General features: G+C 49.0%; 1 protein-coding gene and 1 long non-coding RNA gene across 13 annotated transcripts; one reads left to right on the top strand and one right to left on the bottom strand.

Moving 5' to 3' along the window:
* Nucleotides 1–1,608: 1,608 nt before the first annotated feature.
* Nucleotides 1,609–8,285, bottom strand: LOC135227952 (uncharacterized). Of its 3 annotated transcripts, XR_010318154.1 has the most exons (4): nucleotides 7,332–8,285; nucleotides 4,802–4,895; nucleotides 3,636–3,732; nucleotides 1,609–3,180 (listed from the first exon to the last, which is right to left on the bottom strand). It is a non-coding gene; the product is annotated as an uncharacterized LOC135227952 (long non-coding RNA). The 3 variants fall into 3 exon arrangements; XR_010318153.1 differs by lacking the exon at nucleotides 3,636–3,732 and having other exon boundaries at nucleotides 1,612–3,180; nucleotides 7,332–8,284; XR_010318155.1 differs by lacking the exons at nucleotides 1,609–3,180; nucleotides 3,636–3,732 and adding an exon at nucleotides 3,742–4,257 and having other exon boundaries at nucleotides 7,332–8,284.
* A 342-nt stretch (nucleotides 8,286–8,627) lies between these two features.
* ARHGAP22 (Rho GTPase activating protein 22) lies at nucleotides 8,628–121,695 on the top strand. 10 transcript variants are annotated; one of them, XM_064269872.1, is made up of 9 exons: nucleotides 8,664–8,726; nucleotides 57,804–57,912; nucleotides 85,560–85,736; nucleotides 102,708–102,915; nucleotides 108,529–108,661; nucleotides 109,498–109,571; nucleotides 110,081–110,202; nucleotides 112,171–113,050; nucleotides 121,110–121,695. In XM_064269872.1, the coding sequence occupies exons 2-9, from the start codon at nucleotides 57,861–57,863 to the stop codon at nucleotides 121,336–121,338; spliced, it is 1,875 nt and encodes a 624-aa protein (XP_064125942.1). In that variant the 5' UTR covers nucleotides 8,664–8,726; nucleotides 57,804–57,860; the 3' UTR covers nucleotides 121,339–121,695. The 10 variants fall into 10 exon arrangements, with proteins under 10 accessions (XP_064125943.1, XP_064125942.1, XP_064125940.1 ...); XM_064269870.1 differs by lacking the exons at nucleotides 8,664–8,726; nucleotides 57,804–57,912 and adding exons at nucleotides 27,985–33,092; nucleotides 44,708–44,915; XM_023547197.2 differs by lacking the exon at nucleotides 8,664–8,726 and adding an exon at nucleotides 27,986–33,092.
* The last annotated feature ends 201 nt before the right edge of the window (nucleotides 121,696–121,896 follow it).

The raw sequence follows: 121,896 nt of genomic DNA on the forward strand, positions 1-121,896 counted from the left end.
GTCTGGCCACAGCTCCTACCTCTCAGACCGAAGTCTTCAGGTCCTGCCCCCCCGCTGACCGTGCACGTCTGGCCACAGCTCCTACCTCTCAGACCGAAGTCCTCAGGCCCTGCCCCCCCGCTGACCGTGCACGTCTGGCCACAGCTCCTACCTCTCAGACCGAAGTCTTCAGGCCCTGCCCCTCCGCTGACCCTGCACGTCTGGCCACAGCTCCTACCTCTCAGACCGAATTCTTCAGGCCCTGTCCCTCCGCTGACCGTGCACGTCTGGCCACAGCTCCTACCTCTCAGACCGAAGTCTTCAGGTCCTTCCCCCCCGCTGACCGTGCACGTCTGGCCACAGCTCCTACCTCTCAGACCGAAGTCCTCAGGCCCTGCCCCCCCGCTGACCGTGCACGTCTGGCCACAGCTCCTACCTCTCAGACCGAAGTCTTCAGGTCCTGCCCCCCCGCTGACCGTGCACGTCTGGCCACAGCTCCTACCTCTCAGACTGAAGTCTTCAGGTCCTGTCCCTCCGCTGACCGTGCACGTCTGGCCACAGCTCCTACCTCTCAGACCGAAGTCTTCAGGTCCTGTCCCTCCGCTGACCGTGCACGTCTGGCCACAGCTCCTCAAAGAAAGGGAAGCTTATTAATTTTTTTTTTTTTATGTGCCAAGCTCTTTGTTAGTGTCACAGTTAATCCTCACAGACCTTCGAGGTGTCCAGGTGAAGCACTGAGGTTCCCTCAGTTGGAAGTTGGAATTCAATTCAGAAAGCTTTGGCATCAGTTCTGGTCAAGGCAGAATGGTGGTAAAACGGTAGCTGGGGAGTCAAAACACCCCACCTGCCTGAACCCCAGTGTGGGAGCCCACCTGTTTCTTGTTCCCTTTCGGGCATGCAGCTGACTCCATTTCCCAGCCTCTCCTGCAGTGAGATGAGATCACATGACTATGTGGCTGTGGCTGGAGTGATGATGAAGGCTGCGGTCAGGACTAGCTCCTAAATGCCCTGGGAGATCCTCCCTGCTCCCTCTTCTTGCGTCTAGCAAGAAGCTGGGAGGATCCAGGGGAGGATCCAGGTCCTAGAAGGAGCCAGCCCTGAGTGACCGCATGGAGCAGAGCCCCCTCCCAGCTCCAATGCTGACCAACAAGAGATGGTGACCTGAGCAAGAAGACTCTTTATGGGGTGAAGCATTGAGGTTTTGGAGTCGTTTGTTACAGCTGCAAGTATAAATTGTTGTTAGCGGCCATCAGTCAGCCCTGTCTGATGATGACCCCACGCACGACAGAACAAAACACTGCCCGCTTCTACACCATTTCTCTAATCAGTTGTGTATCCAACCACTGGGATCTGTAGGGTTTTCATTGGCTGATTTTCAGCAGTAGATCACCAGGCCTTTCTTCCTAGTCTATATTAGTTTGGAAGCTCTGCTGAAACCTGTTCAGCATCGTAGCAACATGCAAACCTCCACTGACGGATGGTGGCTACACGTGAGGCGCATTGACCTGGAATCAAACCCAGTATCTGGCGTGGAAGGCAAGAATGATATGCCCAATTTCCTAATCCATGAAACGAGGTTATCAACACTCACTCTCAGGGTTGTCGTGTCAATGCCGCGTATACGGAAAACACCAAGCCCAGGGCTGGCCCACCGTGAAGACTCCCTTGGCGACTGGTCTGTCCCTGCACTGTCAGCAGCAGCGGTCATGGTGAGGAATCAGAGTACTAAGTACCTCCCTGGTCACAGTGCTGGGCCCCAGCTCAGAGGACCAGACACTTGGTGGGCCCCACCTGTGGGGGAAGGTCTCATATTCTGTGGCATGTCAGGTGCTGGGAGCCCCTCAAAGACCTGCAAGCCATATCAATGCAAATGCTTTGTAAAAGAAATTGTTGCTCCGACTTTACAGACACACCATCAGGGCTGTGTCTATAAGTGGAATGCTGAGCTGTGGGAGAGTGAGAGGTAAGAGTCACACTGGAAGCAGACACCTCCGGTCACATCCCCTCTCTTCCACTTACCAGCTGTGGGACCCTAGGTAAGTCCATAACCGTTCTGTGCCTCCATTTCCCATTCTGTAAAATGGAGATTATAATAGGGCTCTTGTGAGGATTAATGAGTTAACATATGTAGGATGCTCAGAACAGTGCTCAGCATACAGTAGGTGCTCAATACACCTTACTCTTCTTACTGAAGTACTGAAGCAGTATCCTCCTGCCTCCCACCTCCCTCTAGGGCATGGAAAGCCTGCGGCCTCCACAGCCAGGAAGTGCCCTGCCTCTCTGCTGCCCCGTCAGTCCACCAACTGGCCAGGGCCGGGCTGGGCCATGGCCTCTGGCCCTTTCCCAAGCTGCATTTCTCCTGGGGTGGGGGAGGGAAGAAAGAAAGAAAAGGTAGGACAGGGGTGGGGGTGAGACTTTGGAGGACAGGACAAAGGCCTTTGTAAAATCCCTCCCTGGGCAGTCCAGCCAAGTTCAATGGCTTCAGGCCACATGAACAGCAAGAAAAATGTGGCCCAGGAATTTCTCTGCAATGATTCCCCTTGTCTTTCTTTGTGGGAATTTGGAGCTGCAGACACACTCCTGCCATGAACAGTGTCCCACTTGCAGCCGAAGGCCCACTGACCCAAACTGGGGAACCCAGCTGGCCATGCCCTGCCGGGCCCAGACCAAAAACTGGAGCTGCCTGGGGTTAGCCCCGACTCATCATTAGTGCCCCTTGCAGTGCTGGGCCTAGCCTTTCTGGACCTCAGATTTCCCATAAAATGTGAAGAGTCCCTTCTAGTCCCAGGAAGTCTGTAACTTTGTGCACGTGTACATGTAGTGTGTACAAGCTGAACTTCTGCCCGACTCCTAACACAGATCAGAACTATGGTGAGAGGAAAGTAGTAGTCTGCTTTTCTCCCTAATATGTATTAGTGTTACCTTTTACTGCATAACAAACTACCCCAAAGCTTTGTGGCTTGAAATAACAAAATTTTTATTTATTTGCTCCCCGTTCTGCCATTTGGGACAGCTGGTCTCTGCTCTACGTGATATTGGCTGGGGCAGCTCAACTGGAGTTGGAGTGTCCACAGCCAGAGGCCTCCCTCATAGGCTGACAAGGACCTTAGTCTTCCATGTGGCCTCTTTCACTGAGGGGTGGGCCTCACACAGCATTGCAGTCTCAGGACGGTCCCACTTCTCAGCAAGGACTGGCTTTCCCTGGAAGACAAAAGCAGAAGCTGCCAAACTTTCTTAGATTTAGACTCAGAACCAGCCCAGGGTCACTCTGTCCCCTCGTGTGGGTGAAGGCAGGTCCCAGGCAGGGAGAGGACCACACAAGAGTGTGAGCACCCAGGTTAGCTCACTGCCGCCTCACCTTCAGCTTCTCTGAACTGCTGTACTGGGTCCTTGCATCTCCCACCTGGCTTAGGCCTTCTGCTCCTTAGCTTTTCCCCCTGCTCAACTCCCACTTTCAGGCCCGACTTCACTCTCTAGAGCCCATCCTTGGGCTCTGGCTCAGGTATTCAGCATGTTTAGTCATCATTTGATACACAAATGAATGAGTGAATGAATGAATGAATGAGATCATCATAGCCCCAAAGCTACACTTGTGACCAAGATGGTCTGTTCCCATTTCTGCCCTTCCCCTGAACTGCCCTGGGCTGAGCTCACACCTTGAGTTGGCACTGTGGGGATGCCTTGGGCACATCTGGAGAGGGGGCAATCCAGGCTCTTGCAGAGAGGGTCTATGAAGATGAGGCCCTGAGTATCCTAAAAAAATAAAAACCCTGCATGGCCTGGGGCATGTCTGGAACCAGCAGTGGCAGCCTTCCTAGGGACCAGCCCCATCTTCTCACTCTCAAACCTTGGGTCTCCCACAGGAATGGAGTAAAGCAGCAGGAGGTAGAGCACTGGGTGGGTGGGGGTAGCCTAGCCCCACAGAACCTTTCTCCAAAGCTGGCATCCAACCCTCCTCCCAGAGTCCATTGCACTCACTAGGATACCCACCCCTCATTCTAGGTCTGCTGTCCCAACTCAGGAAGAGGCCCCAGAGACCTCTACTCCCTGCCCCCGCCCCCGCCCCGGTCACTCGCCTGGAGTGCGGCAGTTAGAGCTCAGCTGGACCCAGGCAGTACTCAATGATCCTAACGTTTTGGCTTAATATATGAAAATTTGGGGTCATGATCAGTTTTGAAGGCAGAACAAGGTTCAGGGAGTTTGATTTTTCCGGCAAATTCCATGCTCACTATATGTTTTTCCATAGTGACTTCCATAGTGCAACTTATGACTCTAAGCCTAAATGGGGAAACATCCATTTATCCAATCATCTATGCACCCAACTATTCACCCACACTCCCCCCGCCCACCCATCCATCCATCTCTCCATCCACCCATCCATCCACCCGTCCACACATCCACCCGTCTACACACCCATCCATCCACCAGTCCACCCGTCCCCACATCCACCTGTCTACACACCCATCCGTCCACCTGTCTACACACCCATCCGTCCACCCATCTACACACCCATCCATCCACCCGTCTACACACCCATCCATCCACCCATCCATCCACCCGTCCACACATCCACCTGTCTACACACCCATCCATCCACCAGTCCACCCGTCCACACATCCACCCGTCTACACACCCATCCATCCACCCATCCATCCACCCGTCCACACATCCACCTGTCTACACACCCATCCATCCACCAGTCCACCCGTCCACACATCCACCCGTCTACACACCCATCCATCCACCTGTCTACACACCCATCCGTCCACCCGTCTACACACCCATGCATCCAACCATCCATCTTGTCTCTGCCACTTATCACCTTGTTGAACTTGGCAAGTCCTTTCACTTCCCCGAACTTTAGTTTCTTCCTCTGTAAATTGAATCTAATGGCATTTGCCTCATGGGGTTGTGTCCTGTGGTTTAAGTGAAACAATAACATTTGTGAATTTTCGGACACGTAGTAGGTAGCACATACCAAAAAAACCAAACCCGTTGCCGTCAAGTCGATTCCGACTCATAGTGACCCTACAGGACAGAGTAGAACTGCCCCCTAGAGTTTCCGAGGAGCACCTGGTGGATTCCAACTGCTGACCTTTTGTTAGCAGCCGTAGCTCTTAACCACTGTGCCACCAGGTACACATAGTGGATGTTATTTTCCTTTTCCCTTGAGGAATAATACACACAACAAGACAACTCAGAAGTACAATGTATAATCCAGAATCAGTGTGTGTGAAACCGGAGGCAATAATGCTCGAAGCTCTTGCTTAGCTTTTAGTCTGCTGAACTGTCCTGGGAGCTGATGTTTAAAGCCACTTTGAAAAGTCGAGTATTCCAAAATATGTTTGAATGGTTCAATGGGGACGCTGACCCTCTACAATAGGCTTGTTTGAAACTATCCTGCTTTGCTACTTCCTCTTGGAAAGATAAACAAGCAGCCTGCAATGGTTGCTGTGATGTTTTCTTTTAAATCTTGCTTTCCAAATGTAGGAGTTGGCCACTGGACAATCCCCTGGGGGCTCCCTCCCCGCAGATGCTCTCCTTGAATGCCAGGGAGCTCCAGCTTGGAATTCCTGGGGCCTCATTAAGCCTGCTGTGACTAAGTGATCTTGCCTGGTGCTAAAATGGTTTAAAATGACTTGGCAGCAACCAGAAGCCAGGTCCCTCTGTCTTTTCTCAGTCACTCTCTCTTTGCAACCTGCCTTCCCACCCCCCTACCCCCCCGCCCCCCCCCCACCCCCAGCCTGCGTGTCCTGCAGTAAAACAGCTTTCTGGATCTAGTGCAGGACAGCCCTCCTCTCTCTGGGAAGCCTCACCCCAGTCTTTTTGGAGGGTTGAAGGAGAGGGGGTCAGACATAGGCCCCACTGCTGTTAATCTCTCCTTTGAATGAAGACTTAGCTCCTGGGAAAGCCTCTTCTCTGCTCTAATTCATTCTTTCCTCACCCCCCCGCCCCCCCTTTTAACTCTTCTGCTGTGTGCTCAGGCAGCCTCTGCTGCTGGCTTGGCCCCACTGCCGCTCCGCCCTGGACTGCTGCTCTTCTCCCAAGATGGCATGGCCATGGGGAGGAAGGCAGAGGATCCTAGCCAATCCAGGGCCATCAGAGGCTGACCCACAGCCCTGCACCCGTGCTGACCAGGTTCTAGGAACCGGAGGTATAAGAAAGAACCTTATATTAAGAACCCCAGACGTTTGAAATAATTTCTTTCTATTGGTTGTTTACTTATCTTTAATTACATAATAATCCATGAATACACCTTTCTTTTAAGAAACTTAAGAGCATTATAAAAAGCTAAAGTCCCTTGACACCTCCTTTCAACCCATTCTTGTCTCCCATCCTCTCCCAAAAGGAAACCACGCTTGATGTCCTGTTTTCTTCCCATATGTCTTTTTAGGTCCGAGCACCTAGAACAGTGCCTGGCATAGAGTTAGCATTCAGGAAATACTTGTTGGATTTTTTACCCCAAGAGCCCAATGGGGCAGCTCTATTCTGTCCTGTAGGGTCGCTATGAGTCAGAATCAACTCCATGGCAGTGGGTTCGGGTTTTGGTTTTGATAACCCAAGAAATCCTGTGGAAATATGTGGGTGTGTGGTATAGGCCACAGGTGGTGGAGAGGGTTAAGTGCTCGGCTGCTGACTGAAAGATTTGTTGGTTTGAATCCACCCCGGGACCCCTGAGGTAGGGGGAGGGGAAAGCCTGGTGATCTGCTTCTGAAAAATCAGCCACTGAAAACCCTAGGGAGCACAGCTCTGCCCCAACACATGTGGGTCCACTGAAAACCCTACAGAGCATGGCTCTGCCCCAACACACGCGGGTCCACTGAAAACCCTACAGAGCATGGCTCTGCCCCGACACACACGGGTCCACTGAAAACCCTACAGAGCATGGCTCTGCCCCGACACACGCGGGTCCACTGGAAACCCTACAGAGCATGGCTCTGCCCCGACACACGTGGGTCCACTGAAAACCCTACAGAGCATGGCTCTGCCCTGACACACGCGGGTCCACTGAAAACCCTAGAGACAATGGCTCTGCCCCGACACACACGGGTCCACTGAAAACCCTAGAGAGGATGGCTCTGCCCCGACACACGCGGGTCCACTGAAAACCCTAGAGAGGATGGCTCTGCCCCGACACACACGGGTCCACTGAAAACCCTACGGAGCATGGCTCTGCCCCGACACACGCGGGTCGCCATGGGTCAGAATCAACTAGTTTGGTTTTAGTTTTACATCAGTGGCATCAATCTGTAAATCTCAGACATTCAGCTCAACTGCCTTCTTTTATATCGTATTACATTTTATTAAAACGCTGGTGTATATGACAGCTTTTTTTTTTTTTTTTTTTTTACCGATGAACATGGTGGTGGTTCCAATTCTTTGCAGTTAAAATGTCGCAATCAGTAGTCTTGTGCAGCTTCCCAGGCGTGTGAGCAAGCATTTCTGTAGGTGCACACTGAAAAAGGGAGCCCGGGGCGGGGCACGGTGCCAACAGTTAAGGAAGCTGCTGACTGAAAGGTGGGAGGTTCAAGTCCACCCAGAGGTGCCTTGGAAGAAGGGCGTGGTAATCCGCTCCTGAAAAATCACCGACCGAAAACCCGGCCGAGTAGTTCTCCTCTGACGTGGTCGCTCTGAGTCAGAATCATCTCGGCGGCAGCTGGAAATACTGAGAAATGGGCTTGCTTGGTGACAGTGTTAGTTTCGGTAAGTAGCTCCCTGTCACCTCCCAGCGCTTGCACCAAACCCTCGCAACAGCTGATGGTGACGGCTCACATTTATGGGGCATGTATCCCTTTATGTGTATAACTCATTTAATCCTCTCGGTGGTCCACTGAGGCCGTTCCTACTATCCTCGCCATTTCGTAGACGGGGAAACTGAGCACAGAACATTTAAATAACTTGATATTGTCAAACCTTTAATTTGTGAGAATTCGAAACGGTGTCATTTCCCTCACTTTTCAGGTGAGGAGGGAGTCTCAGAGGGAAGTGATTTGCCCACGGTCGTGCAGCCCCTAGGGAGCCCAGCCTGGGCAAACACCCTTTACCTGCTACTCAGAGTTCAGGTGAGCTGAAGAGCATACCTGGAGCACACCCTCATAGGGTGACTGCTCAGAAGATGGTGCTGGGGACGGTGGGGCCCCTCCGGTCCACAGCGAAGCCCCCTCTTCCTCCCTGTCTGAGCAGAGGGGCCGCCGTCGCCACCCCCTCCGGCGTCACGGGCCCCCGGGGGCTCCCGGGGGTTCTCGGGGGCTCCAGGAGCCGGAGGAGGGAGACGGGTGGCGGCGCCGGCTCGACAGAGCCCCCTGGCGGCCGCCCGGCGAGCGCGCAGCTTTGCGCCCTGCGAGAGTAACGGGCCGCGGGCGGGGAGGGCGCCCGGAGGGCCGGGACCCGCGCGGGGCCGCCCCGGCGCGCGGAGATAAAAGCGATCTGCGCGTTCTCCAGTTGATTAGCAGGGTCTGCCCAGCCGCGGGATGCCTGCGGCTCGGGGCCTGGAGGGAGCGGGGCCGTCCGTCTCGCCGGGGACCTGAGGGCGAGGGACCCGCGGACAGGCTGCCCGTGGGCGCAGTGCGCGCGCCGCGCCCCGCTTGGCCCTGCGCGCGGGCCCGACCTCGGCCACCCGCCCGGGGGTGTCGGCAGGCACCGTCGGGGAGCGCAGCGGAGCATCCGAGCCGCCGGCGGCGGGCTTCGCGGGGCCATGGGGCTGTGCTGCTGCAAGGACTGGCGGGGACACCTGCGAGCGCCCAAGGGTGAGTCCGGTGCGCACGTGCGCCGCGCGGCTCGAGACTCTGCGCGGGCTCGGGGTGCGCCCCTCGGCCGCTTCCTGACCGTGTTGGGGCGGCCGGCCAGCCTCGGGACGTAGCGGGTAGCTCCCCGGCACCTGCCGTAACTTCGGAAGAGGCTCCGGCGCGGCTGGTCCTGTTCAGAGGCTCCGAACCTGGGAGTGGGCGCCGCCGCAGGCTCGAGGCGCGGAGTGAGCGTCCGGGGGGCTCCTCTCCCTTGAGCCTGGCCGGGGTCGGGCCCGGGTGGAGAGGGGAGAAGGGAGGGTGAGCGTCCACCGTCCGGGCTCGGGAGCGGGTCCCGGGCGCCCACCCCCCGGCCGGCGCGGCACAGCTGCCCGGCCCCGCAGGTCCTCCGCAGAAGGAGCGGGTCGGAGCCCGCCGCCGCCTCTGCGGCTTAACCGCCGGGAGACGGGCCGTTCATTCTCCTCGCCCCCTCCTGTCACACTTGGACCGCGGGGCCGGGACTTAGAGTTTTCCAAAAGTCGCGGCAGAACCTGCGAGGGGAGCTGCTTGTGGAATGCAGCAGGCTTGGAGAGGGCCCAAGCCGAGAAATATGCTTAGGACGTTGGCGGCTCTGCGGGCGGCTTTTAAAGCCCGGCCTCCTTCGAGCAGTGGCTCTTCCGACTTAACCCTTGACTCACCGAAACGGTTTTTATCGACTGTCGAAAACATAGTGGCGAGTCCCTTTGACTGCAGCATGTCCCAAACTCGCCAGATGCCAACATTCACCTGCCACACTTGCCAAACATGCAGGCTCCTGGGCCCCGATTCTGACCTGTGGAATCAGGCTGTGGGACAGGGCTGGGAAGCTGTGTTTTTAAGGCGCTCCCCTGAGTGGTTCCTTTGACCAAGTAAATTGGGAAGCCCCTCCTGTAAGCCATAATGTCAGCGCTGGCTTTACCAGAAATGGTGCCAGGCCCCTGTTTCTCTGAAAAGTATGTTCTGGGTCCAAGATGTAGAAAAGGTATGGGTGGCCGTGAAGCAGCGTGAAGGGCTCTTGTCCGGTGATAACAAGGCCACACATGTGCAGATTTTTTTCACAAAGGATTTGAGGTCGCTTTACATAATAATTAAACACAAAAAAGCTAGACAAGGCAATACGCTAAAGCAGAAGGCATAGAAGGAAGAAAAAAGAAAAAAAAAGAGGGGGGAAAAAAACCCGGTTGCCATCAAGTGAATTCCGATTCCTGGCAACCCGTCAGCGCTCTGTGTGCAGAGAACCGCACTCCACAAGGCTTTCAAGGCCGTGATCTTTTGGAAGCACATTTCCAGGCCTTTCTTTTGAGGCACTTCTGGGTGGGTTCAAGCCCTTTGGTTATTAGTTGAGTGCTTAACTGCACCACCCAGGGACTTCCATATAATAATATTAAGAATGAAAAAAAAACTAAGCAGGAGCTTACATTAAAGCAGGAGGCATAGAAAGAAGGAAGAATGTTCTTGTTGTTTGGTGCCCTTGAGTCGGTTCCTACTCACAGCGACCATACCTACCCCAGAATGAAACACTGCTCAGTCCTGCACCATGCCCACGATCGTTGAGCCCATTGTTGCAGCCACTGTGTCAGTTCATCTCATTGAGGATCTTCCTCTTCTTCCCTGACCCTGTACTTCACCAAGCATGATGTCCTTTTCCAGGGACTGATCCCTGCTGACAACATGTCCAAAGTATATGTAAGACGTAGTCTCGCCATCCTTGCTTCTAAGGAGCATTCAGATTGTGCTTTCAAGACATATTTGTTCGTTCTTTTGGCAGTCCATGGTATATTCAATATTCTTCACCAACACCACAATTCAAAGGTGTCAGTTCTTCAGTCTTCCTTATTCATTGTCCAGCTTTCCATGCATATGGGACAACTGAAAATACTATGGCTTGGGTCAGGGGCAACTTGGTTTTCAAGGTGACATCTTTGCTCTTCAACACTTTAAAGAGGCCTTTTGCAGCAGATTTGCCCAATACAATGCATCTTTTGATTTCTTGACTGCTGCTTCCATTCAGGTGTTGATTGTGGATCCAAGTAAAATGAAATCCTTGGCCACCTCAATCTTTCCTCCATTTATCATGATGTTGCTCATTGGTCCAGTTGTGAGGATTTTGGTTTTCTTTATGTTGAGGTATAATCCATACTGAAAGCTGTGGTCTTTGATCTTCATTAGTAAATGTTTCAAGTCCTCTTCACTTTCAGCAAGCAAAGTTGTGTCATCTGCATAATACAGGTTGTTAATGAGTTTTCCTCCAATCTTGATGCCCTATTCTTCTTCATGTAGTCCAGCTTCTCAGATTATCTGCCAACATACAGATTGAATAGGTATAATGGAAGAATACAACCCTGAAGCACATCTTTCCTGACTTTAAACCATGCAGTATCCCCCTGTTCTGTCTAAACAACTGCTTCTTGATCTATGTACAGGTTCCTTATGAGCACAATTAAGTGTTCTAGAATTCCTGGTCTTCGCAATGTTATCCATAATTTGTTATGATCCACGCAGTTGAATGCCTTTGCATAGTCCATAAAACACAGGTAAACATCTTTCTAGTATTCTTTGCTTTCAGCCAGGATCCATCTGACATCAGCAATGATATCCCTGATTCCACATCCCCTTTGAATCAGGCCTGAATTTCTGGCAGTTCCCTGATGATACACTGCTGCAGCCGCTTTTGAATGATCTTCAGGAAAATTTTGCATGCATGTGATATTAATAATATTGTTCGATAATTTCTGAATTTGGTTGAATCACATTTCTTGGGGATGGGCATAAATATGGATCTCTTCCAGTAAGTTGGCCCGGTAGCTGTCTTTCAAATTTCTTGGTGTAGATGAGTGAGCGCTTCCAGGGCTTCATCTATTTGTTGAAACATCTCAATTGATATTCCGTCAGTTCCTGGAGCCTTGTTTTTCGCCAATGCCTTCAGAGCAGCTTGGACTTCTTCCTTCAGTACCATCGGTGCCTGATCATATGCCACCTCTTGAAATGGTTGAATGCTGACCAATTCTTTTTGGTACAATGACTCTGTGCATTCCTTCCATCTTCTTTTGATGCGTCCGGTGTCGTTTAATATTTCCCCCCCATAGAATCCTTCACTATTGCGACTTGAGGTTTGAATTTTTTCTTCATTTCTTTCAGCTCAAGCCGAGCGTGCTCTTCCCTTTTGGCTTTCTATCTCCAGCTCTTTGCACATGTCATAATAGGACTTTACTTTGTCTTCTCAAGCTGCCCTTTGAAATCTTCTGTTCAGTTCTTTTACTTCATCATTTCTTCCTTTTGCTTTAGCTGCTCGACGTTCAAGAACAAGTTTCAGAGTCTCTTCCGACATCCATTTTGGTCTTTTCTTTCTTTCTTGTCTTTTCAGTGACCTCTCACTTTCTTCATGTGTGATATCCTTGATGTCATTCCACAACTCACCTGGTCTTCGGTCATTAGTGTTAAACGAATCAAACCTGTTCTTGAGATGGTTTCTAAATTCAGGTGGGATATATTTAAGGTCATACTTTGGCTCTTGTGGACTTGTTCTAACTTTCTTCAGTTTCATCTTGAAGTTGCATATGAGCAATTGGTGGTCTGTTCCACCTTCGGCCCCTGGCCTTATTTTGACTGATGATGAGCTTTTCCATCGTCTTTTTCCACAGATGTAGTCGATTTGATTCCTGTGTGTTCCATCAGGCAAGGTCCATGTGTATAGTTGCTGTTTACGTTCGTGAAAAACGGTATTTGCAATGAAGAAGTCATTGGTCTTGCAAAATTCTATCATTCGATCTCCGGCATTCTTTCTATCACCAAGGCCATATTTTCCAACTACTGATCCTTCTTCTTTGTTTCCAACTTTCACGTTCCAATCGCCAGTAATTATCAATGCGTCTTGATTGCATGTTCGATCAATTTCAGACTGCAGCAGCTGATAAAAATCTTCTATTTCTTCATCTTTGGCCCTAGTGGTTGGTGCATAAATTTGAGTAATAGTTGTATTAACTGGTCTTCCTTGTAGGCGTATGGATATTATCCTGTCATTTATAGTGTTGTATTTCAGGATAGATCTTGAAATGTTCTTTCTGATGATGAATGCAACACCATTCCTCTTCAAGTTGTCATTCTTGGTGTAGTAGACTATATGATTGTCTGATTCAAAATGTCCAATGCCAGTCCATTTCAGCTCACTAATGCCTAGGATATTGATGTTTATGCATTCCATTTTCAATTTTGACAATTTCCAATTTTCCTAGATTCATACATTCCAGGTTCCGATTATTAATGGATATTTGCAGCTGTTTCTTCTCATTTTGAGTCATGCCACATCAGCACATGAAGGTTCCAAAAGCTTGACTCCATCCATGTCCTTAAGGTTGAGTCTACTTTGAGGAGGCAGCTCTTCCCCGGTCATCTTCTGAGTGCCTTCCAACCTGGGGGCTCATCTTCCAGCACTATGTCAGACAGTGTTCTGCTGCTATTCATAAGGTTTTCACCAGCTAATTCTTTTCAGATGTAGACTGCCGGGTCCTTCCTTGTCCGTCTTAGTCTGGAAGCTCAGCTGAAACGTGTCCACCACGGGTGACCCTGCTGGTGTCTGAACACTGGTGGCATGGTTTCCAGCATCACAGCAACACACAAGCCCCCACAGTATGACAAACTGATAGACACATGAAGGAAAATAGAGCCCAATTAATCCACCACAAGGTAGCATTTGTGATTGAGCTTCTTCTCATCTGAAATCAAATGGGAACTGTGAATAGCCACATGGTTCTCATTGTCCCAAAGCAGCGGTTTTCTTAGCTTTTGTTTAAAAAAGGAAAAAAAAAATTTTTGCTTGTGGGCTTCTCTTTTGTAGAGTGGAAACTGAGAAAGATAGTGTCTGCAGTGCTCTGCAGTCAGGGCAGTAACAGGACTCAGAGGGCAAGGGCTTGTTGCATCCTCACCGAAGGCAAAACACAGCCCCAAATCAGAGGGAAAGGGTTTCAGTGGGAAGAACAGGAGTAGAGAGAGCACTTTGGTCTTTCCTGACCCCTCCTCAGTAAACGTGGCAGTGGTGGAGCCCGCGCCCCAGGCAAGGTTGGATTTACAAGGCGTTAGTTTGGGAAGGTACATGTTGGTGGTGGTGGTAGCTGCCTTGAGTTATCCGGTCCTATGCCAACCCCATGACTGACTGGGAATTGAACTGTTAGGATACATAAGGTTTCCACTGGCAGATTTTCACAAGTAGACTGCCAGGTCTTTTTTCCTAGTCTATCTTAGTCTGGAAGCTCCACTGAAACCTCTTCACGAAAGCCTCTTCTGATGGATGAGTGGTGGCTGTGTGTGAGGTGCGTTCGCCAAGAATCAAACCTGGGCCTCTAGCATGGAAGGCAAGAATTCTACCACTGGATTCAATACCCCCATTTTTCTAAACTCATCCAGCAGTCTTAGAAGGGAGCCAAGGGCATGTCCTTCCTTGGGCTTGTCTTCTAGGCTGTGAACCCCCAGGGCCAGCTGGCTGGCTACACCAATCCTGGTGTAGGAGAGTTGCCCAGCTTACCTCCACCCTCCACCCTGAGAGCAGCTGGCCTCAGTCTGAAGCGCAGATAAGTCCTGCAGCCCATGGGAATTAGCAAAGCTGAGCAAGCCTGGGGCAAGAGGGGTTGGCGAGCACTATGGTATCAGGCAGGAAGAAGAGGACCAGTGCAGCTGGGTCTTCTGTGTATTCAAGCGAAGGCAGACATTTGGTTTTTTAATATAAAATCTCCATATGTTTAAATGTTGTCAACCAGTTTAAGCCCATGTGCCCAACGTGGCTAGGTGGTAGACAGTTTGAACCAGTGTTCAAAGTGAGTTCTGCAATAAATAGGAGGAGGAGTTTCTTGGTCAAATAACCTTAGAAGTTATGAGTTATCAAATTTTGGAAGGCTTTTCACTACAAGACTTCTCAGCACCTTTACCTTCTCGGTGCAGTTGTGTATCTCCAAGAGTGTGATGAATTGCAGGCTCAGTCTCCAAACCTTGGCCTGGGTGGGGAGCCTACTTTTCGTAAAACGTATCAGGCACCAGATCTTTGGACACACTTTGAAGTTTACTGCTTTAAGCATTAATTAAACTGATTGAGTTGCCACAGCAGTGACACAGTACTTCTGTTCCCAAGGGGGTGTGTGTGTCTCTGTCTGTGTGTGTGTTTTAGAACAGGTCAAAGGAGAGTCCATTATTCATTGGTATAATTTACATTTTCCTAAGGCAAGAGCTGTTCTTATCAATTTTATTATTGGCTATTTCTGAATCAACACTTTTACAACAGAGTATTTGACCACATTGTCCCTGTTTTAAGAGTGTACTGGAGAAAGTAGAAAAGCTCAAATAATAAACCTGTAATCCCATACTGAGCATAGCAAATGTATGTCCAGCATCCGAGTCCCCTTGGCCCTCCTCGCTGTCCCCATCCAAAGCCTGCCCTTTATGCAGAGCTGCAGGGGGGCAGTGTGGACCTGGGAAGGGATTGCTACCAGCAGGGTGTGTTTGGGAAATCATATGCTGGATTGATCACATATCATGTGCGAGGCAACGTTGCCAGTGGAGCAGTTGTGGGTCCCAGGTGCCTAGGAGCCTGAGGTCAGTGAGCAGGGGCCAATTGGCAGAGGGGGATTTCAGACTGGAGGGCAGAGGGCAGTGTCCTGGCTCTGAACTCTGAAGACACCCATCTGATTTCTTTGTTTCTGGGGGATGTTTCCGGTGCTTTGCTGTTCAGTGTTCTGTGGGGGGGTCTGCTGGCAGCTTCATTTTCTTTAACTTTGCATTGCTGCCAAAGACTGAGACTTGGAGTAAGAAGCGTGGCACATGAGCAGAGCGTTAAGTCACTTGTTGAAGGCCCGAGAGGGGACAAGGACAGACTGTTTGGTCTCTAAGACCCTCCATGTGCACCCACTCCTGCTGCCACATCTTCCCCACGTGCCTCTGGCACTCTCCTGCCCTCCCTCGTCCTTCCTTCTGGCCTCAGGGTCAGAAGGAGCCTGCTCTGCCTTCGGGATCTTACCCACTGTCATGCTCCCCCACACCCTTCCCTTCCCTTCTGCGGACCCCTCCTTTCAGCCCACGCACCAGCCTTGCTCCTGCCTCTTACACACCTGGGCCCTCAGAGCAGCTGACAGCGATGTCCTGCAGCCTCTCAGTGCCACCTCCTGGCTGCTAGGGCCTGCACCTGCGTGTTGTCCTCCCCTCCACTTGGCCAGCTCTTCTTCCCGCCCCTTCCCTCACAATGCATGAAGTGTTGCTGTGAACTTGGCTTCACATTCAGAGCCCTCTACCATTCTCCCCAGTCCTCTCTCCTAGTGCCTGGAAGACTACAGCCACACTGAGTAAATGACTTCCCAATCCCCTCCGTCCCCACATCCCACCTCTTAAGTGCTCACTCCAGCCTACCAATCTGGAACTCCTTCCCAGACTTTGGTGGGGGTACCGGGCTCTGAATGTCCTGTTATCCTCTAGCTCAAGATTGTCTCTCATTTCCCACAGCCAGGAGGCTGTCCGCTCCACTAGCCCACCAGGGGCAGTGTCCCTATACCTACATCTCACGCTATTGCTGGATATATCATCTTCACTGTCGCAGCCTCCTTCTTCCTAATCCACTTCCCAGCTCCAATTGTGCTATGTCCCTCTGCAAACTCCACCTCGGCTCCACAGTGCCCACAGAAGAGCCCCAACTCCTAAGCCTTCCTGGCGTATGTGTCCTGAACAGCCCCTCCGGCCTCCCTTCCACCCACACACCTGGGTCCCTCTCTGGTTCCCGCACACACCACACCCTTCTTGACTTTCCAAGGGCCAAGTTGCCCCTCTTGTGCAGACGGGCCCCGATCAGATGGTCTGCCTCTAAGGGTCCGCTCTGAGCCCCTGGCCCACCGGGCTTAGTTTATTTCATCTTCTCTAGTGCTGTGATCAGTCAGGGTCTGTTGCACTTGGCTGTAGGTCATCTCGTTACCTCTGTGATCCAGAACCACACCTGGCACAGAGTCCGAGCCCACTGAGCAGTGTGGCGAGCAGATGAAGGCAATGGCTGTTTCCACCCTTCTGGGCAGGCCCAGCCCACTGGTATTTCCCATACACCCCAGGGAACCCTGTGGCAGCCCACACTGGGTTATCAGTCTGCTATAATTTCAATGAACCAACTTTTGGTTTCATTGATTTTCTCTATTTTTCTAGTCTCCATTTTGTTTATTTCTGCTCTAATCTTAATTATTTCCTTCTGTTTGACTTCAGTTCTCTCTTCTAGTTTCTTAGAATGTGAGATTAAGTTATTGAGTTAAGCTCGTCCTTCTTCTGTAGTATTTTACTGCTGTAAATTTCCCTCTGAGCACTGTTGTAGCTGCATTCCATAGGTTTTAATATGTTGTGTTTTCTTTTTCATTCATCTCCGAGTATTTTCTAATTTTTCTTATTATTTCTTCTTTGACTCATTAGTTATTTCACACATTTGTGAATTTCCAAAATTTCCTTCTCACTGATTTCTAAGTTCATTCCACTGTGGTTGGAGAACATCCATTCATGCTTTGTTTTATTTCTTTTTTTTCAATTTGAGGCTTGTTTTTTGGCTTAGCATGTGGCCTCTTCTGGAAAATGCTCCGTGTACCTTGGATAAGAACATGCATTCTGCTGCTGTTGGATAGAAATGTTCTATCGATATCTGTTAGGTCCGGTTGCTTTGTAATATTGTTGAAGTCTTCTATTTCCTTGTTGATCAATGTTCTGACTGCTTGTTCTAGCCATTATTGAAAATAGGGTATTGGTGTCTCCAGATATTATTGTAGAGGTGTCTATTTCTTATTCAGTCTGTCCATTTTTATTGCATGAATTTTGGGGCTCTATTTTACTTCATATATTTTTATAATTGTCATATTTTTTTGCTGAACTGACCTTTTCATTGTTTTTAAAATATTCCTCTTTGTTCCAAGTAACAACTTTTATTTTAAAGTCTGTTATGTCTGATATTAGTATAGCCAATCCAGCTCGCTTTGGGGTACAGTTTGCTTAGTGTTTACCTTTTTCCATTCTTTTACTTTTAACCTGTTTGCTACTTTGAATCTAAATTATGTCTCTTGTAGATAGTATATAGTCTGATCATTTTTTAAAATCCAGTTTTTTAATCTCTGATTTTCGATTGGAGTATTTAATCCATTTACCTTTAATGTAATCATTCATACGGTAAGATTTATGTATGCCATTTTGCTGCTTTTTTTCTTATGTCTTTTTTTTTTCTTGATTCTTCTGTTAATGCCTTCTTTTGTGTTAAATAGTGTAACATTTTAATTCCTTTATTGTTTCTTTACAGTATTTTTGAGTTATTTTCTTAGTGGTTGCCCTGGGGAATACAGTTAGCCTTTGAATTTAAAAGTCTAATTCAGGTTAATATTACCTTTGTTTCAATAATATGCAGAAACTTTGTTCCAATATAGCTCTGTTCTCTCTCTCTTTTTTGAGCTATTATTGTCCTACTAATTATAGATTGTAAACTCATTAACAGTTTTATAGTTATTGCTTCATGCAGTTGTCTAAACTTGATAGAAGAAAATAGCTATAATGATAAATTTATACTGCCATTTATATTTGCTTATGTAATTATCTTTGTTGGCACTCTTTATGTCTAGTTACCATTTAGTGTCCGTTCATTTCACCTGAAGGCCTCCCATTAGGATTTTTTGTAAGTCAGGTCCACTAGTGATGAATTTTCTCAGTTTGTATCCAGGAATATCTTAATTTCTCTATTGTTTTTTGAAGGGTAGTTTTGCCAGATGTAGAAGTCTTGGTTAATAGTCTTTTTCTTCCTTCATTTTGAAAATGTCATCCTACTGCTTTTTGGCTTCCATCGTATAGTCTAGTGTCTGAATTAATCTAGATTCCTGAGCAATAAGAATCAGAATCAGCTCAAAGCTGGTTCGTATGAGGTGGAGGTGAGACATACGTCTACTCACCAACTTTTTCACTCTTTCTGAGAGCAGCCGTTATCCCCATAGCACTCTCTACTTCTCTGCTGGGTTTGGTAATTCATTTCAGTGACCACACAGAACTCCCAGACCATACTCACACTTATGTGGTTTATTAGGGAAATAACATGCTAGAGCTCGGGATCAGGATCAACTTGGAAGTAACAGGAACAACTCAGGAGACAGGATGCGGTTTGTCAATCAGGACGGCTTCCAATCAAGACAGTTGTCTCAGCTGCTCTTGGTGGTACAGGCAGGCAGACCAGACCACCCTTGTTGGCCATGACATTCTTGGCCGTTGTGCCGCTGGGCCTCTCCCCAGGTCCTTCTGCCACTGGGCATCTCTAGGTCTCTGGCACAGGGTAGGCCTCTACCGTGCTCAGGCAAGTTGTTACAGCTATTTTAGCTCTGCTGACAAGTGCCCAGAAGCACCCAGCTCTACTGGCTAGCCTCCTGCCCAAAGACTCTCAACTTCCTTTCTCCATGGGCCAGCAAGCCCACTGCAGCCACCTATCTCTGTGAGCTGGCAAGCCCACCACAGCTGTCCCTGTCTCGCTTTCTCTCTCTCTCTCTCTATGGGCCAACCAGCCCACCGTCTCTTCATCTTCAATGTTACAGCTCTTTCTTCAAAGTCTAGGATGTTCTCAACGCAGAGACCCCAAGTCCAAAGGACATGCTCTGTTCCAGACTCTTCTTGATTGTAGTGAGTTTTGCCCTGAACCTCTGTGGCAAAATTGACCAATCCCCACAAGTCTCTCAATCCTGTTGGGTGGTTTTACGCACCACCGTTTGCACAGAAAATCGACCAGTCCCTGCAAGGTGTGTAAAACAGACCAATAACAGGGAAGACTCTGACCCAACGAATCATTTTTGGCAGAATTATAAACCCAAGACCACAAAGACCATATATAAGAGAAACCCATTGCACCACACATTGTTTCTGATGAGAAACCAGCTGTTATTCTTCCTGAGCATTCCTTTTATGTGATGAGTCATTTTTTCTTCTGATTCAAAATTCTCCGTCTTTGACATTCAACAGTTAAATTATGATGTGTTTAGATGTGGATCACTTTGAAGTTTATCATACTTGGTGTTCCTCAAGCTCCTCTGATGTGGAATATTTTTCAATGAGCTTGGGAAGTTTTCAGCTACTGTTCCTCCCAGTATCCTACCTGCCCTTTTCTCTTCCTCATATCTTTCTGGGATTCTCATTATGTGTGTGTTTATACACTTGATGGTGTACCATAATTCTCTAACACTCTGTTCATTTCTTCTTCATTCTTTTTTTCTTTCTGCTCCTCAGATTGGGAATTTCAATTGACCTGTCTCCAAGTTCAGATCTGCAAGCTCAGATCTGCTCTTGAGCCCCTGTAGTGAATTTTTTTATTTCAGGTATTATGCTTTTAAACATCAGAATTTTTAATTGGTACTTTTTATAATTTCTATTGATAGTCTCAATTTGGTAAGACGTCATTGTCATATTTTCCTTTAATTCTTCAGACATGGTTTTGTTTAGTTCTTTGAACACATTTATGATAACCGATTGGAAGTTTAGTAAGTCCAGCAACTGGGTCCCCTCAAAAACAGTTTCTATTGACTACTTTTTTTCCTGTATATGTGCCATACTTTCCTGATTTTTTTTTTTTGTGTGTGTGTTTTGTCATTTTTTGTTGAAAACTGGACATTGTCAATAATATGGCAACTCTGGAAATCAAAGTCACCTCTTCTTCCCAGGGTTCGTTGTTGTAGTTGTTGTTGTTGCTGCTGCTGCTATTTGTTTAGGGTTAGCATGTCTGCAAGTGACCTGGACGGTGCTAGGGTGTGTCATATCCCTGTGTTTCACGTCTCATTAGTAAATGGCATATGCACCACAACCTCGGAGCATTTGTTGTTTTCTGTTTTTCCTAATCAGTGCCATTTTTGCGGTGGAGAGATGGTATCTCATTGTAGTTTTGATTTGTCTCTCTCTAATGGCTAATGATAGTGAGCATCTTTTCATGTGTTTATTGACTTCTTGATCGTCCTCTTTGGTGAAGTGTCTGTTCACGTCCTTTGCCCATTTTTTAAATATTTTTTATTGTTATTTATGTAAAAGATTACAAATCAAGTCAGTCTCTCACACAAAAACCCATATACACCTTACTACACACTCACAATTACTCTCCCCCTAATGAGATGGCCCGCTCTCTCCCTCTACTCTCTCTTTTCGTGTCCATTTCACCTGCTTCTAACCCCCTCCACCCTCTCATCTCCCCTCCAGGCAGGAGATGCCAACATAGTCTCAAGTGTCCACGTGATCCAAGAAGCTCACTCCTCACCAGGATCCCTATCCAACAAATTGTCCAGTCCAATCCCTGTCTGAAGAGTTGGCTTCAGGAATGGTTCTTGTCCTGGGCCAACAGAAGGTCTGGGGGCCATGACCACTGGGGTCCTTCTAGTCTCGTCAGACCATTAAGTCTGGTCTTATGAGAATTTGAGGTCTGCACCCCACTGCTTTCCTCCTCCCTCAGGGATTCTCTGTTGTGTTCCCTATCAGGGCAGTCATCGGTTGTAGCTGGGCACCATCTAGTTCTTCTGGCCTCAGGATAATGTAGTCTCTGGTTCATGTGGCCCTTTCTGTCTCTTGGGCTTGGAATCGCCTTGTATCCTTGGTGTTCTTCATTCTCCTTTGATCCAGGTGGATTGAGACCAATTGATGCATCTTAGCTGGCTGCTTGCTAGCATTTAAGACCCCAGACGCCACTCTTCGAAGTGGGATGCAGAATGTTTTCTTAATAGATTTTATTATGCCAATTGACTTGGATGTCCCCTGAAACCATGGTCCCCAGACCCCTGCCCCTGCTACGCTGGCCTTCATTCAGTTTATTCAGGAAACTTCTTTGCTTTTGGTTTAGCCCAATTATGCTGACCTCCCCTGTATTTTGTGCTGTCTTTCCCTTCATCTAAAGTAGTTCTTATCTGTTACATAATTAATGAATGCCCCTCTCCCACCGTCCCTCCCTCCCCCCCATAACCACAAAAGAATATTTTCATCTCAGTTTAAACTATTTCTCAAGTTCTTATAATATTTCTCTAATATTGGTCTTATACAATATTTGCCCTTTTGCAACTGACTAATTTCACTCAGCATAATGCCTTCCAGGTTCCTCCATGTTATGAAATGTTTCACAGATTCCTCCCTGTTCTTTATGGATGCATAGTATTCCATGGTGTGAATATACCATAATTTATTTATCCATTCATCCATTGATGTGCACCTTGGTTGCTTCCATCTTTTTGCTATTGTAAATAGTGCTGCAATAAACGTGGGTCTGCGAATATCGGTTCGTGTAAAGGCTCTTATTTCTCTAGGATATATTCCAAGGAGTGGGATTGCTGGATCGTATGGTAGTTCTATTTCTAGCTTTTTAAGGACGTGCCAAATCGATTTCCAAAGTGGTTGTACCATTTTACATTCCCACTAGCAGTGTATAAGTGTTCCAGTCTCTCCACAGCCTCTCCAACATTTATTCCTCTGTGTTTTTTTGGATTAATGCCAGCCTTGTTGGAGTGAGATGAAATCTCATTGTAGTTTTGATCTGCATTTCTCTAATGGCTCATGATCGTGAACATTTCCTCATATATCTGTTAGGTACCTGAATGTCTTCTTTAGTTAAGTGTCTATTCATATCTTTTGCCCATTTTTTAATTGGGTTCTTTGTCTTTTTGCAGTTGAGTTTTTGCAGTATCATGTAGATTTTAGAGATCAGGTGCTGATCAGAAATGTCATAGCTAAAAAGTTTTTCCCAGTCTGTAGGTAGTCTTTTTACTCTTTTGGTGAAGTCTTTGGATGAGCATAGGTGTTTGATTTTTAGGAGCTCCCAGTTATCTAGTTTTTCTTCTACATTCTTTATAATGTTTTGTGTACTGTTTATGCCATGTATTAGGGCTCCTAATATTGTCCCTATTTTTTCTTCCATGATCTTTATCGTTTTAGATTTTATATTTAGGTCTTGGATCCATTTGAGTTAGTTTTGTGCATGGAGTGAGGTATGGGTCTTGTTTAATTTTTTTGCAGATGGATATCCAGTTATGCCAGCACCATTTGTTAAAAAGACTGTTTTGGGGCCTTTGTCAAAAATCAACAGCTCCTATGTGGATGGATAAAATCAACAGCTCATATGTGGATGGATTTATGTCTGGATTCTCAATTCTGTTCTATTGGTCCAGGTATCTGTTTTTGTACCAGTACTACGCTGTTTTGACTACTGTGACGGTATAATAGGTTCTAAAATCAGGTAAAGTAAGGCCTCCCACTTTGTTCTTCCTTTTCAGTAATGCCTTATTTATCCGGGGCCTCTTTCCCTTCCATATGAAGTTGGCGATTTGTTTCTCCATCTCATTAAAGGATGTCGTTGGGATTTGGATCGGAATTGCATTAAATGTATAGATCGCTTTTGGTAGAATAGACATTTTTATAATGTTAAGTCTCCCTATCCACGAGCAAGGTATGTTCTTCCACTTATGTAATTCTCTTTTGGTTTCTTGCAGAAGTGTACTGTAGTTTTCTTTGTATAAGTCTTTTACATCTCTGGTAGGATTTATTCCTAAGTATTTTATCGTCTTGGGGGCTGCTGTAAATGGCATTGATTTGGTGATTTCCTCTTCGATATTCTTTTTGTTGGTGTAGAGGAATCCGACTGATTTTTGTATGTTTATCTTGTATCCTGATACTTTGCTGGACTCTTCTATTAGTTTCAGTAGTTTTCTTGAGGAGTCCTTAGGGTTTTCTGTGTATAAGATCATGTCATCTGCAAATAGAGATACTTCTTCTTTGCCAACCTGGATGTCCTTTGTTTCTTTATCTAGCCTAATTGCTCTGACTAGGACTTCCAGCGCCTTGTTGAATAAGAGTGGTGATAAAGGGCACCCTTGTCTCGTTCCCTATCTCAGTGGGAATGTTTTCATGCTCTCTCCATTTAGGGTGATGCTGGCTGTTGGCTTTGTATAAATGCCCTTTATTATGTTGAGGAATTTTCCTTCTATTCCTATTTTACTGAGTTTTTATCATGAATGAGTGAACTTTGTCAAATGTCTTTTCTGCATCAATTGATAAAATCATGGGATTCTGTCTTTTGTTTTATTTATGTGGTGGATTACATTAATTGTTTTTCTAATGTTGAACCATCCCTGCATACCTGATATGAATCCCACTTAGCCATGGTGAATTATTTTTTTGATGTGTTGTTGAATTCTTTTGGCTAGAATTTGGTTGAGGATTTTTACATCTACATTCATGAGGGATATAGGTCTATGATTTTCTTTTCTTGTGGTGTCTTTATCTGGTTTTGGTATCAGGGATATGGTGGCTTCATAGAATGAGTTTGGGAGTATTCCATCCTTTTCTATGCTCTGAAATACCTTTAGTAGTAGTGATGTTAACTCTACGCTGAAAGTTTGGTAGAACTCTGCAGTGAAGCTTTCCGGACCAGGGCTTTTTTTTTTGTTGGGAGTTTTTTGATTACCTTTTCAATTTTTCTTTTCTTATGGGTCTATTTAGTTGTTCTACCTCTGTTTGTGTTAGTTTAGGTAGGTAATGTGTTTCCAGGAATTCATCCATTTCTTCTAGGTTTTCAAATTTATTTGAGTACAGTTTTTCATAGTAATCTGATATGATTCTTTCAATTTCAGCTGGGTCTGTTATAATATTGCCCATCTCATTTCTTATTGGGGTTATTTGCTTCCTCTCTTGTTTTTCTTTTGTCATTTTGGCCAGTGGTTTATCAATTTTGTTGAGTTTTTTAAAAAACCAGCTTTTGGTTTTGTTAATTCAATTGTTTTTCTTTTTTCTATTTCATTGAGTTCAGCTCTAATTTTTATTATTTGTTTTCTTCTGGTGCCCGTGGGTTTCTTTTGTTGCTCTCTATTTGTTCACGTTGCAGTGATAATTCTTTGATTTTGGCCCTTTCTTCTTTTTGGATGTGTGCATTTATTGGTATAAATTGGGCTCTGAGCACCACTTTTGCTGTGTCCTGAAGGTTCTGATAGGAAGTGTTTTCATTCTCGTTGGATTCTCTGATTTTCTTCATTCCATCCTTAATGTCTTCTATAATCCAGTCTTTTTTGAGCAGGGTGTTGTTCAGTTTCCAAGTGTTTGATTTCCTTTCTGTGCTTTTTCTGTTATTGATTTCCAATTTTATGGCCTAATGGTTAGAGAAGATACTTTGTAATATTTCAGTGGCTTGGATTCTGCTAAGGCTTGCTTTATGACCTAATATGTGGTCTATTCTAGAGAATGTAACATGTGCACTACAAAAGAAAGTATAGTTGGTTGCTGTTGGGTGGAGTGTTCTGTACATGTCTACGAGGTCATGTTGGTTGATTGGGGCATTTAGATCTTCCGTGTCTTTATTGAGCTTCTTTCTGGATGTCCTGTCCTTCACTGAAAGTGGTGTGTTGAAGTCTCCTACTATTATTGTGGAGCTGTCTATCTCACTTTTCAATGCTGATAGAGTTTGTTTTATGTATCTTGCAGCCCTGTCATTGGGTGCATAAATATTTAATATGGTTATATCTTCTTGGTGTATTGTCCCTTTAATCATTATATAGTGTCCTTCCTTATCCTTTCTGATGGATTTAACTTTAAAGTCTATTTTGTCAAAAATTAATATTGCCACTTTTGCTGGTTTTGGATTGTTGTTTGCTTGATATATTTTTTCCCATCCTTTGAGTTTTAGTTTGTTTGTGTCTCTAAGTCTAAGGTATGTCTCTTGTAGGCAACATATAGACGGATATTGTTTTTTAATCCATTCTGCTCCTCTCTATCTCTTTATTGGTGCATTTAGTCCATTTACTTTCAGGGTAATTATGGATAGGTATGAATTTAGTGCTATCATTTTGATGTCTTTTTGTGTGTGTTGTTGACAGTTTCTTTTTCCCTCTTGATTTTATGTGCTGAGTAGATTTTCTTTATATATTTTCCTTTCCTCATATTTATTGTTGATTTTGTTTCTGCTGAGTCTGTATTTTTCCCTTGTATTTTATTTTGATGAGTAGGATAGTTTGTCTTCTTTGTGGTTACCTTATTATCTACCCCTATTTTTCTAAGTTGAACAGTACTTTTTATTTCTTTGTATCGCCGTATCTTCCTCTCCATATGGAAGGCGTATGATTATATTTCCTAGTCCCTTTTTATTATTTTAATGTTGTCTTCTTTTATATAATAACATCGCTGTCACCCTGTTTTGTGCTTTTTTTTTTATATATATATAATCTTGCTTTGTTTTTTTGGATTTCCCTGTCTGGGTTGACTTTTGGTTGCTCTGCCTAGTGTTCTAGTCTGGGGTTGATACCTGATATTATTGATTTTCTAACCAAAGAACTCCCTTTAATATTTCTTGTACTTTTAGTTTGGTTTTGACAAATTCCCTCAATTTGTGTTAATGTGGAAATGTCTTAATTTCACCTTCATATTTAAGAGACAGTTTTGATGAATATATGATTCTTGGTAGGCAATTTTTTCCTTCAGTTTTTTAAATATGTCATCCCATTGCCTTCTTGCCTGCATGGTTTCTGCTGAGTAGTCCGAGCTTATTCATACTGGCTCTCCTTTGTAGGTGACTTTTCGTTTATCCCTCACTGCTTTTATAATTCTCTCTTTATCTTAGGTTTTGGAAAGCTTGATTATAATATGCCTTGGTGACTTTCTTCTAAGATCTAGCTTGTATGGAGTTCGATGAGCATCTTGGATAGATATCTTCTCATCTTTCACAATATCAGGGAAGTTTTCTGCCAACAAATCTTCAACAGTTTTCTCTGTATTTTTTGTTATCCCTTCCTGTTCTGGTACTCCAATCACTCATAGGTATTTCTCTTGATAGAGTCCCACATGATTCTTAAGGTTTCTTCATTTTTTCAAATTCTTTTATCTGATTTTTCTTCGAATATATTAGCGCCAAGTGATTTATCTTTAAGTTCAGAAATTCTAGCTTCTACTTGCTCAGTTCTGCTCCTCTGACTTTCTACTGAGTTGTCTAATTCTGTAAATTTATTGTTAATCTTCTGAATTTCTGATTGCTGTCTGTCTATGGATTTTTCCAGCTTATTAAACTTTTCATTATGTTCCTGAATAATCTTTCTGAGTTCTTCAGTTGCTTTATCTGTGTGTTCCTTGGCTTGTTCTGCATATTGTCTCATCCTTCCTGATGTCTTGAAGGGTTCTGTATATTAAACTTTTGTATTCTGCATCTGGTAATTCCAGGAATGCACTTTCATCTAGAAGATCCCTGGATTCTTTGTTTTGAGAGCTTGTTGAGGTGATCGTGGTCTGTTTCTTTATGTGACTTGATATTGACTGTTGTCTCTGAGCCATCTGTAAGTTATTGTATTTAGTTTATGCTTGCTTACCGTGTCATAGGTGCTTGCTTTGTTTTGTTTTGGTATACCCCTATGGGTTGCTTGAGTGAGCTAGCTTGATTATTTTCACCTTTGGAGCTCTGGTGTCCTGTCCCCAGCTGGCTAGAGCTGTTATCAGGTATATCAGTCTTGGAGTCCATTCAGTTTTCTTGTATGAATTCAGCTCAGATTTCCACGAAGCTAATATCAAGTGTGTGATACAGGCTCTGTCGTACAGTCTTAGAGAGGTAGGGGTGATTGGCATATATACCAGTATCTTATTGCAGCAGGGGGTCATGCTCTGACCAAGGCAGGGGGCTGAGAACTGACCCCCAAGTGTCTCTGAGGAAAACGTGTTTCTGTTCCCTAGAGTGTGGTGGTAGGTGGGTTTTGCAGAGGGACCATGGGCACCCAAAGCTTGTGGTTGTAGGGACTGGGAGGTACCAGTTGTATTTGGACCCCTGTCGCGGGTGGCTGGGTGACTTGAGTGGAGCTACCAGTCCTTAGGTCCCTGACGTGGGTAGGTGAGGACCTTGCTTAACAGGCAAAGCAATGTCAAACGTCAAACACCCACTTCTCCACCGCACAGCTGAAATGGTTGGAGTTTGCCAACAAGGGCCTATTCTCCTGAAATAGGCCCACACAGGTCCATGCAGAAGGGAAAGGTTCTCAAGGTCCTCGTGGACAGTTTATGCCTGGACAGGAGCCGCTTCTATCCTGAGCTTCCCAGATTAATGGACCTAGCCAATTATCTTTTCCCGCCAATTGCAAGTTTTTTCCTTCCCCAAGGCCGGGAGGATGGCTCTAGGTGCTCACCAGGGTCTATCTCAGGCCCAGGGATTCATCTGCTAAAGCCGGTTTGGGGGCGGGGGAGGGGGTGGCGTGGTAAAATATACACAAGTACTTAGATTTTGCCAAGAGCACTGTTCTCCTCAGGTTCCAGAGGTGTGAGGCTGTGTGGCTGGCTGCTTCTCCCTGAGGAAACTGCGGCCGAACGCTAGGACCAGCCCACTGCTGCCGCTGCTCCGGGAATGGTGCCTGAGGGCTCCCCATGATTCAGGTCCCGGTAACTCCTCTCCACTTCTGAACAGCCTCTTCCTCCCCCTGCCCCTCAGTTCATTGTCTAAGCTTCCCTTTGATGCTCAGGGCTCCCAGCTTGTCACAAATATACTCGTTTCACTTGTTTTTTCGTGTCTTTGTGCTAAAGAGGGCTTGACAGAAGCATCTATCTATTCTGCCATCTTGGCTCCGCCTCCCTTTTGTCCATTTTTTAATTAGATTGTTTGTCTTTTTGTTGTTGAGATGTTGAAATTTTTTATATATTTTGGAGATTTGACCTTTATCAGATATGTCATTACTGAAGATTTTTTTCCCAATCTATAGGTTGTCTTCTTACTCTTTTGATAAAGTCTTTTGATGAGCATAAGTATTTAATTTTTAGGCAATCCCAGTTATCTAATTTGCCTTCTGTTGTTTTTGCATTTGTAGTTTTGTTTGATAATCTATTCCTGATAAAAGTTAGGTCCAATTGTTTTGTCTCTATGTTGTTTTCCAGGAACTTTATAGTTATAGCTTTAACATTTAGATCTTTTATCTATTTTGAGTTAGTTTTTGTGTGTGGTGTGAGGTATGGATCCTGTTTCATTTTTCTGCAAATGGATATCCAGTTTTGCCAGCACTATTTGTTAAAAGACTATTTCTTCTCCGTTGAATGGACTTTGACACTTTGTCCAAAATCAGTTGCCCATGGATGGATGGATTTATTTCTGGGTTCTCAAGTCTATTCCATTGGTCTCTGTGTCTGGCATTGAACCATTACCTGGCCATTTTGGTTACTGTGGTTGTATAGTATGTTTTGCAGTCAGGAAATGTGAGGCCTCCTACTTTATTTTTCTTCTTCAACATTATTTTGGCTATTTGGGGCTTCTTTCCTTTCCATATAAAGTTGGTGATTGGTTTTTCCATTTCAGTAAAGAAAGTTGTTGGAATTCGGATCGAGATTGCGTTGTGCCTATACTTCACTTTGGATAGTATTGACATTTTCACAACGTTAAATCTTCCAATCCGTGAGCATGGAATGTTCTTCTGTTTATATAGGTCTCTCTTAGTTTCTTTCAGTAGTGTTTCATAGTTTTCATTGTGCAGGTCTTTTACATCCCTGGTTAGGTTTATTTCTAGGTATTTTGTCATTTTGGGGGCTATAATAAATGGTATTGTTTTCTTATTTTTCCTTTTCAGAGTTCTCCTTGTTAGTGTAAAGGAGCCCAGCTGATTTTTGTGTGTTGGTCTTTTACCCTGCCACTTTACTGAATTCTTCTATTAGATCCAGTAGCTTTCTTTTGGAATCTCTGGAATTTTCTATGTATAGGATCCTGTCATCTGCAAATGTAGTTTTACTTCTTCCTTTCCAATTTGGATACCCCTGTATTTCCTTTTCTTACCTTATTGCTCTGACTAGGACTTCGAGTAAAATGTTGAATAAGAGTGTTGCTAATGGGTACCTTTGTCTCAAAGGAAAGGCTCTCAGTCTTTCTCCGTTGAGAATAATGTTGGCTGTTGGTTTTGCATATATGCCCTTAATTATGTTGAGGAATTTCTCTTCTATTTCTATTTTGCTGAGAGTTTTTATCAGAAAAGGATGCTTTTTCCACATTAATTGAGATGACCATGTGATTCTTTTCCTCTCTTTATTTATGTGGTGAATTACATTGATTGATTTTCTAACATTGAACCACGCTTGCATTCTTGGTATGAATCTCACTTGGTTATGATGTGTGATTTTCTTAATGTGTTGTTGAATTCTGTTTGCTAGAATTTTGTTCAGAGTTTTTGCATCTATATTCATGAGGAATATTGGCATGTAATTTTCATTTTTTGTGACACTGTTACCAGGTTTTGGTATCAGTATTATGCTGGGTCCATAGAATGAGTTAGGAAGTATTCCTTCCTTTTCTGCACTTTGGAGGAGTTTGAGTAGAATTGGTGTCAACTCCTCTCTAAGTGCTTGGAAAAATTCCCCAGTGAAGCTATCTGGACTGGTACATTTTTTTGTTGGCAGTTTTTGGGTGCCATCTTCAGCCTCTTCTTTTATTATGGGTCTGTTTAGATTTTCCACCTCTATTTGTGTTAGTTTAGGTAGGTAGTATATTCCACTGGTTGTTTTTGACAAATGCCTTGGATATAGGGCTGCTCCCCATGACCACACATATACACACAGAGCAAACTGTGAGTCAAGTCAAATAATGAAAATGCCCTGCAAATGTGACTTTTTCAGGGAGCTGCAAGTAGGTCACATGGTGAGAGTGCCCTGGGATGGGACTTTTTGAGAAGCTGATTCATACCAAGGTGTTTGGGCAGGTAGTTAGATCTTCTCTGGATAGGCCCTGCCCTCTTACCTACACTTTACTGAGATGCTAAGTGGTGACTGGGGAGCCAGTTAAGGTACCTGAGGGCTTGGTCTAAGGAGGTAGTGTGATGTTGGGGAGGCAATGAATCTGGAAGTAGACAGACTTGGTTCTGAATTCTGTATCTGTCACCTACTGTCTGTCAGCCCCGGGTGCTTTGTCTATAAAAGCAAGTACCTACAACCTCAGCAGGTTGTATAGGGGAGAACTGAATTGGCCTCTGTATGTACAGAAAGTCCTTGGGTGGCACAAATGGTTTACACTTGACTCTTAACCAAAATGTTGGTGGGTCTAACCCAGCCAGCTCGCCGTGTAAGACATGGCCTGACAGTCTGGCTCTGTAAAGACTACAATCAATACAACCCCGTGGAGCACTTTTACTTTGTAACACTTGGGGTTGCCATGAGTCAGAATTGACTGGGCAGCAGCAGGTATGAAAATACCCTATAATGGTAATGGTTATCATTAAGATTGAGGCTTAAGAAAAAAAAAAAAAGACCCTAAAAAATGATAATGCCAGTGTTTTGTTGTAATAAAGAAAATAATATCATTCATAACATACATAATACTATTATGTCCCAGGCTCTTTTCTAAGCACTTTATAAAATCATTTAATTCTCACAGCAACCCTTAAGTGGATTCTATTATTAGACTCATTTTAGAGATAAGGAAACTGAGGCACAAAGAGATTAAGCGCCCTGCCCAAGGCCACTCTGGGCTGGAGTACAAATGTGGGCTGCCTAGCACCAGTCTGCACCCCCGAACCTCAGCTCTGTGTTTATTTTAATAAGCTTGAAACTGGGCTTGACTTTGACAGATAGCAGTGGAGAACACAAAAGGAGAGAGTAAGAATGAAAGCAGCATGTGCCCTTTACTAATGAGACCTGAAACAGAAAGATATGACACCCCCTAGCCCCATCCACGTCACTTGCGGACATGCTAACCCAGCATCTCAGCACAACGAAAGTAGTAAGGAGAAGCCGCCTCGTGGCAGCTTCTCCTTTGTGGCTTGAGCAGGTCAGGTTCCTCTCTGGGGATCAGTCACGCATAGGATCTGCTTCCATCCCAACTCCTCTGGGGGCAGGGTGCTCCCTCCGAGCCTGCTCAGGCTCCCACAGGGACTGAGGGCTAATGGGGGTGCCAGTCTACGTCAGCTCTGTGGAGTCAGCACCCCAAACCAATACCCAGAAGCTGGCAGCCCAGCCATGGGGGAGGGAATGCTTACTAACTTGGACCCCACCTTGGCACACCAGGAGTACAGAGCAGGCGCCCCTGGGGTTAGCTCAGTCTTTATGACTTCCCAGACCCTGCCACAGTCAGTGTTGTCACAGTGGCCACTGTCCCTTGGGACAGTCCCTGCTGGTGCAGAGCACAAGTTGTGGATTAGGGGCTGGCATGGCCTCCTGCCCATGTTCCTCAGCCACGACCAGCCCCAGCTTTCCCAGCCTCCCAAAGGCAGGGCCTGGCCCCCCAGCAGGGTCTCAAAGACCTCCCTAAAGGTCTGCATGCGTGGCGGACATTCTGATGGCGCTCACCAGGACAGCTGAGAGGTACTAAGCACCGAAATGCTTCTATCTCTGTCAGAAAACTGTTACTGTCCCCGACTCCTAGGGACCCCTCAGACCTTCCCATTGTCTAGCTGTGGAAGGGGTCTTGGCTGGCCCAGCAGGACCACCTAGGTCCAGCTGTGAATTTATGGCCAATCCCATTCTGGTTGGTCTTGGTCCCAGCAGAACCACTGTTAAGCATTTGAAACAGTACCCAGTCTGCCTCAATGACTTCTGGAGGCAGAGGGCCCAGAACTCCAGAACTCTGGGGTAAGGAGCAATCTTTGAAATGAGCCCGTTTCTACCTCCTTACTTTGCAGGCAAGTGTCACTTTCCAAGGGCACACGTGTGGACAGAGGCAAGGGCTTCTTGTGAAGAGTTTTACAGCCTTGGAGTCTGGCCGCCCGGCTGGAATCCTGACTCCACCACTTCCTGCTGCCATGCCCTGGAGAGTGCGCTCCTGGGCTCACAGGGCTGTGTATACACAGCTCAGTGAGCACGCCTGTGGAGCTGCTGAGATGCACCGAGAAAAAAGCGTGGAAGGAAAGGACCGGTGTAGGATGAGTGTTCCACCAACACCATTTCCCCACAACTGCTGGGATTCCTGGGGTCCTTTGGGGATACCAGCCTCTTCAAACTGAGTGAGACCCTGGCAGCTGTGTCCCGAGCTGCCTGCAAACATGCCACTACCCACCCCATCCCAGTCCAGTTTTGGGAACAAACGAGCTCTTTCCCAGGGAAGAATGCCCAGGGTAGGGTTAAGAGAGTGTCCACCTCAAATTCTGAGTCTATCTTGATAATGATAGAGTCATGGGCACAGAGCTGGGAGGTCTTTGGAAATCCCCTAGCCTGACTATTAATTTCCACACAAGTTTTTTGAACAGCCCAAAGGGAGGAAGTGACTTAGCTAGGGTCACACAGCTGGGGCTCCCCCCATGGACTCTTGAGTCTGGGCCACGGTGCTCTTGGCCCTGATCCAGGCTGTCTGACTTGCCCTAGTACTTGTTCAGTCCCCGTGAATTGAGAGCACACTCTCCGGACTCCAGAATGTTCACTGGGGCAGGACTGGGGTGTGGAGTACTTAGGGTGAGTACTTACAGGAGTTATTCAAGGCAAGGATGAGGGTTGGGGGAGGGAGCTGAGGATGGGGAGTGAGGAAGTAGCCAGGTCAGTTTGCAGACTGAAACCCACCTTGTGTGGCGTGTGTGTCAGAATTGGTGTGTGTATTGGAGGATTTGGGGGGTGGGGCACTGCCCTTCCAGGCCACCTCTAAGACCTTGGATGGGCACTGTCAGGCTCTGGCCATGTGTGTACTGGGGGGTGGGGGCAGCTTTTAAATGATCCTTCCTCTGTTGCCTCAAGACATTTTCCAAGTACCAGAAGGGCCAAATGACTTTGAGACTTGGGCCTCTCCACTTTGAAGCAGGCCCCAGCCCTCCCTGTCCCCCCAGCCAGGCTCCCTGTGCTCCTTTGCATTGCAGGCCAGCAGGAGACAGGGCACTTTAAAAATCCGGTCAGAGGCAAATGCATACCTCCGTAGATTCACTGGTCAAGAGACCCCCATTGTGCCCCAGCTAGGTTCCTCATCCATAGCTCAGAAATGTGTTGTGTTTAAAATGTACGTATGTATTAAATATGTGGTCTTTCATTTGAAAGGAAAAAAAGGGTAACCTTGGAGGGTCCCTACCTCTTCATACTGAGCATGCTCTGGTTTCTCGGCCATCTGTGAGGTGGGCACATGCCATCACTGTAAGAGATGAAGAGCGGGGCTCAGAGAGGGCATTAACCCACCCCAGGCCACCTGGATGTCCGGCCAAAGCTACATGGGAGCCAGCTCTGACTGATTCCAAAATCCCTGTTCTTTTCTCTTCCCGATCTACCTTCTAAGTCTCAAGAATGAACTCTTCTGGAAAGATTCCAGTTAATAGTCCTTGGCTGCTAGGACTGTGGGTCTTTGGGGTTTCTCTGGCTAGTAATAAAGTGATTTCTGATGAAAACCTAAAGACATCCTTCCTTCCTGTGCCCCCCCACCTCTACAGACCACAGGAAACATTGGAACCTGGATATCCCTGTAACTCCGGGTGCCTAAAGGATATTGCAGCCCCCTCCTGGTATTCAGAGAGGCTGGGACTTCTCTTCACCTATAAACTCCTGGGAAGTCACTGCCAACACTAGGGCAGTGGTGGCAGAGATGGTGGGGGCCCTGGAAAAGCCCGGGGTCTCCCAGTATCCTGCCCTGCCCCTGCTGTGAGGCCCCATTGTCCTGGCTTGAGCACCCAGGCGGCTGCCCTTGCCACTGCAGCATTCATGAGCCTGGCTCTGAGGCCCATTCTGAGTGACTGCTATTTGTAGACTTTTCTTAAAATACCACAACAGTGCCATTCACTGGCTGTCTGCATAGCTGGTCTATGCCGGAGGTCAAGACAAAGCTCTGCTGTGCCTCACGGCATCCCGTCCTGGCCTCTGCCGCTGGGCCGCCCACTCCCCCCACCCCACTGACAGGGTGCTGGTGCCCCAGCCGCCCCTGTGGCTGGCCTGGAGCATGCCCGATCCAGCCACTGGCCGAGCGAGCGAAACGTGTGCACTAACTTGGTAGCCTCCTCTAGGTCCTAGTCTTCTTCACCCCCTGACCCTCAGCCCACCCTCAGGCCGAACATAGGACTCTCTCAGTTCTGGTGGGGGGGTGGACTAGAGCAAAGAATCAGTGAAAGGCCGTCAGGGACCCGGTAATAAAGGTTCGAGCATCCTGAATCAAGGCTCTGACATTCCCCAACACTCCCGACTAACAGGTGCTCAGACCTTCATCTTCGGACACACAGCAGCATCCTCATCCCCTGCAGTGCCTCTGCCCCGCTCAGCATCACCTCAGTACATTCTTTGGAGCCCTTTTTTCGTGGGGCTTTGACAGGTGCATTTTGTGGTACCTACGAGGAGTCCCTGGGTGGTACAAGCCGTGCACTCAGCTGGATTATACTAGGCTGGCAGTTTGAATCTACCCAGAGGCACCTAGGAAGAAAGGCCTGGCAATCTACTTCTAAAAAATCAGCCACCGAGAACCCTATGGAGCACAATTCTACTCTGACACACATGGGGTCACAATGAGTCTGGATCAACTCCACGGGCAACTAGTTATTGGCACCTAGTCACGTGTTGCGTAGAAAATCAGACGTTCCTTCAAAGGGAGGCGGCTTGGCTGGCCCAGGCCCTGCCCGAGAACAAGAGCCCGGGGTGTCCCTTTGCATCTGGGAATGGCTGACGGGGCCCCCCTCAGCCTGGAAAGGCTTGGCAGCCCTGACCTAATAGTAGCCCCAGAGCTGATCAGCTTGCCCGCCAAGGCCAAAACGCAGCCCTGCCCCCCAGCTGTGGGTTTCTTCCTTTTTTTTCTCTTTTATTGTGCTTTAAGTGAAAGTTTACAGCTCAAGTTAGTTTCTCATACAAAAATGTATACACACATTGTTATGTGACCATAGTTGCTCTCTCTATAAAGTGAGAGCACACTCCTCCTTTCCACCCCGGATTTCCCATGTCCATTAAACTAGCTCCTGTCTGTCTTTGCCTTCTCATCTCGCCTCCAGACAGGGGCTGCCCATTTAGTCTCATGTATGTACTTGAACTAAGAAGCACACTCTTCACAAGTCTCATTTTAGATATTTTAGTCCAGTCTAATCTTTGTTTGAAGAGTTGGCTTCAGGAATCGTTTTAGTTCTGGGTTAACAGAGAGTCCAGGGGCCATTTCTTTCGTGGCTCCTCCAGTTTCAGCCAGACCATTAAGTCTGGTCTTTTTACTGGAATTTGAGTTCTGCACCCCACTTTTCTCCTGCTCCATCAGGGACTCTCTCTTGTGTTCCCTGTCAGGGCAGTCATTGGTGGTAGCCAGGCACCATCTAGTTCTTCTGGTCTCAGGCTGATGGAGCCTCTGGTTTACGTGGCCCTTTCTGTCTCTTGGGCTCATACTTCCCTTGTGTCTTTGGTGTTCTTCATTCTCCTTTGAGGTGGATTGGGACCAATTGATGCATCTTAGATGGTCAATCACTAGCTTTTAAGACCCCAGACGCCACTCACCAACGTGGGATGCGGAACATTTTCTTAATAAACTGTTATGCCAGTTGACCTAGGTGTCTCCTGAAACTGTGGTCCCCAGATCCCTGTCCCTGCTACTCTGTCCCTTGAAGTGTTTGGTTGTGTTCAGGAAACTTCTTAGCTTTTGTCCAGTTGTGCTGACTTCCCCTGTAATGAGTGTTGTACCTTCCTTCACCTAAGATAATTCTTGTCTACTATCTAGTTAGTGAATACCCCTCTTCTTTCCTCCCCACCCTCATAAACATCAAAGAATGTTTTCTTCTGTGTTTAAACCTTTTCTTGAGTTCTTATAATAGGGGTCTCATACAATATTTGTCCTTTTCTGACTGACTAATTTCACTTAGCATAATACCTTCCAGCTTCATCCATGTTATGAGATGTTTCACAGATCCCTCATTGTTCTTTATCATTGCGTGGCATTCCATTATGTGAATACACCATAATTTGTTTATCTATTTATCCATTGATGGGCACCTAGATTGTTTCCATCTTTTTGCTATTGTGAACAGTGCTGCAGTGAGCATGAGTGTGCATATATCTGTTCGTGTAAAGGCTCTTATTTCTCTAGGATATATTGGAAGGAGTGTGATTGCTGGATAGTATGGTAGTTCTATTTCTAGCTGTTTAAGGAAGCGCCAAATCGTTTTCCAAAGTGGTTGTACCATTTTACATTGCCACCAGCAGTGGATAAGTGTTCCAGTCTCTGTACAACCTCTCCAACATTGATTATTTTGTGTTTTTTTAGATTAATGCCAGCCTTGTTGGAGTGAGATGGAATCTCATTGTAGTTTCGATTTGCATTTCTCTAATGGCTAATTTTCGTGAGCATTTCCTCATGTATCTGTTCTAGCTGTGGGTTTTTGAGTGTGTTGAAAAGTATGGCCACAGAGCTGGTCACAAGGGCCACAGGGCCACTCCCTGTGTAGAGCTGAGTCATTACACACAACCACAGCAGGAAGCGTGACCCTTGACAAGGGGCTCCTGCTTGACAGTGTGCATTTGTCCTGGGGGGAGGGCCAGGCCGAGGTTGGACTCCTCAGGGGTGGTTTCAGGACTCTTAAAGCATCACCAGGTACAGAGCCAAGTCCCACCACAAGTGCACGGTCCCACCCCAGTGTTGAACCTGGCAGTTGAATGGGGATTCAGCCATCTCCTGGTAGGAGGCAGTGGGCTCTCTCCAGGATAGGCAAGCCCAGGTCCTCACCGGCTGTAGGACATCAGGCACGGGGCTTGGCATTTCCACGCCTCAGTTTCCCCATCAGGGATTCATAAGGTCTAGTTTGGGGTTGCTGTGAGGAAGATTGACACAGATGGATCGATACAGTGGCTGCAACAACGGGCTCAAGCGCGACAATTGTGAGGATGGCTTGGGACCGGGCAGTGTTTTGTTCTATAGTAGGGTCTTTATGAGTCGGAACCAACTGGACGGCATCTGACAACAACAACATGAAGGTGAAAGGAGCTGCTTTACTAGTGGCCTCCTACCTTCAGCCATCCCCACCTGGACTAGACACCTAAAGTGAATCACAGAATAGGGGGTGAGGTTTCTTTGCCTGCACTCACCCCCACTGAGCTTCTAGCTCCCTGCAGGTGGCTTGGACTGCTCTTCATCTGCCTGTCCCTAGCAAGGCTCTGGCCCTGGACCTCCTCCTCTCTCCTGTGCCTGGGCTGCCAGTGAGGAGGTGCCCACTGGGCCTCCAATCCCCCAACACTGGAGCCTTGACTTTACGTCCTCTGGGCTGGCCCTTAAACTCAGGCTTTTCCCAGGGTCAGGAAAGCCAGAGCAGGGGAGGGTAAGATGGGGAGAGTTGTGTTCAGCAGCCACCCTGGTGCCAGTCCCATAATCCCCAAGGAATGAGCCTCCAGCCTTTGGAAAACCTTCACACTGTTTTCAAGATCCTGCCAAGACCTGTGCAACAGAAAATGTCAGGGGGTCCTTGGCCACAAGCATCAATTTGCCCAGGACAGTTTCAGGATGCACCTGTTATCCTGGTATAGTTATTAATAGAGCCCACTCTCATTCTTAAAAGTGTCTGCATTTCAACAATAGATTGCATGGTAACCCTGTCGTAGCTTGCTGTTGCTGTTAGGTGCCGTTGAGTCGGTTCCGACTCATAATGAACCTGTATACAACATAACAAAATGCTGCCTGTCCTGCCCCGTCCTCACAACTGCTGCCGTGTTTGAGCCCATTGTTGCACCCACTGTGTCAATCTATCTCATTCAGGGCCTTCCTCCTTTTTTGCTGACCCTCTACTTTACCAAGCATGATGGCCTTCTCCAGGGACTGATACCTCCTGATAACATGTCCAAAGTACATGAGACGAAGTCTCGCCATCCTCACTTCCAAAGAGCACTCTTGTTGTATTTCTTCCAAGACAGATTTGTCCCTTCCTCTGGCAGTCTCGGGTGTATTCAGTATTCTTGGCTGACACCACGATTCAAAGGCATCCGTTCTTCTTCAAACTTCCTCATTCATTGTCCAGCTTTTGCATGCATATGAAGTGACTGAAAATATCATGGCTTGAGTCAGGCACACCTTAGTCCTCAAAATGATGCCTTTGCTTTTTAACAATTTAAAGAGGTCTTTTGCAGCAGCATATTTGTCCAGTGCAATACTTTGATTTCCTGAGTGCTGCATCTGTGGACGTTGTTTCTGGATCCAAGTAAAATGAGAACTTCGACACCGTCATTCTTTTCTCCATTTCTCATGGTTTTGTTTATTGGCCCAGTTGTGAGGATTCTCATTGTCTTTATGTTGAGATGTAATCCATACCGAAGGCTGTGGTCTTTGATCTTCATCCGTTAGTGCTTCAAGTCCTCTTCACTTTCAGCAGCAAGCTTATATCATCTGCATATCGCAGATTGTTAATGAATCTTCTACCAGTACTGATGCCACATTCTTCTTCAGATAGTCCAGCTGCTCACATTTTTGCTCAGCATACAGATGGGAAAAGTATAGTGGAAGGATACAACCCTGATGCATACTTTCCTTGATTTTAAACCATGCAGTGTCCCCTTGCTCTGTTCGAATGACTGCCTCTTAGTCTGTACAGCTTTCACATGAAGACAATTAAATGTTCTGGAATTTCCATTCTTTGAAATGTTATCCATAATTTGTTATGATCCACACAGTCGGATGCCTCAGCACAGTCAATAATACACAGGTAAACACCTTTCTAGTGTTCTCTACTTTCAACCAAGATCCATCTGACATCAGCAATGATATCCCTGGTTCCACGTCCTCTTCTAAATTCAGCTTGAATTCCTGGCAGTTCCCTTTCAATGTACTGCAACTGCTTTTGAGTGATCTTCCACAAAATTTCACTCGTGTGTGATATTAATGATAATAATAATAATAATAATAATGATATTGTTCCATAATTCCTGCATTCTGTTGTATCACCTTTCTTTGGAATGGGCATAAATATGGATCTCTTCCAGTCAGTTGGCCAGGTAGCTGTCTTCCAAATTTCTTGGCCCAGACAAGTAAGCACCTCCAGCAATGCCTCCGTTTGTTGAAACATCTCAGTTGGTGTTTCGTCAGTTTCTGGAGCCGCGTTTTCCACTAGTGCCTTCGGTGCAGCGTGGACTTCCTCCTTCTGTGCCGCTGGTTTTTGATCGTATGCTGCCTTCTGAAATGGTTGAATGTTGACCGTTTCTTTTGGTATAGTGACGCTGTATTCCTTCTACGTGCTTTTGATGCTTCCTGCGTCGTTCGGTATTTTGCCCATAGAATCCTTCAGTGTTGCAACTCGAGACTTGAATTTGTCTTCAGTTCTTTCAGCTTAAGAAATGCCAAGCATGTTCTTCCCTTTTGTTTTTCTAACTCCAGGTCTTTGCATATTTCATTATAATGCTTTTTACTTAGTCTTCTTGAGCCACCCTTTGAATTCTTCTGTTCAGCTCTTTTACTTCATCATTTCTTCCATTTGCTTTAGCTACTGTATGTTCAAAAGCAAGTTTCAGAGTCTCTTCTGGCATCCATTTTGGACTTTTTTCCTTTCTTGTCTTTTTAATGACCCTCTACTTTTTTCATGTATGATGTCCTTGATGTCGTTCCACAACTTGTCTGGTCTTTGGTCATTAATGTGCAGTGTATCAAATCTATTCTTGAGATGGCCTCCAAATTCAGGTGGGATATACCCAAGGTTGTATTTTGGTTCTCGTGGACTTGTTTTGATTTTCTTCGGCTTCAGCTTGAACTTGCATATAAGCACTTGATGGTCTGTTCCACAGTCGGCCCCTGACGTTGTTCTTACTGATGATATTGAGCTTTTCCATCATCTCTTTCCACAGACATAGTCAATTTGATTTCTGCGTTTTCCATCCTGTGAGGTCCACGTGTATAAGTTGCCATTTATGTTATTGAAAAAAGGTATTTGCAATACATAAGTCATTGGTCTTGCAAAGTTCCGTAATGCCGTCTCTGCCATCATTTCTATCACCAAGGCTGTATTTCCCAACTACGTACAAATCCTTCTTTTTTCGAACTTTTGCATTCCAATCACCAGTAATTATCAATGCATCCTGACTGCATGTTTGATCAATTTGAGACAGCAGAAGCTGATAAAAATCTTCAGTTTCTACATCTTTGGCCATAGTGGTTGGTGCATAAATTTGAATAATAGTCGTATTAACTGGTCTTCCTTGTAGGCGTATGGATAGTATCCTATCACTGACAGCATTGTACTTCAGGGTAGATCTCGAAACGTTCTTTTTGATGATGAATGTGATGCCATTCCTCTTCAATTTCTGACTTTGGCGTAGTAGACCGTATGATTGTCTGATTCAAAATGGCCAATACCAGTCCATTTCAGCTCACTAATGCCTAGGACATCTATATTTATGCATTCCATATCATTTTTGATGACTTCTAATTTTCCTAGATTCATACTTTGTACATTCCATGTTCCAATTATTAATGGATGTTTGCAGCTGTTTCTTCTCATTTTGAGTCGTGCCGCATCAGCAAATGAAGGTCTCGAAAGCTTGATTCCATCCATGTCATTAAGGTCAACTCTACTTTGAGGAGGCAGCTCTTCCCCAGTTGTCTTTTGAGTGCCTTCCAACCTGGGAGGCTCATCTTCCGACACTGTCTCAGACAGTGTTCCACTGCTATTCATAAGGTTACCACTGGGCAATTTTTTCAGAAGTAGACTGCCAGGTTCTTCTTCCTAGTCTATCTTAGTCTGGAATCTCCACTGAAACCTGTCTACCAAGGGTGACCCTGCTGGTATTTGAGATGCAGGTGGCAAAGTTTCCAGTATCACAGCAACATGTAAGCCACCATATTATGACAAACGGACAGACACGTGATGGCCTATCATAGCAGGACCTAGAAATTCCCCAGAGTAGAGGCCACAAACCTAAATATTACAGGACCCAAGCTGGTAAGATAAGCAAGTGAAATAGGCCAGGTGAGAGGCATTAGGGGAGTGGTGAGGACTGTGGCAAATTGGTGAACAGATGCCCTGTGTGAGGAAGTGGTCAGTGCTCTGCTCCAATCGCATTGCTGTTACTCTGGGAATACAGCCCAGTTCTCCTAGTTTTCCAAGAAGAGTTGGAAATTTTGATTTTTACATAAAATCTCTTAATTAAAAAACACCTTTGGTGCCAAAGTAAACAGACTTGGGAATGATGCAATTAGAGATGCTTTACTTAGGGTGGAAACCCTGGTGGTGTAGTGGTTAAGTGCTATGGCTGCTACCCAAGAGGTCAGCAGTTCGAATCCGCCAGGTGCTCCTTGGAAACTCTATGGGGCAGTTCTACTCTGTCCTGTAGGGTCGCTATGAGTTGGAATTGACTTGACAGCAGTGGGTTTTTTTACTTAGGGTCAAGGACATGTGACAGGAAATTAAGATGGTTTCTTGCCCCCTAGGTGGGTGGCTTTGAGAAAGGTTTCATAAACTGGTTATACACACCAGGCTCTCCAGATCACCCAGGAGAGAAGGAGGAAAAAAAAATGTTGCAGGGGTCAACCCCTGCCCTGTGCCAGGCTTCGAATGTTTTATCCTACTGGTGCCTCACCATAGCCCTGGTGCCAGGTGTTGGTGTGCCCATTTCACAGAGGAGAACCTAAGCTCATAGAGGACAGATTACTCATCCACAGTTACTCAGGAAACTAGAAACTTGACTGTCCAGTACCGAAGCCCAGGCCCCTCTCTAGGACCTTGGTCCCAACCACAATGGATCCCTCTGTGGGACTCCTGCTTGGATTCTGGGGTTCCATATATCTTAACTGCTAGAAGCCTGGTAACCAAGCCCCAGAGATGAGCCCTGGCTCTAGGGCCTTGGGCAAGTCATTTCCCTCCGTTAGTTCCCACACCCAAATGGGTTGGACATTGCAGCCATCTTCAGCGGACAGGGAGGGAGACAGCACTGCAGGCCAAAGATGGGCCAGTTGGCAGCAGACTTCCAAGGGAGGCCATACCTTAGTCTCTTCCACAGGCCCCAGGGTTTGGCCCTCAGCCATGCTGGCCCAGAAGCCAGATTTAAAATCATCCTGCAGGTATATCCATCTCTTAGGATGCCGCCACGCTGACCAAGCTCCTAAGGCAAAAAACCAGTCTCATTTAAGATGACTCGGAGAGCGGCAGGCAGTTTTGTGTTGAGAGAGCATCAAGGGTATGTGAGTATGGGTGTGTGTGGTGTATGTGTGGGCTGCATGGATGTGCAGGTGTGTGGGGTCTGGTGTGGTATATGTGTGGTGTGTGTAAGAGTGTGTGTGCTTCCGCGTACGTGTGGTATGTATGTGTGCTAACTTGGCTGGGCCACGATTCTCTGTGTTTATATGTAATCAGTCCCATGATTGAATCTGCTATGAGTAGCCAATCAGCTGAAAGGGAGTTCCTTGGGCGTGTGGCCTGCATCCAAATATAAGTGGACACTCTGGCTTTTGCCTGCTCTGGATCCTGCAGCTGCCCCCTGTTTGTCTGACCTACAGTTCTGGAGACTTGACCTAGCAGCTTATCTGCCGATCTTGAGATTCATGGATCTTCACAGACTGTGAGCAAGAGCCCTGCTCTCTAAGCTGCTGACCTTGGGTTTGCCAGCCCCTGCAGCTATGTAAATCAGGAGAATCCTCTATCCTGATCCACGGACTTGGGGTGGTCCAAACTCTACAATCACGTGAGCCGTTTCCTTAGTATAAATCTCTATCTATATGTTTATACACGTTACTGGTTTTGCTTCTTTAGACAACACTGCCTAAGACAGTGAGCGTGTGGCTGTTGGTAGGAGATGAGGCAGAGAGACAGGAAGAGGACAGGTCGGAAAGTGTCTTCAGGAGTCTTCAACATACATGTTCTGTGTCAGAGGCCGAGTGCAAGGGCCGGAGATGCACTCCCCACCCCGAGGCCCTCTGGGACACCCATGAGTCAGGTGACGGTGGGAGCACAGAGTTAGGCCCTTACCCTGGGAGCGGGTGGGGAGAGGTCAGGGAAGGCATCCAAAGGAGGAAATACGTGAGCTAGTTTCTAAAGACAAGTGTGGACAGGCAGGCACTCACATGCTGTTGGTGGGTGTGAAGTTTGGTAGCATCTGCCACGCCTTAAAATGCACAGAGCAGGGGTTTACCAGCTACCCTTCCCTGAATGGCCCATAGGAAATGCCCGCATGTGGGTGCCACGACAGCCGTGCGAAGGTATGCCCCGCAGCCTGGGCAGAGCAGCGCTTTTCACAATTTGTGGGCCGTGACTCCCAGTCAGAAATCCTATACCATGACCCCGCAGACTTACACTAAAGTTAAACAACGGCTGCACAAAACAAAGCTGACCTTTCCTGAATAGTATTGAGTAAAAGCGTAGTGTTAATAACTACTATATTTAGTTAATAAATACGCCATAATAAATTTTTCTGTTCATTTTTTTTTTAATGCTGATTGCAACCTGTTAAATTCTGACGCACTAATCAGTTGTGAGCCTGGGTCTGAAAAAGACTATAGTAATGGAAGACTGGAAACAGTATACATCCATAAATAGGATTTAGTTATGATACATTCATACTACGCACCTGTCAAACGAATGATATGTATATATAGTCTCTGGGTGGTGCACATGGTTAACGTACTCCATTGCTGACAAAAGGTTAACAGTTCAAGTCCACCCAAAGGAACCTCAGAATAAAGGCCTGGTGATCCGCTGTTTGAAAAATCAGCCATCTGGAGCTTAGCCCAGTGCTTTCCCCTCACAGAGCTTACAGGGCTGGGGAGCAAGACCCCAACTCCTCCCACCTGTCAGGGCTTCCTGCTCCACTCATGTCCCACCTGCAATACGGGGGCTAGCACCCCTGGGCCGGGAAAATGCTGCTGTTCCCGAGGGCCTTTATTACCTTAGCCTTCCCCAAGTGAACTGTCCTGACTTCACAGCCAGTAAAGCTGCCAGACCCAAGGTGACTCCTGTCCCTCCCCTCCATAGGGCGTTACAGTAACACCTCACTTACTCAGAAATCACTCACCTGGCACCCTTATCCACCTAGTGTCCAGGGACAAGCAAACGATGAAGCCAAAACAGGTTCAGGGTACACTGAAGGTCAAGCATTTGGCTGTCAAGGTCCTGACTCAGGGCTTGCTTACTCTGTTTGACCACATTTCTGACATGCATGGTTCCCTGGCTCCACAGGGCACAGTGTTACAACAGGCAGTTATCAAAGGGTTGGGAGAGCTGATGTAAGCAGCCATATGACAGCACCAGGAAGAGATGCTGATGGCATCAGCTGATGGCAAGAGAGGAAACAGGATGCGAAAATTCAGAAAGATGAGACTTTTGGAGCAAAGAGTAAGCAACAACAACACAAAATTCAGCAGTTCAAAGCCGCACACAGTGAAAAGTAAGTCTCCCTCCCACTCCTTTGTTTGCCAGATCCTCTTCCAAAGAGTAACCCGTGTGGCCCACTTCTCACAGGTCCTTGTGGAGAGTCATCTTGTCATCTTCACGTGTAGAGGTCTGTGGTGTGTGTGTGTGTGTGTGTGCGCGCGCGCGTAGTATGCAGAAAGGCACATGGCCACCCTTTACTTACGCCTGTTATACGCACTTTCTGTATCATGCTATTTCTACTTACCAGTGTATCTTTGGAGATTTTTTATATAGATAAAATCTACTTCCAAAAAATCAGCCACCTGGTTTTTTTTTCTCAGCAGAGCTCATAGGGGTGGGGAGCAAACCCCAGCTTGGCAACCCCATGTGCTTCGGAGTAGAACTGTGTTCCATAGGGTTTTCAGTGGCTAATTTTTTTGAAAAATCACGAGGTCTTTCTTCTGAGGCACCTATGAGTGAACTCAAAACCCCAACCTTTAAGTTAGTAGGCTAGTATGTTAGCCATTTGCACAAGGCATAAAACCTCAGCTCTGGCCCTCTAGTTGGGAGACTTGGGCAGCTTCCTTCTGTAGAAAATGGAATGTAATACCTCCCTCAAGGTTGTCTTGAGCCTGGAATGTGCTGCATGAACTCCAGGGGATATTGTCCACATAAACTACAATGTGAATGGCTGCCTCCAGGGGATGCCATGCACTTAGACTACAGTGTGAATGACTGCCATCTGGAGTTGTGCTAAGCAGCCTTGCTGGTTACCATGATGAATATGTTACACTCCTATCCTGGCACCATGAAGTGTACTTCTTACTTGTTCGGTTGTTTATACTTTGCGTCCAGAATGGAGGCAGCTTATAAAATAGCGTGATGGTTTTTAAGAACCAGCGGAATTTGGTGAAAGAGAAAACATGGGGAGGATATTCATTAAAGCCCCGAGCCCACACACTTGGTGCAGGCTGGCTGAACAGCTGGCTTGGGTGTATGGGAACTGTCGAGAAGAGAGCAACAGCATCAGTGAGAGAGCCCTGGTGTCCGCATCGAATTAAAAGAATTTCTTCTGAGCTGGAGAGAGATTTTGTGGCTCACCAGGTGGCCCTATGGCCTGCTGGAGAAGGGGCAGAAAGGGATTGGGGAGCTGGGTGAGTGTGTGGTATGGGTGAAGCCCATCTGCCTCTGGCAAACCGCTTTTCCCTGGACTCAGCCTTTGCCCAGCCTTCTTCCAGCCTGCTGGGCTCCTGATAGGCCTCAGGCTACATCTGCAGCTTCAACAGACCAAAAACCAAACCTGCTGCCATCGAGTCATTCCTGGCTCATGGCAATCCCATGTGTCTCAGTGTTTAACTATGCTCCATTCGGTTATCAATAACTGTGACTTTATGGAAATAGATTGCCAAGCCCTTCTTCTGAGCCTGCTTCATACCCCTGCCCAAGAGTGTGCTGCCACTGGCTCTTTCTCTGTGGCTCTCTGATGTGTTCCTCTCTTCATCTGGCCAAGCGTGGCAGGACTTACCCCTGGGGCAGCCTGAAACCATGGCCTTGGAATTCCGCCGCCCCCCCTCCTCCGCCATGGTGATAGAAATTCCCCACCCCCCACCCCTGGTTCCCCAGGGTTACCCGGGGAAAGGGGAACTTCCTGCAGGTTTGCCCCTCCTCCAACCTGGCCCCCAGAGGTTTTGTGATGCAGAATTGGGGACTGGGCTCTTGGCCTCACATTTGGGCTGAGAGTTTAATACATCTCCATAATAAAGAGCGGAGGCTGGGGAGAAGCTTGGATTCTCCACACTGGAGAGGGAGCAGGGGGCTGGGAGGGGCTGGGGCCTAAGGGGCTCTGGAGGGTGGGGGTGGTGGAGAGAAAAGAGGCTTTCACAACGGGGTATCAACATATCCGTCTTTAACAGAGCGGAAGTTTTTGCTAATTCAGCTTCTTGGAATGCCTCAGGGTCTGGGCTGACCCCACTGGCTCTCTTGCCCTCAGAGACCCCCTGAGAACTAGGCCAAGTCCGGCTCATTTTGGGGTCCTCAGTTCCTAGTGTAGGTCCTGGTGGGACTCAGATCCTGTGGTGAAGGGTCAGAGAGTGTCCTTCAGGGCAGCGCTTCTCAGCTTCCTCACAGTAAGAGGAGAAATGGAGACTTGGGCTATGGGCTAGCTGCCCCTGCCGTCGTCTGTGCTGAAAATCAGGCTCAGCGTCCCAAGTAACCGCCAACCCCTGCCTCTGCCCCAGGCTTGCCCACTGGGCAGCATCCTGGCCTGATGCTAGGCCAGGGAAACAGGGCGCAGGTAGTGAAGAGTCAAAGTGTCAGCTTCCCAGAAGCCCCCGTGTTACCCCCCTTCCGGTCACAACCAAAAGGCAACACCCTTCCGACTTGTGGGGTAACCACTGCCTTGCCTTTGTAAAGAGTTGACTCCCTGGAGGGCTTGTTACAGCAGGGTGGGGGACACCACCGGCCCACCAGGGCCTCGCGCTCCTCTAGAGTGCTGTTGTTGGCTGCCTTCCAGCCAGCACTGACTCAGGCCACTCCACACACGACTGTCCTGCGCTGTCTTCATGGTCAGCTGCGACTCAGACCGTTGCAGTCCCACTGCTGGGACCCACAGGGCTTTCATTGGTTGGTTTTCAGCAGTAGATCGCCAGACCTTTCCTCCTCGGCTTAGTCTGGAAGCTTGGTTGAAGCCTATCTAGCCTCATAGCCTGTACTGATAGACGGCAGTGGCTGCACTTGAGGTGCACCAGTAGGAGTCAAACCCAGGTCTCCCATGTGGAAGGCGAGAAGTCTACCTCTGAGCCGCTAATGCCCCCAGGTCTGGGGAGAGAATGTGCGTTTCTAACAAGTTCCCAGGTGAGGTTGGTGCTACTGGTCCAGGGACCACACGTTGAGAAGGGCTGCTCTCGAACTTAACCACCTCTGTTGGCGATGGCCAGCATTTTTTAAATGAAGTAAATCGGATGGACAGTTCCAGAGCTCCTTGAACCTGGGGTTAATTCTGCTTTGTGAAGTTTTGTGTATACGTATGTGTAGGCACATAAAGGTTGCAACGTCAAATGCCCTTCTCATTGAGAGTCATTTGTCAAACATTTTGAAAGCCGCTGCTCTGATGAAAAGTCCTCCCCCACCAGGCAAGCTCCGTGGAGCTAGTACAGCAGTCATGGCCTTAGTTTACCAAGGGGTGGGGGCACACAGGAAGCCACACAGGCAGGGCCTGGCTGAGCACATAGAAGGACACCCATTCCTTTGTTAAGACAATAAATAGCCCTTAGGACCCTTCTACAAGCTGATGTATGCTTTGTGGTGGACGTGGGGGTGGGGGCAACATGGGTGGACAAGACAGACAAGGCCCCTGCCCTCTCGAGCTTACTCCTGGGGGGGGAACGGACAAAGAACAAGTAAGCACCTCTGTGAACAACTTCCTCCTTTGCCATGTGGCCAGAACTGGATGGTGCCCGGCTACCATTACTGAGCATTTCAATCAAAGATTCTGTAGATGAATCCTGAACAAAAGGGAGAAATTGTAGAACAGAATTCAAATTCTTGTAGAATCTGGACTTCCTGGAGTCATAGAGGCTGGATGTACCCCTGAAATTATTGCCCTGAGACAATCTTTAAACCTTAAACTTTAAACCAAAAACATCCCTTGAAATCTTCTTAAATGCCTAGGAAATTCTTACAACTGGACCAAAAAGCAACATGGTCATAAACGGAGAAAAAATTGACTTTGTCAAGGATTTCATTTTACTTGGATCCACAATCAACAGCCATGGAAGCAGCAGTCAGGAAATCAAACGACTTACTGCATTGGGCAAATCTGCTGCAAAAGACCTCTTTAAAGTGTTGAAAAGTAAAGATGTCACCTTGAAGACTAAGGTGAGCCTGACCCAACCTATGGTGTTTTCAATCACATCATATGCATGTGAAAACTGGACAATGAATAAGGAAGACTGAAGAAGAGTTGAGGCCTTTGAATCAAGGTGTTGGTGAAGAATATTGAATATACCATGGACTGCCAGAAGAAGGAACAAACCTGTCTTGGAAGAAGTACAGCCAGAATGCTCCTTAGAATTGAGGAGTATAGTCTCAAAAATAACAACAAAAATAAAATAAACGATAAAAAAAAAAAAAAAAAAAGCAAGTAAGCCAACAGGAGAGCAGGGCTAGGATAGTGAAGCAGAGGCAATAAAACCAGGAGCTGGAGAGAGCCTGGGCAGAAGGAGGTCTGGAAAGGCCCATCTGAGGAGGGGTCTCAGCTGAGGACTCGTAGGAAAGAAGGGGTTGGCTTTCTTGTATGATCTGTTCAGGGATATAGAGCGTTGAGGCTGGGGGGAGGTGGAAAGCAATTGCAAGGGCCAGACAGGAGCAGTCCTGGGTGTTGGTGTTGCCCAGTGGAGAGTGGACCCAGGGGGGTGACTGGGGTCAGGCGGTCAGCAGCAGGGGCTGGCAAAGGTCCAGGCTCATGCCACCAGGGACTGGTAGACATGGTGACAAGTGACCAGGCTCAGGATCTGTTTTCATTTTAGACTCAAGAGAGCTTGCTCATAAATTGAGGGGGGTTGGGGGCACTAGGGTTGGGGAGGGAGCAGAAACTTCCAGTTACCTGCAATTAATACAAGCTCCTAATTAACCCACATTTGCTCAGCCATTCATGTAACTAACGATGAAGTAAATGGCCATCTGGTGTGAAGCCCTGAGCAAGATGGTAGGAGAGGTGCTGGGATGATTCTCTGAGATGCCTTGAAGGGCAGATCAGGGGGTTGGGGACCTGGGGGGTACTGGAAGGGTGGCGTCTGGGTGTGGATGAGGAGGAGAATTGATGAAATCCGTGCTCCCTCACCAGGTACTAGCTCTGTGGTCTTGGGAAGTCTCCCTAGGGCCTCAGGGTGGCGTCTGGGTGTGGATGAGGAGGAGACTTGATGAAATCAGTGCTCCCTCACCAGGTACTAGCTCTGGGGTCTTGGGAAGTCTCCCTAGGGCCTCAGGGTGGCGTCTGGGTGTGGATGAGGAGGAGACTTGATGAAATCATTGCTCCCTCACCAGGTACTAGCTCTGGGGTCTTGGGAAGTCTCCCTAGGGCCTCAGGGTGGCGTCTGGGTGTGGATGAGGAGGAGACTTGATGAAATCAGTGCTCCCTCACCAGGTACTAGCTCTGTGGTCTTGGGAAGTCTCCCTAGGGCCTCAGGGTGGCGTCTGGGTGTGGATGAGGAGAAGACTTGATGAAATCATTGCTCCCTCACCAGGTACTAGCTCTGGGGTCTTGGGAAGTCTCCCTAGGGCCTCAGGGTGGCGTCTGGGTGTGGATGAGGAGGAGACTTGATGAAATCAGTGCTCCCTCACCAGGTACTAGCTCTGTGGTCTTGGGAAGTCTCCCTAGGGCCTCAGGGTGGCGTCTGGGTGTGGATGAGGAGGAGACTTGATGAAATCAGTGCTCCCTCACCAGGTACTAGCTCTGTGGTCTTGGGAAGTCTCCCTAGGGCCTCAGGGTGGCGTCTGGGTGTGGATGAGGAGAAGACTTGATGAAATCATTGCTCTCTCACCAGGTACTAGCTCTGGGGTCTTGGGAAGTCTCCCTAGGGCCTCAGGGTGGCGTCTGGGTGTGGATGAGGAGGAGACTTGATGAAATCAGTGCTCCCTCACCAGGTACTAGCTCTGTGGTCTTGGGAAGTCTCCCTAGGGCCTCAGGGTGGCGTCTGGGTGTGAATGAGGAGGAGACTTGATGAAATCAGTGCTCCTTCACCAGGTACTAGCTCTGTGTCTTGGGAGGTCTCCCTAGGGCCTCAGGGTGGCGTCTGGGTGTGGATGAGGAGGAGACTTGATGAAATCAGTGCTCCTTCACCAGGTACTAGCTCTGTGTCTTGGGAAGTCTCCCTAGGGCCTCAGCGTCTCTGCTGTGTGGCGGGGTGATTAGTAGCCTCTTCCTGGACTTGCTTCTGAAGGAAGGACAAGTGTGAGTGTGGAGTGCCTGGTGCACGGCCTGGGGGAGCTGGGCTGTGCCAGGAATGCTGCGCCGTGCTGCGTGGTGGCAGTAATCCTGGCGGCAGCAGCTGTGGGACTCCTTCCTCTTTCTGAAGCTGGTATGTCATTGGTAACCCTGTAGAACTAAATGCCCCTGGACACATACTGCAGTCATTGGGAAGATGGGATCTGGTGGCGTGGAGCAGCCGACCCTGAGGAGGGCTGTGTGGGCGTCTGTTCCCTCTGCCTGCCTTAGTGCAGTGGGTTAAGCCGCCATTCCCTCCTGGTCGCTCAGCATAAATGACAATGTTTTCTGTTCTAACCTCCTTCCCTGCAAACCCCCTACACTTTGTTTCCGAATCTGATCTTGATTTGACAGTTGGCATATTCCATTTAATATGTTGCTATTTTGAGTTTCTATTTTCTCTGCAAAAGTTATTTTTAAATCAGCCCTGACCTTACAGTTCATCTAACACATTACGGCTCAGGCCTGGCTTCCCGGCCTCCCTGGGAGGTAAGGAGACAAGAGGGGCCACAGTCAGTCAGATCCAGAGCCACCCCCTCCCCAGTTGCTTGGTGGGAGGTGGCCGGAAGCAGGACAGAGTTGGAGGATATTCGTAAAGAACGGGATCTCGGGCCCTGCCCTTGCCCTCAGGAACCCTGCTCACACCTGCCGTTGCCGTTTTGTGTTTTTGGTGATATTGGTTAAAACCCATCTCCCTCACTAGGCTGCATTCTCTGAGACACAGGGACTCTTGGTTTTGTCACAGCTGTGTCCCCAGCACATGGCACAGTGCCCGGAACCTAGTAGACCTTGAGTAACTATTTGTGGAAGGGAGAATGGGATGAGGAAAACTGGGAGTGGGTGAGGTGGAACAGTTAGGGAAGGCGAAAGAGCATAGAGGGGACATTTGAACTGAGTCTTGACGAATTAGTAGGAGTTTGCCAAGCAGACAAAGTGGGGAAGGCATCCCATGAAGAGGGAGTAGCATGTGCAAAGACGGGGAGGTGTGGAAGTGCACAGTCTATCCCAGGACAGGACGTGGGGCAGATGTCTGGAGTGTCTCCTGAGGAGGGGGAGTAGCTGGCTGGGGCTGGAAAGGTATTCTTGACTGCACCACAGAGAAGCCCCGGGGGAAATCAGTGAATGGCTATATCCTGAAGGCAAGGGAGAGGTGGTGCTGGAATCCTTAGCAGGGAAGGGAGAGACCTGACCTGCATTTCAGAGAGGACCCTGTGGCCATACCCAGGGGATTCCCCAGCTGGCCCCACACTCTTCCTTGTGAGAAAAAACGACAGCCCAGATTCTCTCACAGAGTGCTGGACCAGGCAGGGTTGCACCCAGATTCCCTAAAAAGCCAAACATCCCCAGAACTACAAAAAAAGATTTCCCGGGGCAGCTCTGGCTTTAAGAAGTGAAAGCTCACTGATGGTGACAGGCTGGCGACAGGGGAACGTGGAGCTGAGACCTTTGGAGGACATTTGGGCATTTCCCTAATGGAAAGTACCAAGATGTGCAGCAGACTGATTTCTCCAGGGCAGAGATGAGAAAATAAACACGGCTTTTCAAGAAAAAAAAAATATATATATATTTTTTCTTTATTCAGGAAAGCCATCAGTGTCCTCATGTTACACCTGCAAACACTGCAAAGAGGTTTCCTGAAAAGTCACCTCCCGCACCCCTTTTCTGAGCCCCCGTCCTCCTCGACTGAGATCCCAGCATCCTGCTAGTCCTGTGTGGAGAGGCGTCGGTGCCAGCCTGCCCTTCACGCTGAGCTTTTCCCATGTACCATCCATATCACTTCACATAGTTTCGCCCCTCTTTTTCTGCATGTACATAAGGTATTTAACCAGTCCTCTAGTGATGGTTAACGTGCTCGGCTGCTAACCGAAAGGTTGGAGGCTTGAGCCCACCGAGAGGCACCTTGGAAGAAAGGCCTGGGAGTCTACTTCCAAACGCTCAGCGTGGAAAGCCCTGTGGAGTGCAGTTCTACTCTGACACACGTGCCAAAAACCCAACCAAATGCATTGCCGTTGAGCCAATTCCAACTGACAGCGACCGTATAAGACAGAGTCGAACTGCCCCATAGAGTTTCCAAGGAGCACCTGGTAGATTCGAACTGCCAACTTTTTGGTTAGCAGGTATAGCTGTTCACCACTGTGCCCCCAGGGTTTCCCTGACACACTCGGGGCTTGGTTTATGCACGTGTGCAAATTTATCTGGAGAACGAATTCCCAGGAATGGATCGCTGGGTGATTTAACATGCTGATGTTGTTGTTTGGTGCCCTCGAGCAACCCATGTGGCGGAATAGAACTGCCCCATAGAGTTTTCTTGGCTGCAGTCTTCACAGAAGCAGATCACCAGGTCTTTCTCCCCTGGAGCTGCTGGGTGGGTTCGAGTTGCCAACCATTTTGTTAGCAGGCGTACACTTAACAATTTGTGCCACCGAGGCTCCTTAACATTCTGGTAAAAAAAAATTCTGGTAGATATTTTTAAATTATTCCCCAGAAGGGCTGTGCCCAAATCTACTTCCACCTCTAGGGTAAGGGACCACCCAGTTTTCTCCTTTCTCTTTTACTCAGGGCCACACCCCACCTGGCGTCTCCAGCTGTACAACCACCCTACCCACAGGTGAGCTGGCGAGCCGCTTTGCAGTGGTTCTGAGGTATAAATATGCCAACCACAGCCAATTTCAGGTCACCTTTTGGGTCACCAGCACAGCCTCACGGAATGAGGAGCTTCTCTGCTCCCAGCCACCTGGAACACCCCGCAATACCCAAGGTGCTAGTTGAAACCTTGCCAGTGTGAGAAGGTTTATTTCACTTCTGATTTTATGTTGCATTCCATTTCCATTGAATTTTTAAATAGGCGACGTGGTACAAATATCAAAAGGCAGAAAGCCAGTCTCCCTGCGCCATGCCCGCTAACCACCCACCTGCCATCCGCAGAAGAGATGCCCTTCCCAGAGATACTTCTGCGTACTTAGACAAACAAGTGTATCTTCCTCCTCCCGCCCTTCTCAACCCTCTCCCTTCTTTCTTTTGCAAAAATGACAGCATATTTTTCATTTGACTTTTTCGCTTAACAGTATCTAGAAGAGAACATTCCCAATATGTGCATAAAAAGCATCCTGTACAAAACTATCAGGTTTTATGGCTACGTAGAAATAAAAAAAAAAAAACATTTTTATTTCTATCCCTCCCTTCACCTTTCACCATTTGTCTTGTCACTTTCCTTCCTTGACCGTGAAGATACCTTTTTGTGTAGTCAGGTTTTCTTCTGTGGTCTCTGTGTTTTGAGTCAAACTTCAGAAGGCCTTTCCCATGTCCAGATTATACAGGATTTCCCCCCCCATGTTTTCTCCGGGTACTTTTAGAGTTTCATTTTTATCTTTGATCCGTCATGACTTTTAATTTTGTTATAAGTATCCTACTTGGTTATTTTTTTTTCAGTTGTCCCTACTGCATTTATTAAATAATTCATCTTTTACTTACTGATGTGAAACGACTCCTTAATTATATCGCAAATGCCCTGTGTGTCTGAGTCTATCTCTGGACAAGCTATTCTGTTCCATTGACCAGTGTCTCTTCACGAACCAGTCCCATGCTGTTTTAATTATTGTAGGTCTGTTCTCTGCTTTAGGAAAATACATTTCAAAAATACATTGGCTATTTCGGCTTATAAACTTTAGAATCAACTTGCCTAGTTTCTCAAAAAGATGCTATTAGTAGTTTATTGGGGTTGTGTTAAGTTCATAAATTACGTTGGGGGAATGACATCTTTATTTTGCTGCCCAATTGTGTACATCGTATGCGTTCTGCTTGTTGTGTTCCAATTTAAAACTAGATTGTGGTTTCTCGCTATTAATTTGTGTCCAGCTACCTTACTGAATTCTCATGTTTCCTGTAATAGCTTTTTCGTTCATTGACTTAGGTTTTCCACGTATATCAACATATAATCTGAAAATAATAATAATACCACCGCATCCTCCTCTCCAGTTTTTACGATGTTACGTGCTTAACACTTGTCGAATTACACTGACTAATGTTTCCAGGAAAATGTTAAATAGCAGTGTGATGGGGCCATGTTGCATTGCCCCCAACTTCTACGGGAATGCTGCCGGCGTTTCTCTGCCAAGCACAGTGTGGGCTTTGGATAGATCCGTGCTGAGGAAGGATCCGGTGGGAGTTCAGAAGGTGCCTGTTGCAGGGCTCAGGCAAGAAGATGGAGAGGGGAGGGCAGGAACTGCAGCTAAGGTGGAGGGAGGCCAGAATGGGCAGTTCTGAGGCAGGCAGCTCTGGGCTAGGGATTCCAGTTCTTCCTGTGTGACGTGGGCAAGGTATTTCATCTCTCTGAGCCTTAGTTTCTTTACCTGTAAAATAGCAATCATCACCCCCTACCCACAAAGTTCTGGAGAAGGTAAAATGCTATGTTGTTGTAAAGTGCCGTCAAGTCAGTCCCAACTCATGGCAACCCCACGCATAACAGGACCTATAGGGTTCTCGTTGGCCAATTTTTGGAAGTAGATTACCAGGCCTTCCTTTCTAGTCGGTCTTAGTCTAGAAGCTCTACTGAACCCTGCTCGGTATCATAGCAACATACAAGCCTCCGCTGACAGAGGGGTGGTGGCTGCACATGACCTGCATTGTCCAGGAATCAAATCCAGGTCTCCCACACAGAAAATGAGAATTCTACCTCTGAACTACCACTGCCCTCTTCAAATGCCATAGTGTATGTAATTACCCAGCAGGCAGTAGACTCAGCAGCTGCTGTTATTATTATTAAAATCATCATTATGTTGTTACTGAAAGAGAGGTGAGGATGCCATCAACACCAGGTCCCTGCCACCCAGGCCTGTCCAGGCAGCAGACCACATGTTGGAAGAATTGATGTACTTCAGATGTATTTTGACAAGATGAGCGTTGTATTAGTTATCTATTGCTGCGTAACAAGTTACCCTAAGACTTAGTAGCTTAAAGCACAAACATTTATTAGCTCACAGTGTCTGTGGGTCAGGAATCTGGACACAGTTCAGCTGGGTCCTCTGCCTCAAAGTCTCTCACAGGCTGTAGTCAAGGTGCTGACTGGGGCTGTGGTCTTATCCAAAGGCTTGACTGAGGGAGGATCCACTTCCAAGCCCAACTACATGGCTGCTGGTGAGGTTCAGGTCTTTGAGGACTGCTGGTGAGGTGAAGGTCCTTGAGGACCACTGGTGAGGTGCAGGTCCTTGAGGTTCAGGTCGTTGAGGACCACTGGTGAGGTTCAGGTCGTTGAGGACTGCTGGTGAGGTGCAGGTCCTTGAGGACCACTGGTGAGGCACAGGTCCCTGAGGACCACTGGTGAGGTGAAGATCCTTGAGGGCCACTGGTGAGATGCAGGTCCTTGACCGCTGGTGAGGTACAGGTCCTTGAGGACTACTGGTGAGGTGCAGGTCTTTGACCGCTGGTGAGGTGCAGGTCCTTGAGGTTCAGGTCGTTGAGGACCACTGGTGAGGTTCAGGTCATTGAGGACTGCTGGTGAGGTGCAGGTCCTCGAGGGCCACTGGTGAGGTGCAGGTCCTTGAGGGCCACTGGTGAGGTGCAGGTCCTTGAGGTGCAGGTCCTTGAGGACCACTGGTGAAGCACCCGTCCTTGAGGACCACTGGAAAGGTGAAGATCCTTGAGGGCCACTGGTGAGATGCAGGTCCTTGACTGCTGGTGAGGTGCAGGTCCTTGACCACTGGTGAGGTGAAGGTCCTTGAGGACCACTAGTGAGGTGCAGTTTCTTTACCTGTAAAATAGGAATCATCACACCTTACTCACCTTGAGGTACAGGTCCTTGAGGACTGCGAGACTGAGGGCCTCAGTCCTTTGCTGATCGTCAGCCAGAGGCTTCTCTCAGCTCCTTGCCATTTGGACCGCTCCATTGTGCATCTCACAACCGTGGGAGGCATCCACACAAGTGTACCCTTTCACCTTGTACTCTCTGACCTGACTGGGAGCCCCACTGCCTACCTCAGCCCTTTGGAAGTAGCTTCCAGGCTGCCTGGTGATATGGAGTCTTGGGAGGAGTGAGTGATGCTGGAGGGGCGGAGACCAGGCTGGACAAGGGAGTTTGGTTTGGCTTCCAATGGAAGACCATAGGGTAGTAACTGATTGCATGGAAAGAACCCAAAGCAGCTAAGTTCAAATCTTGGCTGTGCCACTTCTCAGCTGGGTAACCCTGGGCAATCGGAAGCCTCTGGAGCCTCACTTTCTTCATTTGTAATGTGGAGACCATGATGCCACCTTAGAGGGTTTGATGGACATTTGTCAACCACCAGGCGCAGTTGCAGCCCCCAGCCCTTGGCTTCCCAGTCTCATCAGGCCTCACCAGAATCTGTGAGATAGGTCCAGTTTGGGGCCTTATTTTGCAGATCAAGAAATGGAAACATAGGAAGATTCAGTAACTACTCAAGATCACATGCCCAGTAAGCACTTAACATTTATCAGGCCCCTCCTAAGTGCCAGTTCTTACTACAAGCCTATCAGGTGGGTTCTCTGATACCCCATTTGCAGAGGAGACACCGAGCTACAAACCTGGTGGAGCTGCAGTATGAACCCTGCGTTCTCCGTGACTACCACGCATTTACCGCTGGAGACATGTCTGCTGCTCTGGGTCCAGGAGTGCAGGGGAGGGAGCAGTCGCTGGAGGCTTGCAGGCAAGCCACCCATGTACCAGCTGTGTGATTTCCACGGTGCCTGGGCCAGGCCGACTGGGGAGTAGGGGGCCCCATCGCGATACTAGCAGACTCTTCTTCTCACATGTGGCCTCCCCCCGCCCCCCTCCCCCTACTCCATCCTGGACAGTCCCAGCTTTGTGGACACTGAGAAATGCAGAAGTTCACTAGGAGACAAAAAGTCCTCACCCAGCGCCTGTGGGCAGAGTGCACAGGAGGCTGCAGCGTGTGCCTGGACCCTCACAGCCCATCATCTCTCCCTCAGCTCACCTCTCCTCCAGGCAGCTGCTCCTTCTGCCACAGCCTGCCCCCTGGTGGCACCATGCCCTTCTGCCCCACCAAGTACCTGAAGAGGATCGGACGCCTGCCCCGGGGTAAGTGCCAGCCAGGGTCAGGAGCCCACTGCGGGACACCAGGCCAGGGACACAAGGGAAGATGAATACCTTGGGAGGGCGCGTGGCATTTGGCGGCTCCCCGTGGGTAAGATGGTGGTGGGGGAACCCACAGAGGCAGCTCCTTCTCCGTTCAGCCCGGCCCTGCCTGGCAGGGGCAGGCAGAGGCTCCCTGGGACTCTGTGCAGGAAACCCAGGTCTGGGGTGTCTGAGAGTGCTGCTCCCTCACACTCCAGCCCCCAGCCCCAGCCAGTCCTTTGTGGCTACCAGTCCCAGTTGAGGTGTGCTGTAAGTACAAAATACACACCAGCTGTTGAGAGCTTAGTACAAAAAAAAAAAGAATATAAATTATTCAATTTTTAACTGATTACATGTTAAGTTGAATGGTGATATTTTGCTTGTATTGGGATAACTAAAATGTATTAATCAAAATTAATTAAAATGTATTTCTATTTTTTAAATGTAGTTACTAGAATACTTAAAATTGTATGTGTGGCTCACATTACATATTTATCTTGGACCGTCCTGCTCCATGATGGACAGGCAGCTTCCTGGACAGTTGGCCTTCAGCCCTGGGAGCCCTGGGGACACAGCTGCTGGGGTCCTCCTTGGGGGTGCGGTGCCCTGCCGCTGTCACCTTTGAACGGTGATTTTTTTTTAACACTTTCCGTAAAGCCTAGCACCAAAAACACCAAACCAGTTGCACTGGAGTTGATTACAACTCAAGGCGGCCCCATGTGTGTTTGAGTAGAACTGTGCCCATGAAGTTTTCAATGGCTATGAGCTTTTGGAAGTAGATTGCCAGGTCTTTCTTCTGAGGTGCCTCTGGGTGGATTTCAGTTAGTAGCCAGGTGCGTTAGCCATTTACATCACTCAGGGCCTCCTAGTAGGGGAGGGCTAAGTTGGATATAATATGATTAAGAAATTAAATAAGCACGACAACTTGTTTACCCGAATGTCGGGAGAGTCCTGGGGTTACAGTCGTTTACAGAGTTCTTTGATAAGTATCAATTACTCCCTTTCTTTTAATTATGAAAATTTTGTGTGGAAAAGTAGAAGAACAGAAGTTCTTACCCTGCTGGTGTCTGCTGCATTTTGGAACCACACCCCCTCCTCAAAGCCCTGCACTTGGGTGGAAAGAAGGAGTCCAGTACAAAAGGGAGCCCTGGGGCGGGGGGAGGGAAGGGAGCCCTGGTGGCAGTGGTTAAGAGCTCAGCTGCTAAGCGGAAGTTAGGAGTTCAAATCTTTGGAAATCCTATGGAGCAGTTCTGTTCTGTCGTATAGGGTCGCTATGAGTCAGAACCAACTCGACAGCGCCTAACAACAACAACAACAATAAGGCAAAAAGCTTGGTGGGGAACTAAGAAGAGCTGGGCCGGGGTCCTGGCCTGGTCACCTAGGGCTGGGTCCCCACTCGTGGGTGGAGGGCAGGAGCTCAGAGTGGGGTGGGGTTAGGAGCCAGATTGCCTGGGGTCATACTTAACTGGTTTTACAACTTGGACATATTTCTAAACATCTCTGGGCCTCAGTTTACTTCTCTATAAAATGGGCTAATAACACCACTTCCCTCACTGGCCTGTGAGCATTCACACTCCTCATGCTCGTCAGTCCCTTAACACCACACCTACCTTAGGGGGGACAACAGTGCCATCAAGTCAGTTCCAACTCATGGTGACCCCACATTAGAACCGTGCTCCATACAGTTTTCCAACTCGTGGTGACCCCACGTTAGAACTGTGCTCCATACGGTTTTCAAAGGCTTGATTTTTCGGAAGTAGATCACCAGGCCTTTCTTTCAAGACTCCTCTGGGTGGACTCGAACCTCCAAACTTTTAGTTAGTGGCCAAGTGTATTAACTATTTGAATTATTCAGGGACACCTGTCTTACAATGAGTGCTTTATACATGCCAGTCCCCTTGATTCTGTTGCTGGGCTGTCATTAATCTTCCATTCATCAAGGGTTCTGTGAGTCCCCACCATGGTCTGGCCCTACTCTTTGTGCTGGATTGAACGGGACAGGCAGTGAGCAAAGGAAAGTGGGGCGGACTGACAAGAAACCATTTAAACAAGTATCATATATAAGCACATACAACACACGGTGAATCCGTGATCTGTGCTGTGGAAAATGAACGCTGTGGGAGGGCGTGGGGCAGGGTGGGTGATGCAGGCTGACATTTGAGAAAAGACCCGAAGGAGGTGAGGGAGATGGCCATACCAGCAAGGTAGGAGCAGCAGGAGACAGAGGCGGGGGGGGCGGGGCACGTAATGCTGGGGGCCTTGAAGGGCATCGTGAGAGCTTTGTCGAGATGGGGGCTGTGGAGATTTTGAGCAGACGAGTACTGTGAACTGGTTTGGATTTTCATGTGGTTGCTTAAGAATAGACTGTAGGGGGAAGAGAGGGAGCCCAGAGACCAGAGGAGAAATGATGGAGGCTCAGACCAGGTAGAACAGTGCACAGCAATCGGATTTTGATGTATTTTGAAGGAAGGGTCAGTGGTATTTGCTGAGAGGAGTGGACATGAGATGTGAGAGAGAGAGAGAGCAGACTGCCTGTTTTTGACTTGAGTAACTCAAAGGATGGAGTTGCTACCAACCGAGAAGGGGGTGGGGTGTGGGTAGACCTGGGGGTGGTTTTGTAGTTGGTAAGTTTGATGTGCCTGTAAGACAGCTCAGTGGAGATGGCGGTGGACAGTTGAATAGATGGGTCTGGGGGTCAGGGGAGCAATGGGTTTGGAAGTGTCCGCAGGAGACACTGCTGAAGCCCTGAGACTGGATGAGCTCCCCAACAGACAGCGTGTCTAAGTGGCAACAAGGGAGGGTGAAGAGTCCTGTTGTCTCCCAGCTTTCTGCCTTGGGCACTTGCTTGCCCGTCACTGACACGGGAACACAAGGGAGCTAGTCTGGTAGAAGAGGTAGTGATAATTGTTGCACATGCAACATTGTGCCTATGGAATGATGTCACACAACTACAGAATTTGAAAAGCCATGTAGGCTTACAAACACTAAGTATCTGATTACCCTGTGTCAATGGTTCTCAACTAGGGACAGTTTTGTTCCCCAGGGTATGTATGGTGATATATGGACACATTTTCAGTATCAACCTGGGGGAGGGGATACTATGTGCATCTTGTGGGTGGAAGTCAGGAATGCTGCTAAACATCCAGCCATCCTACTATGCCTCTCACAGCCTCTCACGACAAACCGTCATCTGGCCCAAAACGTCAACAGTGTCAAGGTTGAGAAACCCCGCCGTATATGATGTGTAACAAAAATGAACATTTATAGTGTGGTTGCTAAGTACAAGGCACTGAGATTAGAGAATATCTCATTTCATTTTCCCAACCAAGTAGGGACTTTAATTTTTTTCACGCAGAGTTACAGGTACATAACTCTGATACTTGGAAAAGTTAAAAACGCGTGGTGGAGCTGAGGGTTGGCCCCAGACTGGGCTATAACCACTGTTCAAGAGGGCCTGTGGGTGCGTGCAGACTGCCAGCCTTTTGGCTGGTAGCCAAGCAGCTTAACCATTTGTATCACCCAGGGACTTCTCTCACATATAGTAGGCTCTTAGAAGTGGGAGTAGCACTATCATTTATGGCCAAGATGGAGCTAAGGAACTGATTTACCCTCTTACCTGAAACACACAAAAAAGGACAAAATATGTGAAACAATGTTCATCAAGATACTGGACATTAGGCAGGGAAAGACAGTGACCCCTAAGAAATGGAAACAAGTGAGGTGAGCCCTACAAATGCCCCATCTTGCTGCCTGAGAAAGTTTCCAGGCTGTGGTGAAGGAAGGGGAAACCTAGGTAGAGCCCACTGGACTCTTGTGACTGAGGAGTGTGAAGAGACCGGCGTCTAGAGTTCGGAGGGTAGACTGCTGAAGAGGAGACAGCTGCGCAGATAAAGAACCCTCTGGGGAATTCAGCTGAGTACTCATCACATGAGTGTGAGGAAACTACCCCAGGCTGGGGAAGAACTAGTAGAAAGGATTAGAGGCAATAGTGCCCAGCCTAGCACAGGGCAAGGAATACCTCATCACTCACAGGGCATTGGGGTAGAATACACAGATGGATCGGTGGCACAAATGGTTTGCACTCAACTACTAACCTAAAGGTTGGCAGTTTGAACCCACCGGTGGTGCTATGGGAGAAAGACTTGGCGATCTGGTTCTATGAAGAAAACTCTGTGGAACAGTTCTACTCTGACACATGGATCACCATGAGTCAGAGTCTGCTACTCAAAGGCAGCAGGTGTGAGAAATAATTAACCCTATACTGACCACTCTGGATTGAGAAACAAAATATCTAAGTGTTAAAGCTGTTCCCAAGTAACAACTTCACCCCAGAAAAAAGATCAAGTATATTTATAAGAATGCAAAAATATTCAGCACCCAACCGTTTAAAATTCTAAATGTCTAGCACCTAATCAAAAATTAGCAGACACGCGAAGAAGCAGGAAAATATGACCCATAATGAGGAGAAAAACTAATCAGGTAAAACTAACCCAGAGCTGATACGTATGTTAGAATTGACAGACGAAGACATTAAAACAGTTTTTATAACTGTATTCCATATGTGCAAAAAGTTAATAGAGACATGAAAGATACACACACACACACTCACACAGAAAAAACCGAATCAAACTTCTAGAGATCCAAACTCCAATGTGTGAATTGAAAAATCAACTAGATGGTATTAACGGCAGGTTGGACAGTGAACATGAAAAGATTGGTGCACTTGAATACATAGTAGCAGAAACTCTGTTAGTTTTCTATCACTGTTGTAACAAAGTACCACAAATTTAGTGGCCTAAACAATACAAATTTATTATCTTATTGTGTTCATCAGAAGTCTTTCATGTCTCTCATTGGGCTATATTCAAGGTGTCAGCAGGGCCGGGTTCCTTTTTAGGGGAAAATCCATTTCCTTAGCTTTTCCAATGTCTAGAAGATACCTGCATTTCTTGGCTTGTGGACCCCTTCCTCCACCTTCAAAGCCAGCAATGGCAGGTTGAGTCCTCACGTTGAATCAATCTGACCTTCTTCTATAGCCATGTTTCCCTCCGATTCTCCTTTTTTGCCTCCCTTTTCCATTCTTTTTATTGCGAAGAAATTCATATAACATAAAACCAACCATTTTATGGCAACAATTCGGAGGCCGTTAGTGCATTCACAGTGTTAATGCAACCACCACCTCTGCCTGGTTCCCACACATTTTTATCACCCCAAAAGGAAACCTTATATCCATTAAGTAGTTGCTTCCAGCCCCTGGCAACCTCCAATTTGAATTCTGTTTACCTATTCTGAATATTTCATATAAATGGAATCATATGTGACCTTTTAAAAAATTTTTTTTATTATTGTACTTTAGATGAAGGTTTGCAGAACAAACCAGCTTTTTACTAAACAATTAGAACACATATTGTTTTGTGACATTGGTTACCAACCCCACAACATGTTGACATTCTGCCCTTCTCAATCTTCGGTTCTCTGTTACCAGCTTTCCTGTCCCCTCCTGCATTCCAGTCCTTGTCCCTGGGCTGGTGTGCCCCTTTAGTCTCGTTTTCTCTTATGGGCCTGTCTAATCTTTGGCTGAAGGGTGAGCCTCAGGAGTGACTTCATTACTGAGCTAAAAGGGTGTCCAGGGGCCATACTCTTGGGGTTGCCCTACCCTCTGTCAGACCAGTAAGTCTGGTCTTTTTTTTTTTTTTCTGTGAGTTAGAATTTTGTTCTACATTTTTCTCCAGCTCCGTCTGGGATCCTCTATTGTGATCCCTATCAGAACAGTTGGTGGTGGTAGCCGCGCACCATCTAGTTATGCTGGACTCAGTCTGGTGGAGGCTGTAGTACTTGTGGTCCAACAGTTATCTGGACTAATCTTTCCCATGTGTCTTTGGTTTTCTTCATTCTTCCTTGCTCCAGGCAGGGCAAGACCAGTGGAGCATCTTAGATGGCTGCTCAGAAGCTTTTAAGATCCCAGACACTACTTACCAAAGTAGAACGTGGAACATTTTCTTTATAAACTATGTTATGCCAGTTGGGCTAAATGTTCCCTGAGACCGTGGTCCCCACAGCCCTCATCCCAGTAATTCAGACCTTCAGGGAGTTTGGATGTGTTTATGGAGCTTCCATGACCTTGCCTTGGACAAGTTGTGCTGGCTTCCACAGTATTGTGTACTGTCTTACCCTTCACCAAAGTTACCACTTACGTATTGTCTGTTTAGTGTTTTTCCATCCCCACCCCTTCCCTCCTTCATAACCATCAAAGATTATTTCTTTTTGTGTGTAAACCTTTTCATGAGTTTTTATCTAGTGGTCTCATACAATATTTGTCCTTTCGTGATTGACTTATTTCACTCAGCATAATGCCCTCCAGATTCATCCGTGTTGTGAGATGTTTTGAAGATTCATCGTTGTTCTTTATCATTGCGTAGTACTCCATTGTGTGTATGTACCATAGTTTGTTTATCCATTCATCTGTTGATGGGCATCTTGGTTGTTTCCATCTTTTTGCTATTGTGAACAACGCTGCAGTGAAAATGGGTGTGCATATGTCTATTTGTTTGATGGCCCTTATTTCTCTAGGATATATTCCTAGGAGTGGAATTGCTGGATTATATCATATTTCTATATCTAGCTTTCTAAGGAAGTACCACAGTATGTGACCTTTTCTGTCTGGCTTCTTTCACTTAGCCTGTTTTCAGGGTTTACTCACATTGTACTGTGTATCAATACTCCACTCCTTTGTGTGGCTGGATAATATTCCAGTGTACATATATACCACAATTTGTTTATCCATTCCTCCCTTGATGGACCTTGGGCTGTTTCTACCTTTCAGCTATTCTGAATAGTGCTGCTATGAACATGGGTGTACATGTATTTGTCTGAGTACCAATTTTCGGTTCTTTTGGTTATATACCTAGGAGTGGAATTACTGAGTAATATGATAATCCTATGTTTGACTTTTTGAGGAACTGCCAAACTATATCACACAGTGGGTGAACCCTTTTACATCCCCACTAGCAATGTACAAGGGTTGCAATTTCTGTAATGCTTGCCTACACTCATTATTTTCCATTATTTTGATTATAGCCATCCTACTGGGTGTGAAGTGGTGCCTCATGCTAGGTTTGATTTGGATTTCCTTAATGACTAGTGATGTTGAACATCTTTTCATGTGCTTGTTGACAATTTGTCTATCTTTTTTTGGAGAAATGTCTATTCTAGTCCTTTGCCCATTTTTTAATTGGATTGTTTGTCTTTTTATTGTTTTTCTTTGTTATTCTGGATTCTAGACCCTAATCAGATAGGACCTGCAAATATTTAATCCCATTCTGTAGGTTCTTTTCACTATCTTTTCACTATCTTTGATGCACAAAGGTTTTTAAATTGATGAAGTCCAATTCATTTTTTCTTTTGTTGCTCAAAATGAGTATCAGACCTAATAATCCATTGCCAAATCCAAGGTCGTGAAGATTTGTTCCCTATGTTTTTTTCTAAGAGTTTTATGATTTTAACTCTAATATGTAAGGGTCGCTATAGGGTCGCTATGAGTCGGAATTAACTCGACGGCAATGGGTTTGGTTTTTTAAGTAGGTCATAATGTTGTTGTGAGTTATTTTCTGTATATGCTATGAAATAGAGGTCCAGCTTCATTCTTCTGCATGTGGAAATCCAGGTTCCCAGCACCATTTGTTAAAGAGACTATTTTTTCCCTATTAAATGGACTTAGCACCCTTCTCAAAAATTAATTAGCCACAGATATATCAGCTTATTTCTGGACTCTCCACTTTGTTCCGTTGGTCTATATGTATCACACACTAGTACCATCCTGCTTTATAGTGGGTTTTGAAATCAAGAAGTATGAGTTCTTCAACTTTATTTTTCTTTTCCAGGATTGTTTTTGCTATCTGAGCCCCTTGCAATTCCATATGAATTTAAGAATCAGTTTTTACATTTCTGCAAAGAAGGCTATTGGAATCTTTATAGGGATTACATTGAATCTATAGATTTGGGGGGCGGGTAGTACGATCACCTTAACAATATTACATTTTCTAGTTCAAGAACATAGAGTGTCTTTCTGTTTACTTAGATCTTCTTTTATTTCTGTGAGCAATGTTTTATAGTTTTTAGTGCACACGTCTTTGACTTCCTTGGTTAAATTTATTCCTAAGTATTTTATTATTTTAGATGCCATTGTAAATGAAATTGTTTTCTTAATTTCCTTTTGCAGATTGTTCATTGCTTGTGTATAGACATACAACTGATTTTTTCATGTTGATTTTGTACCCTGAAACTTCGTTGAATTTATTAGTTCTAGTAGTTTTTTGGATTCTCTGGGATTTTCTATATATAGGATAATGTCATTTGTGAATATACCAAAAAACAAAAAAAAACCATTGCCATCGAGTTGATTCCAACTCATAGCGACCCTACAGGACACAGTAGAACTGCCCAATAGGGTTTCCAAGGAGCAGCTGGTGGATTCAAACTGCCAACCTTTTGGCTAGTTAGCCACTTAACCACTAGGACTCTGCATATAAAAAAAAAAGATAGTTTTATTTCTTTTTTTCCAATTTGGTTGCCTTTCGTTTCTTTTTCTTGCCTAATTGCTGGCTGGAACTTCCAGTAGAATGTTGAATAGCAATGAAAGTGGGCATCCTTGTCTTGTTCCTGATCTTATAGAGAGCACCTTCCACTTAAATGGACCCTAGTGATTTTATTAGGTCCATCTGGCTAATCCAGGAAAATCTCCCTGTCTTAAGGTCATGTGATTAGCAACCTTAATTCCATCTGTTCCCTTAATTCCTCTTTGCCGTGTGATGTAACATATTCACAGGTTCTGGGGGTTAAGGCATGGACGTCTATGGGGGGCTGTCTTAGGCTGGTTTCTCTAGAGAAGCAAAACCAGTAAAGTGTATCAATATATACAGAGGGAGATTTATATCAAGGAAACTGCTCACGTGGTTGTTGTAGAGGCTGGAATGTCCCAAGTCCATAGATCAGGATAGAGGCTTCTCCTGAGTCACGTAGCTGTATGGGCTGGCTTATCCAAGACTGGTAGGTCAAAGAGCAGGGCTCTTGCTCACAGGCTGTGAATCTCAAGATCAGCGGAGAAGCTGCTAACTCAAGTCCCAAGAACCAGAGGTCAGATGAGCAGGAGCCAGCTGCAGGATCCAGAGCAGGCAAAAGCCAGAATGTCTGCTTATATTCAGATGCAGACCACATACCTAAGGAAACTCCCCCTCAACTGATTGGCCACTCAAAGCAGATCCCATTATGGGGGTGATCACATATAAACACTGAGAATCATGGCCCAGCCAAGTTGACACATAATCCTAACAATCACAGTCCACCCCTTGTCAACTTGGCATGTACACATCTCCTTAAACCATACATAATCTCTGAATAAAGACAATTATAAAATCATACTCATACCTAACATGATACAATGAATGCACATATGACCAAAAATGCACTAGCCCTGTTTACATCTTATATTTTGTAAGTGAAGAAAACGAAAAATATTCAATGCACACATACAAAGTAGAAATACTTATAACAATTACAGTCCTCATTTCTGCAACTGGTTACGTGGCCATAACTGGTATTTAGAACTACCTTCTTCCACCACCCATTCCGTATTCCCTTTGTCCTCAGCAAGCACCTCAGCTGGTTGTGGTTCTTTGCCTGGTGGGGTGACCCAAACCTTCATTCCTGAAGGGTCTGGGTCATTAGCAGTCATATCGGAATTGGGCTGCTGTAGTTTTCCATTGACTTTAATCACAGGGCATGGTAGTACTTAGAGAAGCCCTAAGGGATCACCTGCATTCCAGACATACTCTTCTTTATCTCCATATGTAATATCAGTCGGATTTCTTCTTGGTAATCAGGATCAATCACATCAGCCAGTATGGTAGCTTCCTTCTTTGGGCATAAGGAGCCCAAAGTGGCCAGGTGGCATTCTTAGCTTCCAGTTCAATGGAATCAGTGATGTGTCTCCAGGTGGGAGCATTCCTCCCATTAGAACTAAGAGCTCTAGACCTACAGAGCATAAGGTCGTGGGGACAGGAAGCAAAAAGCTTTTAAGTGAGTCACTAGGGGTAATAGTGAGTGGTGCCACTTCCATTTCCACCCGTTGATTCCTGGACCCGTGAATCCTGGGTATGGGAGATACAGCAGCATATATTGGTTGCTGGTGTAGAGCATATAAGCCTCTTGGAGAACATAGCCCCAACCCTGCAAGGTATTGCCACGTAGCTGACACCGTAATTGTGTCTTTAGGAGACCATTCCATTGTTATAGCAGGCCAGCTGCTTCAGGATGATGGGGAACATGGTAAGACCACTGAATTCCATGAACATGAGCCCACTGCCACACTTCATTTGCTGTGAATTGAGTCCCTTGATCTGAGGCAGTGCTGTGTGGGATACCATGACGGTGGATAAGACATTCTGTAAGTCCACGGATGATTGTGTTGGCAGAAGTATTGTGTGCAGGGAAGGCAAATCCGTATCCAGAGTAAGTGTCTGTTCCAGTAAGAACAAAACACTGCCCTTTCCATGATGGAAGTGGTCCAACATAATCAACTTGCCACCAGGTTGCTGGCTCATCACTTTGAGGGATGGTGCCATATCGGGGACTCAGAGTTGGTGTCTGCTGCTGGCATATTGGGCACTCAGCAGTGGCTGTAGCAAAGTCAACCTTGGTGAGTGGAAGTCTATGTTGCTGGGCCCATGCATAACTTCCATCCCTGCCACCATGGCCACTTTGTTTATGAGCCCATTGAGCAATGATGGGAGTGGTGCCTGAATTTTTATGGGATTAATTTCCCACCCTCTAGTATGCAAGTGTTTTACCAATAAGTCCAGAGTTGCTGACACTTTCCTTAGTAGGTTCAATCAGCATAATGTCATCAATGTAATGGACCAGTGTGAGGTCTTGTGGAAGGGAATGTCTGTCAAGGTCACTGCAGACTAAATTATGACATAGGGCTGGAGAGTTGATGTGGCCTGAGGTAGGCAACTGATGGTGTATTGCTGGCCTTGCCAGCTAAAGGCAAACTGCTTCTGATGGTCCTTTGAAACAGGTATGCGGAAAAAGGTATTGGCCAGATCAGTGGGCTGCACACCAGTTACGAGGAGACGTGTTAATTTGCTCCAGCAATGAGACTGCATCTGGGACAGCAGCTGCAACTGGAGTCACCACCTCGTCTGTTTTTGATAATCCCTGTCATTCTCCAGGAGCCGTCTGTTTTTGATAATCCCTGTCATTCTCCAGGAGCCGTCTGTTTTTGATAATCCCTGTCATTCTCCAGGAGCCGTCTGTTTTTGATAATCCCTGTCATTCTCCAGGAGCCGTCTGGTTTTCGATAATCCCTGTCATTCTCCAGGAGCCGTCTGTTTTTGATAATCCACTGTCATTCTCCAGGAGCCGTCTGGTTTTTGATAATCCCTGTCATTCTCCAGGAGCCATCTGTTTTTGATAATCCCTGTCATTCTCCAGGAGCCGTCTGTTTTTGATAATCCCTGTCATTCTCCAGGAGCCGTCTGGTTTTTGATAATCCCTGTCATTCTCCAGGAGCCGTCTGTTTTTGATAATCCACTGTCATTCTCCAGGAGCCGTCTGGTTTTTGATAATCCCTGTCATTCTCCAGGAGCCGTCTGGTTTTTGATAATCCCTGTCATTCTCCAGGAGCCATCTGTTTTTGATAATCCACTGTCATTCTCCAGGAGCCATCTGTTTTTGTACAGGCCAGATAGGCAAGTTGAATAGGGATGTGGTGGGAATCACTACCCCTGCATCCTTCGAGTACTTGATGGTGGCGGTAATCTCTGTAGTCCCTTCAGGAACGTGGTATTGCTTTTGGTTTACTATTTTCCTAGGTAGGGGCTATTCTAATGGCTTCCACTTGGCTTTTCCTACCGTAATAGCTCTTACTCCGTTTGTCAGGGATCCATTGTGGGGGTTCTACCAGTTGCTGAGTATGTCTATTCTAATTATACATTCTAGAACTGGGGAAATCACTACATGATGGGCTTGGGAACTCACTGGGCCTGCTGTGAGATGGACATGAGCCAAGATTCCATTAATAACCTGGCCTCCATATGCCCCCACTCTGACCGGTGGACCACAGTGATGTTTTGGGTCTCCTGGAATTAGTGTCAGTTCAGAGCCAGTATCCAGTAATCCCCCCAAAATCTGATTATTTCCTTTTTCCTGGTGAACAGCCACTCTCATAAAAGGCTGTAGATTCCTTTGGGGAAGGCTAGGAGAGAGATTAACAGTATAAATTTTTGGCAGTATATCGAAGTCCTTCTTCAAGGGGATCTAGCCTCCCTGTCATTCAAGGGGTTGTGGGTCTTTAATCTCACTCAAGTCTGGGAATTGACTGAGGGACCATGACTCTCCGTTCTGGCTATTCAAGTTAGACTGCGGTTCACCTGACCTAGAATTCATCCGTTTGTACAGATGAAGTAAATAGTAGATTTCCTACCTACTTCACTTCTAGGGACACCATGACTAAGTAGCCAAAGCCATAACATAAATCCACGAGCCAGACTATTCTGATTACTGCTTTGACTCCACTGTCCCTTACTGTAACCACACCCACTTTGCCTTTGTCAGTTGAGTGCAGCCACTTGGCCTCTACTACCACAGAGTCCAGTCAGCCCCATTGTAGTTAGGTGTCTAAATTCAAATCTGATTTACATAAAATAGCAATCACAGCAGTTTTCAAGGATGCCAGAGCTCCCTTCAGAACTTTGTTCCTCACAGTTGTGGTAAAAGGTGTGTCCTTTGGGCACTCCATGTATGGGTCTGTGGGTCTAACCTGATCAATCCACTCTAGCATGCCAATTTCCCTAAGCCTTTGGATACCTTCTTCTACAGTATACCAAGGCAGGTCTGGTACTTCAACTTGATTTAGTATAGGCCACTGGGTAATCCATGCTTAGCAACCCAACCAAATAAACTATTAGATCCTTTCCTAACTCCTCAAGCTGAAACATTGAATGAAGAATCTGTGCTTAGTGGACCCATGTCAATAAACTCAGGCTGATCCATCTTTATGTTCCTTGCACCATTATCCTGCACCCTTAATAGCCATTCCCACACATATGCCCCAGGTTTGTGTTTGTACATGTTAGAAAAGTCAAGCAGTTCTTTTGGAGTATAGTGAAACTCGTCCTAGTTCACACTTTGTACTTCACCTTTTGGGGCTTGCTGGGACTTAAGTCTGGTTATGGGTCTAGAAGCCAGAATTGGTAGTGTGGAATTGTTTTGAGAACATTTAGCATTGTCTTGTAAAGCATCTGCCTCAGGCAATACTCCAAGTGATGACTCAGGCAAGGGCTCTTTAGAGGCAGTTGGGCTAGGGCTAATCTCATTAGATGGGAGTGGTGGGGCTAATGGTTTTTCTGGGCAAGGTTGTTTAGCAGACAAACATGGAGTAATCTCTTCAGATGGGAGTGGTTCTGTTGGCTGGAGTGAATTCAATGGAATTTAGGGGCTCAGTTTCTCTAGCTTCCTGATTATCTGCCCATATGTCCCTGTCCCAAGTTTCAGGATCCCATTTCTTCCCAATCAGTGCCCTCACTTGAACTTCAGATACCTCTCGAGGTTGGCATTTTAGCTGGCATTGTAACTCAGCCACTGAAAATAAGACTCTGGGTTTGTTTTTCAGCAATATCAGCTCTGTTACTATAGGAAATAAAGCTTTCTTTCAAAGCACAAGTGCAAACCTGGAGGTAGTGTATGTGGCACTTGAGCTTTGACTGTGAAGCCCTGAGCACATCTCTTTCTCTCACCAGTTTCTCTAGTGAAAGTAGGACCAACCAACCAGCTTCCTTATACTTCTCAATATGCCAAAATGTAGAAAGATATCACAAATGTGTTCATCCAGAACCTTGCCTTTTAGCCAATAGCTGATCTACTGGCGGTGATATTTTGGGTATTTGTATTGCCACCTCACACCATAGTTTGGCAGTGCCCACTTTACTCGTGGAAGGAGAGTCATCAACATCTTTCCAGACTTAAGAAACAATTTAGAAAACTCATTCTTACAATTTTGTTTTTGTAGAACCATTCTCCGCACGAAATGTCTTAGGCTGAGTTCTCTAAAGAAGCAAAACCAGTAAAGCTCTATAAATATATGTATGTTGTTGTTAGGTGCCGTCGAGTTGGTTCTGACTCATAGCGACCCTATGCACAACAGAACGAAACAGTGCCCGGTCCTGTGCCATCCTTACAATCGTTGTTTTGCTTGAGCTCATTGTTGCAGCCACTGTGTCAATCCACCTCGTTGAGGGTCTTTCTCTTTTCCACTGACCCTGTACTCTGCCAAGCATGATGTCCTTCTCCAGGGATTGATCCCTCCTGACAACATGTCCAAAGTATTTAAGACACAGTCTCGCGATCCTTGCCTCTAAGGAGCATTCTGGCTGCACTTCTTTGGAAGAAATATAGACAGGTTTATATCAAGGAAATGACTCACACAGTTGTAGGGGCTGGAACATTCCAAGCCCGTGGATCATGATAGAAGCGTCTCCTGATTCACATAGCCTCAGGGCTGGTCTCTTGGTCATCTAGTGCTGCTCTAACAGAAATACCACAAGTGGGTGGCTTTAACAAAGAGAAATTTACTTTCTCACAGTCTAGTAGGTTACAAGTCTAAATTCAGGGCGTCGGCTCCAGGAGAAGGCTTTCTCTCTCGTGGGCTCTGGAGGAAGGTCCTCGTCCTCAATCTTCTCCTGGCCAAGGAGCTTCTCAGGCGCAGGGACCCCATGTCCAAAGGACACGCTCTGCTCCTGGTGCTGCTTTCTTGGTGGTATGTGGTCCCCTGTCTCTCTGTTTGCTTCTGTCTTTTATATCTCAAGAGATTGCCTCAAGACACAATCCAATCTTGTAGGTCAAGCCCTGCCTCAATAACACAACTGTCGCCCATCCTTCCTGATTAAAATCATAGAGGCAGGATTTACAACATATAGGAAAATCACACAATACCAGGAATCATGGCCCAGCCCAGTTGATACTCACATTTTTGGGGGGCATAATTCAATCCATGACAGCTGTTGAGCCCAAGATCAGCAGGTCAGAGCGCAGAGCTCTTACTCACAGGCTGTGAAGATCGACAAATCCCAAGACTGGCAGGTAAGCTGCTAGCCCAAATCCCAAGAACTGGAGATCAGATGAGCAGGAGCCAGCTGCAGGATCCAGAGCAGTCAAAAACCAGGACATCCACTTATATTGAAATGTAAGCCACATGCCTAAGGAAACTCCCCATCAACTGATTGGCCACTCACAGCAGATCCCATCACGGGGGTGATCACATAGAAACACTGAGAATCGTGGCCAGGCCAAGTTGACACACGATCCTAACCTTCACAGGGGTCATTAGTCTGCATACCACACTATCAAAAAAATGAAACAGAGAAATGAGAATTTAACAAAAGAGGATCAGTGAGCTATGGGATAACTTCAAGTTACTTGATATATATTTCACTGGAATCCCTGAAGGAGGGGGTGGGGACAGAAAAAAAATATTTAAAGTACTAATGGCTAAAAGTTTTCCAACTTTCACAAAAACTATAAGCTTACAAACCTAAGAAGTCAATGACTTCCAAGTATAAGAAACATGAAGAAAATTATGCTGTGGAACATCATGATCAAATTGCTTAAAAGCTATGAAAAAGGAAAAAGAAACGTTACATACAGAGGAACAAAAATAAGTATGACAGCAGATTTCTCATGAGAAACAATGCAAGTGAGAAGACAGTAGAACAGCAGCTTTCAAGCAGCGGGAGAAAAAAGTTTCAACTTCAAATTCTTTACCCAGTGGAAGTATATTTCGACAATGAAGATGACATGCCGCTTTTACACTTTCAAAAGCTGAGAGAATTCATCACCAATAATCACATATAATAAGAAATGTTAGAGGCAGAACTTCAGGTAGAAATAAAATGATATGAAATGATAATGGAGATGTAGAAGAAGGAATGAAGAACATGATTGTAACTAAATGGGTTAATATATAAGAAATTGTCAGTCTTTTCAAAAGATAATTGACTTTTTACATTTATTATATTATGTAAATATTATGAAAATTATTTACATAAAAGTAATAACAACGGTAGTGTGGAGCATATAACAGTGTATAACAGTAAAATGTTTTAACAACCATGGCATAAAGATTAGGAAAGAAGAAATGGAAGTATACTTTTGTAAGGTTCTTATACCACACATTCAGTGGTATCATTTCACTTTTATATCACCTAAAGGTTGTTATTGTTGTTAGGTGCCATCAAGTCCTTTCTGACTCAGCAACCCTATGTAAAATGGTCCAAAACACTGCCCAGTCCTGTGCCATCCTCATAATCATTGTTATGCTTGAGCTTGTTGTTGTAACCTCTGTGTCAATCTATCTCATCAAGGGTCATCTTCTTTTTCACTGACCGTCTACCTTACAAGCATGATGTCCTTCTCCAAGGACTCATCCCTCCTGATAACATGTCCAAGGTACGTGAGAGGAAATGTCGCCATCCTTGCTTCCAAGGAGCCTTCTGGCTGTACTTCTTCCAAGACAGATTTGGTTGTTCTTCTGGCAGTCCATGGCATGCTCAATATTCTTCACCAACATCATAATTCTAAGGTGTCGGTTCTCCTTCGGCCTTCAATATTCAGTTGTCCAGCTTTCACATGTATATGAGGCGATTGAAAAAACCATGGCTTGGGTCAGGTGCATCTTAGTCTTCTAGGTGACATCTTTGCTTTTCAACACTTTAAAGAGGTCTTTTGCAGCAGATTTACCTAATGCAATGCATCTTTTGATTTCTTGACTGCTGCTTCTGTGGATGTTGATTGTGGATCTGAGTAAAATGAAATCCTTGACTTCAGTCTTTTCTCCATTTACTATGATGTGGCTTATTGGTCTAGTTGTGAGGATTTTCATTTTCTTTATGTTGAGTTGTAATCCATGCTGAAGGTTGTGGTCATTGATCTTCATCAGTAAGTGCTTCAAGTCCTCTTCACTTTCAGGAAGCAAGGTTGTGTCATCTGCATAACACAGGTTGCTAATGAGTCTTCCTTCAATCCTGATGCTGAGTTCTTCTTCATATAATTCAGCTTCTTGGATTATTTGCCTAGCATAGAGATGGAGTAAGTATGGTGAAAGGATACAACTCTGATGCACGCCTTTCCTGACCTTAAACCACATAGCATCCCCTTGTTCTATATGAACTACTGCCTCTTGATCTATGTAGAGGATCCTCGTGCGCACAATTAAGTGTTTCGGAATTCCCATTTCTTCACAATGTTATCCATAATTTGTTATGATCCACACAGTACAATGCCTTTGCATAGTCAGTAAAACACAGGTAAACATCTTTCTGGTATTCTCTGCTTTCAGCCAAGATTCATCTGATAACAGCAATGATATCTCTCGTTCCACATCTTCTTCTGAACCTAGCTTGAATTTCTGCTAGTTCCCTGTCAATATACTGCTACAGCTGCTTTTGAATGATCTTTAGCAAAATTTTACTTGCATGTGATATTAATTATATTGTTCAATAATTTTCACATTGCAGTGGATCACATTTCTTGAGAATAGGCATTTTATGAATCTTTTACAGTTGGTTGGCCAGGTAGCTGTCTTCCAAATTTTTTGGCATAGACTAGTTAGCATTTCCAGTGCTGCATCTGTACTTAAAGGCAGACTGTGATAAAGTAGTATACCATAAACCTTAAAGCAGCCACAAAAATAAAAAGACTAATCCAACAAAGTAAATAAAATGAAAAAAAAAAAAAACTTCATTCAAAAGAAGACAGGAAAAGAGGAAAAGGGAAACAAAGAATGAATAGGACAAATAGAAAACAAATAGTGAGATTACAGACTCAAACCTTCGCATACCAATAGTCACATTAATGTAAATGTGTTAAACACCATAACTGAAAGGAAGAGATTGTCAGATTGGATTAAAAAAGACCCAACTATATGCCTTAGAAGAAACGCATGTCAAATGTTGTTGTTGAGTGCCTTAGAGTTGATTCAGAGTCATAATGACCCTATAGGACAGAGTAAAACTGCCCCATGGTGTTTCATAGGCTGAAATATTTACAGGAGCAGATCACCAGGTTTTTCTCCCGTGGAGCCACTGGTAAGTTTGAACCACTGATCTTTAGGTTAGAAGGCAAGGGCTTAATCATTGTGCCACCCGGGCTCTTTAATACTTTAAATATAAAGACACAAATAAGTTAACAGGAAACGATGGAAAAATATATATCATAATGACCCTAATCAAAAGAAAGATGGAATGCCTATATTAATATCAGATGGTAGATTTCAGAGCAAAGAATATTTCTAGAGCTAAAGAAGGTCCACATTCTGATTATGTTTTATAATCAGAACGTGGAATATACAAAGTGTGAATCTAGGAAAATTGGAAGTCATCAAAAATGAAATGGAATGCATAAAGATTGATATGTTAGGCATTACTGAGCTGAAATGGACTAGAATTGGCCATTTTGAATTAGACAATCATATGGTCTACTACCCTCAAGTGTCTGTCAGTTTGTCGTACTTTGGGGGCTTGCGTGTTGCGGTGATGCTGGAAGCTATGCCACCAGTATTCAGAAACCAGCAAGGTCACCCATGGAGGACAGGTTTCAGCCGAAATTCCAGACTAAGACAGGCTAGGAAGAAGGGCCCGGCAGTCTACTTCTGAAAAAGCATTAGCCAGTGAAAACCTTATGAATAGTAGTGGAACACTGTCTGATGTAGTGCTGGAAGATGAGCCCCCCAGGTTAGAAGGCACTCAAAAGATGACTGGGAAAGAGCTGCTCCTCAAAGTAGAGTCAACCTTAATGATGTGGATGGAGTAAAGCTTTTGGGACCTTCATTTGCTGATGTGGCAGGACTCAAAATGAGAAGAAACAGCTGCAAACATCTATTAATAATCGGAACCTGGAATGCCTCATGTTGCAATAGTGAAAGATTCTATGGGGAAAATATTAAATGACACAGGAAGCATCAAAAGAAGATGGAAGGAATACACAGAGTCATTATACCAAAAAGAATAGTCGATGTTCAACCATTTCAGGAGGTGGCATATGTCGAAGAACCGATGGTACTGAAGGAAGAAGTCCAAGCTGCTCTGAAGGCACTGGCGAAAAACAAGGCTCCAGGAATTGATGGAATATCAATTGAGATGTTTCAACAAACAGATGCAGCGCTGGAGGTGCTTACTCGTCTATGCCAAGAAATATGGAAGACACCTTCCTGGCCAACTGACTGGAAGAGATCCATATTTATGCCTATTCCCAAGAAAGGTGATCCAACTGAATGTGGAAATTATCCAACAATATCATTAATATCACATGCAAGCAAAATTTTGCTGAAGATCATTCAAAAACGGCTACAGCAGTATATCGACAGGGAACTGCCAGAAATTCAGGCTGGTTTCAGAAGAGGACATGGGACCAGGGATATCATTGCTGATGTTAGATGGATCCTGGCTGAAAGCAGAGAATACCAGAAAAATGTTTACCTGTGTTTTATTGACTATGCAAAGGCATTCGACTGTGTGGATCATAACAAATTATGGATAACATTGCGAAGAATGGGAATTCCGAAACACTTAATTGTGCTCACGAGGAACCTCTACGTAGATCAAGAGGCAGTTGTTCAGACAGAACAAGGGGATACTGATTGGCTTAAAGTCAGGAAAGGTGTGCGTTAGGGCTGTATCCTTTCACCATACCTATTCAATCCATATGCTGAGCAAATAATCCGAGAAGCTGGACTATATAAAGAAGAACGGGGCATCAGGATTGGAGGAAGACTCATTAACAACCTGCGTTATGCGGATGACACAACCTTGCTTGCTGAAAGTGAAGAGGACTTGAAGCACTTACTAATGAAGATCAAAGACTACAGCCTTTGGTATGGATTGCACCTCAAAATAAAGAAAACAAAAGTCCTCACAACTGGACCAATGAGCAACATCATGATAAACGGAGAAAAGATTGAAGTTGTCAAGGATTTCATTTTACTTGGATCCACAGTCAACAGCCGTGGAAGCAGCAGTCAAGAAATCAAGAGACATTGCATTGGGTAAATCTGCTGCAAAGGATCTTTTTAAAGTGTTGAAGAGCAAAGATGTCACCTTGAAGACTAAGGTGCGCCTGACCCAAGCCATGGTATTTTCAATCACATCATATGCATGTGAAAGCTGGACAATGAATAAGGAAGCCCAAAGAAGAATTGACACTTTTGAATTGTTGTGTTGGTGAAGAATATTGAATATACCATGGACTGCCAAAAGAACGAACAAATCTGTCTTAAAAGAAGTACAACCAGAATGCTTCTTAGAAGCGAAGATGGCCAGACTGTGTCTTACATACTTTGGACATGTTGTCAGGAGGGATCAGTCCCTGGAGAAGGGCATCATGCTTGGCAGAGTACAGGGTCAGCGGAAAGGAGGAAGACCCTGAACAAGGTGGATTGACACAGTGGCTGCAACAATGAGCTCAAGCATAACAACGATTGTAAGAATGGCTTAGAACTGGGCAGTGTTTCATTCGGTTTGTGCGTAGGGTTGCTATGAGTCGGAACCGACTCAACGGCACCGAATGACAACAACAACAATGGTCTACTATGCTGTGATGAGAAACTGAGGAGGAATGGTGTCACATTCATCATCAAATAGAACATTTCAAGATCTATCCTGACTACAACACCGTCAGTGATAATATCCATATGCCTACAAAGAAGACCATTTAATACAACTATTATTCAGATTTGCCCGCCAACCACTAATGCCAAGATGAGGAAACTGAAGATTTTTACCAGCTTCTGCAGTCAAACGTGATCAAACGTGCAATCAAGATGCATTGATAATTACTGATGACTAGGATGTGAAAGTTAGAAGCAAAGACAAAGGATTTGTAGTTGGAAAATATGGCCTTGGTGATAGAAACAATGCCATAGATCACAGGATGAATTTTGTAAGACCAATGACTTATTTATTGCAAATACCTTTTTTTAGCAACATAAATGGCAACTACACATGTGGACCTCACCAGATGGAAAACAGGAATTAAATCGACTATATCTGTGGAAAGAGATGATGGAAAAGCTCACTATCATCTGTCAGAACATAGCCAGGAGCCAACTGTAGAACAGACCATCAGTTGTTCCTATGCAAGTTCATTGAAACTGAAAAAAAATTAAAACAAGTTCACAAAAACCAAAATATGACCTTTAGTATGTTGTTGTTAGGTGCCTTTGAATTGGTTCCAACTGATAGTGACCCTATGTACAACAGAACGAAACACTGCCCTGTCCTGCACAACAATGAGCCCATTGTTGCAGCCACAGTGTCAGTCCATCTTATTGAGAGTCTTCCTCTTTTTTGCTGACCCTCTGCTTTACCAAGCATGATGTCCTTCTCCAGGGACTGGTCCCTCCTCGTAACATGTCTCACTACCCTTGCTTCTAAGGAGCATTCAGGCTGTGCTTCTTCCAAAACAGATTGGTTTCTTCTTCTGGCAGTCATGTTATATTAAGTATTCTTTGCCAACACTGTAATTCAAAGGGTTTTAATTCTTCTTTGGAATTCCTTACTGATTGCCCAGCTTTTGCATGCATATGAGGTGATTGAAAACACCATGGCTTGTGTCAAGCACACCTTAAAGTGTTCTTAAGGTGACATCTTTGCTAAGATGTCACCTTGAGTATATCCCAACTGAGTTTAGAGACCATCTCAAGAATAGATTTGACACATTCAACACTAATGACCAAAGACCAAACGAGTGTGGGATAACATCAAGAAAACCATCAATGAAGAAAGCAAAGTGTCATTAAAAAGATAGGAAAGAAAGAAAAGACCAAAATAGATGTCAGCAGAGACTCTGAAAACTTGCTCTTGAATGGACAGTAGCTAAAGCAAATGGAAGAAATGATGAAGTAAAAGAGCTGAACAGAAGATTTCAAAGGGCGGCTCCAGAAGACAAAGTAAGGTATTACAATGAAAAGTGCAAAGATCTGGAGTTAGAAAACTGAAAGAGAAGAACACATTTGGCATTTCTCAAGCTGAAAGAACTGAAGAAAAAAGTCAAGCCTCAAATTACAATATTGAAGGGTTCTATGGGGAAAATATTGAATGATGTAGGAAGCATCAAAAGCAATGGAAGGAACACACAGAGTCACTGTACCAAAAAGAATTGGTGGATGTTCAGCCATTTCAGGAGGTAGTGTATGATCAAGAACTGATGCTATTGAAGGAAGAAGTCCAAGCTGCACTCAAAGTATTGGCAAAAAGCAAGGCTCCAGGAATTGACGAAATAAAAAGTGAGATGTTTCAAGAAATAGATGCAGCACTGGAGTTGCTCAATTTTTCATGTCAAGAAATTTGGAAGACAGCCACCTGGCCAAGAGACTGGAAGAGATCCATACTTGTGCCCATTCCAAAGAAAAGTGCTCCAACAGAATGCGGAAATTATAGGACAATATCGTTAATATCACACACAAGTAAAATTTTGCTGAAGATCATTCAAAAATGGTTGCAACATTACATCGACAGAACTGCCAAAAATTCAAGCGGGATTCAAAAGAGGATGTGGAATGAGGGATGTCATTGCTGATGTCAGATGGATGAAACATCTTTCTAGTATTCTCTTTCTGGTAAAGATGTTTACCTGTGTTTTATCTACTATGGAAAGGCATTCAACTGTGTGGATCATAACAAATTATGGATAACATTGCAAAGAATGGGAATTCCAGAAGACTTAATTGTTCTCATGTGGAAACTGTACATAGACCAAGAGGCAGCTGTTCTAACAGAACAAGGGGATACTGTGTGGTTTAAAATCAGGAACGGTGTGCGTAAGATTGTATCCTTTCACCATATTTAGCCTGTATGCTGAGCAAATAATCCAACAAACTGGACTATATGCAGAAGGACGGGGCATCAGGATTGGAGGGAGACTCGTTAACAACCTGCGTTATGCAGATGACACCGCCTTGCCTGCTGAAAGTGAAGAGGACTTGAAGCACTTACTGATGAAGATCAAAGACTACAGCCTTCAGTATGGATTACACCTCAACGTAAAGAGAACGCAGATCCTCACAACTGGACCAGCAAGCAGCATGATAAATGGAGAAATTATTGAAGTTTTAAGAATCATTTTACTTGAATCCACAATCAACACTCATGGAAGCAGCAGTCGAGAAATCAAATGACATACTGCACTGGGCAAATATGCTGCAAAAGACCTTTTTAAAGTGTTAAAAAGGAGAAATCTTACCTTGAGGCCTAAGGTGCATCTGACCCAAGCCATGATATTTTCAGTCTCCTCATATGCATGTGAAAGCTGGACAGTGAATAAGGAAGACAGAAGAAGAACTGACCCCTTCGAATTGTGGTGCTAGTTAAGAGTATTGAATATACCATGGACTGCCAGAAGAGCAAACAAATCTGTCTTGGAAGAAGTACAGCCAGAGTGGTCTTTGTATACAAGGATGGCGAGACTTCGTCTCACGTACTTTGGGCATGTTATCAGGAGGGACTAGTCCCTGGAGAAGGACATCGTGCTTGGTAAAGTAGAGGGTCAGCAAAAAACAGGAAGACCCTCAACAAGATGGATTGACACAGTGACTGCAACAGTGGGCTCAAACGTAGTAACGATTGTGAGGATGGTACAGGACTGGGCATTGTTCTGTTCTGTTGTACATAGGGTTGCTATGAGTTGGATCCAACTCAGCAGCACCTAACAACAACAAAGAAGGTCATTTCATAATGTTAAAGGAGTCAATTCATCAAGAGGACATATAATCTTAAATATTTATGCTCCTATTCACAGAGCTTCAAACTACATGAAGCAAAAACTCATAGAAATGCAAGAGCTAGACAAATCTAAATTGTAGTCAGAGATTTCAATACCTCCCTCTCAATAACTGCTAGAACTGATAGAAAATTAGTGAGGATATAGAAAATTTGAACAAAACTACCAACCAACTTGACCTAATTGACATTTATAGCATAGCCCACCCAACCACAACTCAATAGTGTTTCTTAAGGGGACATAGAACACTTCACCAAGATACACCATGTTGTTCTGGTTAGGTGCCATCGAGTCAGTTCTGACTCTTAGCAACCCAATAGGACAGAGTAGAATTGCCCCATAGGATTTCCAAGAAGCAGCTGGTGGATTTGAACTTCCAACCTTTTAGTTAGCAGCCTAACTCTTAACTACTACACCACCATATTTTTGTCCAAAACCAAGTCTCAATAAATTAAAAAAAATTCAAGTTGTACAACATGTGTTCTCTGACCATAGTAGAATTAAATTACAAGTCAGTAACAGAAAGATTTCTGGAAAATCCCCCAAATTTGGAAAGTTACATACTTATTAATAACCCATAGGCCAAAGAAGAAATCCAAAGTGAAATGGGAACTTATTTTGAACCAAATGAAAGTGAAAATGCAGGACAGGTATAATATATTTGAGGGATGCCTCTGAAGGACTACTTAGGGGGAAGTTGTTAGCGCTGAACACTAAGCAGTAAAAAGAAAACCAAATTAAACTCAAAGCTGATGAAAGGAAATGATGAAAATCAGAGTGAAAATCAACAAAATGGAACACAGGTGGGTAAACTACAGCCCTGCTTGTGTAAATAGTTTTATAGGAACATAGCCATGGCCTTTCATTGATGTGTTGTCTATACATATTGTCTGTACCTAAGAGTGGAAGTGCTGAGTCACATGGTAATTCTATGTTTAACTTTTGGAGGAACTGCCAAGCTGTTTTGCACAGTGGCTGAAGCATTTTCTATTCTCACTGGCAGTGTACAGGCTTTCCTGGTACACTAGGGTCGTCGCGACAGAGAACAGGGAAACCTAAAATATTTACTACCTGGCCCTTTAAGAAGAACCTTTGCTGACCAGAAAAACAATAGACAAAGTCACTGAAAAAAGAGCTGGATTTTGAGGTGATCAATACAGTCGATGAACCTCTAGCAAAACTGATCATGGAAAAAAAAAAAAAGGCAACACATATTACCAATATCAAGAGTGAGAGAGATGATAGCAACAGATTCACAAAAGGATATTAAGAGAAAGTTATGAACAACTTTATGCCAATAAATTTGATAAGTTAGATGAAACGGAATAATCACTTGAAAGACAAAAATCTACCAAAGCTCACTCAAGAAAAAATAGATGTATAAAATAAGGAAATTGAATTTGTTGTTAAAAACCTTCCCACAAAGAAAACTCCAGGCCTAGGTGACTTCATTGTGAATTTTGCCAAATATTTAAGGAAGAAGTAACAACAGTTTCACACAAACTCTTTGAAAATTTGAGAAGGAGTGAACACTTACGAGCTTATTGTGTAAAAGGCCAGCATTTTTCTGATGCTGAGACCAAAGCCTTTATAGGACAAGAAAACTGCAGAGTAGTATCCCTCATCAGTATAGATGAAAATTTCTTAATAAATGTTAGCGAATTGAATCCCACAATATATAAAAAGGTTAATACATCATGGCTAGTGGGATTTATCCCAGGAATAGAACATTGGTTTAACATTTAAAAAGTCATCAATGTAATTCATCATATTAACAAACTTAAAAAAAAGGGGGGGTGAATCTTAAGATCATCTCAGTAGATGTAGTAAAAGCAGTTGACAAATCCAATAGCCGTTCCTTATTTTAAAAAGAAAAAAAACCTCTCAGTAAACTAAGACTAGAAGGGAACTTCCTCAAAGTGATAAAGAGCATTGCTGAAACCCTCCAGTGGCTGTACACAATGGGGAACGCCCGAATGCTTTTGTCCTAAAATCAGCAAGACAAGGATGCCAGCTCTTACCGCTTGTATTCAACATTGTGTTTGAGGCTATGGTCAGTGTAATTAGACAAGAAAAAGACATAACAGCCATCCAGTTCAGAAAGGAAGATGTAAAACTGTCTTTATTCCCAGGTGACATGGTCACCTGTGCAGGTGAACTGGCAGGTGAGTGGAGAAAGGGCGCTGGAACGAAGGGAAATCCACACGCGGACAGGGAACTTCAACCCACACCATATTCAAAAACTAACTCAGAGCCCTAAATGTAAAATCTAAAACTAAGAAACTTCTAGGAGAAAACTGAGGCAAAGATTTCTTAGAAACAACACCAGAAGCACGCTTAAAGGGAGAAAAATGATAAATTGGACTCCATCAAAATTAAAATTTCTGCTCTTGGAAATACACTGTTAGAATGAAAAGAAAAGGCACAGACTAGGAGAAATATTTGCAAAGCACATATCTGATAAAGAACTTGGATCCAGACTATGTGAAGAATAAATAACCCATTGTAAAAAATGGACCAAGAATTTTAAGAAGCACTTCATCTAAGAAGATACACGGATGGCGCGAAGTACTTGCGAAGATGTTCAGTATCATTCGTCATCTGGGAAATGCCAGCCCTCTGGGCACCTTTGCCTCCTGGCTTCCAGCGTAGCCCTTGTCAGCAGCAGCCCCACACCCAGGGGCAAAAAAATAATAGCATTGAAGTGGGGACTAGAAGACTACCTTAAATTGCATCTCCATAACAAGAATTAAAGAATCCTAGGAGGGCAGGTATGTGTGCCAGTTTTGTTGTCTAAGTTTCTGCAGTTCCTGGAAGCATCCCTGGCACGTGCTAAGTACTCAGTAAGTACTTGCTGGTGTTACACTTTCTTCCTGTCTGGTCATCCCGTGGGCTGCAGGCTCCAGCAGTGCACATCCTGGGTCTCACAGTTCTTCTCTCAGGGACACGGTCTCTGGGACTTACACCCCAGCAGCAGACCATCCTGGTTAGGCTCTGAGGCCGTGGGACTTTATGTAGTAGTGAGTTACATTTTATGGGATGAGGGGTATATAAAGACATTCTTGAAAATTTATTAAATTGCCTACAAAGTTCAGTATAAATGGTTTTATCTGTATCCCAAAGATTGGTTCATTTACACATGAAAACTTGAGAACCAGTAGAGCTGCTGTAGGGTTCGGAGATCAGTTCATAGACAGCCCCTGAGCGTCCCCCTCCTTCTGCCGTTTTGCGGTAAGACGTGCCCCAGGCTCTGGCTGTGAGCGGAGACAGGTAGGGAGTTCTAGGGTGTTTCATCCCAAACTGGCCTAACGTCAAGCCTCTGTAACATTAATGCATACAGTCGGTGCCCTCCTCCAGGATGGGGAGTCCAGACTGTAAAGTCAGAACCTACTTTAAAAGCTCACAGTGATGGTGAACTTCCATTACAATGTGTGCTTTCTGTCACATATAAATTTGATTTTAAAAAACACATAGTAGGGCTACTCTGCTGTACCTCAGCTCTCCAAACTGGCCTCACATCTGCAAACTTTTCTCTAATAGTGCCCCAGAATGCTCTAATGACTTGATTTTGATTAGGAAAAAATAACAAAGTAAGACTAAGGAGGAAAAGAGAAAAATGAGAAAGGCCTCCCAAAAAGAACTTTGTGGGGATGGCGGACAGGATGCAAAAATAGAACCAATAAGCACAGCCACTGCTGAAAGCTTTTGTAGAGGGTTTGCCCCGTGGGGGCTGGACAGTGCTGTCAGGGGAGGGACCCCCATGAGCCACATGTCTTCCTGTTTTACAGGTGGTGCTGGGGAGCAGGAGAAGATTCCGGCCAACCACGAGGCCTTCCTGCTCATGGCCAGCTCCCAGAGTGACATGGAGGACTGGGTGCGGGCCATCCGTCGGGTCATCTGGGCCCCACTGGGCAGAGGTACTGCCCGTAGGTCGCATGCTTGCCCTCTAGAGCCTTTGCCTCCAGGTAATCCTGCCCTTCCCACTTTCCTGCCGAGCTCGCTGAGCCCCTCTGCCTGGGGACTGGCCAGCTGTGTCCTGTGCTTCACACTGCTGGCTGGCAGTGTTTCCCAGTTCTGCCACCCACCCTCAGGAGCCCCCACCTGTGCACCAAGCAGGCCCTGGCAGGAATTCAGTGATACCCAACGCAGACGATGCCTCTGCCCTCGGGTTATTTCCATTCTTGTGTGGGTGGCAGATGACAGACAGGAAGTGTGTGATGGAATGTCACGGGTGAGAAATGTGGTGAGGTGTGACCTGAGAGCCAGGGGATATGCCTTCAGGCAGAGGGGCTAGCACGTGCAAAGGTCTTGAGGTGGGAATGAGCTGTGAGAACACGTAGAATATCAGGAAGGCCAGTGGGTCTGTGAAGAATAAGGACAGGGACCATGGTAAGACCTGAGGCGAGCGAGATCCCCAGAGCCTTGGAGGCCATGGTGGGGATTTCAGAGTTTGTTCTAACTTCTCTGTAGAGCCACAGAGGGCTCTGAACCAGAGTGACCTGACCTCAGTAGGTGTTTAAAAAAGATCCTTCTGGTGCCACATGAAGGCTAGACCGTGGAGAGTGGACACAGCAGGCTATGCCAGTCATGGATAAGAGGTGACGTGGCTGGCACTCCTGCGGGAGCAGAGGAGACAGCAAAGAGAGGGCAGAGGCAGATGGACTGCAAAGGTTGGAGCTGTCAGGTTTTGCTGCTGCTCTGGACATGGGGCATGAGAGAAAGGAAAGATGGCCAGCAGTGCAGTTACTGTCTCTGTAGGTTGGTGTCTGAATGGGGTCATCATGAAGAGAGCTGTTAGACAGGGTCGCTATATGGATAGGCAGGTCACCTGTTCTGTGGAACCTGGAGCCCTCAGGCTGGTCTTGTCCCTGCCACACGAGCCATGGATGCCCTCCCTGCTCAACCAGGGTTTGAGTGGCAATAGTCCAGGCAGGGGCAGACCCCAGGCTTAGCCCTTCACTCCTCAACCCAGCAGCTTCTCCCATCCTGGCCGCGGCCTGCCTGACCACCTCCCACCCACCCCCAGGCTTAGCCCTTCACTCCCCAACCTAGCAGCTCCTCCCATCCTGGCCTCGGCCTGCCTGACCACCCCCCACCCACCCCCTCACTCCTCAACCCAGCAGCTTCTCCCACCCTGGCCACGGCCTGCCTGACCACCTCCCACCCACCCCTAAGCCCTTCACCTGCAGGAGCGGATAGAGCTTTGAAAATCACAGCTTTTCTCTTGGGCTTTGTAAATGGCGTAACTAGGTTCACCATGGCTCCCACGCCCAGATAATTGCAGCAAATTTGACCTAAAATCCATTGCCATCAAGTCGCTTCCGACTCATAGAAACCCTATAGAACAGAGTAGGGTTTCTGAGGCTATAATCTTTATGAAAGCAGACTGCCACATCTTTCTCCTACAGAATAGCTAGTGGGTTCAAATTGCCAATCTTTCAGTTAGCAGCTGAGTGCTTACCACGACACCACCAGGGATCCCTGAAATTTAATGGCCTGGGAAGACTCTCAAGCCCACTCAGGGATTTCTACAGGAACCCACCAAGGGATTCCTTTGGTTCTAGGTTATTGAAAGCCCACCAGTGGGACGGAATAGAGTTTAAACCAACAGTGCAGCACAGCGCCAGGGAAAGGAGGATGTCTTCGTGGTGGAGGAACATTTTCTTAAATGAATTTTATCAAGTACTAATCTTTTAGGAGAAGATTGATAAATCATACTACAGAAAATGAAGAGCATCTGTTCTTTAAGAGATAGGCTAAGGAAATGAAAAGGCATGCTGCAGATTGGGAGAAGGTATTTGCAACACATATAACGTCCAGACCATCTGCTCCCCAGACTCCTATGCGACAGTAAGGCAGAGACAGCCAAGCAGTGGAAACATGGGCAAGAGACTAGAGTAGGCACTTCGCGAGGAAGAAATCCCCTTGAGCAGTGAACATAGGCAAAGGTACTCAACCTCACTGGTCATCAGGGAAATAAAGCAAATTAAAACCACAGCGAGATACCACTGTTCACCCACCAGGATGACTAAAGGTGATGACTAATGGTTCCATGTGTTGATGAGATCAGAGAGCTACAGGGATTTGCATATACTCGTAGGTAATTTATTCGGCAGTATCTGCTAAAGTTGGTGTTATGCACACCTATGTCTCAGCAGCTCGACTGTTAGGACGTTCCAAACAGAAATGTGTGCACAGGTGTATCAGGAGACTTGTATATGATGTTTACAGCAGCCTTGTTTGTAATAGCCTGACACTGGAAATGACCCAAGAAATAGCCCAGAAACAATAGAATGGATTGATAAATATGATACATTCTTACAGTGGAAAGTTCTCCAACAGTGAAAATAAATCAACTGCAGCTCCATCCAATAACATATGACGTCACGAATCTTACAAACATGATGTGGAACAACATAGACAAACATACTCATATAAGATAACATGCTGTATGATTCCATTTACACAAAGGAGAAAAGTGGGAGGACTTAAGCCATATTATTTTATGCCTTGTATGCATGCAAAAGCTGGACAATTTGAGTTATGCTGTTGGTGAAGAATAGTGAGTATACCATGGTGTTTTAGCCTGGGTTCTCTAGCAAAGCAAAACCAGTGAAGCATATATATAAATACAGAGAGATTTACTTCAAGGAAATGGGTCACACAATTGTGAGGGTTGGCAAGTCCCAAATCGATGGGTCAGGCAGCAGGATGAATGCTTCTTCTGATTTACGTGGTTGCAGGGGCTGTTGAACCCAAATTCTGCAGGTCAGGTGGCAGGCTACTGGCTTACAAGGTTGTGGGAGCTGGCAGATCCAAAATCTGCAGGTTAGGCAGCTGGCTAAAGGCTTCTCCAGGAACTGGAGAGCAGACCACGAGGTAAACACGAGACGAGTGCAGGGTCAAGAGAGAGAGAGCTTTGCCAGAACATCCAGATATGTTGGATGCAGGCCACACCCCCAAGGAAACTCCCCTTCCAACTGATTGCTAACATGAGATCACAAAATAGAAGATGATTACATAATATCTGCCAAACTCCTGGGAATCATGGCCTAGCCAAGTTGACACAGAACATTAACCATCACGCATGGACTGCCAGAAGAACGAACAAATCTGTCCTGGAAGAAGTACAGCCAGAATGCTCCTTAGAAGTGAGAATGATGAGACTTCACGTCACATACTTTGGACATGCTATCAGGAGAGATTAGTCCCTGAAGAAGGACATCATGCTTGGCAATGTAGAGGGTCAGCAAAAAAAGAGGAAGACCCTGGACAAGATGGATTGACACAGTGGCTGCAATAATGGGCTCAAGCATAACAGCGATTGTGAGGACAGAGCAGGACCAGGCAGCATTCCTTTCTGTTGTACACAGGGCCGCTGTGAGTCTGAACTGACTCGACAGTACCTAACAATAACATTTTAGGCAGAGACACAAAGATGTGAATGCCATAAAAATCAGGATAGTGGGGAAGAGGAAAGGGCTACAGTTGGATGGGGGGAGGCATAGCATTTCTGGAATGTTCTCTGGAATGAACACAGGTGTTCATTTTATAATAAATTAATCTGTACATTTATACTCTAAATGCTTTTGTGTATGCGTGCATATTTTACTATATAAAAGATCTAAAAAGAAATAAAGCAAAGAAAGAGAAACTAAGGGTCAGAGAGGCTAAGCAATTGGCCTAGGATGCAGGGATGGATTACCCAATAAGCAAGGTTTGCACAGGCTTGCTTATGGTTCCTTACTAATCTGTAGTGCACAATTTCACCTGTTTTTCACCGCTTCAAGAATGTGGTGAGGTCCATGTGAAACCATGCACTATGGATCAGTAAGTAAACACAATTAGCTCACGTAAACCTTGCTTACTGGTTGACCTGCCTCTGCCAGGGTGGCACAGCTAGTTGGGGAGCAGATCTGAGAAGGCGGCTGTTCCAACCCCAAAGGCGGTGATTGGTCCCAGCTCCAGCTGTCCCTCCAGGAAGAGCACGAGATTGGTGCCATCACCGACATCCCACCTGCGCCTGAGGGCCCGGTTCACTGGCCCACACTTCCGTCTCTTTTTCTCTCTCTCTCTCTGCTTGCTCAGAGTGGTGCCAGTTTGTAGAATCCCAGAGAGCCCAGATTCACCCCACCCCCAGGTCCTAGCTTATCCACTTCCTTAGGCTGTGTGCTGTGTGTTGAGGAACGCTGGAGAACTAAAACAGGGACCTGAAGTGGAGAGGAAAGGCCAAAGTCCCCAGGGGTTCGCGATGGCAGGCAGGTCTGGGCACGCATGGGCCTCCCAGGTGGGCTCCATCAGCCTGGGGGGGCTTCCTGGCAAAGCCATTCTTAGCCTGGTTTCCCCTGGGAAGGAGGCTTAGAGGATCAAACCTCCTTTCACTATTGGAAAAGGGAGCCCATGAACTCTTCCAGGCCTGTTTGCTCTGGCAGAGAGAGTGGCTCAGATGGCGGCGTGCCAGCTGCAGAAACAGCTGCCCGGGTTGGCCGTGGGTCCGGTGCCTGTGTCTGTGCTCCTATTCTCTCACTCCCTTGGCCAGTGAGCGTTCACCTGTTCTAGTACTGGGGCTGCAGGCAGTGCACAGGAAGGTGGCCGCCCTCAGGGAGCTCACATCCTGATGGAGGAGACATGGCAGATGAGGAAACCTATTGCAGGCTAGAGTAGCCCTGGTGGCACAGTGGTTAAGAGCTCAGCTGCCACCTGAAAGGTTGGTGATCCAACCCACCAGTGGCTCCATGGGAAAAAAGATCAGCCGATCTGCTCCTATAAAAACCACAGCCTGGGAAACCCTAAGGGGCCGTTCTCCATCCTGTAGAGTTGGGATCGACTTGATGGCACACAACCACCACCGTGGAGACTAGAGGTCCCTGGTGGCACTCACTATTAACCTCAAAGTTCAGTGATTAGTACCCACCCAGCGGTGCCACAAGAGAGGCCTGGTGGTCTGCTTCCTTAAAGATTACAGCCAAGAAAACCCCACGGAGCATGATTCTCTTCTGACATAGGGGGTCACCATGCGTCGGAATCAGCTCTACGGTTTTTAACTGTAGGCTCTGGTGATGAGTGCCACGGAGGGAGGTGAGGCAGGGCAGGTGGGCCAGCAGGGGAACGGGTGAGAAGGTGCTCGGTTCTGGTTCAGTGATGTTTGAGTCGTTGTTAGCATCCGTCGACTCGGCCCCGACGTACGGTATCCGTGCACAACAGAGCGAAACTCTGCCTGGCCCTGTGCCATCCTCGTGATGGGCTGCAGATCGGACCGTTGTGATCCGAGTTTTCGCTGGCTGATTTTTGGAAATAGATCGCCAGGCCTTTCTCCCTAGTTTGTCTTAACCCGAAAGCTCCTCTGAAACCTGTTCAGCTTTGTAGCGACATTCAAGCCTCCACTGACAGACAGGTGCCAGCTGCATGTGAGGTGTACTGGCCGGGGATTGAACCTAGGTCTCCCCATGGAAGGTGAGAATTCCACCACTGAACCACCGCTGTTCCCCTGGCCCCAACATTTGAGTAAGGAGATGAAAGAGTTAATTATACTGACTTTATACACTTAAAAATGGTTAAAATGGCAGATTTTTGTTATGTATGTTTTACCACAATAAAAGTAAAAAAAACAAAAAGAATGCATTTTACATGTGTCTGGGTGGAGAGTTTTGGAGGCAGAAAGAACAGCACGTGCTCAGACTGCGAGGCAGGAGTGTCCATGTTGGAAGAACAGCCAGGAGACCAGGCAGCAAGGGCAGAGAGAGCAAGGGTAAGGGGCAGAGACCGGGAAGGTAACAGAGGGGGGCTTATGGTTCATGGCAGTAGCTCTGGCTTTTACTGAGTGGGGCAGGGTCGTTGGCGGGTTTTGAGCAGAGGAGTGGCAGAGCCCAACTGGGCACCAATAGGGTCCTGATAGGGTGGCTCTGGCTGCTGTGTTGAGAAGAGCCTGAAGGAGGACGATCACAGCAGAGACCAGGTGGGCAGAGGAGACCAGGTGGGAGCCCATTACGACAGTACAGGCGAGATGATGGTGGCCTGGCCCAGGGTGGGAACAACTATGAGAAGTAACTGAATTCTTGGTGTATTTTCAAGGTCAAACCAGTAGTAGTTCCCTACTGTAAGAGAATGAGAGAAGTCAGGGGTCATTCCAAGGTGTTTTGATCTCAGCAGCTGGGAGGATAGATTAGCTCTTAATTGATATGAGAAAGACCACAGGAGGTGCAGTTGTTTGGAAGGAAGATTGAGAGATCAGTTTGGGGCTTAGTTTGAGATACCTGTTAAATGTTCAAGTGTAGATGTCAAGTAGCCAGTGAGACCTATAAGTCGGGAGAGGACTGGGCTGGAGAGGTGGTTGGGGGCCATCAACACACAGCGTCAGACTAGATGAGGCCCCAAGGGAGGCTGGGTGTCAGGAAGGTCATCATGTGGATGTAAAATCATGAAGAGTTATAAAAGTGCGCTGGAGCACGGGCAGCAAGACAGCAGAGAAGTTCTCTGAGGAGTGGCAAGGGCTGGCAGATGGGAAAGCGGGTGGTCAGTGAGACTCAAAGCTGCTGGGGTGGGGAAGAGAGAGTGTTCTGTAAGCTGCTGAACTCCTGGTCCTTCTCAGACACCACCCCTCCTGGAAGCCTTCTGGAACCCACGGCCTCCTCCAGGTGCCTGGTACAAGGAGGTGAGGGAGGAGTGGTGACCATGATGATGCCTGGTGGATGGGCTGGTTATGTGGGGCCTTCAGCCACATTAGCCCGTTTGATTCCGCTGCACCTGGGGGGTGGGGAGAGCGGGAATCCGACCCCTTGTCACAGAGGAGGAAGCTGAATCTCTCTGCATAAGCTTGGCCCTCCTGTGAGAATGTGGTGATGGGGGAAGGATGTGCCCAGGACTCAGGCAGAGCAAGGGGGAGGGCTCGTAGCCACACACTGGCTGGTGTCCAGCAGAGGAGATGCCCTCTCTCACCTGACTCACTGGGCAATTCACTTCCCAGAAGACAGAGGAAGCTAGGAGGGGAACTGGCACCCTGCAAATGACTCTGTCCAGTAAGGAAAAACTTAGAGGTGGTGTGGACTTCCCCAGACCCCCAGCAGAAGGTGAACGTGTCATCTCCAGGGAGCTAAGAGTGAGGAATGGGCTTACAGGACCAGACCCAAAGGAGAGCACATTTCAGAAGATTCAGAGGCTCACAGTGTGGCCCCACTGCTCTGACTCCTTGCCCAGAGCCCCCTCGGTATCTGTGTCCTTACAGATACCTCCTCGGGGGTCACTGCTCCCCTCATCTAAGTGCGTGTCATCCTAACAGATAGCCACCGCCCCCCCCCCACCGTCCACCCTGGCCACCGCCCCCCCTCCACCGTCCACCCCAATCAGCTGCCCTTTCTGCACCCTCCCCTGCCCAGGCAAGCCGATTCCCCTACCAGAGTCTATTTGGAGGAAAAGGCCCCTGCTGGTGCAGGGACCAGGACCCCATCCTGGGAGACACCAGCTCAGAAGGTGGGAGAGCTAGGCAACCCAAGACCAGGCTGCAAGGAGAGGGAGCCTGCTTTGGGTTCCAAGGCACAGGTCCAGAACTGGTAGGGAGGCTGATTCCACCCCACCTGGAGAAGAACAAAGGAGGCTTCCATTGTGCTCTGGGAGACAATGACAAGGAAAGGAAGTCACTTGGGGCTTAGAGCAATGGCTCTTGAATGTTAGTGGGGATCAGGATTTCCCAGAGCACATGTGCAGACTGCGGCCGCCCCCACTATCCACCTCTCTTGGGGTGAGGCCCTAGAACCTGCATTTCTAACAAGTTCCCAGGTGCCACTGAGCTGCTGGTCCTGGGCCCCACTGTGAGAGCGCCTGGGTAAGAAGGTGGCAAGTGCCACTGTTAAAAAAAAAAAAAAAAGAGCCCAAAGTATGCTAGGTGGCTGGGTGCCCCCAGAGGGACAGCAGGCAGAAGCAGGAGACAGGCTGATGTGGGGCTGGGTTGGAGAGAGTGAGGGGATCGGATGGGAGCTGGGCAAGAGGCCTGGGGGCCATGGGAAGGACTTTGGCTTTTTAAGTAAAATGGGGCAGGGCGGGGAGGGGGCTTGAGCCCAGGAACAGTATGCTCTGATGAATATTTTAAAGGGACCGCTCTGTTTTTTGTTTTGTTTTGTTTTCTGTTTGTTTGTTTTTCTGGTGCTGTGGGAGGAGCAACTGAGGCTGCTTGCACTGTGCCGGCAGCAGTGGTGGGAAGCCATCCGTCCTGGATCTCTACCCTGGGTGTGGCTATAAGGGAAGGGAGCAAGGCGCTGGCTCCCTCCTGGGGTCTGGCTGTGCAGCTGGAAGGGAGAGGGCTGTGGGCGGAGCAGTTCGGGAAGTTGGGGTCAGACCAGCGCTTCCTCTGGACTCCTTTGAGTGTGAGAAGCCTGGCAGGCGCTGTCCCAGCGAGACACCGAGTGGCAGTTGATGCAGGAGTCTGGGGTGCACGGTGGTCACTGTCCCACCTGCAGGCCAGGGGGCGCTGCTGAGCAAGCCCAGGCTGTTCTCCCTGACCTTACAGGCAGCAGCCCTGAACAGCAGTCCTGGGTGAGGCCTCTCCTGGACTGGTGTGCCCCCTGAGTGTGACTGCCCTGTGCTGGGTGAGTATTGTGAGGCACGAGGCAGCAGGTCTGCAGCGGTCACCCTCAGCCCGGCCGCCCTCAGCTGGGCTGTGTGTGGCTGTCACAGGTCGCTGGGGGCTTTCCCGTGACCCCCGGGAGCCAACTTTTCCTGGACTTCTGGGGGAATAAGCAGGAGCAAAGGCAGCCCCCAGAGGCCACAGGGCAGGACACTTGACATGGAGAAAAACCTAGACTCAGGGACAACTTGGAGGGACACAAAGCAGCCATTTTAGTCCAGCTGATTTTAGGCCATCATTTGCTGATTAACTTCTCCAAACAGAAGCCCTTGAAGCACAGTCAGAAGAAAGGCCATGACCCTGGCCTAGGCTGGCAGCAGTGGAGCCTGAGATCCTGGCAGACCACTTCTCCCCTGGCCTGTGGCTGCAAATCCCAGCTCTGCTGGGAGATTCAAGAAGACAGAGTCTTGTTTCTGGTTCCCCCGAGTGTTGACCCACCAGGCCAGGAGGCCTGGGCCTCTCCTGGCAGCCCTTCCAGAAGGGAGGAGAATGGACTATCCTGACCTGGGCTGGGTTTCAGGTCAATAAGCCCAATGAAGGGGCATTTGAGCCAAGTCTGGTGTCCTTGACCCGTTCTCTTGGGTCCTGAGGGTCCACATGCCAGGCAGAGGAACCCCTGCCAGCCTTGTACCCAGTCCAGGCCCTGGATCTGACCTCTTCTGTGTGTAGGGGTTGTTCTACCTCTGGGCCTTGTTCTGGAACATTTGTGGGCTGCAGCCTTCAAGACTCTTCCCTGCAGGTGCCCCTGGACTGTGAGCTTGGATTGTCAAAGCAGGAGAAATTGCCACCAGCTATAGGCCACTGATGTCCTAGCTGTGGGGAGCCCAGGGCTGTCTTCCAGAGAACAAAGGCCCAGGAGCTGCTGCCCTACCAGGAGAGTGATTAGCAGGGGGCTGCCCTTCACTGGAAACCCTGGTGGTGTAGTGGTTAAGTGCTACAGCTGCTAACCAAAGGGTCGGCAGTTCGAATCTGCCAGGTGCTCCTTGGAAACTTCATGGGGCAGCTCTACTCTGTCCTATAGGGTCACTATGAGTCGGAATCAACTCAACGGCACTGGGTTTGGTTTGGTTTTGGTTTGCCCCTCACTACTTGTGGTGACATTTCAGGACATTGTCTACTCAACCGCCTTCAAAAATCTTTGTGTCCTCTCTCCTTCCTGCAGCTGTGATGAGGAATTCCCGGTCAGCTCTACCTGCCTGGCTTGGGTTTAAGCCACGTGGAGCTCAGATCACCAGGGCCAGGGCAGTTTGTCCTGGCTATTGCCAAGATGGTGCCTGAGCCTTGAGGTGACTCGAGGATGGTATGTGCTTGGGACTCTCCATCAATGACCTCGGGGCTCAGCCGCACCAATACAGTGGGAGCCTAGCCACCAGGGAGTATGTCGATCCTAGGTGGCCATGTGCCAAAACAGCCAATATTTATCCAGCATTCTCCTGTACCATGCTCTCTGTCCCCATTAATCCTCATACTAAAAACAGATAAACAAAAAAGCAGTTGCCATCGAGTTGGCCCCAACGCATGGTGACCCCACGTGTGCCAAGGGAGAGCTGAGCTCCACAGGGTTTTCAGTGGCTGATTTTTCAGAAGCAGGTCACCAGGCCTTTCTTCTGAAGTATCTCTGGGTGGACTTGAACCTCTAACCTTTCAGTTAGCAGCCAAATGCATTAACTGCACCACCAAGGGACTCCCATCCTCACACTAGCCCTGTGAAACCGGTTTCATTATATCCTCCTTTACAGGTGAGGAATCAACATGGGGGTGGGGGGCTCCAGTGATTTGTCCATGTCACACAGAAGTAAGCCGGAAGTCTGCTTTCCAGGCCAAGTGGGCTGGAGCCCTGAGCCCAAGCATAGGTTCCGGTTCTCTCTGGGCCATAGGACCTAGGGAGGTGTTAGACATCTGCTGCTCGCGTTCTCTTCCAGGCAGCCTTGGAGGACTTCTGCCCACACCACTCTGCCAAAAGAGGGGGTGATTTCCTGCTTGCCATGGGCGGCTTTTGTCAGGGGTCTGATACAACGTGGAGGGGGCAGAGAGGGCCAGACAGGTTCAGCAACTTGCCTGACAGCCCACAGCAGGGATGGGAGCAAGGACAGCCACCACCAATGGTGTGTCTACACCCCAGGACGCTCTGTTGCCAGGCAAGCATTTGAGGTCTCTGGACTGAGCTGTCTTGTCTGTGGGAGGTGAGGAGCAATCAAGGCAGAGGGCAGAGGCAGTCCCTGGGGTCTTCCACCCCAGCCCCAGCTCAGAGGTGAGGGCCACCCAGCTGAAGAGCCATCTCACCAGGTTGCTTGGGTAAAATCAGGTCCACAGGCTCTCAGCTCCCAGGACTGCCCTGAAGAGGGAAATTTCCTGAATACTTCTCCACACCCAACCCCAACAGGCCCCACTGCTAAAAAAGAACCCCCAAGGCAGGTGGGCATTAGCAAGGCCAGGGCTTAGCTCAGAGCTAAGTGTGGCCATGGTCATTGTCATAGCCCAGAGCCACTTATGACAGCCCCTACAGCTCTCTGTCCTTCTGAGGAAGCCTGGGTGGGACTGGAAGGGACTGGCCTGTCACACTCAGTGACCACACAAGCGTGAAGGCGGAGGCTCAGAAGAGAGAAAGGGGGTGGATAGCAGAGCCTGCCGCCTGGGAAGGTCACACCTGCTCTCTGGGGTAGCGCCTCTCCTGAGCCCTGGACCCCTCCTCTCTAATGTCAGCGGGGCTGCTCAGACCCAGTTGGCCACTGGGCAGTGGGAGCCCCAGGCTCTTCTGGCAGGATGAAGGCAGGACGTTCCTTGGCTGTGGTCGCCTGGCACCATGGACTGCCCTGCCCGCCTTCAAGTTGACCTGAGTTCTGGGAAAGGAGAAGACTGAGCCCCACCCAGCCGTCCATAACTTGGAGGACTTTAGCCCCTACCCCGACATAGGCCAAGGCCACACACAGGGCTAGGACTAGGGAGCCTCACTCACCCTGGGCATAAAGCCTAAGGGGGCAAAAAACTGAATAATCCAGATAAACTCTGGGACTCAGGGAGCTGGCCGTGGGCAGGGCAGAGGCCTGAAGCTCCTGGGGCTTGCAGCTTCTGAGCCGGGCTCAGCCTCCTCCTGGCTGGGTGACTGAGAGCGAGTTACCTACCCTCTCTGGGCCTCCGTCACCCCTCCGGGAATACCTGTCTCCTAGGCTGAGGACTGCATGGGCGCTCCTAGAGCGAGCCCTGGGCAAAGAGGAAGGGGCGATCTTTGGGAGCTGCTGATAGCATTGAGCATTAAGACCAAGGGGGTCAGATGTTTGGAGGTTCTCCACGGGGACCAGCGTTAGGCGTGGCCCGTGAGTAACTGGCAAATCCTGGGGAGTCGCAGGGAAGCCGGCCCGAGGCGGCGCTGGCCGGGGCGGGCGGCGGGCAAGACGCTACCTGCGAGCGTGCCGGGCATTCCTGCCGCGGCCGCCCGCCCGCGCGCCATGGGCCTGATGCCGGCCTCGCGGGCCTTGTCCCTGTGCCGCGCCTGCCCGCGGCCGCCCTGCCGCCTGCCCGCCTGCTGCGCGCCCGCAGCCCCAGGTAGGGCGGGACCGGGGGCGGGCATCCCGGGGGCCCGCAGGGCCCGGGAGCGCGCTCGGGGCCGGGGGGAGCGCGGCCCGCGCCCAGGCGCCGCGCATGCGCCTCGCGGGGCCCCCGGGGAGGACGGGGTGTGGGTTGCGGACGCCGGGGTGGGGTGTGCGCCGGGGCAGCGGTGCAGTTCGCCGAGCTGGGGGTGCCAGGGGAGCACCAGCTTGAGAGAAAGGGCAGAGGCCGGGGCGCCCTAAGAGCCTGGCCTCCCCGAATCTTCTGCCTGGGAGCTGGGCGTCTGCGTGCAGGGATGAGGACACTGTGTGTGAGAGGCGCGGGGACTTGCAAAGGGCCCCCTCGGCTGTTGAGGGGACCGAGCCGGAGGAAGCTCTGGGCTGACCTAACCAAGTCCAGTCTGGCCCCACCTCTGCCTCCCTGGGCCTCAGGACGGCCCCTGGGCCCCGGAGCGCCCCGCAGAACTCCAGCCGAGGGTTTTTTGCCTCTCAGTGTGTTTCCCTGCTGGAAGACAGCTGAGGTTGGTGAGGCCTGGGTGGGCAAGGGGAGGACAGAAGGGTTTTCAGCAGGAGACGGTCCCTGTGGGGCCCTGCCTCGGGCTAGCGGTGGGGCCCTCTAAGACCCAGAACAGGGCCTGGGTGTGCTGGGGTTATGGAAGGGTGGCTGAGGGACGGGTGGATGGACAGACTGCAGGTGTCCTGGGGACCAGAGAAGGGAGAGCAGAAAGGGCTGGGGCCAAAGGAAGGCTGGTTGGAATCGCCCCGTTTGTGAGTCTAAAGGGAATTTTAGAATTCTTTTTCTCATAGCGTCTGTCACCTGACCAGGTCTCACTGCCCCCACCTGCCCCCAACTTCAAAGAGCCCAAGTACGGCCAGAACAGGATCAGCCCCAAGAGGGGACCCCAGCTACCTCTCTTTCCTGCTGTCCCCTGGGGTGGGAGTCTTCCTCCCGCCACCCCCAGGGCCCTGCTCCCCTGGGTCAGGAGAAAGCACCTGCTACAGTGTGCCCACTGGGCAAGGCCCTCTCCCAGGTGCTCTGTCCCTGCGAAGCAGCAGAGTCCATGGATCAGAGAGGTTGAGGCTGTGCCCAGGATCACCCAGGTTGGGGTCTACCTGGGAGCCTGTGGCCTCTTGCTCCTCCATGGGAACGGAGTGGGGAGAGAGGATGCATGCAGGCTTGGCCAGGAGCAGGCACTGGGGAGGAGGCCCTGGGCTCTGAGCCTGTCAGCAGGTTCATCCAAGAGGAAAGGCAGCAGCTGCCAGTTTCCACTCTGGTGGCAGAGCTGGTGCTTTGTGAAAAGCGTGGGCTGGGACCTCGAGGAACCTGCACGCTGGCAGGGCTGCCAGGGATCTGACAAACCCACTGGAACTGGCTTTTGGCAAGGTTCTTTCTGAGAAGTGCCATGAGGGCTGAGGGCATTCACCCTGGCAGATCAGGCCCTGCCGGGGAGACCTGGGTGGGAGGGGGGAGGACAGACGCTTTGCCCGAGACTTATCCGCTCTCCAGGGAAAGCTTGCTTCTGGAGCTTTGCAGGGTTTGATGTAAGCTCTGCAGCTATGCTGGGCACGTGGGGTCAGCCCCAGGCCTGGTGGTGCTGGAGGCAGGGCACCCCTCCAAGCTGGAATGATCACCTCCATTTTATAGATGGAGAAACGGAGGTCCTGTGGGGGTCCTGTGACGTGAACCCAGGCCAGTGTTGGTGTCGATCAGGATCGTGGCACCTTGAATGTTAGCCGCCTGCCTGTGTTCCAGCTGAGCCCAAACCTCACATCAGGCAGACCGGCACTTGGAGGGCCTCTGGGGGACTCTCAGCAGGTTTATGGCAAGCCAGATGGAGACCATGGTGTGTGGGGTGCTGTGACCAAGGGAGCATCTCATTAACCCTTTCAGCGTTGCCCAGAGCAGCCTGGAGGGACATATGGGGCAGCACTGAAGGTGCAGTGCCAGACTTGCCCCTCCCCTCTTGGGGTCTTCTGCTCACAGGGCCACTTCCTCCCGTATCTCCTCAGCCTGCTCACTTGAGGTCCTAGCAGATACCTCTGTGCATGGCTCCCCGTTTCTCCCTTCTGAGGGTCAGGGCCTCTCCCTACTTCATTCTGACCCCATTACCACTGGAGGAAGTCTGTGCCCCAGAGATCAAAGCAAAAGAGGCAAACACCGGGGAGAGCCGTGTGGGTGAAGTATGGGCAGGGTGTGAGGCAGTAGCGAGTGGCGAAGACTGCAGACAGTTGGCTGTGTGTGCTATCAAGAGGGACAGATGGAACTGAGCTCCAGCCAGCGTTGCCCTTTGGGAATTTGGGCCTGGTACCCCCAGAGCTGTGAATTTTTCAAGAGAAGCTAGGAATCCGGGTTTTTTTTGTGAAATCTCTATCTTAAATAATTTTAAACGGTTTCAAACGTGCATGCTAAACACGCACATCTGTAGGCACACGTGGCCACTGCTGAATGTAGATGTGGAGCCCTGAGGGAGGTGGGCGGGGCAGTGGCTGTGTCCTCGGGACCAGCTCTGGCTGGGTGGGAGGGCCTCTGGCCAGGACGCTCTTAGTGGTGGGCACTGGGGACTCTCTGGGCAGGCTGCTTCTCAGAGCGGCTCCAGGCAGCCACCATGCACACCTTATCTCGGGCGGTGTCCACCCCGGTGCTCCAGCCTTTGGAGCTGTCTGCTAGGCCCCAGCCCTGTGAGTGGGTGGCCGGACCTCTCCCACCACCAAGTCCAGGGAGCCAGCAGCCTGTGCTTTCTTGTTAGCGCTGCACCATCCGTTTACGTGTGCACTGGCCAGGTGAGCCGTGTCCTCAGGAACCACTGGTGTGGGAAGTCGTGGCTGGACGAGGGCACGCGTAGCCCAGCAGCCACACAGATGACCCACACCAACCGTGTGGGGAGCAGCAGCGTGGCTAGAACATTCTCTGCCTCTGGAGCCAGGAGACCTGAGTTTGAACCTCCACACTGCTGCTTACTGTGTGAGCTTGAGTAGATACGCATCTGCAAACCCAGAGCGGGACGATACGGGTAGTGGTCGTGGTCGTGGTCGTGGTAGCAGTAGCAAACCATTGCTGTCGGGTTGACCCCAACGTATGTACTGGTAGAGCTGTGTCCACGGGGTGCTCAGTGGCTGAGTTTTCAGAAGGAGATCTCCGGGCCTTTCTTTTGAGGCACCTCTGAGTGGACTTGAACCTCGAACTTTTCAGTTAGTAGCTAGTGTATCGAACGTTTGCACCACCCAGAGACTCCTAGTAGTAGTAAGTTCCCCATTATCCGGTTGTCTGAGGATTAAATGCATTTATGAATGTAAAGTGCTTAGAACAACCGCCCTGGGCACCACGATGCTACACAGTGTTAGCTATTTTGACACTCTCTCCTTGCACACACACGCACACACACACACACACACACACACACACACTCCTTGAAGTATCCATGACGTCTGTCTGGAGCACCCCAGGTGGGCGTTTTCCCCTCCAGCTTCTGCTTGCTTTGTCTTTGAGTCAGGCAGAGCAGGGGGAGACATTTGCTGAGCCCTGCTCTGTGCCTGTATCTGACTTCAAACCAGCCAGTGTCTGTGGGAGTTGGTAGGCTCCCGGGGCCATGCCACTGCTCGGGGCAGGGGTGGATTGAACCCCTCACCCAGCAGACTCACCATCCACACCTCTCGGATGCCACCTGCTTGAGCTCCGTCTGTCTGGGACCTGCCTGGACAGGATGGAGCACTGCCATCCTGCCCCTGGTGCACCCTGGAAGCCCCTTATGGGGAGGCCTTTACACCCTGAATATGAAAGATGTGGGGCACTCCAAAGACCTCGCAGAGCTGGGGGACACCTGCTTCTCCTGGTGTGTTTGTGCTCTCCTTGCCAGACAAGCGTTTATGATCGCATCTCTTTCACTCTTAGTCCAGTTTTGGACTTAGTTGCCATACATTTTCTCAGTCAGAAGTTCTTCTGCCCTCTTCCTCTCCTCTCACCCCCCTACCCCTCATTGCTGTCTTGTCCTGTGTTAATATCTTGGCTCTTTGTCTTCCTGATTTTTTTTTTTTTTTGCTGTATATGTTGTTGATGTATACCATGCAGGAAATATTCTCAAAGTGAACACACCTGGGTAACCCATGCCTAGGTCCAGGCCCAGGCCTTTACCAGCACCCCAGGGCTTCCCAGGCACCTTGCAGTCACTGCTCTCACAAGGTGGCCATGTCCTTACTTCTAACAGCACAGATGGAACAGGCTGGTTTGTGTGCTTGACCTAAGTGGGATCATGCAGTGTGTGGTCATGATTACATCTTCGATGTTAGTATGCTAAAGGATAGAGTGAGCGGTGCTTCGTCCACCCTCCTGAGCGTGTATTATGCTGGGTATAGCCCAGTTACCTGTCTACTGCACTGCTGATGGGCACCAGTGGCTCCCGGTTGGAGCTGCTTTAAGGAGCGCTGCTATGAACATTCTAGTGTGTGTCTTTTGGTGGAAATAGTCCTGAGTTTTTAGTTGTGAGCCACCCCTGTTTGGAGATTGCTGGTGCGTGAATAAACCAATCAGTAAAATGCATAATGACGCTCCGTGAGGGCCACTGGCTCCTCGGGCTTGGACGGGCTCTGGAGAGCAGGCCAGGCCCATGCTCACCATTCCCTGCGGCCCTCTGTCCCAGCTGCCCAAGGTCCAGCCTCCTGGCGCCTTCTCTCACAGCTCCCCACTGGCCCCTAGCAGCACCCTGCCCTCCCTTGTCCTGCGTGCCCGCTGCCGCTCATCTGGGCAGCAGAGGGTCTGACCCCATCCTCTCTGTGCCCAGGGATCTTTGGGCAGCACCTGGAGGACACAGTCCACCATGAGCGGAAGTACGGCCCCCGCCAGGCGCCGCTGCTGGTGGAGCAGTGCGTGGACTTCCTCCGGGAGCGCGGGCTCACTGAGGAGGGCCTCTTCCGCATGCCAGGCCAGGCCAGCCTGGTGAGGGACCTACAGGACTCCTTCGACTGCGGGGAGAAGCCGCTGTTTGACAGGTGAGCTCTGGCCTCCGCTCACGGGGAGGCAGATGGGGCCACCTCTCCTCCATTCCCTCCAGGGACGCCTCCCCAGGGCACCAGCTCCGTGGACGGGCAGGACCAGGTTGGTGCCCAGGAAGCCTGGCAACAAGATAGTGGGCTGATGGCTCCCAGCACTGTCACAGAGGCCAAGTGTGTTCCTGTGCTGGGGTAGCCTGCAGACAGGTGGGGCGCAGGACACCAAAGCCCTGCTTTGGACCTGGGCTTCCTCTCGGATGCTGGCCACCTGCTCTGGGCTGGAGGCCTCCATAAATGAGGCTCACCCATATCACTGGGACTGCTTCCCCTGCACGTGCTTGAAACCCGACCCAGACAGAAGAGAAGGGCTTCTCTTGGCTGGTGTGGTAGAGTCGTTCATTCAGCATTCAATCCAGGACTCAGGGCATTCTCTAGGGTCAGTCTTGGCTCAGCTTCCTCTGGGTTGATTCATTCCTAGGCTTAGCTCAGTGGTAAGATGGTGGCCACAGCTCCTACACACATCCTCTCGGGTATCAGGGTAGGGTGGAGCCCTGGAATTGAGTGTCCTCCACTTCCCTGGGCCGTGTGACCATCCTGACCCACTCCTGTGGCTTGTCCAGGCTCTGTGCTCCACCCTCTGGGGAGAGTCAGCTTCACTTAGGGGCTAAGAGCGGGGAAGGTGCAGCTCGCCATAGGATGCTGGGGGGGCTTTTTTCTCCCTTACGGGACCCTACACATTGTGGGGCAGTTTTTCATAGAAAGTTCCTCCTTTGTCATGCCAACCCCAGCTCCCTAGAGCTTCTGCCCTTTCTTCTTGGATCTGCCCTCACAGAACAGGCCCCTACTGCCCCGGGATGGGCCCTGGGTACCCTCAGGCAGCCCTGGCCTTCCCGGGGCTTCTCCCCTTAGGCAGAATACTCCAGCTCTACCACCTTCTCCCAGATGCGTCCCTGCAGCCAGGAGAGTTTGTCAGGTCCACCGCAGGTGAGGTCTGCCCAGGGAGGGCACACAGGGTCCCTTTTTCTGGAGCCTCAAGAAGCCCCTCCACAATGCTGACTCTCTTGTGGTCCATTGTGAACCTCTGCCAGCTGGGGCTCTTCATCCTGTGCCCCAGAGCTGGGGTTTCCAGATGGCTTCACAATGCCGCCTCCTGTGCTTGCTTGTCTCTTTGGTTCTTGGGACCCAACAGCGTCCCCTTGACATCTGGGCTCTTCAGGGGCAGGATCAGGGCCCAACCCTTCCTCCTGGCCCTGGTTGCCACAGTCCCCCTCCCCGACTGTTCTGGAGGAAGGCGACTGCAGACTCTCTGTCTTTACCTCCCTCGCTGGGAAGGCTCTGAGGAGCTCAGCTTGAGACCTGTTGGGTGTGTGTGCACGGGGAAGGTCCGAGCCAGAGGGACACTCCAGGCCAGGACCCAGAAGAGGGTCTGGGGCAGATGCTGCTTGGGAATCATGCTTCAGTGGGGCAGCAGTAGGGTGTGGGAGCCATAGACACCCAGGACAGCTTGAGGCCAGGAGAGGGGAGGGAGGACTGAGCCTTATCCCACAAAGAAGCAATGGAAGCATCCAGAGAGGGAGGACAGCAGGCAAGGCGAGCTTCGAGGGAAGGCTGGCCCAGGCTGCCCACGGTCAGTGAGTCAGGTCTGCAGACACAGTCGGTCTGCAGGGACCTCTGCCCAAGCGGCTGGTGGGCTGCAGTCAGGGGCTGAACTGTACGGACGGAGGAGTTGGGGGGCCCTCGTGGAGACCAGAGGTGGACGATTCTGTTAAGCAGTTTGATTGTGAAGAAGGGGAGAAAAAGAGGCTGGGAATGGAAGGGGCCACCAGAGAGCTGTGTGGAGGTGGGGGCGTGGGTGGGTTAAATGCTGGGGGCTAGTAGGGGACAGCTGGAACCTGGGGAGCAGAACTGGGGCCAGTACAGGGAGCCTGCAGCCTGGGAAGCCCCTGAGCGTTGAGGCTTCTGTCCCACCAGCTCTAAAATGCGTGTGGCCAGCCCTTGATCTCTTTTGGAGCCTGAGTTTCTGCATCTGTGAAAGGAGTGGTGAGCGCAAGTGAGCAGTGGCCGTTCCCACCTGCCCTAGGCAGTGCCTCCCTTTTCTTCTCACTTTCTCCTGCACGTGTCTCCACGGCCTGAGCCCTGAAGGGGCATAGTTCTCATCTGTTAGGGCCATGGGTCAAAGGTCAGCTGCCCTGTACAGGCCCACAGCTCTGCCTTGACTGGGACTCAGAAGAGCAGCATTGTAGAGCCTCCTCAGGCCTGTGACCCTGCGCCGCAGCAGAGTCTGCTCTGGCCTGTCCCTCTGCACCTCTGCTGACCCCCAGAGGCTCAGCACCTCCGCTGGAATGTTCTGGAAACTGGAAAGGGATGCCATCCCCCACCTCTCTCAGAGGATTTTTACCCTGAGTTGGGGTAGCTCTTTAAAACTGGGGGATTAGTCCTATAGCCCCTCCCTACCTCAGGTCCCAGCCTGACCCGACAGGCCTAGCACCTCCCTCCCCTCACCCCATGCCCAGACTTTCCAGAGGGGCAGCAGTTTATTGCCCCCCAGACAGGCCTGGCACCTGGGCAGCAGTGAGCAATCATACATGCCACCTCATCTCGGTCCGCGCTTGGCCATGCTGCCCATCACTGGTCCAGGTTCAGACAGACAAAAATACCCTTCTGGAGCCATTGGAAGGGCTTTATCTGAGGCAAGCTCCAGAGCACTGTTCCTGAGACAGGCTGGTGGCCCAGTCCTCTAAGCCTCGTGTTCTTCTTCTGTGAGGGGAGCCTAAACATGCCTGCCTCACGGGGTGTTGTGAGGTGACCCTGAGCAGTAGTGGGCGATCCATCCTCGCCCTTCTCGGGGGGACAGTTCCGCGTGGGCAGGGGCCCAAGCATCGTCCGCGATGATGGAGAAAGGGGCACCAGGCCCCTGGCAGCGGCTGTGCCTCAGGGCCATTCCAAGTCTTCGGACTTGATTTAGCCCCTCGCCAGCCTGAAGGCCCCTGCTGGGGAGAGGAGCTGGAGGTAGCTCACTGAGGAGCCTGCAGGGTAAATACTTCTGAATTCAGAATCTGAGCCGCCAACTCTCTGGGGACAGCGAAAGGGTCTGGGAAGGCGGAGCCATGGGGGGAGGAGATCCCGGAGGCATCTTCGAGGAGGGGCCTCCGCCCAGCACTTGGAAGGTGGGTCCCAGGGTGGAGAAAAGAAACCGCAGGGCCACGTGAAGGTGACATATGAGACAGGCAGCAGGCTTGGTGGGCTTGGATGGAGGGAGGAAGTGTCCAGAGCTGCAGGCAGGCCCACAGCACCAGCCCAGAGGTGTAGAGATCCAACCCTGGCACCTGCTGAACCTTCCCAGCCCGCCCCCTGCCCACCTAGGATTTGTGTGTGCCCAGGTTTGAGAAACCCTCAGCTCATTGGGGAGAACGGGCAAGTAAGGATTGTGATATAGTGTGTGAGTTCCCAAATGGGGGCGTTGATGGTGAGAGGGGCCTCCTTTCCCTGGGGTGTTCAACAGGCAGACTAGGACCAGAGGGGAAAGAACCCAGGCTGCGGCCATTCAGGGACTGCAGCTGGGGCTAGTGGACTGGCCTGGGAGCGGGCCTAGTCCTGAGGCCCCAGGCGGAGCAGCCAATCCCGATCCTGGTGCCCTTCAGCCTCAGCTGGGTGCTTCTAAAGGACCGGCTCTGAGGCGCGACCCCCCACCAACGTGTGTTTGAAAAGCTCTCCTGTGATTCCGCCTAATGCCAGGTTTGTGAGTCAGTGGCCAAGGCGGAGCCCCCAGGGGTGGGGGCAGGAGGCCCAGGGTGAGTGGGGGCAGGGGCAGGCATGGGGGGCTGTCAGCTCCTAGGCCAGAGTGGCTGTCCTGTCTCCCCGCCCCCGCCCCCCGCCCTCTGGGATGACTCAGAGCCCCCCCTCCCCTCCTGTTCCTGCTGCTGCCCTCAGTGTGTCCACACGCATTTCTTAAGTGACCCCATGTCCATTTTAAGGATGTCACCCAGGCTGAGAGACTCCGTGTCACCCACCCAAGGCAGCACACAGGTGTGCCCTGCCCAGTGTGCTCACACTCCCAGCCTCTGCCCTGGGCTCGGCTGGAATCCCCTGAGGTCTGTGTCCCTGCCCTGACCTCTCCAGCATCTCCCTGGAAACCACCCCCAGCAAGCATTCTCCCCTGGTTTCCTGCCGTCTCTGAGGAAGCTCCTTTCCGCTGGCTCACCCATGCAGCAACTGCTACCAGGACCCACTGAGGCCTCGGCACGTGAGGGGTCCCTGGGCTTGAGCCTGGCCACCTGCTGTAGCTGTAAGAGCCCAGGAAGGGGAGTGTCCAGCAGAGAGAACGGCCAGGAGGAGGCAGTGGCGGCATGGCCTGTAGAGAAGGCCACAATGGGGGCAGGGACGGGTGGGGGCTGCTTGGCTGGGTAGGGGGGAGGGCCTCTGGTATATGAGCTTAGGTTGCACGTGGCACCTGGAAACCCAGAATCCCAAATGCCAAGGCTGGAAGTGACCCCACGGCTGACCACAGTGAGACCAGCATGGGACTCAGCCAGGGCACAACCACAACCACAGCCTACCACACACCCCCAACAAGGGAGATGCAGTCCTAAGGTAAACCTGGGGCCTGGAGAAGCCAGCGCAGCACCTGGGGCCCAGGCCCAGCCGGATGCAGGTTTGGCCACGTCCTTCACCATGGGTCCATGTCAGCCTGTGAAGCTCAGAGCTGAGCAGGCATTGGTGAGGGCCAAGGCCGGCGGGTGGAGCGCTGGAGGTGGGGTGATGAGCATAGTAACCCAGTCCCTGTAGTGAAGACAGGCCCCGAGAGGTCGGGGGAGAGGCCCTGACCTCTGACCCTCCCCTAGCCCTGGCAGCTGGAGGCTGGAATTCTCACTCTTGGTAGAGTTGTCCTCCAGAGCAGTCCATGGTGTGAGGACGGGCCAGGGAGGGTGGCCCCGGGAAATAGAGAAGCTCAGGTTGCAGCTCAGCGTGGCCTTGGAGGAGCCCGGAAGAGGCTGGAACAGTTCTCATGCCCCAACAAGTCCTGGTGCTAATTCAGACAGACAGCTGTGCCCAGGTTTCCACCTTCACCCCAGGGAGAGGGGCGGTGCCCTGTCACCCCGCAGAGGACCTTAAGGTGGCGACCAGGCCCCCAGGGGAGGGGTGCTTCCCCTCCACCTTGCTCACTAGCTGCTGTCATGGAGCCCTCCTCTGTGCACGCTGGGCCCAGGGGTCACGCACAGCCCCTCCAGCCCTCAGTGGCCACCGGGGGTGGAATGTGGTACCTTGCAGGGCTCTGTAGCTTTGACAGCAGCAATACATTGAGTCCCACACTGTCTGTGAGGGAGCCCTGGCCTCCCTGGTTGACACAGAGATGGGGCTCAGGGGTCCTGAGCAAGTGCCTTGACTTGATGGGTTGTCCCTGAGCCGGGATAGCCTCAGGGCCTCAGTCCCCCACCCCACTGAGCTCTGTCCTTTTGCTCCTGGAAGCAGGTCTGAGCCTTTCCTAGACAGGGCCTTGCCTGTAGGTGCCCCGACCCCGTACACGCAGCTGTGAGAGCAGAGGCTGCCTCTGGGGAGGTCTGGTCACACCGGGAGGCCCCAATGTGCCAGCCTTAGGCATGTCCCCACCCACAGCACCACAGACGTGCACACAGTGGCCTCCCTGCTGAAGCTCTACCTTCGGGAGCTGCCTGAGCCCGTGGTCCCCTTCGCCAGGTACGAGGACTTCCTCAGCTGTGCCCAGCTGCTCACCAAGGACGAGGGTGAGGTTAGTGGCTCACGGGGACCCATCTGGGAAGGAGGCTGGCCAGGTGGCACAGGGGAGGGGACACAGCTTCCAGGTTCTGGAGCCCGAGCACTTCCACTGTCAGCACAGCTCCCTCACCCCCCCAGAGAAGAATTACCTGTGCCCACACACCAAGCTGTGAGGACCTGCCTTCACCTTGGCTTTCTAGCCCTGGGGACCCTGGGTACAGCCTCCATGGGGACCCCCGGCTCTGCCTACCCTGGTCCCTGGAGAGGATGGTTATCTCCAAAAGCAGGCCACATCCCTGCCTGTCCCTGGTGTCCACTCTGGGCCACCACATAGTAGGTGCACACACCCCACCGCCTGCCCACGCCCTGGCCACCCAACCTGCTGCGAGCCCAGGAACAGTGTGATTTTTTTTCTTTCATTTACATGCTGCCTCCTTTCTGAAGGGCCTGGGGACCCCTCCTGGGCTGAGGCCCCAGATCCCTGCCCTGAGGTCCTGCTGCAGCCCTGGGCCAGCAGCTGAGGGAGAGGAGAGGCGCTATTCGTGCCTCAATAAGTAAGCTGAGCGTGACCCTGACATTCCTCTGTGGTTCTGCGGAGGCACTCCTTCACCCCAGCTTCCGTGAAAGCAACCTCGTTGTCCCGGGGGTCACCCAGCCCATCCCTGCCACCCCTGGGAGGGAGGTGGAGATGGAGGAGCCCTCCAGGCCCGGCCTGCACGGTGCGGACCTCTGGCCCTGGTTCCTCCCACCTCCCTTTGCCTCCCCCTCACACCCCACACCTGGTCCTGAAGGAAAGGTTTGGCCTCAGGCAGGCCTTACAGAGCTCGGCGTTTCTCTTTCACTCTCAAGGGGACTCTGGAGCTGGCCAAACAGGTGAACAGCCTTCCTCCAGCCAACCACAACTTGCTCAGATACATCTGCAAGTAAGTGCCTCCCGGGGAGGTGCGCACCCTCCTGGCACTCTGGCCCCACACGCTCGGCTTGCCATCCAGCGTGTGGGTGGAGGCTCCGTCTCTGCTCACAGAGCTGACCGGCTACGTGGGACCAGGCGATTCTAAACAGCCCTGAGTGGGAAATCCCTCAAGGGAAGGCTCTCTTGCTGCACCTCCTCCTGCCCCAAGGCTCTGGGCTCAGTTACGAGACTGGGCGTTGGAGGGGCCCGGGGGGCAGCCCTCCCCTAGCCACGCGGCTTCCACAGGCGGGAAACTGATGTGACTTGACCCCTTCTCAGAACTCCCTCACCCCCAACGACGGGCCTGCCCCACTGGCCTCTGGCAGCCGGCCTCCATGGAGCCCTCTTCCGGGCCTGGCGGGGAGTCGGCTGTGCCCGGCCTGCCGTGTGTGGGCATGGCTGACGTGCAGGCCAGGCAGCCCCCGGCACAGCCAGCGTCGGGCGCTGCCTCCTCGGACAGCGGGCCGTCCTCCTTTGCAGGTTTTTGGACGAGGTCCAGTCTCACTCCGATGTCAACAAGATGAGCGTCCAGAACCTGGCAACTGTGTTCGGACCCAACATACTGCGGCCCCAGGTGGAAGACCCAGTGACCCTCATGGAAGGTAACGGGATGCTGGCCACTGGGCTGCTGCAGGGTCAGTGTGCCTGCCCCCAGGCCATCCTCAGAGCCATGCGGCCCCAGGGGTCGGGCGAGCAAGGGAGGCTCAGGCAGCACACCTCCGTCACTGAGACTCCATGGAGTGCTTGGACTTGCACCCCCCCACCCCTCCTCCTGTGGGGCCCAGCTGTCAAAGGGAAAGGACTCTGACCTGAGGTGGTAACGTGGGCAATCAGGTGGCAGAACAGCCCCCAGTGAGCAAGGTCAGGAGGGGTCGAGAGGTGGGGAGGTCAGTGCCTTGTGCACGCAGACATTGCCACTTTACCTCTGAAATTAAGTAACCGTCACAGGCTTCTGGGTGTCAGAGCTTCCCAGGCCTTGAGGAGATTTCCTGTTCTGTAATAAATAACTGACCGTAATACAACAATACAAGTGGGACAGCAGCTGCCCGGTCTGCGGCACACCAAGTGCTTGTTTCTGTCACCTCACCTTAATCTTCACAGCTCCTGCTATGGTTCTGGCCCTCATTATGCAGATGAGGAAACTGAGGCCAGGCTAGGTGAGCTGCCTCACCAGAGGCTGGTCACCCAGACTTACCAAGGGCACAGGTGCAGGCTGGCATGTGGGCGGTCAAGCCCAGGTCGTAGACCCTACCATAGACTGTCCTGGGCGGGGCTGCTGAGTCGTGAGGTGCCCCAGGAACCTCTGCCCAGTGGACGAGGAGTCCTGAGTCCCCAGTGAGTGCCCATGTGGGCAACTGGAGGCCAGAGCCACTGGTCCTGCTACTCCTGACGGTGGGGTGGGTGGGAGTGGGTGAAGGTGCAGCTCTGGGAGAGCTCTTGCTGGAAGGCCAGGCAAACCCGCCTCAGCCTGCCTGGCTGGGTGGATGTCCTGAGGGCAAGCACTGGCTCCCTCCTTCTCCCAGTTCCTGCTTCATCTCATTCTTTGGTCTCAGAATTCCTTCCTTTACTTTTCCCAGGATTCCTGGTTACCTTCAGTGGGAGGGTCTCCCCAAGCACTCAACCTTCTTTATCCCGGACGGCCTGCCCAGTCTCTGGCTCTCGTGTGGTTGCGGGCACCTTAAAGAATAAGCCAGATCGACAGCTCAATCCTTCCACACTGCCCACTCCCACCATGGACCCCACTATCCACACCAGCCAAGTCCCCAGGACTGGGGGGGCCTTGGAGGCCTTGGCTTAGAGATGGGGGTTGTGTGTGTGTTGGGAAGATTGTGTGTCATTGTGTGTGTGAGATTCTGTGTGTTGTATGTAGAACTGTACCTGTGTGAGACTGTGTGCGATTGTACATGTGTGTGCATGTGTGTAGGGCTGTGTAGGTGTGTTAGAGTACGTGTGCATGTGTGTATGTGCAGGATTGTGTGATTGTGGGGGATTTTGTGTGTATATGTGTGTATGCGTGTGCCCTCACACATATACAGCATCTCTAAGACAGGCCCAGCCTCCATCCTGCCCCAGCCCCCAGCAGAACATGGAGGATGGGGTACAGCCATGGCTCTTGCACCTGTGCTGAGCTGCAGCCCCCGAGGCTGGGCCCGGTGCTGGTATCACAGGGCAGTGACGTGGGGCAGCCAAGAGGCTCCAGGGCCCGGCTTCTAGCCTCACCCTGCCAACGCTCACCCAGAAGCCTTAACAGGCATCCTGGGGATGGAGTGGGGCCTGGGGCCCAGTGAGGCAGTGGAGGCACCCTGGTTCCTGGTGCTAGGAGGCTCCACATCCAGGGAAGGGCTCCTGGGCCTGCTCCTCTGTCCACCCCTTGCTGGTGGGGGCATGTGGTGGGCAGGCTGCTGCACACAGGCTTTTTGGGGGGCCAGGGGCAGAAGCCCTCCCTAGTTCCTGTGCTGAGAGGCAGCCTGCTGGCTGCAGGGATCCAGCATTCCTGGGTGGGAGGCAGCTCCTCCATGACCGGCTGGCAGGCCCTTGACTGTGAGATATTCTTGCTGTCTCTCTGGCAGGCACTTCCCTGGTCCAGCACCTGATGACCGTCCTGATCCGAAGGCACAGTCAGCTCTTCACAGCCACAGCCACGGTGGGGCCGGCCTCCCCACACAGGGGCCCTCAGCGCACAGTGGGCTGGGGCTCTGAGGAGGTCACAAAAGACAGCCAGGGGGATCCTGGCAGCTCCGGTGCCCCTGGCCTGCCCTCCCAGAGGGCCTCGTCTCTGGATGGGGCCACTGTGGTGGCTCTCACAAGGGCCTCACCCTCAGGCCTAGCTGCCACCAGTTCTGGGAAGAGAGTACAGACTCTGCCAAACTGGAGGTCTTCCTCCCAGCAGTCGGGGTCCCAGCCAGCGAGTCCAAAGGCAGGCAGCTCAGCCCTGGAGATGCCTGCTGTCTCCTGCAGCGGGAACTGGCTCATGAACGGCCTGTCCTCCCTGCGCGGCCACCGCCGGGCCTCGTCAGAGGATCGACTCCGAGACTCCAGCTCCTCCCAGAGGATGTCCACCTACGACAACGTGCCGCTACCTGGCCTCCTGCCCAGCTCCCCCAGCGTGGCCAGCACAGCCTGGTCCAGGGCCGCCTCCTCCGGCGAGGCCTCAGCCAGGGGTTCGGTTAGCAGCTGCACGGCCTGCCGGGCCAGTGACTCGTCTGCCCGCAGCTCGCTGCACACCGAGTGGGCCCTGGAGCCCTCCCCACTTCCCAGCAGCAGTGAGGAGCACAGATCCTTGGACCTGGGCCACAGCCTGGACGAAGCAGGCACGGGCCTCAGCATGAGTGGCCCCAGCAGCCCCGGCCAGGACCTCACCTGTGGCCCTGAGGCCCTCCAGGGCCTGGTCACAGAGCTCAGAGCAGAGCTGTGCCGGCAAAGGACTGAATACGAGGCGAGCATGAGAAGGTGCGTGCAGGGCAGCCCCTCCCCACAGACAGCCTTCGGCCAGCAGGTGTGAGCCGCCTCCAGGAGCCAGTGTGGTCTCTGGGCTCCAGCCATGAAAAGCAGCCTCTGGCCAGGGCTCCCCAAGATCCACATTCTCTCTTGCTCTGAAGGAAGCTTCTTGGAGGCTGAGCTCAGATTGGGAGCAGCTGACCCAGGAGCCAGCACCTTCTGGGGAAAATGCCCTGGGACTGGGTCGGAAATGTCCTGGCGGGAGCCTCAGGCAGCACAGAACTGACCCATTGTGGGCTCTCAGCTGAGTGAAGGGGAGTCAGGGTCCTGCCAAAGCTGGTCAGAGCACCTGGGATGGGGAGCTCAGACTGGGATGAGGGGCTTGAAAGGGGACAGGGGGCTTAGGGATGGGGAATCAGAGAGGGATGTGGGCTCAGGGTTGTTGTTGTTGGTGTTAGGTGCCGTCGAGTCGGTTCCGACTCATAGCAACCCTATGTACCACAGAACGAAACACTGCCCGGTCCTGCGCCATCCTCACAATCGTTGTTCTGCTTGAGCCCATTGTTGCAGCCACTGTGTCAGTCTATGTCGTTGATAGTCTTCCTCTTTTCTGCTGACCCTGTACTTTACCAAGCATGATGTCCTTCTCCCTCCTGACAACATGTCCAAAGCATGTAAGACTCAGTCTCGCCATCCTTGCTTCTAAGGAGCATTCTGGTTGTACTTCTTCCAGGACAGATTTGTCATTCTTTTGGCAGTCCATGGTATATTCAGTATTCTTCTCCAGCACCACAATTCAAAGGCGTCAACTCTTCTTCGGTCTTCCTTATTCATTGTCCAGCTTTCACATGCAAATGATGTGATTGAAAATACCATGGTTTGGGTCAGGAGCACCTTAGTCTTCAAGGTGACATCTTTGCTTTTCAACACCTTAAAGAGGTCCTTTGCAGCAGGTTTACCCAGTGCGATGCGTCTTTAGATTTCTTGACTGCTGCTTCCATAGGTGTTGACTGTGGATCCAAGTAAAATGAAATCCTTGACAACTTCAGTCTTTTCTCCATTTATCATGATGTGGCTTACTGGTCTATTTGTGAGGATTTTTGTTTTCTTTATGTTGAGGTGGAATCCATACTGAAGGCTGTGGTCTTTGATCATCAGTAAGTGCTTCAAGTCCTCTTCACTTTCAGCAAGCAAGGTTGTGTCATCTGCATAACGCAGGTTGTTAATGAGTCTTCCTCCAATCCTGCTGCTGAATTCTTCATATAGTCCAGCTTCTCGTATTATTTGTTCAGCATACAGATTGAATAGGTATGGTGAAAGGATACAGTTCCGACACACAGGGCCAAAATGGATCTAAGTCTCTGCCCCATTCTTATTTAGAGTGGTGGGGAGGGGGCACAGAGACCATAAAGGAGGTTGTTGTTGTTAGCTGTCAGCTGAGCCAGCCCCTGAATCATGAAAACCACATGTCCTGACTTTAAACCACTCAGTATCCCCTTTTTCTCTCCGAACAACTGCCTCTTGATCTATGTACAGGTTCCTCATGAGCACAATTAAGTGTTCTGGAATTCCCATTCTTCGCAGTGTTATCCATAGTTTGTTATGATCCACACAGTCAAATGCCTTTGCATAGTCAATAAAACACAGGTAAACATCCTTCTGGTATTCTCTGCTTTCAGCCAGGATCCATCTGACATCAGCAATGATATCCCTGGTTCCATGTCCTCTCCTGAAACCAGCCTGAATTTCTGGCAGTTTCCTGTCGATATACTGCTGCAGCCGTTTTTGAATGATCTTCAGCAAAATTTTGTTTGCATGTGAATTAATGATATTTTCCATAATTTCCACATTCAGTTGGATCACCTTTCTTGGGAATAGGCATAAATATGGATCTCTTCCAGTCGGTTGGCCAGGTAGCTAGCTGTCTTCCAAATTTCTTGTCATAGATGAGTGAACACTTCCAACACCACATCCGTTAGTTGCAACATCTCAAATGATATTCTGTCAATTCCTGGAGCCTTGTTTTTCGCCAGTGCCGTCAGTGCAGCTTGGACTTCTTCCTTCAGTACTATCAGTTCCTAATCATATGCTACCTCCTGAAATGTTTGAACATCCATTAATTCTTTTGGGTATAATGACTCTGTGGATTCCTTCCATTTTCTTTTGATGTTTCCTGTGTCGTTTAATATTTTCCCCATGGAATCCTTCACTATTGCAACTCAAGGCTTCAATTTTTTCTTCATTTTTTTCAGCTTGAGAGATGCCGAGCATATTCTTCCCTTTTGATTTTCTATCTCCAGCTCTTTGCACATGGCATTATAATACTTTGTCCTCTTGAGCTGCCCTTTGAAATCTTCTATTCAGTTCTTTTACTTCATCAGTTCTTCCTTTTGCTTTAGCTGCTAGATGTTCAAGAGCAAGTTTCAGAGTCTCCTATGACATCCATCTTAGTCTTTTTTTTCTTTCCTGTCTTTTCAGTGACCTCTTGCGTTCATGTCCTTGATGTCATTCCACAGCTTGTCTGGTCTTTGGTTGAACTCGTCACATCTATTCTTGAGATGAGCTCTAAATTCAGGTGGGATATTCTCAAGGTTGTACTTTCGCTCTCGTGGACTCGCTCTGATTTTTTTCGGTTTCAGCTTGAAGTTGCATATGAGCAATTGATGGTCTGTTCAACAGTCAGCCCCTGGCCTTGTTCTGGCTGATGATACTGAGCTTTTCATCGTGTCTTTCCACAGATGTAGTTGATTGATTCCTATGTGTTCCATCTGGTGAGGTCCATGTGTATAGTCGCCGTTTATGTTGGTAAAAAAAAAGGTATTTGCAGTGAAGAAGTCATTGGTCTTGCAAAAATCTATCATTCGATCTCCATCATTGTTTCTATCACCAAGGCTATATTTTCTAACTACTTGTCCTTCTTCTTTGTTTCCAAGTTTCGTGTTCCAATCACCAGTAATTATCAATGCATCCTGATTGCATGTTCGATCAATTTCAGACTGCAGAAGCTAATAAAAACCTTCAGTTTCTTCATCTTTGGCCTTAGTTGTTGGTGCGTAAATTTGAATAATGGTCATATTTACTGGTCTTCCTGGTAGGCGTATGGATATTCTCCTATCACTGACAGCGTTGTACTTCAGGGTAGATGTTGAAATGTTCTTTTTGACGATGAATGCAACACCGTTCCTCTTAAAGTTGTCATTCCTGCCATAGTAGAGTATATGACTTTCTGTTTCAAAATGGCCAATACCAGTCCATTTCAGCTCACTGATGCCTAGGATATTGATGTTTATGTGTTCCATTTCATTTTTGACAATTTCCAATTTTCCTAGATTCATACTTCGTACATTCCAGGTTCTAATTATTAATGGATGTTTGCAGCTGTTTCTTCTCATTTGAGTCGTGCCTGATCAGCAAATGAAGGTCCTGAAAGCTTTACTTGATCCACGTCATTAAGGTCAACTCTACTTTGAGGAGGCAGCTCTTCCCCAGTCATCTTTTGAGTGCCTTCCAACCTGGAGGGCTCATCTTCCAGCACTATATCAGACAGTGTTCCACTGCTATTCATAAGGTTTTCTCTGGCTCATTCTTTTCAGAACTAGACTGCTGGGTCTTTCTGCCTAGTCTGTCTTAGTCTGGAAGCTCAGCTGAAACCTATCCTCCATGGGTGACCCTGCTGGTATCTGAATACCGGTGACATAGTTTCCAGCATCACAGCAACATGCAAGCCCCCACAGTACGACAAACTGACAGACACATGTGGGTATCAGGGAGGGATGAGAAATCAGAGAGGGATGGGGGCTCAGGGATGGATGGGGGCTCAGAGCAGGATGGGGGCACAGAGAGGGATGGGAGTCTCAGAGCAGAGTCATTCTGCAGTCCTTGGTGGGGATGAGGGTCGTCCCCTGGAGGTGGGTCCCAGGGCCTGCAGGGACACAGAGTCTAGCAGGCCAGGCTGTGTGGGTGGAGAGGGCTCCAGGTTTGGAGTCTGCCCCAGGCTGACAGTGGCCTGATGGGGAGGGAGGAGCCCGCCTGGACTGGAATCTGTTCCTCCTCCCACTGACCCTACTCCTGGAGGTGTGAAGTATTCTGAGGTTTTCAAGGTGGCTCACAGATGAGGGCTCCTTCCATCCGGGGAACACCCCTGCGAGGAGGGTATTGCCCCTTGGTAAGAAAGAGACTGGGGTACAGAGAGCTGGCCCTGGCCTGGGAGCAGCACCCTATCATCACCTCAGACCCATAGTCCTCTGGCTCCAGCCCCCCATCATGGGCTGATGAGCCCAGGCCCCACCCACCAGTGGGGCATCCTTTCCTGTCAGAGGCAGGGCAGGCAGAAGGACTCCTGCTTCTAATTCTAAGCCTGGGATTCCCATGGCAGCCCCAAACTTGTGGTGGCCAGGTATGTGCATCTGCTATCTCTGTGGCTGGGAGGGTGGCTGGGAAGGCCAGGGAGTGGTCACAGCAGATGATGTCTGGGCAGGGCCCAGTAGGAAGGAGCTGAACAAAGGAGGAAAGAGAACACCAGGAGTAAGTGAGGAGGTGTAAAATTGTGGGGAAGACCACAGCTGTGGAGAGGGCCAGAATCAGCATCTCCCTGACTACTTGAGGTGCCTCTGACAGCAGTGGGTTCCAGAGTCCTGGCTGCACCATCGTCACCGAGCCACTTGGCAGCCCCTCCCGTGTGGAGAAGGGCACCATTCTGCAGTAAGGAATAAGTGATGGGGGAGGTGCTCAGCTCATGTCCCCTCACCACCCCCACTGGGTGCTCTTGTAGTGCCCTCACCAGCCAGGCGGCCGGCTGTTGCCTTGGTTGCAGGGGTGGTCCAGGTCCAGATTCCTGAGGCCTGGACAGCACAGGAAGGAATTGGGGAGGGGGGTGCCCCTTGCCCAGTCAGCAGGCATTTGGGAGGGGGATCTGTCCATCCACCCATTCACATGGGTCAGCACTGGCCTAAGTGTGGGGGAGGTGGAGAGGCAGGCTGTTTGCCTTCATCCCAGGACACCTCCCTCTGCTCACTCCTTCATTCCCAGAATTGTTCAGAGTCTGACATTTTTGGAGGTGCTGGGGACACAGCCAGGGCCAAAATGGATCCGAGTCTCTGCCCCATTCTTACTTAGAGTGGTGGGGAGGGGGCACAGAGACCGTAAACGAGGTGGTTGTTGTTAGCTGTCAGCTGAGCCAGCCCCTGAATCGTGGAAACCACACGTGCTGAACTGCTTAGTTGTGCTCTTTATGGACGTAGATCACCTGGTCTTTCTCCAGTGGAGCTGCCGGGTGGGTTTGAACTGCCAACCTTTTGGCTAGCAGCCAGTCACAAACTGCACCACCTAGGCTCCACTGAATGCAGCTGAGGGAGATGTAAACTGAGGCATCATTAGCCTGGAGATCTCGAGATGGGACAAGGTCAGTGGGTGTAGAGGGCAAGGGGCCAAGGTCCAAGCTCTGGAGCCTCCAGGATATATAGGTCGGGGGAGGGGGTAGGGGTGAGAGGGCAGCAAAGGCAGGGCTCAGGGACAGGAGGGAAATAGGTGGGGGGTGCTGGAGGCAAAGCTGTCACCCACCCTTTTTGGCAGAGGCCTTCTGATAGCAGGCTCAGGGCTGAAGGGAGGGAGGTGTCATCCTCTCTCCATGCCTCCTGTTCAGGAATGAGGGATGGCGGTCTCGGCTGCACCCTGGATGGGGCAGGGAATCATAACTGCCCACACACTGTATGCTAGGTGTTGTGCTGTACTTGCTGCGTCCCTCGGGGCCGCCATTGTGGGAAGAAAACTGCAGCCACGGGCAAGGCGGTGGTGTGTGTGAGCCAGGACTGTGAGGCAGGAGCAGATAGGAGGGATGTGAGGCTCGAGGGAAGGGGGGCTGAGCTATGTTCAGGGCCAAATGAGCAGCACGGAGATGGTCCAGGACTCAAGGGCAGGCAGGTTCTGCCATGGGCCAAGGAGCCATGGCTCGGTGGGGACAGCACTTTAGCTGGCAGGGGCAGAGGCTATGAGCTGGCAGTGGTTCTGCAAGGGACTGTGGGTGAGAAGGAGCCGAAAAGGCCTCTAATGATGTGAGCTTTTGCTGTTCATGGGGTGGTGGTTTTGGGAGAAGGTGGAGCCGTTCAGGACACACTCCCCGGAAGGTGGAGAGCTTGGTTGGTTGTTGGAGGAGACCAGGGACTGTAGCCTGGCACGCACCCGCAAGGAGGAGGCACATGGAGGGAGCAGAATGTATGCTCCAGGCAGAGGAAGCCCCAGGGGAGCTGAGGGGAATGGATGTCCCTGCACTCAAGCAGGGGTAAGAGATGTCTCTGGGGTCCGTCAGAAATGGGAAAACCCAAGAGCTTGGTATCTTGGACCCAAGAATCTACAGAGTAAAGGCCCGGTGATGCAGACAGGTTGATGCCGTCCCTCAGGACTTTTGGGAAAGAAGTGTTCTTGGAGAGGTAGGTAGACCACAGGAGGCCAGTGGTGAGAAAGGAGTGGGTGTGTAGATTGCCCTTCTGGGTGTGCTGCAGCAGAGAGGAGGCACGGGGAGGCCAGGGGAACTTGGGTATGTCTGCTGGCTAGAGACAAGGAATTGGCACGGGGGATGGATTGAGGGTGTTCAGAAAGAGGGGATGCTTGATGACCATGACGTGTCTGGCCCTGGACTAGGGACTACTGGCTCACCGATGGTGGAGGTTGAGGGGGAAAGGGATCAGCGCGGGCCAGGGACTTTGATGTGGCTGTAGGGGAGCTAAGTGGGACAAGGCTAGGGTCAGAGTAGGGTTTCAGACAAGGATGAGGAGAAAGCCCGGGGTAGCAGTCGAAAAATTGGAGATTGTGCCAACAGAAAGATGGCGTGGTGTCAGGGCGAGAGCGGGCCACTGCCTTCCAGCCCAGATTGGCCACTTCTCTGGTCCGGGGAAGGTCCCAGGACTTCTCTGGAAGAGGTCCTCAGGGTGGTGGGGAGGATGAGGCCCTGGTGCACGGTTGTGCCCACCTCTCACAGGTAACAGTGCCACTCTCTAGGGGTGAGGCAGCTCCCCGTGGTGAGGGAGTTGGGGGGACAGCGGTGGCTGGGGGCTGTAGAGTGGTGGGGGCCCTCCTGGGAATGATGGAAGAGCCACGACACTGGGCACTGCCGCGTCAGTTCAGATGCCAGAGTCATCCAGAGTGAGGCAGAGGACAGGGTGGGACAAATGGGTCCTGAGCCAGAGTCCTAAGGAGTAGGGGACAGTGCTGGGGGCAATAGAGCTGAGAGATCTGAACAGGAAGAAGACACTGGAGCAAGTGGGGGCCGAACCAAGGCCTGGAGGCAACCAGGGTGGGTCACTGTTCCCCTCCCTCCTGAGACAGAAAGGATGAAGCAAGGTGGACACCACTCGGGCTTTGCTGGCAACTGCATCAAGCCAGCCAGTGGGAACCAGTGGGGAAGGCTGTTGTTAGCATAGGGCCTGCCTGGAGGGGTGGACAGACCTTAAAGCTGCATCCCCCTCCTCCTTGCAGGGCCATAGTCTGGTGGACAGACCTGTGAGCCTCCACAGGAAGTGGTTTGGGCCCTGTGGGGTGTAAAGGAGGTCTCGATGGGAGCTGCTGGGGAGGCTGGAGGACAGCTTCCCCAAGGGCATGAGAAGGAGGTCTGGGAGCGTCTGGCTAAAGGGGGCATCCCTGGAGTCACTGGCTGGCTGGCCTGGGTGTGGGGGGCAGCAGAGGGGGCTGGACCCCTCAGGGCCTCACAGAGGAGGAAAGCGAGGAACCCCGGCACAGCCCTCTGAGGGGATTTGTCCTGCTCTGGCCTCCCACATTGGTCCCTAATGGGGCAGGCAACTGGGGCTGGAGGTGCAGGTGGTCTTGTAGCAGCTCAGGCTTTCCAGTGGCAAAGGAAGGAGTCCTCGGAAGTTTCTGGATTACCAGCTGAGGGGAGGTGCAGGAGGGTGAGGCTTCTGCTCTCTGGTAAAGCCCTGGGCTCTGGTGAGGAGCGACCTCCTTGGGGCCTGCTGGAGCCTGGCTTTCAGCAGGGTACCCTCCCCCACGTGCCTCAGCTGCCTCTCACTTTTGACAAACCAGCAGCCAGAGCCTAAGCTGTGTCTCTTTTGATTTTTTTAAGACTTGAAAAAGGCAGTGCTGATCTGAAGAAATGCATGTCACAGTTAGAGGAAGAGCTGGACCAGGAGAGGAAAAAGTACATGATGCTGGAGATAAAGCTGAGGAACTCAGAGCGGGCGCGGGAAGACGCTGAGAAGAGAAACCAAGTCCTGCAGAAGGAGATGGAGGAGTTTTTTTCAACCCTGGGGAGCTTGACTGTTGGGGCCAAAGGTGCTGGAGCCCCACAGTAAAGGGAAGGGGCGCACACTTCTGCCCCCAGGCGGCTGGCCCTGCTCCAGCACAGAGCTGGCAGCCAGTCCACAGGGGTGGCCTGAGCCTGTGCAGCTCCCCTGGGCCGCAGGCTGGGGGTGCTGGGTGCCCAGGAACCAGCCTGAGATAGAGGTCCTGACGTCCCACTGGGGGTCCAGACCCTGCTCTGACTATGCAGGGGCCTTGGGTGTCAGCAGGGAGCAGTGCCGAGAGCATCAAACCCCGCCCCGTGCCCACCCTAGGCAAGTTCCCCGTGGCTGCCCCCAGGACCTGGGGCTCACCATGAACCTTTTGCATTCTTTATTAAATCTGTTCTGTAAACACAATGCCCAGGTGCCTAGCTCCTTCTTTGTGGCCATTCAAAATGGGGCTCACCAAGTCCCTTTGTTTGGTTCTCACAGGCCCAGCGCCTGGGGCTGCTCTGACAGGCCAGCTGGGCCTTTACAAGTGGGGCGAGAAGCTCAAGCCAGTGTTGTCACGGGCGGAGGCCGGGTATATGCACAGCATGGGCTCCCAGCCAAGCGCCCATGTGCCCAGGG

Source organism: Loxodonta africana, chromosome 16 (genome assembly GCF_030014295.1).
Source record: "Loxodonta africana isolate mLoxAfr1 chromosome 16, mLoxAfr1.hap2, whole genome shotgun sequence".
Classification (NCBI taxonomy): domain Eukaryota; kingdom Metazoa; phylum Chordata; class Mammalia; order Proboscidea; family Elephantidae; genus Loxodonta; species Loxodonta africana.

Excerpts from the sequence above, each read along its gene's own strand:
- ARHGAP22 (XM_064269868.1), top strand. The coding sequence starts at position 57,693 with ATGCAGAAGTTCACTAGGAGACAAAAAGTCCTCACCCAGCGCCTGTGG. Across the intron at positions 85,737-102,707 it reads TCTAGAGCCTTTGCCTCCAG|GGATCTTTGGGCAGCACCTG; the intron begins GTAATCCTGCCC and ends CTCTGTGCCCAG. Across the intron at positions 109,572-110,080 it reads TTGCTCAGATACATCTGCAA|GTTTTTGGACGAGGTCCAGT; the intron begins GTAAGTGCCTCC and ends CCTCCTTTGCAG.